General features: G+C 57.8%; 2 protein-coding genes across 4 annotated transcripts; both read right to left on the bottom strand.

Moving 5' to 3' along the window:
* Positions 1 to 17678: 17678 nt before the first annotated feature.
* On the bottom strand, positions 17679 to 104549 carry ATP9A (ATPase phospholipid transporting 9A (putative)). Of its 3 annotated transcripts, none has more exons than XM_056107472.1 (28): positions 104394 to 104549; positions 77771 to 77915; positions 75946 to 76059; positions 71815 to 71923; positions 55091 to 55149; positions 52649 to 52700; positions 50440 to 50534; positions 50026 to 50106; positions 48681 to 48756; positions 47122 to 47198; positions 43390 to 43550; positions 42760 to 42902; positions 41556 to 41668; positions 36861 to 37070; positions 34625 to 34786; positions 30437 to 30529; positions 28609 to 28692; positions 27262 to 27432; positions 25511 to 25609; positions 23321 to 23410; positions 23102 to 23246; positions 22535 to 22599; positions 21942 to 22097; positions 21644 to 21708; positions 21389 to 21497; positions 20158 to 20215; positions 19458 to 19661; positions 17679 to 17837 (listed from the first exon to the last, which is right to left on the bottom strand). In XM_056107472.1, exons 1-28 carry the CDS (start codon positions 104459 to 104461, stop codon positions 17701 to 17703), a joined length of 3141 nt encoding a protein of 1046 aa, XP_055963447.1. In that variant the 5' UTR covers positions 104462 to 104549; the 3' UTR covers positions 17679 to 17700. The 3 variants fall into 3 exon arrangements, with proteins under 3 accessions (XP_055963447.1, XP_055963446.1, XP_055963448.1); XM_056107471.1 differs by having other exon boundaries at positions 17680 to 17837; positions 36861 to 37073; positions 104394 to 104548; XM_056107473.1 differs by lacking the exon at positions 104394 to 104549 and adding an exon at positions 103165 to 103211 and having other exon boundaries at positions 17680 to 17837; positions 36861 to 37073.
* A 7285-nt stretch (positions 104550 to 111834) lies between these two features.
* Positions 111835 to 129270, bottom strand: SALL4 (spalt like transcription factor 4). Its single transcript, XM_056107474.1, is given in 5 exon segments — positions 111835 to 112263; positions 114197 to 114480; positions 115191 to 117120; positions 117122 to 117480; positions 129090 to 129270. Coding segments are annotated over 5 exon segments (3114 nt in total). The 5' UTR covers positions 129202 to 129270.
* Between the last annotated feature and the right edge of the window lie 9717 nt (positions 129271 to 138987).

The raw sequence follows: 138987 nt of genomic DNA, 5'->3' as shown, positions 1-138987 counted from the left end.
AGGAGAAGAAGAAGAAGAAGAAGAAGAAGAAGAAGAAGAGGAGGAGGAGGAGGAGGAAGAGGAAGAGGAGGAAGAAGAAGAAGAAGAAGAAGAAGACAAAGAAGAAGGAGGAGGAGGAGGAAGAGGAGGAGGAGGAGGAGGAAAGAAAAAAGAAGAGGAGGAGAAGGAGAAGGACAGGAAGAAGAAGAAGAAGAAGAAGAAGAAGAAGAAGAAAGAAGAAGAAGAAGAAGAAGAAGAAGAAGAAGAAGAAGAGGAGGAGGAGGAGGAGGAGGAGGAGGAAGAGGAAGAGGAGGAAGAAGAAGAAGAAGAAGAAGAAGAAGAAGAAGAAGAAGAAGAAGAAGAAGAAGAAGAAGAAGAAGAAGAGGAGGAGGAGGAGGAGGAGGAGGAGGAAGAAGAGGAGGAACAGCCCAGAGGATGAGGGAGCATCACTGTGGGACCCCAGAATGCCCCAGAGCCTGCACCCTGGGCTTGGGTCTGAACTCCACAGACCTAGAGCTCTCTGTTCCTGTGCGATGCCTCCTGCCCGGCGCAAAACTGTGGCAGCCTTAATGACTGGGTGCCTGAAGTCGTGTTTCGCAGGGGGCTGGGTCCCCCCACCCTGAGTGTTGGCCCCGACCAGCCCGGTCCAACCCTAGTGGAGTACTGGTACCCCGCAGGCCATGCGGGCAGGGCGTGGCCCCATCTGGCCAACAGAAACCAGGCGGAACTGCAGGGGGGAAACTGAGGCTGGAGGTTCTGTGTCCCACGGCTGAGCGCTGGGGCCAGTGTCCTACCAAGTGGGCGCCATCGCAGACCTGCTCAGGCTCCCCCCAAGGAAGTCCCGGCGGGGAGCGGTCGGGGTCTCGGGAGGTCTGAGTGGGGTGCTGGGGGTCAGCAGGACCCCCGGGAGGCGCGTCCTGCCCCTCGTGGGCTCCCCAGGGGACCCCCGGACAGAACACCGCGGGCAGCCCGGGAAGCCCGCGCAGGGACGGGCCCCGGCCTCCATCCCCCCCGGCCACACTCGGGCCCCTCGCCACCCCGGCGCCTTACTTTCAACTTTGGTTTTGCTTTCTTTTCTGCTTTCTCTGTTGTTACCACTTAAAACAAGAAATAAATAAAGCAAAACCAACAGAGCGAACATCTGGAAAGCTTTGTGGAAAATGCCCATCGGGGACCCACCCTCCCCGGAGTCAGGGCGCAAAGGCCCATGGGGTTTGCAACTGGCCCCCAAATGCTCCCGGCCCGCAGACACTGTCCCTCTGTTCTCCTCCCAAGCCCTGTCCCCCGCCTGGGTTCGCGTCCAGATTCCCCACCAGTGCCCAGCCCAGACGGCTCCCGGCAGGCCCGGGCACCCCCATCCCTCCCCACCCACCCGGCCCTGGCTCCAGCCAATGGCAGCGCTGCCCCTCGGTCGGACTGACAGGTCTTTCCTCCTATCCTGTCACAAGCCTCCTCCCCCCAGCATCTCACCTCTCCTTCCAGCTCACTCCATCCACCCCCCCACTACCAAAGGTACCACCCAGCCCCCCAAGTGCTCCAGTGACACCCCACTGGGCCCCACCGCCTCATGGTGCTGCTTCCTCGCCTCTAGTTAACACCACTCACGGTTCTCTGGGAGGAAGGGGGCTCATGGGGTTTGGGGTTGGCCTGAGTTCCCAGTCCCAAGAGGTTGAGGGTCTTAAGTTGGGCCTCATGGCTGTGCTCTGTTCCCTTAACAAAGGACTCAGTTCAGGGGGAACTGTGACCTAGGAGAGACCCCAGGCTTCTGACGGAAACTACTGAGAACCAAGAAAGAGGATCTCTCTCCCTCCCTCTCTCTCCCTCTCTCCCTTGGTCTCTCTCCCTCTCTCTCTTCCTTTCTCTCCCTCTCTCTCCGTCTCTCTCCCTCTTTCTCCCTTCCTCTCTCCCTCTCTCCATCTCTCTCCCTCCCTCTCTCCTGCTCTGTCTCTCCCTCTTCCTCCCTCTCTCCCTCCCTCTCCCTGTCTCTCTCCCTCTCTCCCTCGCTCTCCCTCTCTCCCCTTCTCTCCCTCTTTCTCCCTCTCTCCCTCTCTCTCCCTCTCTCTCTTCCTTTCTCTCCCTCTCTTTCCATCTCTCTCTCTTCCTTTCTCCCTTTTTCCCTCTCTTCCTCTATCTCTCTCCCTCCCTCTCTCCCGCCCTGTCTCTCCCTCTTCCTCCCTCTCTCTCCTAGGGCTTTGACAGAAACTACTGAGAACTGAGAAAGAGGGTCTCTTTCCTTCCCTCTTTCCCTCCCTCTCTCTCTCCCTCCCTCTCCCTCCCTCTCCTCTCTCTCCCTCTCTTTGGTCTGTTTGGGGGCCACACCTGGCGCTCCTCCCAGCTCTGTGCGAGGGGGTCACGCCCAGCAGCGCGGGGGAATCACACTCAAGCCTCTTCATGGGACCCTGCAAGCTTCTGCCAGCGCCGGCCTCGGTCCTGCGACCCCTCTCCTGCGGGCCACAGCCCCCCCCACCCATGCATACCGGCCCCCGCGGTCACCCACCCACCCACGGGCTCAGCCACACTCAGCACCCGCTCCGGGCCCAACGCCGGCCAATCAGAACACGCCGTGTTCCCCGGCCCGTGGTCAGCTACGGGTTGCGGGGCGTCAGACCCAGGAAACGGACCCCTCTGCTGACCTTAGAGGCGACACTGGAGGGCTGCGGTTGGAGACCACATGGGATGAGAGGCTGGGCCGGGGGCAGAGGATAGGGCAGATGGGCCCGAGGAAGAAGCCAAGTGGGGGCCGGAGCGAGAGCACAGCAGGGAGGGCGTTTGCCTTGCACACGGCCGACCCGGGTTCGATTCCCAGCATCCCATAGGCTCCTCCGAGCAGCACCAGGAGTGATTCCTGAGTGCATGAGCCAGGAGGAAGCCCTGAGCATCGCCGGGTATGACCCAAAAAGCAAAAAAAAAAAAAAAAAAAAAAAAAAGAAGAAGAAGAAAAGAAAAAGAAGCCAAGTGGCCGAGGGAGGTGAAGGCAGGTGCTAGATCTAACCACACCCACCCGTGGCCCCACGCCCTCACTCGCCCCCTCCCTGCTCTCTTGCGAGCGAGAGTCCCAGCAAGGCTCTGATCTTTCTTCTTGTCTGTGTGAGACCGCAGAGCAAGGGTGTCCGTCACTACCCAGTCCCCATCAGCTAAGAGCTCCCCGCTACCCCTCCCCCCGCCCCCAATACCACGCTCCCCACCCACCTTCAGGCCTCAACGATGACCCCCAGAGAGATCCTTCCAAAGGCTCCATCAGCGTCTACTGGGACCTCGTCATACTCCAGGATTTTCCTTCCTGGCCAGAAGGCCAGTAATTGCCCAGTTGCAGGGGAGATTCATTCTTTTCTTCCTTCCTTTCTTTTTTTTTAGACTTTTTTTTTATTGAATCACTCTGAATTTTTTTTCTTTTTAAAATTTTTTTTTATTGAATCACTGTGATTTCTTTCTTTCTTTTTTTCTGCTTTTTGGGTCATACCTGGCAATGCAAAGGTGTTACTCCTGGCTCTGGACTCAGGAATTACTCCTGGTGGTGCTCAGGGGACCATATGAGATCCTGGGAATCGAACCTGGGTTGGCTGCGTGCAAAGCAAATGCCCTACCCACTGTGCTATTGCTCCAGCCCCTCTTTCTTTCTTTCTTTCTTTCTTTCTTTCTTCCTTCCTTTCTTTCTATTTCTTGTCTTTCTTTCTTCTGGCTTTGGGGCCACATCCAGTGGTACTTGGAATTACTCCTGGCTCTGAGCTCAGAGCTCCCTCCTGATGGGCTCAGGGAACCATATAGGGTGCCAGGGATCAAACCCAGGTTGGTCATTTTTCATTTCATCATCCTGTTATTCGTCGATTGCTTTGAGCAGGCCCCAGTAACGTCTCCTTCATCCTAGCCCTGAGATTATATTCAAGGCTCTTTAGGAGAATGAGACCCATCATTGTTACTGGTATTTGGCATATTGGGTACGCCACGGGGAGTTTGCCAGACTCTGCCCTGTGGGCAGGCTACATTCGATGGCCTGCAAGTTCGTCCAAAATAGGAATGAGATAATAAGATGTCATAAAAAAGATGTCCTGATAAGATGTCGCGCGGCTGCACGGTTCCGGGAGCTGTATTTTATGTGTGCAGAGAGTGGTCTCAGCATGGTGGTGGCTGGTCCTGGAGGTCTTCGGCTGCCGGAGCCCTGGTCGGGGCGGGGAGGAAAGCTCAACCCGCTCCCCTCCAAGGGGCCCCGGCAGCAAGGACAGCCAGGCGCGGAGGCAGGAGACTGTACTGGTCTCGTCCGGGAGCTGGATTTTATAGTCTCTGAGTCTTGACCGCTGATGGGATTACACGGCGCCAGGGGGCCAGGTGGTGGGTGTGACCCCCGCCTACTGGAATTTGGAGGATCTGGGTGGAGGATGCTCGACTCCAATCCGAATAGGCTTGGAGATCTCGGCCCCGGAACCCGCGTGGACAAATCCACATGGGTTCCAGATTGGTCATGTGCAAGGCAAATGCCCTACCTGCTATATGGTGGCTCCACCCACAAGACTCATTATTCTGTTGTGTCCATTTGCCCAACTGGCACTGCGAACTCACCACGTAAGATGTCTCATGGGCCACTGCCTGCCTGCCCTGGGCGAAACCCGGCCCGGCACGGGGAAACTGAGTAAATGGTCGTGATGGTGGAGTGCTGGCCTGGCACATGAGAGGTCAAAGGTAAATAGCTGTGACACCACTGAGAAAGCCATGAGAAGCCCAGGTGACACATACTTCACTTCATAAAGGCAGCAGCACCACCCGGCCCGTGAGTGCCTGGTCCCTCGGGGACGGGCTCCCGGGAGCTGGGAAGGCCTGAGGAGAAACGGCCCCTTTGTGCAAATCCAACGGGGCATTAGCATATTGAATTTGATCAGAAAGCCCAGCACAATTTGTGATTCATTACCAGGGACCTTGGCCACGCCTTGAAGCACATGTCGAATTTCACACATTTAATGAACTCCATACTTGAAATATGTGGCCTGTAAAATCTGATTTACACCGCTGTTAAAATCCTTCGTGCCGAAAAAGGAATGTAAAAAGTATGTATTTGTGCTTCGAGAAGGGCCTTTTTTTTTTCTCTTTTTGCGGGGGGAGACATTAATTCACTGCAAGGCATATAAACGTTCCCTCAAGCATTATTTCAATGGCAATATTTCTTTCAGCACCTCCAATTTCGTTACCGACGTTTGAGAAAAGGGGCTGTATTCGGTCATGGGCGAGTGGAAAGTGCCACCATGTCACTGTCAAGGTAAGTGGGGCTGACATCGGTGGGCGGCCCCCAGGCGCACAGCAGCGCTTACCTGGCGCTAAAATATGAAACCTGCCTTGAGTCAACACCAGGGCAGTCACGGGGCCTGGCACCGGGATTTTTTTATTTTTTCAACACGGCCACAATCCTTATTTATTGGACTTTTCTCCCCACCTCCACGCCTCGCTTGGGGCTGTTTCATAGCTGGGGTCACTGTGCAATCTGGGGGGTGGGGGGGGCACATGATCTCCCAAGGGGGCGCTGGCCACGCAATCGGGAAGGACAACTGCGGACCAGCAAGGACGGACACCCCCAATGTGGGCTCTCGGGGTCCACAGCTCTTAAGAGCATCCCTTCCACGCGCGCGTCTGGGAAGGCAGGAGTGGCCACGCCCCCGCCCTAAAGCCGGACCCGAATCTGATTGGCCGTTACTCGTTTCCCTCTGACCCGTGATTGGCTGGCGGGTGGGCACAGCCCCTGGCCTGGCCAATGAGAGCTAAGAGGGGAATTCGAGGGGCTAAAAGTTCTCAAAGCTAACGGCCTGAAGAACATGTCCAGGTTTTTCCCAAGTTCCACGGAAAATCCAAGCATCGCTCGTGTGTGGGACTCTCCTTCCTGCCCTGAACCGGCTGGAACCGATGCCATGTTCAGCCAACGTGTCATGGGATGGGTGGGCACGGGCTGTTCCTTGGCCCACCTGGATCCTCCCCTCCCGCCCTGTCTTCTTAGGCAAACAAAAAAGGGACAAAAGGACCCTTTAGACAACTACCCCGTCCCCGTGGCAGGAGCCGTCTGTCATCAAAACAGCCTGCTGCATGCCCCAAACGGGGTTCATGAAGCCCCCCACCCCCCCCCCCCCGGGCTTTGATCCATCTGATGCTAAGTCGGGTATGGAGAGAGTCTGAGGCACTCACCCGCCCGAGGCCATAAGACAAACTGCACAGACTCAGCTGCAGGCGAATGTGCCTTCGAGGCCTGGTTCTGGTCGGGTCCAAGTCCTGGTTCCACACCGAGAGGCCTCCACATTCCGGGATTCTCTTCCCATCCCTCCCCTGGGCTCCTGCTTTGGGACCCGGGGCTGAGTTATGTGCTCAGGACTGCAGAGGGCTTCGTGTGTGTGTGTGTGTAGGGGGGTGCTGGTGCTCCCCGTCTCACCTCTCTTAGGGAGACGCACACACTCGCACACCCCCTCCCAGGTGACCCAGCCCACCTCTGCGCACCTGTGCCGCCGGGTGCCCAGTAATTGATACGCTGACGCCCCTGGATGAAAGTAACTTGCGCTGCATGGAGTTGGCGGAGTCTTTCCCACTGCCGCCGCCTGGTTCCCGGTGGACAGGCCTCCCGCACTGCCCGCCCACCCGCTGGGAACCCTTGTGGCTGCCTCCCGAAATCTCTTTTCTGAAGAGGCTTTTCTGAGGCCCCAGGGAGCGTCGCTGCTGAGTAAATCCAACTTTCTCATGGGCTGTTCCAGCGACAGAAAGCCACAGGCCTGGATGTAGAGGTGAAACCGGTCCACAGGGCACTGTGGTCTGCTGGGAGCCGCATCCGGTGCCTGCCTGGCTCTCGGCTGCCTGCGTCTGGGATCTGGAGTCTCACAGTCCCCACACTGCCCCGGGGGGCCCCTCTGAGCTGACCTCATCAGGTCAGGCGGCAGTGGCGTTGGGGAGGGCAGTGTAAACCTGTCATCCAACCAGGCCAAAGCAAGTAAGTACCCTCTTTCTGCCACTGAGGCGGGGGGTGGGTGCCCACAGAAGAAGGGATATGTGCTCATCCACCACATTCAGCTCAACCTGCTTGACCTGCCACAGGACATTGGCACCTGCTCCCTCCTCAGCCTGGACCACTCTCTGCTCCTCTCTGTGTACTGATGCAGACTGACAGTTCAGAATCCCAGAACACACTTCCCCGCTCTCCTCCCTCCCTCCCTGGCCTTACCAGCCCTTCTGCCACTTCACATCGCTGACCAGGGCAGAATGCACGACCCTATTCTCATTCACCCCACACTTGACTTCAGTCGGTTCGTTCATTCCCCACTTAGCCCACCCCCATCACGTACCACCCAGAGTGGCCAATGAACCGGGACTGCTTCCGGGCAGCCGACTCAATGCTCTCCACGCTAAGTGCAGGTACCAGGGCATTACAGGGCTGTGACGTTTGACGGGGCCTGTCCCCCGTCGAGGACAGAAGCACCAAGAGAGCAGGGCTATTCCTGATAGTTGCATGGCCGGGGCCTGCCTGCACCCAGTAGGTGCTCAAGAAATATCATGGGGCCGGGGCTGTGAGGTGCCTCCAGACAGTCTGGGGGTCTTTTCCCCAGGTGCCCTCCCTGACATCCCCCTTCCAGCCCCCAAAAACGCCAAGACTGGCTAAGTTTAAGGCCTCTGCCCCTCTTGTGTCTGACTTGGAGGAGGGAATGGTGGGTGAGAGAAAGGGCACACCCCCCCCCCACTTCCTGGGCGTTTCCTGCCTCTAGGGACACTGCAGGGGCCACACAGCACTGGGCAGGGGAGACAGACGAGTTCAGCCTGACCCTCGCCCTGCAGTTGGCAGCTGCTCTCAGCTCCCATAGCTGTGGGCACCCTCTTGCCTCTCAGCAAGGGCCCTGTCGCCTGGACTGCACACCTCCTCTCACATCCCAGACCCTCCGGACCCCAGGTCCCGGACGACACGCTGGCCCTGTTCTCCGAAGCCCAGAGCTGCTTTGCTCGGCCCTTCCGGTGCAGGCCGCCTGCGCCCTCAGCCTGGGAGAGGAGACAGTGCCTGTGTGTGTGGACCCGGGGTCTGCCCAGCTGGGGCTGTGCTCATGCCACTGGCCATCACAGCCGCCCTCGAGCCAAGACGTCACCGGCCACTGAGAAACAGTCAGATGGCAACTCAGACATTCCCAAACCCCACCCAGCCCCCAGCGGGGTAGGTATGACAGTAGACGATGAAGATAAAGCAGGCCACACACTCCAGGGCACATGCCAACACTCAGAACTCGCGCTCCAGAGAAAATGCCGGAGCCAGGGAGATAACCATTCTTGCATGGGAGGCCCAGAGGTGATTCCCTGGCACCCTGGGGTCCCCCTGAGCACTTCTGGGTACAGCCCCCAACCAACACTTAACAATATAGAAGGGGCTGGAGTGATAGCCCAGCAGGTAGGGCATTTGCCTTGCAACGCGGCCAACCTGGGTTCGATCCCCGGCATCCCATAGAGTCCCCTGAGCACCGCCAGGGGTAATTCCTGAGTGCAGAGCCAGGAGGAACCCCTGAGCATCGCCGGGTGTGACCCAAAAAGCAAAAAATAGAGAGAGAAAACATCTTTTTAAAAAACGTGTGCAAGAGATAAAGCCCTCACCTAGGGGATAGCAGAGCAGCACAGGAGCAGATGTGCCCTTGTCCCCAACCTTGGGGACCCTCGCTCACGAGGCCCAGACCATCTGGTCATTTGCTGCCCGGCAGGGCCGCTGCCCGCTGCCAGCCAGGCTGCAGCGCATCTGGGCCTCCTGCAGACCCACCCGGCCCAGGAGTCAGGCCTTCTCTCTCCACACTCGGCCCCTCCCTGCCCTGCCCCTGTTGTCATGGGCAGGGGTGAGGTCTCCCAGGCTCCTCACAGGATTCTCTTCTCATCATTGAGGTGGGCTAAAGCTGATGGTGAAATATACTTATTCATTCATATCGTTTTGGAGGGCCACATCGGCGATGCTCAGGGGCTCTGCACTCAGGAATCACTCCTAGAGGTGCTCAGGGGACCCCATGGGATTCTGGGGATCGAACCCAGGTCTACCATATGCAAGGCGGGCGCCTTCCCCGCTGTCCTATCGCTCCGAAATACACGCATTTAAAGAGCATAAAAGTCGATGGTGGGGCTGGAGCGATAGCACCGCGGTAGGGCATTTGCCTTGCACATGGCCGACCTGGGTTCGATCCCCAGCATCCTATAGGGTCCCCTAAGCACCGCCAGGAGTAATTCCTTAGTGTAGAGTCAGGAGTAATCCCTGTGCATCGCCGGGCGTGACCCTGAAAGAAAAAAAAATAATCAATGGTTTTCAGTAGATTTGCAATTGTGCAGCTATCACCATTTAATTCTAGAATGTTCTAGAAATCTCTCTCTCTCCCCTCTCTCCTCCCAAAAGAAGGCTGGTGCCCCTCCCTTCCCCAAACAGAGGTAACCACCTACGTCTCTCCCCGCATCTGCGGCTTCTGCTTCTGGTGGCCTCTGTGTACCTAAGCCCAGAGCTGCGCATCCCTGGGCTCTGCTTCCTTCCGTCCGCGCGCGGAGCCCGAGCCCTCTCTCAGGACGCTGTGTGTGTGTGTGGGGGGGGCATCTGGGTGGCCCCACTTTGTTGGGCTGCTGTGGGCCCATCTGACTCCCGTCTCTATGGCATCACTCTTGGGCCCACAGCGCAGCACCGTGCAGTGTGCAGTGCAGCAGGAAATGCCCACACAGGCTGCTGTTCGCCTAGGCCTTCTCGAATCTGTGCTTCTGAGGTGTGGAACCGTGCGCTCAGACCTGAAGGCACCGTTTCCAGTGACACGGTGTCTGACCAGAGCCTTGACAAAGAGCCGCTATCCGTGAGACAAAGGTCTGCCGAGCGACAGCACAGCGGGTAGGGCATTTGTCTTGCACTGGGCCAAGCCGGGTTCAATTCCCAGCATCCCATATCCCCCGAGCACCTCCAGGAGTGATTCCTGAGTGCAGAGCCAGGAGGAACCCCTGTGCATTGCCAGGTGTGACCCAAAAAGCAAAAAAAAAAAAAAAATAGATGAGCAAGTCTTGGAGGCCGAGTCAAGACGGTGCCCCTGGGGCTGAGCTTGGGCTGTTGTCATCTCCTCCCACGTGGTCTGGACGGACACCGGCCCTGACCACCCCTCAGTGTGCCGAGATCCTCTGCCGCTGACTGCCCTGTCCCTTCTCCTCGTCCCTGCCCCCCGGGGGTCTCTGTGTTTAGGATGGACTCAAGCCTGGGCCCCGGCCGGGGTGCTCCCGGTCTGCGCTGTGGGCTCCGGGGACAGGACGGGGCAGAGAGACAGGGTGCGGGGGGGGGGTTGTCCCCGAAGGCATACCGCCCTGGGTGCCCCATCCCAGCCCACCCTCACCTCCCCAGATCACGCGGTGTCCCTTTCTCGCCCTGCTTCCCTGGGGGCTGGGGGGAGGCTGTGTTTTCGGTGCCACCTCGCCCCGGCCATCTTCGAGCCAGTAGCTCCACGTCTGCAGAGCTGGGGGCTGGCGAGCCAGTTCTCGGCCCAGCGTCCTCCAATTCTGGGGGTGATGAGCTGCCTGATAAAGTTATGCTAAGTTATGTGCATAGAGAGTAGCATCTTACACCCTAATTACTGGCCCCGGCTTTGAAGAATTCCGGGCGCCATTTCCAGGGTAATCAGCTCACCTCCTTCTGGGGGCCTGATGAGTCCCCTAAGCCCCCGGGACCCTTGCCCGCCCCCCTGGAATCAAGGGGGCTCTGGAGGTCCTTAGGGCCTTGAAAACTCCGACTGCCTTGGAAGAAATCTGGTTCACATCAAAGAACAAATGAGAATGAATCTCTGCCCATCTTTAAGACACTAACGACATTCTTTTCCACAGACTGTTCTCGTTATTTCTTTCTCTCTCTGGGAGGGATCCGAGCGGCCCCCTCCCTCCGCGCGGCTCAGGCTCCTCGTCCAGCCCGGAGCCGGCGGCGGAAGTCAGAGGGGCAGCGGCTCAGCACACAGGAGCGCACTGTGCCCATAGTGCAGGGGCCGCGGCGGGGACACGGAGGGGCGCCCACCGAGCCCGTTGGAGCAGAGAAGAGGCAGGCAGGGACCACCCCCCCAGCTCAGGGCTGAGGCTCGTTCAGGCCCACAGTGGGCCTGTCCCAAGCTGCCCCTCCCCCACCCTCCACCTGCCTCCACCTCCCCCCCCCCCGCCCTCCCCTCCCCCCCCTCCCTGAAGCTTCTCCTCCACCCCCCCCCCCCGCCACTCTCTGCCCGCCCCGGCTCCCCATGGCTTCTTCCTTCTCTTCTGTCGGGCCCCACAATTGTGCCAGACCCCAAAAGGGCCTTCCCGTACACCTCCAGACCCCCAAAGAGCCTTCCCAGAATCCCCCAGACCCAAAGGCCTTCCTGGACACCCCCAGACCCCAAAAGAGCCTTCGTGGACATCCCCAGACCCCCCAAGGGCCTTCCCGGACTCCCCCAGTTCCCCCCAAGGACCTTCCCAGAACACCCCAGACCCAAAGGCCTTCCCTGGACAACCCCAGACCCCAAAAAGAGCCTTTGTGGACATCCCCAGATCCCCCAAGGGCCTTCCCAGACACCTCCAGACCCCTAAAGGGTCTTCCCTGACAAACCCCAGACCCCCCATACCCCCAAGGGCTTTTCTGGACCCCCAAAGAGCCTTCCTGGACACCCTCAGACCCCTAAGGACCTTCCCAGAACCCCCCAGACCCAAAGACCTTCCTGGACACCCCCAGACCCCAAAAGAGCCTTCATGGACATCCCCAGACCCCCCAAGGGCCTTCCCGGACACCCCCAGTCCCCCCAAGGGACTTCCCCGACACCCCCAGATCCCCCAAGGGCCTTCCCAGACCCCCCAGACTCCCAAGGGCCTTTCTGGACCCCCAAAGAGCCTTCTCGAATACCCTCAGACCCCCAAAGGGTCTTCCTAGACACCCCCAGGCCCCCAAGGGCCTTCCCAGAACCCCCCAGACCCAAAGGCCTTCCTGGACACCCCCAGACCCCAAAGTAGCCTTCATGGACATCCCCAGATCCCCCAAGGGCCTTCCCAGTCACCCCCAGACCCCTAAACGGTCTTCTTGGACACCCCCAGGCCCCCCAAGGGCTATTCTGGACTCCCAAAGAGCCTTCCTGGACACCCTCAGACCCCCGAAGGGTCTTTCTAGACACCCCCAGACCCCCAAGGGCCTTCCCAGAACTCCCAGACCCAAAGGCCTTCCTGGACACCCCCAGACATCAAAAGAGCCTTCGTGGACATCCCCAGACCCCCCAAGGGCCTTTCCAGACCCCCCCAAGGGCCTTTCTGGACCCCAAAGGGCTTCTCAAACACCCTCAGACCCCCCAAGGGCCTTCCCGCACACCCCCAGACCCTCAAGAGCCTTCCCGGACCCCCAAGGAGAGCCTTCCCGGACACTTCCAAACCCCCAAAGAGCCTTCGTGAACATCCCCAGGGCCCCAAGGACCTCCCCGGACCCCCAGTCCCCCCACCAGGGTCTTCCCGGGCACGATCCCTTGTCCCTTGCCTTGCCCCATCTTGGCGGGCTGCGGCACGCACCAGTGTCTATGATCTGACATGGCACCAGGCAGGAGGGGACGCACCTTCCCCTGTGCTCCAGCCTCTGAACGGAGGCTTAGAAGGCACCTCGTGACCGTGTCCCCTCCGACCCCCCACCCTGTGCCCTCAGGGTCCCTCCACCCTCCTTGGAGAAATGAAGGAAGATAGCCTCGGGTTGATGTGGAGCCAGAGAAAGTTTCTTCCGGAAGCTCCCGAGGATGGACAGCCGGCACTTGGCCACTGAGCTCCTGGAGCAAACCGGACCTGCAGCAGGCGGATCAGTCAGGCGAGGGAGCTGGCAGGCACGAGGCATAGGTGGCGGGGCCGGTGGTGACCTCACACATGATTCAGTAACCCCAAATGTCAGGGGGCTCCAACTCGGAATCCAACCTCAAGAAGGAAAGCCACCGGTGGCTTGCAGCTGGCGTCCCGACAAGACAGGCTGGGTGAAAAGTCGCTACGTTGGAGATAACTCGTCCACAAAAGTGGGGCGGGAGGGGATGGGAGAAACCCCAGGGTGGGCCAGCGAGCAGTTCTGCTACAGCTTCGGGCGAAAACTGATCTGGGACTGCGTGATGCTCCAAAAATCCGCCAGCCCCCAAAGCGCTTCAGTTTCCCCTCGACCACAGCCACATGGAGAATGAAATTAAATCCCATGGAAAGAGTTGGCTTTTTTTTTTAACATTATGCAATGTTTGGGTGAAAAGCGGGGGCAGGGATATCAGGGGAAAAGACAGGCATCTTTTTCCCAGAGTTTAGCAAAGCTATTTCGAGTTTTCATGACACATCTCCCCCCCCAATCCCGAACCCCCCCCCCCCTGCAGCTGCATGGAGAGTTCTGAGGCGTGAAGGCGGGCCCGGCTCTGTTATGTAACCCAGTTAGAGGAGGAAATTAGCGACTCCTGAATGAATTCGGTTACTGTGCTTGGGGCTTCTGGAAAGTTGGGAGCGACTGCCGTTCTATTTTGAGGTGAGCAAATCCATCATTTATAGATGGACTCACAAATACCACAGCGTTTCATGTCACCCTGAAAAGTTTCATAACAAAAACAGTTAAAGTACTTGGGGAGTTGGAACATTTCGTCTCGAAAGCTCATTAGCTCCGAGAGCGAGCAGGGCAGACCTTCTCCCGTGGCCAATTATTCAAAAATGCAAATACCCCAGATCAAATAAATATTCATCTTCCACCCACAACCGCCCGTCCCCCCTCCCCCCAGACTAGCAAAATAGTCTAGTAAACGACATAAAAAGGAATGTCTGTTTTGAAGAAGCCACGAGCAAAACCCAGCGCACTTGCAAGAACCAAGGATCACCCGGTCCTCCGGCGCCCCCTGGTGGTCCAGGGCACCCTGCAGCGGTACCCAACCAACCTCTCCTCGGGCGCCAGCAGGTCCCTCGACTTCAGTTGAGGACCACAGGTGTGGGACAGGGACAAAGAGGCTCTGAACGCACCTCTGAGTCCACGGCACCAGCACGGAGGGCGAGTGTCCCTCATCCAGGGCCACTGTTGACGGACACCCCCATTGGCAACCCTCATCCACCCCCACAAAGGCCAAGGAGAGGAAGCACCGTAGCACTGTCCTCCCGGGGTTCATCGATTTGCTCGAGCAGACACCAGTAACGTCTCCATAGTGAGACTTGCTGTGACTGCTTTTGGGATATCGAATACGTCACGGGGAGCTGGCCAGGCTCTGCCGAGCGGGCAGGATATTCTCAGCGGCTTGCCAGGCTCTCTCAGAGGGCTGGAAGAATCGAACCCGGGTCAGCCACATACAAGGCAAAACACCCTACCCGTTGTGCTATCAGGAGAGGAAACCAGCAAGCAATTAATTAGTAAGTTGCAAGTCACACAGTTGGCGGTGACAGGGACGCGTGCAGATGGGGACCCAATTTCTCCACCTGGAGGAGCTCCCACCGGCTCCCCAGGTTGGGGGCTCCCCTCTGCAGAGCCCACCCCAGGGGTGGCTCCCCACTTTGTCACAGGTCACCCCCCCCAATTCACTGACCTCTCAGACACCACCTGCAAACACCTGTTTTCCCTGAATCGGAAGGGACCGCATTTCTGACACCCTTCTCTTTAGCAAAAAAAAAAAAAAACCGGGTGGTGGCGGCAAAGCCATGAGGATAAACGGGAATCATCAAATGTGATTTCCGCTGCACAAGATCAGCACAACGACAGCCAACAGGACTTCAGTTAACGGTGAAATTCGGGCAAGTCCAGAATAAACAAAGTACAGAATTATACATAATGCATGAGGTTGGTTTGAATTTTTTTCTTAAATCATTTTAGCTGGGGAAAATTAAAAAAAAAAAACAGTTCCCGTTTCCGAGGCCATGAGATAAGCAGAAAAGCGGTGCGTGGAAGAGAGCTCCCTCCGTCCTGTCACCAGAAGTCGTGTTTCCGCACAAATCAAAATGCTCCCCGGAGGCGTACAGTACACAAGCTTTATTGGGCAACAGGAACGGGCCGCTGGCAGACAATGAAAGGAGAGACGCTGGGAAAGTGGGGGGCACGTGGGGGGGCCAGGGCCGGGGCTTCCTGGCTGCACTCGGCGCCAGGTCCCCCGTGGGCGTGGCCTGCCGTGGTTCTTGCTCAGGTGCAAACACACATCCCTGCTTCACAGCCAGCCTCGCACGCCACAACATAATCAGACACAGTTCGCTTTTTTTTTCTTTTTTCTTTTTGCAAATGCCACGGCCCCTTCTCCGTGCCCCGCTCCCCGCCCCAACACAATATTCACCGACAATGCCCAGCGCCATTAAACACTGCAACCCCCCCTCCCCGCATCCCACCCCAGCCCTGGCTGATGAAGAAGATGAAGCCCCCCCCAAAAAAGGCTGCTTTGGCGTGAGAAATGCTCCGAGTCATGAGGGATCATGAAAGCCCCTACACACACACACACACAAACACACGTGCGCGCACACACACACGCGTGCGCGCACACACACACACACACACACATACAAAACGGTGGGACACTTTACATTTCTGTTCCCAATCATAATAGATAACTATTTTTTTAACCCCCGAGATGAAACGGACACAATTCACGGAAATGTTTTCTTAAGAAAGAGATCAACCAAAAGCTTTACTTTTAAGAGAACGGGGGCTGGGAGGGGAGGTTTATAAATAAAATCTGTGTTATTTACAAAGTCCCTTGTGTATTTTGAAACTGAAAAGTAAGCTGGGAGAGACATCGGAAGCGACCTGGAAGCCGGGGAGATCTCGGGAGAGGGCTGAGATGGCATCTCATGACACACACACGTTCCAACACACCACAAAGGCCAAAGATGAAAAGGGTAACGGGTGTCCGCCTGAAAAAGGACGCGGCAGGAGGACAAAGGAGGTCGCATCTGAAATTTGGACAAAGGTCTGAAATCTGGGCCCCCCCAACTAAAAGACTTGGGGGGGACAGGTGGATGGATGGATGGATCCCGTATCCACCTCAGGGGAAAAGGAAAAAAAAAAAAAACAAGGTAAAAAGTCTGGAAGGGAGAAAGGGTCAGGTTAGGGGCACTGTCGTGTCGATCTGCAGTAAGCTTAAAATCCAAACTACATTCAGAAGTGTTGCCAGGAGACCTCCAGCAGAGGACAGACGGCGGACACGGGAAAAGCAGATGAGGAGAGCGCGGCCCGCACCGGAAGGAGCTCCGGACGGACGGACGGACGGACGCGGTCACGGGGCAGGCGGCTCCCAGCAGGTGCTCGGCGTCCGGCTTCAGGTGCTCCCGGGATGCACCCAGGCCCGTGTGCATGAGGAGGGGGGGCAGAGCGACGCCCCTCCCCCTGCCCTCACCCCCGCTGCCCTGCGCCCCACGCAGGCCTGCTCTCAGCAGCCCACCCGCCACTGTCAACGATGAGAAACGAACGGGTGGAGGGGCTGCGGGTCTGTGGTTGTTTTCTTAGAGAAAGGGAGGAAGGAAGGGGAGGAGGGGTGAGCGGGATCGACACCTCCCGCTGGCAAGCCACCCTCCGCGGGGTTGGCAGAGAGGAACCCCAAAGTGCTGACTCGGGCAGGAAGTGGGGGGTGGGCTTCGAGGAAGAGGCTTCAGGCAGGGCGGACCGTGTGTGCCTCGAAGCCTCTGACCCCACCCGGGCCGAGCGCGGGGTCACTGCCTGGCGCCAGCCCGGCCCTTCCAGACCAGGAATCGAGGGCGGGGGCCTGCTGCCCCACCCCACCCCATCCCACCCCATCCTGGGAGCCCCCCAGGTGCTCGTGCTGGGGTCCTTCCTGGGGGCAGCTTGGCTCGGGGTCTCCACTCCCCTCGTCCTGCCGTGCCCCGCCCCCCAGAACAAGCAGGGCCTCCAGGGGGCAAGGGAGGTGGGGACCCCTTCTCTCCTGTACCTTCCCCACCCGAGCCAAGAGGCACGGGGGTGGGGGTGAGTCAGAGCAGACTGCTGCTCTCTGGAGGGACCCCTGCAGGGTCCCGAGACAGGACCATGGCACGGCCTGCAAGGAGAGAGGGCAGCCCCCCACCCCATCTCTGGGAGAGGCCGGGCATGGCATGTCCAGCAGAGGCTGAGCTACCATCCCTGCCTGCCACAACTGCCCCCACAGCCTAGGGCCCCCCACACCCCCTGTGTCCCGGCCACGCCCCCCCCCTCGTCTCGGCTCGCAAGCACCTGCAGACTGCAGCCAAGACCACGCGCTCAGACACCCCCAGATCTCCCTGCGTGCTCGGGCGGGGGTGCCTGCCGCCCCTCACAGCCCCACAGTCTCCTTCTAGACCCCACTCCGGCTGCCCGCCACCCAGAGCTCCTCACACAGCTGCGGGAGGGGGGCGGGGGAGATGTTCCCCCCCCAACTTGCTCCCACCCAGAAACGCATTTCTGCAGCAGACACGAGCCCAGCCGGGCCCAAGCGCGTCATGCCGCTGCGTCTGGGCTGGGTGGGCCGCACGGCCCACGTCCTGCTCAGACCGGGAGCCCAGCTGCCCGCGCCCCGGAACCCGAGAGGAGGGCGAGTGTCGGGACTGAGAAAGGAAGAGGAACGACAACGGTCGACGGTCGCGGCGAGCCCGCCCCGCCTCGGAACCACGCGTGTGCATCACGGACGTGAGCGGGGCGCGCGGGACACACCTCCCGGTCAGCGCCGGGGACAGTCACCGGCTCACGCAGGAGCGCGGGCCCCGCCGTGTCCCTCCCGGGCCGGCCGGCGCGGAGAGGAACAGGAGTCAGAGCTGTCCACCCGGAGGGCGGTGGCGGCCCGGCTGCGGCCGCGCCTAGGACGTGAGCTTGGAGTAGCTGGGCGGGGAGAAGCGGCGGCGAAGGTACTTGAGCGCGTAGAGTGGGAGGCAGCTGACCAGCGTGATCACCGACACTTTCCACAGGAAGGACAGCGTGACGATGAAGTACATGTCTGCAAGAGGCGGGTGCCGGCTGTGAGCGGGCGGGCGGAGGGGCGAGGGACAGAGAGGCCGCCTCCGCACACACACACACAGGTACAGACACACACACACACACACACACACACACACAGAGGTACAGACATAGACACAATACACACAGACACACTCAGATACACACACATATATACACAGACATATACTAAGACACACACAGATACACAGACGCATAAACATGGATAGACACACACACACAGGTACAAACATACACACAGACACACACAGGTACACACACATATATACCCAGGCATATACTAAGACACACACAGATACACAGATGCATAGACACGGATAGACTCACACACACACACACACACACACACACAGGTACAGACATACACAGACACACACAGATATACATACACAGACATATACAAAGACACACAGATACAGAGATACACAGAGACACACACACCCAGACAGACACACATCTATTTCTCTCACTCTCTGTCTCACTCTCTCCCTCCCTGCCTCCCTCCTCACATAGGCCGTGGGGGGGTCACTGAGCTCCTCCCAGGCCTCAGGGGCCTCCTTACAAGGCACCGCACCCCGTGGTGTTCTGGACCGGCACTGCCAAGAGCCAAGCTTGACCCGGGCCCCTCAGGGGAGTTTCTTCTTGTTTTGTTTTTTTTTTTTCCGTTTGGGGCCCAGCAGTGCACAGGGCTCCCTCCCGACTCTGTGCTCAGGGCTGACTCCCTGCTCGGTGCTCAGGGCTGACTACTGGCTCTGTGCTTGGGGCTCACTCCTGGCTCAGGGCTGACTCCCAGCTCTGTGCTTCGGGCTGACTCCCGGCTCTGTGCTCACTCCTGGCTCTGTGCTCAGGGCTGACTCCTGGCTCTGTGCTTGGGGCTCACTCCTGGCTCTGGGCTCACTTCCAGCTCTGTGCTCAGGGCTGACTCCTGGCTCTGTGCTCAGGGCTCACTCCTGGCTCTGTGCTCGGGGATGACTCCTGGCTCTGTGCTCGGGGCTGATTCCCAGCTCCGTGCTCAGGGTTCCCTCCCAGTGGGCTTGGGGCACCGTGTGGTGCCAGGGATGAACCCCAGGTCAGCTGGGCATGCGCCCTGACCACTGCACTATCTCCTAGCCCCTCCCCTCTAGGTTTAGGTGAAGGTGACAGGACCGTCTGGTCTGAGGTGGAGCCAAGCCCCAAGGCCCGGGGTCCAGATGGGGCGTCCACCTACTGTTACAGGAGCTGACCTTGCACTGCCGAGGGGTGACAGGGTTGGACACGGCTCCCAGGACCACCCTCCTTTCCACACCCCCGGGAAACAGCGGCATCAACGACAGATGCCATGCCAGGCCTGGACAGGCCCCCGCGGGCTCTGGACAGGCCCCTGGGCAGCCCGGTGACCGTCACTCCCAGGCCCCTGCACACAGTCTGTTTGGGAGATCTGGGGGGGCGGGCAGCTCTGTGACCCCCCCATCCTTCTCCAAGGGTCACCTGCCAACCTCAGCCCAGGGACCACGGAGCCGCCCACGCAACCCCCCCTCCCCCCGACGCGACACCTCAGCCCCCAGACCCCAGGGGCGGGGCGGGCGCAGCCCCGAACCCTCTGCGCATGCGCGGGCCGCACCGATGAACTCGTGCAGGAACACGAGCGAGGCGATGTAGCAGGCCAGGCTGAGCAGCTCGGCCACGGTCATGAGCCAGTGCCACGTCTGGATGGTGAGCGCCACCATGAGCAGCTCGGTGAGGATGAGCGCCGTGAAGGAGATGGCCACGATGTGCACGAACTCGGACTCGAAGAGCAGCAGCGCGCCGTACATGATGGTGCTCCCTGCGGAGGACAGCGCCTGGCACCCGGCACCCACCCGGGGCTGCCCGCCCCGTGCTGCCTGGTGCTGCATGGGAGGCCCACACCTGGCAGCCCTGGGGGGAGTGGGGGTCACTCCTTTTTTGGGATTTTTTTTTTTTGGCTTTCTGGGTCACACCGGAGATGCTCAGGGGCTACTCCTGGCTCTGCACTCAGGAATAACTCCTGGCAGTGCTCAAAGGACCATATGGGATGATGGGAATTGAACCCATGCAAGGCAAACACCCTCCCCGCTGTGCTATTGCTCCAGAGCTCAAGGGTCACGCCTGACGGGGCTCAGGGACCCTCCGGGGTGCTGGGGTCACACCTGGGCCAGCCCCCTCCCCGCCGCCCCGTTTCAGAGCCTGAAGGCCTGGGAGGTGCTAGGCAGGTCTCAGGGTGCGGGGGTCCCCCACCCTCCAAGTGCTGCTCCCGGCAGGGCATCAGAGTCCGGGCACGGGTGGGGTCCGCCCCAACCTACCTTGGTAGACGCTGATCAACACCCAGATGAGGAAGGTCTTGTAGGACAGTGGGCGTCCCTAGAGAGGAGGGCGCAGGTCAGGGGGGCGCCTGCCCACCTCTGCACAGCTGCTGAGGCCATCGGCCAGAACATGCGCATTCCCGGGGGGGACTGGGGGCTGCCTGGTGTGTGGTTTGAATCCGGGGAGCTCAGCGGTGCTCACGGTTCCCTCTTGGCGGGGCTCAGGGTACCGGGTACCAAGCCCAGGGCGGCCACAGGCAGGACAAACCCCCTCGCCTCTTAGCACTGGACCCCGGCCCCAGGGTCTGTTTTGAGGAGATGACGCGAGCTGGGGTAAACAAGCCTGTGAGGACCACAACGAGCCGCGCGGGAGATGCCCCCCACCCCACGCCCACCCACAGGGTCACAGGACAGGGCTGGCAGCCCCACGCGGTTCCAGCTCATGCCACTGTGTGGCTCTCGCGCTTGCCACGTCCATGGCACTTCTCTGAGGAAACTCACTCCCACATCTCCTCTCGGAAGGAGGAGAGGCTCCGCGGGGCCCGGGCCAAAGCCCGCACCTCGCTGTCCCCGGCACTGCCAGTGTGGCCCAGAGACCCCCGGGCACTGCACAGCCAGAGCAGCCTGTAGCCCCTCTCCGTGGCCACTGGCCGAAGGATCAGTGTAAAACAATGGGAGGGGGGGAGCAGGCAGAGGGAAGAGGGAGAAGAGGGAAAAGGGAGGACGAGGAGCAGGGAAGAGGGAGGAGGGGGAACAAGCAGAGAGAGGAGGGAGAGCAGGGCAGAGGGAGGAGGGGGAGCAGGGAAGAGGGAGGAGGGAGAACAGGGAAGAGGAGAGAGGGGGAGCAGACAGAGGGAGTAGGGGGAGCAGGGCAGAGGGAGGAGGGGGAAATCAGAGGGAGGAGGGAGAGCAGAGAAAAAGGAGGAGGGAGAGCAGGGAAGAGGGAGGAGGGGAGCAGGTAGAGGGAAGAGGGGGAGCAGGCGAGGGAGGAGGGAGAAGAGGGAAAAGGGAGGACAAGAGGCAGGGCAGAGGGAGGAGGGAGCAAGCAGAAGGAGGAGGGAGCAAGCAGAAGGAGGAGGGGGAGCAGGCAGAGGGAGGACCGAGAAGGGGAAAAAGGGAGGAGGAAGAACAAAGGGGAGGCCGGGGAGGGGCAGTGAGGTAGCGGGGACGGAGGCGAAGGGAGAAGGGGATGAGGGGTGGGTGAGGGGTACGGGGGGAGCCCGCCGGGCACCTTGAGCAGGTCCTTGTAGAGCTCGGGGTACAGCATGGCCACCTCCGACTTCACGTCCTTGTCCAGCACCAGCGAGAAGACGGGGAACATGGTGTAGATGGTGGAGTACCTGGGGGCCGGGGCAGAGCATGTGGGGGCTGGGGCCGCGGCCACCCCGGGACGAAGGGAGAAGCTGCAGGGCAGCCCCGAGGGGAGGGACCCCGCCGCGGGGCGGGGAACGAGGACGAGGGCACAGGGCTGGGAGGAGCGACTCACCCGATGATGAGGAAGCCTTGGTAGAGCGGAACCGAGGCGAAGTAGAACACGGACGAGAAGACGGCCTGCGGGGGACGGGGAGCCGTGCTGAGCGCGGGGCCACAGCAGCCCCGCTGGGCCGCGGACACAGGCAGCCCATCACCGCCCAGAGAGAGCCTGGCCCAGCCTGCGCCAGCCTCGCGGGCCCGCCAGGGCTGGTGTTGACGGGACAGCGCGGGCCCTGGGCAGCCTCGCCCCCAGAACACCCCGGCCATCGCCCCTCCCCCACCCCGAGACCCCCGGGGACCCCGCGGCCCACCTGCATGGTGCTGATGCAGAGGCTGCGATGGATCACGAACTGGCTGAGGGCGGCCGAGCGCTTGTAGCTGTTCCGCCCGTGAACCATGAGCAGGCGGCCCAGGTGCCGGAACTGCGTGACCGAGAAGTCGGCGGCCAGAGAGGCCTGTTTCCCCTCCTGGGGGCGGGGGAGGGACGGCGTGAGACCCCGAGAGGCTCCGGCCCAACGGCTCGATTGCCGTTTGCAAGAGGAATTTCTCGCAACCGGAAACCGTCCGAAGTGCCGAGTTCCAATCCTGCAGCCAGAGCTCGGCCCACGGGGTTGGGGCCAGCCTGTCCCGGGTACCGGGTCTCTCCCGAGCATCCTTCGAAGGGGGCAGTTCACGGGCCCCACCCCCGGACAAGTATCCCAGGGCCAAGGGTTGGCAGACACCGCATGGAACAGAACCCTCGTGTCCAAGGAACTGTTGTAGGGGGCTGAGCCGAGGACTGTCCGTGCTCATACTCGGGGACCACCCCCAGGCTGACACAGATTAGCATCTGGAAAGGGAACCCCTAGCCACCGGAAGCCCCGCTAAGGGGCAGACACCCAGCCCCCGCGGGTGCAGGACTCACCTTGCCCTCCACGCCCACACCGCAGTCGGCCTCCTGGATCATGCTCACGTCATTGCCCCCGTCCCCTGCAAGAGCAGAGAGGCGGGTGGGGACAGGCGCCAGCAGGCCGCCCGGACGGGGACGCCGCAAAGGCCCGGGTGGGACAGAGGCTGCAGCCGGGCCCTGACTGTCAGGACTGCAGCCCCTCTGGGGGAAGCCGGAGGGAGCGGGGCAAAGTAGCCGGACGCAGGGCCACCCCCGGCCCAGCAGCAACGAGGGGGGCGAGTCCAGGGGAAGGAACCCCCAGACTGGCCATGGGAGCGTGGCCGGAGCAGACACCCTGGGGTCAGGCACAGAAGGAGCATGGAGGGGGACAGTCAGTCGGACCTGGGCGAGTCCTGAGCACTGTCCGCCCACGGGAGTCCCAAGCACTGTCCACCCAAGGGTGAGTCCTGAGCACTGTCCACCCAGGGGTGAGTCCCGAGCACTGACCCCCACGGGGAGTCCTGAGTACTGTCCACATACAGGTGAGTCCTGTCCCCCCAGGCGAGTCCCCCCGCAGGTGTGCGGCCCCAGGCGCGGGCCTACCGACGGCGCAGGTGAGCTTCCCGGTGCGCTCCTGCAGCAGCCGCACGATCTGGGCCTTCTGGGTGGGGGCGCAGCGGCAGCAGACCACGGCCGGGCACTGGCAGGCCAGCTCCATGAACTCGTACTCGTAGTACTTGAGGCAGACCTGGGGGCACGGGGGTCAGCCGCGGCGGCCACCCCCAGGCCCCCCCACACGGCCCCGCGGCCCCCCGCACCCACCTCCAGGGAGTCCCCCGAGATGACCAGGGCGCAGTCGTGCTTCCGCCGGAAGGCGTTCAGCTCCAGGTGCGCCTCGCCGCGGTTGGTCACCTGCAGGGGAGGGCGGGGCTGGGCGCTCGGACAGACAACGGCTGGACAGACAACAACCGCGTGGTGCGGCCAGCCCGGGCTCCGTGGGAACCGCCAGCGGCTGACCCCCCCCACCTCCCACTTCCGGCTCTCAGCCCCGCGGTGCAAAAATAACCGCGAGCAGGACGTGGATGCTGGGCCAGCCCCGCGTGGCACGTCCACCCTCCAGAGCCCGGGCTCAGCCCTGCGGGCTCTAGTCGCCTGCCTCTGGCTGTGTCTGGAGGGACCCACCAACAGCACCGCCATGCTCCAAGCAGGCTCAGTTTGCTTGGGTCTGGGGGCCACAGCACGTGCTGCTCTGGGGATGCTCCCTACTCAGTGCTCAGGGGTTGCTCCCGGCTCGGTGCTCAGGGATTACTCCCTGCTCAGTGCTTGGGGATTCCTCCCTGCTCAGTGCTCAGGGATTATTCCCTGCTCGGTGCTCAGGGACTAGTCCCTGCACAGTGCTCAGGGATTACTTCCTGCTTAGTCGCCTCGGTCCCTCTGCAGTGCCAGAATTGAACCCAGGCCTCCTGGATGTCACAGTACTCCAGCCCTGAGCCATCCCCCCAGCCCCTCTAATAGGACTCGACTTTACATATGAGTGCAGGAGGGCTGCACAAAAGGAGAGAGAAAAAGAAGAAAAGTGCCTGCCACAGAGCCAGGCTGGGGGGGCAGAGAAAGGGGGACCTTGGTGGTGGGAAACGGACACTGGTGGCAGGACGGATGTTGGATAATGAAGTGCTTGTAATGCTCTATCTCGAGGCCATTCCGTAAAAAATTCTAAAGAACCACCACCAATGCAGGGGGACTCGCACACACACTCAGCCCCAGGTGCTGACACTCAGCCGTGTAGGAGCCCACACCCAGCAGTGCTCAGTGCGTGGTGCTGGGGACGGAACCGGGTGGGCCCCATGCAAGGAGAACGCCTTAAGGCCTGGACTGATCAAGCGTCAAGCAGCACTGCCCGCGATCGGGGGGTCGGGGGGCGGGGGGAATGCCTTGCATGCGGCTGACCCGGGTTCGATTTCCAGCATCCCATAGTGTCCCCCAATCACCGCCAGGAGTGATTCCTGAGTGCAGAGCCAGGAGGAACCCCTGAGCATAGGCTGGGTGTGACTCAAAAGGAAACAAAAAAAAAAAAAGAGGAAATGGGGCCGGAAGGCCTCTGGCCATGGTATCTGCCCAGGGTCAGGCCAGGAGCTCGCCCCGGAGGGACCTTCAGAATCGCTGCCCCAACAGCTCCAGGGCCTGCCCGGCCAGGTAGCACCAGGAACAGCAGGACGGGTCCAGACTGGCACTGGGAGTGGGCGTCCTCCCCCAGCAGGACTCCCGCCTCGGGCCGTGTCTCTGGAGACCCCCACCCGACCCTCGCGGGGTGCTGGGCGCAGTGACAGGGAGCGGCTGTGCAGTCCCACCAGGGCCAGTGGGGGACCCCCAGATCCCGGAGAGGCCCTGGTTGCTGGGCATGGTGCCTCTGCCTTTGAGAGGCTCAGTCCCGCCCCCTAGTGCCCCCTTCAACACTCCCCCAAGGTGGGGGTGGAGCGATGGGGCGGGGGAGGCAGTTCCCTTGCACGCAGCCGACCTAGGTCGGCAGCTCCCGGCACCCCATGTGATTCTCTGAGCCTGCCAGGAATGTGATCTCTGAGCACAGAACCGGGAGCAAGCCCTGAGCACTGCTGGGTGTGGCCCAAAAGGGGGAAAAAAATAAAGCACTCAGATAAGTGAGAGAGAAGCGGGGAGGCACTTGCTTTGCACACGGATGCCTCTGGTCTGACTCCAGTGATGCATGCAGAGTCCTGAGCCCTGCCAGGAGTGCTCCTTGAGCACAGAGCTAGGAGTAAGCCCTCAGCATGGCCGAGTGTCGCCCAAACAAACTAATTTTTTTTCAACCTTCTTGGGGGTCCCCTCGGAAGAGGTGGGCTCTGTGACCTAACTCCTACAAACAACACACACAGGAGGTGGCCAGCCAGTACCCGATCAGCTGGGCCGTGTCCATCCCGCTGGGCCTCGGCACTCCCGGCCCTGGGCTGGCTCAGTGAGCAGCTCCATGCCAGCCCGTCCCCGGGGGCAGCCCCTCACCAGCCGGAAGACGTGGATGTCCTGGCTCCGGGTGACCAGGTGCGCGTTCTTGGCTGTGCAGGTGGCCGTCTCCAGCTTGTCCCCGGTCAGCATCCAAACCTGCACCAGGGACAGGGCGGCCGGGTGAGCACTGAGGCTGCCGCGCACGGCTGGTCTCGGCGTGTCCCACTGACCTCGGCGTGCACAGGGGCCCCACAGGACACAACCCTCACCCACCACCACCCGAGGGAGCAAAAGCTCCGGACGCTGCCCACTCCCACCTCATGGTAGTGGACACAGCCCCCAGAGCCTGCTTCTGGGAGACTCTCTGCATCCGGGGCCCCTCGCGTCCTGCAGGAGGAAGCCCCCACATTGGCCAGCCCTCGTGGGCTCACCCCAACCATCAAACACAGCAGTGGAAGTGTGGGTCCTGCCCCGAGACCTTTCAGATGCGGTGTGGGCAGAGTGCGGGAGGCCACGGCCCCGGGCTGCCCGTCACCACCTCCCAGCAGCCCATCTGGTCTCCCAATGACAGCACTCGTGCTCACGGCCTCCGAGCTGGGCAGAGCCTGAGCAAGCAGCAAGAGCGGCCCCCACCCCCCGCCACCTGAGAAGGGAGCCCCGAGAGCAGCCCACGTGGGACAGAGAGGGACGTGTCCTGAGGAAGGACTGAAGCTCAGGGCAGGGGCTGGAGTGAAGGGATAGTGGGGAGGGCACCTGCCTTGCAGGTGGCCAGTCTGGGCCGATCCCCAGCACCCCCTGTGGTGCCCTGAGCACTGCCAGGAAAGTTCCTGAGTGCAGAGCCAGGAGCGACCCCTGAGCAACGCTGGGTGTGACCCCAAAACAAATAATCAAAAGCTCAGGACAAAGCCAGAAGCAAGAGGGAGAGCCGGTCAGGGCCACACATGGGTATGCGTGCACATGCATAGACACGCGTGTGCCTCGAGCACACATACAAGCACACGTGAGTACATATGTGCATACGTATACAGGGATACACACGTGAACGTGTGTGCAGAAACACAAACACACAAGAAGGCGCGTCTGCGCTGCACAGCCTGGGAGCGGCAGAAGGTTCTTTACTGCCAGTTGGATCCACCCGCCCAGGCGGCCCCGAGGTTCCAGCAGAGAGCGGCCATGGGGTGGACAGACAGGAACACGCGCATAAATACACATACACACGCACGCATGCACACACGCACACAGACACGCATGTGTACACACACAGACACACGCACAGACACACGAGCGCGTACACATGCACATGCACGCACACACACACTGAGAAACACATGCACACACAGATACGCACGCACAAACACACACGCAGACACAGACACTCATACACACATATACGCATGCATACAGACACACACATGTACATACACACGGACACATATGCACACATGCACGCACACACAGACACACACACGCATGCACATACACAGAAACGCACACACAGACACACACACACACACAAGTACACACACACACACACACACGTGCCCACCAGTGAGCGTCCCAGCCTGTCCTCTGGCGCCCTCTGCTGTTCTCTGCGGGTATCTCCTGGCTCATGCATCCTGACCCATCACCGACACACAGACGACGCCACTCAGTCACCCGACAGCAGACAGCAGGCCAGGACCATGGGGCCGGGCAGGCATGGGGATGGGAGGTGTGGGGCTCTGCCTGGTCTGGCTCACGCTGTCTCTCTCTGCACCTTGGGGTGCTGTCAGGCGACCTGGGTGCGGGCGCCCGCGGGGAGTCCCTACCTTGATGCCCGCGTTCCGCAGCGTCTCCAGCGTGGGCCGCACGTCCGCCTGCAGCTGGTCCTCCACGCCGGTCAGGCAGAGCAGCTCCATCTCCATCTCCAGGCTCTCGATGACCGTGGCCACTTTCAGGGACCGGTCGTGCACGCTCAGCTTGGCCTGGACGTAACGGGCCTGGACGCACGGGCGGAGGGGAGCCAGGGTCACTGCTGGAAGGGCACCAGGACACCAGCCGCGCCCAGGGCGGGGCACCCAGCACAGAGGAGTCGAGACTTGCAGCCTCCGTCCTGGTCTGGGAGCTGGACAGAGTCGACCCTCTCCGCCCTCCCACGTGACTCTGGCCGGCCTGGGACATGTCTTAGAAGCTGAGAGAAGGGACCAGAGTGACAGCACAGCGTGGAGGGCATTTTCCTTGCACGCAGCCGACCCAGGTTCGATTCCCGGCATCCCATATGGTCCCCCGAGCACCGCCAGGAGTAACCCCTGAGTGCAGAGCCAGGAGTAACCCCTGAGCATCACCGGGTGTGACCCAAAAAGCAAATAAAATAAAATAAAAACTGAGAGAAGGGGCCAGAGCAACAGCGCAGCATGGAGGGCGTTTGCCTCACACCCGGCAACGTGGGTTCAATCCCCGGCATCCCATCAGGTCACCCAAACCCCGCCAGGAGGGATCCCTGAGCACAGAGCCAGGAGTAAGCCCTGAGCATCACATGGGGTAGCCCCCAAAACAAATTGTTTTAAATCAAGAACTAAAGTGGCTCAGCGGGGCTGGGACCCTCGTCTGACGTCTGACTCACAGACCCGGGCACACGGCAGGTCACGGCTGGGCCCACCTCACCCCGCCCACCACACCCAGCCCCGTGACAGGGATGAGAGACCAGGCGGGAACAGGTCTTGTTTCTGGGGCGCCTTGACCCAACGCCGGGCCCCTCACAGCTGCCAACGCACAGGCTGCTGGGGCGCCTCTTCCCGCTCCCAGAAGGCACTGTGTGTGCCAGGGACCACCGCCGCGCACACCGGACAGAGCACAGTCACAGAACTACCCGCCACAGGACCTTTGACTGTGACGGATCACACCAAGACAGGTTGTGAAGGTGAAGGCACAAGCAGCAATGGGGCCACTGCGGGTGAGACGTTGAGGGTCAACGGACAAGGTGGGACCTGCCTAAGGTGCTGGAGTCCAGGAAGGCTTCCCAGAGGAGGCGGCCCCTAAGCTGAGCCCTACGGAATGACAGCATGGGGCCCTGTGGCTCTGGGGGGGGCGGGTCTGGCTCCGAGGGGTTGTCACTGCACTGCAGAGGAGTGAGCAGGCGGGTAGAGCAGAGGAGGAGGAGGGGAGGGAGCACTTACTTCGAAGTCCTGATACTGCTCCTCAGCCAGAGACTTCTTGGCCACCACGAGCACCCGCAGCCCCTCCCGGGCCATGTTCCCACACTGCAGGGCAGAGCGGCCACGGTCAGCAGAGGGCCCAGAGCGCCCCCCACCCCCGGGGCCAACCCCCGCCTGGGGGAAGAGGCTCCGCATGCCTGTGCCCGGCAGAGAAAGGGAGCTTGGGGGGCCCAGACTGACCCCAGCCCAGCACCGCAGGGCCGGGAAGCTCTGTCCACCCAGGGGCCAAGGGCGGCCAGAAAGGGCCCCACACCCCCGAGTACTTGGAAGGCCACGTTGGGGAAAAAAAATAAAGTCAGACAAATTGGGGCAAATTTCAGTTTAAGCCCCGGCACCCCATGGCAACTGAGCAATGCCAGGAGAAGTCTCCGAGCAGAGAGTCAAGAGCAAGCCCTGAGCACAGAGCCAGGAGCAAGCCCTGAGCACAGAGCCAGGAGTCATCCCTGAGCACAGAGCCAGGAGCAACCTCTGAGCACAGAGCCAGGAGCAAGCCCTGAGCACAGAGCCAGGAGTCAGCCCTGAGCACAGAGCCAGGGGTGAGCCCTGAGCACAGAGTCTGGAGTCAGCCCTGAGCACCACCAAACATCAAAAGCACATCAACGGGCCTGGGCCCGCTGACGACCGTCCTGGGCCTCTTGCCACGTCACAAGCGGGCAGGGCAGCCTCTGGACACCACCTGCAGGCCCTACACCAAGGAGCCTGTGGCTCTCACCTGCCCGGGGACCCTGTTCCTGCCAGGCAGCTGGTGGCAAAGCAGAGGGAGGCCTCACCCCTCGGCGGGGGCAGCCTGTCCCCAACCCCTGCCCACGCACAGAGCCAGGTCAGCCCAGAGCAGCCTGAGGCAGCCGCCGGCTGCCAGGGGCAGGTCAGGGCCTGAGTGCAGGGACATGGGGATGCGGGAGAGTGGGGGCAGGGATGTGGGGACACAGGGACCTGGGGGCACAGGGACTTGGGGACACAAGTATCTGGAGGATGCAGGGATGTGGGGGTGCAGGACAGGGGGGCTAAGCACAAAGGGATGCAGGGGTGCAGGGGTGCAGGGGCGCAGGGATGTGGAGATGGGGGTATAGGAATGCAGGGACAAAGGGGTACAGGGGTTTAGGGGTCCAGGGGCCTGGGATGCAGGGGTGCAGGGGTGCAGGGATGAAGGGATGTAAGGCTGCAGGGGTGCATGAATGTAGGGGTGCAGGGGTACGGGGGTACAGGGATGCAGGGGTGCAGGGGTACAGGGATGCAGCGGTATAGGAGTACAGGGATGCAGGGGTGCAGGAGTGCGAGATGCAGGGGTACAGGGATGCAGGGCTGCAGGGATGCGGGGTGCAGGGATGCGGGGTCCAGGGGTATAGGGATTCAGTGGTGCAGGAATGCAGGGGTGCAGGGGTGTAGGGATTCAGGGGTGCAGGGATGCAGGGTGCAGGGGTGCGGGGCTACAGGGATGCAGGAGTGCAAGGGTACAGGGATGCAGGGGTGCAGGGGTGCGAGATGCAGGGGTACAGGGATGCAGGGGTGCAGGGATGTAGCGGTGTAGAGATGCAGGGGTACAGGGGTGCAAGGGTGCGGGGGAGTGGGGATATGGGATGTAGGGGTGCACAGCTGCTCCCGCTGAGTCTTCGGGGGTGCTATTTTCTGGCCCCTCGGCAGGGCCCGCGAGCTCCAAGCCGGAGGCCGCGCCCGGACCCTGGGCCGCCCGGAGCCACTAAGTTGCGAGGGGAGGGGACCCAAGCGCTGCACACAGAGCCCCGCCTGCCCCCTGCACAGCTTCTAGAACACTCTAGAACATGCTGCTCACCTCCTCCTCCAGCCAGTCGTTGTACTGCACGATGCCGGCCATGACCACGTCCGCGCCCTTCATGTAGAAGGTGATCTCGCCCGTGCTGTCGTCCTGCGGGCGGGGGAGAGCGTGAAGGACAGGGGACGCTCAGGTCTCCCCCAGCCGAGACTAAAGGGAGCTCTGGGGGACAGGGGGTCTCCACTTGGGGCAAAGGCCACGGAGCAGAGGTCAGGCGGCATTCAGGCAAGCTCTGCTCTGGGGACAATGCAGTGGGCGGCCTGGCACGGGGGACTGGGCCATGCTCGGCACGCATGGGGACAGACCCCACCGCCTCCAGCCAGGAGCTTGTGGGTAGGAAATTCTATTTTCTACGTTTGTGGTTGTTTTTTTTTGGTTTTGTTTTGCTTTTTGGGTCACACCCAGCGATGCTCAGGGGTCACTCCTGGCTCTGCACTCAGGAATCACTTCTGGCGGTGCTCAGGGGACCCTACGGGATGCTGGAAATCGAACCCGGGTTGGCCGCGTGCTAGGCCAACGCCCTCCCCGCTGTGCTATCGCTCAGGCCCCGGGAATCGCTGTTGTTCTCCTGTTCCGTACCCCACAGCCCAGCCGCGCCCACGCTCTCAGCCACCCCGCCCGGGAACACAGCTGACTCACGCAGCCCAGCTCTGGGGGTGCACAGGGGTGGGGTCTCTGGGGTCCTCAAAGCAGCCGTGCCCATCCCCTGGGAGACCCATACCTGGCCAGGGGCTGCGGGGGGGGAGGGAGTTGGAAGCAGCCCAGGGGTCCTGGCCGCCCTTCCCCCCTGACCCATATACCCAAACGGGGTTCAGGGGGGTTCAGGGCGGCTGCAGGAAGCCGCGCCCCCTCCCCAACTTCCTTCGTGTCCAGCACAAACACCCATCACCGGCTCCGCCCGTGACTCATTTCCTCCTGGGTTCATCCTCGGGCTATGCTGTTCCCACAGCCTGGACCAGCCCTGGGGGCGGGCGGGGGGGGGGGCTCATCTCTTCCCACTGGGGTGTGATTCTGGCCCCCGTTCAAAGGCCTCCCAGCGGGACAATGGGCCGCCCTGAGCTCCACCCGGGGGGAGCAGAGGGCAGGGACGTACAAAGGTGGGGGTGGGGGGGTCTCTCCAGGCACACGGTCCCCCTCGAGAACAGAAGACGTGAAGCCGCACCTCGGGGGTCACTCAGCGGCCGTCCAGACCCACCCGGGGCTACCTCTGTCGGCGGGGGGGATGAAGTGGACAGACATGTGTCCCCGAGTGCCAACACTCCGTGTTATGGGTCCCTGCCTGATGCCCAGCGGGGGCTGGGGGCACCAGAGGAGGGTGTGGGCCAGCACCCTGACCTCTCTGCTCCCGGGAAGCACGAAGGGCAGTTGCTGGACAGACAGACACTTGGAAAGAAAGACAGGACCAGACCCTGCCCCAGGCCCACAGAGCAAGAGTTGCTCCAGGAAAGGGACTTTGCCACCGTTCACGATAGCCAGAATCTGGAAACAACCTGAGTGCCCAAGAACAGACGACTGGTTAAAGAAACCCTGGTACGTCTACACGGTGGAATACTATGCAGCTGTTAGGAAAGATGAAGTCATGAAATTTGCTTGTAAGTGGATGGACATGGAGATTATCATGTAAGTGAAATGAGCCAGAAAGAGAGGACAGACATGGAAGGACTGCACTCATTTGTGGAATATAAAATAACATAATATGAGACTGATACCCACGGACAATAGATACAAGGGCCAGGAACACTGCTCCATAGTTGGAAGCCTGCCTCATGAGCTGGGGGAGAAGGCAGCTGGGATAGAGAAGGGATCACTAAGTCAATGATGGTTGGAGGGATCGTTTGGGATGGGAGATGTGTGCTGAAAGTTGATACAGGACCAAACGTGATGGCCTCTCAGTATCTGTGTTGCAAACCATAATGCCCAAAAGTAGGGAGAGAATATGGGGGAAATTGTCTGCCATGGAGGAGGGGGAGGTTTGGAAAGGGGGGTGGGTAATACTGGGGAGATTGTTGGTGGGGAATGTGCACTGGTGGAGGGATGAGCGTTCGATCATGGAATGACTGAAACTCAAACATGAAAGCTTGTAACTGTGTCTCACGGTAATAGAATAAAAATTTAAAAGAAAGAAAGGGGTTCACCAGCAAGATGTGAGGTGCATGTGCGAGTGGTAAAAATCACACTCTGGGGGCTGGAGCAATAGCATAACGGGTAGGGCATTTGCCTTGCATACGGCCAACCCAGGTTCGATTCCCAGCATCCCTTAGGGTCCCCTGAGCACCGCCAGGGGTAATTCCTGAGTGCAGAGCCAGGAGTAATATTACCCCTGTGCATCACCAGGTGTACCCAAAAAGCCAAAAAAAAAAAAATCACACTCTGATGACAGAGAGACGAGGATCTGGATGGGGGATGGAGCTGTGGTCAGGGGGCGAAGGTCTGGGTGGGGGACATAGTCTGGACGGTGGGCATGGGTGTGGGAGGGGGTGGAGGCATTGAGCCTGTCCTGGGGCCATTTTCCAGAAACTGTCACACATAGGGCAGCAGTGAAGGGCCGGGTCAGAGAGACGCCGACCAGGCGGGGCGCAGATTCTGCACGCAGGAGACCCGGGTTCAATCCCCAAGCAGGGCCCCGAGGGGCCCCCAGCACCGGTCCCTGAGCATGGCAGGGTCTTGGCCCCCAAACAAACACAAAGAGAAAGAAGCATTTTGGGGAGGGGGCTGGAGCGATAGCACAGCGGGGAGGGCGTTTGCCTTGCACGCTGCCAACCTGGGTTGGATTCCCAGCATCCCATAGGGTCCCCCGAGCACCGCCAGGAATAACTCCTGAGTGCAGAGCCAGGAGTAACCTCTGTGCATCACCGGGTGGGACCCAAAAAGGAAAAAAAAAGAAGGCAGGAGGGGGAGGAGGTGGGGGCGAGGCTACAGTGGGAGGGGGCACATTCCGCTGCCCCGACAGGCCGGTCCAGGCTTCCCCACTTCACCAGGGGCGGTCCATGGTGGCCCCGACACAAGAGGACAGCAGTGGCTGGTCGCCTCCCAGCAAAGAACCCCAGAGGACAGTGACGATGCCCAGGAAGCCCCCCCACACACGCTGAGGCAGGTCTGGGAGCCCCCAACCCCCGCAGCGCCTGAGGGTCCCGACTGGCAGGTCCCAGCCCCCAGCCGGGTGCCAGCCTACACCCTGGGCAGAGGCTTGGGGAGCCGCTGTGCCCTTGGAAAATGCTCCCACGGGGGCCAGAGGGGCAGGACAGTGGGCAGGGCGCTTCCATCCCTGGTACCTGCAGGGCCGCGCAAACCCGGCCCAGAGTCAGGAGGAAGGTTCTGAGCACCGCCGGGCGTGGCTCAAACACAGAACCAAACAAGAGCGTTCCCGAGCCCGCACAGTGGACACACAGGGCAGGGCAGCGGCAGGCCAAGAGTGCCCACCCCCCGGGGCTGGAGAGATAGCACAGCGGGTAGGGCGCTTGCCTTGCACATGGCCAACCCGGGTTCGATTCCTAGAATCCCATAGGGTCCTCTCTGCATCGCCAGGTGTGACCCAAAAAGGAAAAAAAAAAAAAAGAGGGCCCGCCCCACTCTGGCCCCGGCCATCGGCCTCTCGAACCCACCACTGAGCTGGGAGGCAGCGGCCGGGCAGCGATGACCAGAGCGGCCTCCAGCCGGCACAGAGCCCCTGCCTCCACTGGCGCCCCCGGCGAGCAGAGGAGGGTGGGGGGCTGCAGCCAGACTCCCAGCCCCCACGCCTGAAACGCTCCTGCGTGCGGCCCCAGTGACCCCCGCTGGCATGGCGGAAAGGGGGACTGGAGAGATAGCGAGAAACAGGGAGATCAGGCACTTGCCCCGCACGCAGTCGGCCCGGGTTCGATCCCTGGTGGTCCCCGAGCACCCCCAGGACTGATCCCGGAGCACAGAGCCAGGAGCAGCTTCCTGCCGAAAGCATGCACTTACTTATTTACTTCTGGGCCCAGACGGGAACGCCCACCCCCACCCCTACCACCCCCCCACCCCCCCCCAGGCACTTAGTCCTCGCTCCAAGCCAGAGGGGGACCTGGTCATCTCTGCCTAGCGGGGACACTCCTGTGTTTGGGGCAAGCAGGAAGTGGGATCGTGGGGCCGTGGGGACGCAATGTGAGGGGGAGTGTTGGGGGGTACGGGGGGGGGGGCGCCCGCAGGGCCAGCAGGCTGGACACTCACCCGCACGATGACACCCATGCGCTTGCTCTCGTAGGTGAACGGGAAGATCTGCAGGATGGTGAAGTTCAGGATCTGGTCGCCAGGGGTCCTCAGCTGCACGGAGGACTGGTCCCGGCCCACCAGGGTCAGGCCCACGCTCTCAGTCCACTGGACCAGGGCCACCTGCAGGGGACAAGTCGGGCTCAGCGACACGGGAGCGCTGGTCCCGCACGCAAACATCAAAGGGGACAGGCAGGGTCAGTCCCTGGGGAAGGTGGCCGGCCTGGGATGTCCCCAGCGCTGAAGGTTCAGCCCGCCTCCTCCAGGCCTGGACGTGGGGGAGTCCGCACAGGGGCTCCGAGACCACTCCAAGGGCCCAGCACAGACTTCGCGTGAGCCCTGCGCCTGGGCTGCACGGCCAGTATACCCAGGAAGCACCCACTGGGCCGGGCTGAGCATCACTGGGTGGCCGTGGGGGCTGCCCAGCTCCTGGGCAAAAAGAAACCCACAAAACTGGACCCACCGGTCAAGATCAATGAGGGGATCAATAGCTCGTTCCAACAGATGCAGTGCTGGCACCAAGACAGGGCAGGGGCCATGATCCAGAGACACAGAAAAGACTCTCCGAGCCAAGCAGCTCGCTGCAGAGATCTCTCCAGACCCTAATTATCTAACATTTCAGAATTCTAGGAGCACGCGGCCACTCTCGCGGCCACGCGACACCTTATGCTATTTATAACTAGCGACACAAAAGAGAGCGTGGGGGAGACTGTCTGCCACAGAGGCAGGGGGACGGGGAGAATGGAGGGGGATACTGGGGTTCTTGGTGGTGGAGGATGTGCACTGGTAGAGGGTTGGGTGATTGATCGATCACTGTATGAAACTCAAACAGGAGAGCTTTGTAACTGTATCTCATGGTGATAAAAAAAATAACAATAATGAAAAATAACAGTAAGGTGTTGGAGCGATAGCACAGCGGGGAGGGCGTTTGCCTTGCACGTGGCTGACCCAGGTTCAATCCCCGGCATCCCAGATGATCCCTCGAGCACCGCCAGGAGTAACTCCTAAGTGCAGAGTTAGGAGAAAAGAAAAAGGAACGAGAGGAAAGACAAGAGGCCACACGCCGGCATGGGAGAACAGGAACACGGAAGGCAGCCAGTGTACCCACAGCGGGTCAGTGCGTGCGGGAAGAGGAGCCACGGGCGTGCGCCTGAGACCCCTGAGGAGGAGTAGCCGGCAGCCAGCGGGGCAGACTCGCCTCCCCTTCAGGAATGCTCCAGGCCCAATGCTAAGGGGGTCTGTGGGGGCAGTGGGCGACGGGGGGAGGTGAGGCTGGCACAGTCACAGATACCGAGAGCAAAGGCGCCACTGGGCGCGGCCGTGGACAGACGCACAGGTCCTGTCTCGATGCCGTTGCCCCTAAAATGGGGTGCGAGGGCAGGGTCGGGGCAGACAGGCTGGGATGCCGGAGCACCACCCAGCCCCCCTCCACCGTTCCCAGAGCACCCTGAGGGCAGGTGAGGGGAACGGGCTCTGGCCCCAGACACGCCGTCACCAACGACACTCAGCTGGGGTTCCTTCTGGGTCAAGCTCGAGTCCATGCTTCCTCTCGAGGGCGAGAGGGATCGCCCACATCTGAAAGTGGGGGCCCCTGCAGCTCCCAAAAGGGACCCCCGAGACTCCCTACCTCAAGCAAATGTGTGTACACGTAGGTGCTGTATGCATGCACGTACTTACCTGTGTGTGTCTACTGGGCCTATGTGTGCATGTGCCTGCATGTCTGTACATGCCTGTGTGATTGCGTACGGGTGTCCACACATGCGTGTGTTTGCATATACAGCTGTGTGCCTTCCTGTGTACATATACATACCTCTGTGCGAACCTACCTGTGCATGTCTGCATGTATGTGCTTGTGTGTCTGCGTGTGTGTGCATGTTTGAGTACACAAATGTGCATATGTGCCTGTGTGCATGCCTGAGTGTACATATGTGCCTGTGTACATGCCTCGTATACTTACCTACATGCCCATGTACCTTACTGTGTACACCTACAGCATGCAGATATCCCTGTGTGTGCCTGCATGCATGTACATGCCTGTGCACGCGTCTGTGCACACAGACGTGCGTACATGCCTGTGTGCATTTGTGTGCGAACCTATGTGTCTTCCTGCATACATATACACGCCTACACAGGTGCGTGCCTGCACGCGGACACACCTGGGTGCGTGTGCCTGCCTGCAGCCGCGGGCGGGGCTCACCTCGTCGGGGCTGGACGCCTGGTACACGCGGCACGAGTCTTCGTACTGCTTCTCGGCCTCGGCCTGGTCGGTGACGCCGTTGGACTCGTACACGGGGGTGACGTTGTGGCAGAGCGCGATGGCCTTGACCGCCTCGTGCACGCGGCTGCTCATGGTGCGCCGGACCTTGGTGGTGAGCGTGGGGCCCTTCTGGGCAGGGGGCTCCTGGGCCTGCTGCGGGGACAGGTCGGGAGGAGCTGAGCGTGCGGGTGGGGGGGGGAGGCGGCAGGCAGGGCTGCCCCCGCCCACACGGGCCCCAGGACTGGCCCAAAAGTGTCCCTGCCCTGAGGGAGTCACAGTCGGGGAGTGTGGGGGCACCACGCGGGCGGGACCTCACACTCAGGGCAGTCCTGGGGGTTCCAGCCTCAGCCCCAGGTGGGAGGTGTCAACCCGAGTCTAACAAGCCATGACCCAGACCCCCCAGGGAGCCCAAACTGTGCCCCGGACTGGATCACCTTCGTCTGTGCATCAGACAGAAGACGGCAGACCCAGGACGCGGCTCCGAGCCACAGCGCCAGCCGGGACCCTGGCACCGCCCATGTGCCCAGCAGGGTCCCCGGGCACCCGCTCCAGACCCCTCCCTTGGCCAGTGGCCCTGGGTCAACCCCATCCACCCCTCCAAGTCTGCCCGCCCGTCTTGCCTCTCCACCCCAATAGAGCCGCGTGGCCTTTCTGTCCTGTGAGCGCGCCGCGTGGCCTTTCTGTCCTGTGAGCGCGCCTCCTGCCTGCCCCAGGCCCCTGGCACTGCTTCCCTGTAACCTCCCTGTAGTCTCTGTAGCTGAGACTCAGTGCATCTCATTAATCGGATCTCAGTTCAGATGCTGCCCCGTAAAGAGGCCCTCCCTGAAGCCCCCCCCATCCACGCAGCTCTGCTGGCCGGCCCCCCAACTGAGCCCAGGCTTTCCCTCTGCCCGGTCTCCCCCTGGAGATTGGCTCGGCCACCTGAGGACACTCCGGTGCCATGTGAGACCCCATACCTAGACACGGGGTGACGGTGGTGATAAAGGGGCCAGCACAAGGGGGTGGGAGCGCGTGGAGACCCCACTGGACACAAATTCTTTCTCCCGAAGAAGAAATAACTGAACTTGACCAACACCGTTTCCAGATTTGTTTGTTTTGTCTGGGGCGGCCGCACCCAGAGGTGCTCAGGGCTCTGCACTCAGGGACCACTCCTGGTGGGGCACACTGGGACCACAAGGGGTGCAGGGGACCGAACCCGGGTTGGCCATAGGCAAGGCAACTGCCCTCCCTCCTAGCATCACTCCAGTCTCAGCTATAAATTTTATTTTATTTTGTACCATACCCAGCTGTGCCCGGGACTTACGCCGAGCTCTGTGCTCAGGGATACCAGAGATTAAACTCGGGTGAGGGGCTGGAGCGATAGCACAGCGGGGAGGGCGTTTGCCTTGCATGCGGCCGACCTGGGTTCGATTCCCAGCATCCCATAGGGTCCCCCGAGCACCGCCAGGAGTGATAACCCCTGAGCATCGCTAGGTGTGACCCAAAAAGAAAAAAACTAAATAAAAAAAAACTCGGGTGAGCCGCACACAAAGCAAGTGCCCCTCCCCACCCCAGTTCCAGACTTAAAATCGTGCATCCAGACTGGGGACCTCCAACAATAATCCGGCATGGTTAGCCCAGCCCCGGAAACTTAGACGTGTTTACGGATCACTGGATGCCACGTTTCATTAAAAACATCTTTTATCCAACAGAAAGAGAATCGACCCGATCCTTTACAACAAGTTGGGTTTCATCCCCACGAGCCAAGGGTTGCCCACATAGACAACAGATGGGTTCCGAGACCCAAGAGAAGGGCTCCCGTTTCATTTTTGAATACTATTTTTAGCCATCGCGCTGGACTCCCTGGGTAATTAGACAATTACTGAATTATTCTGGTCACAGAGGCGCGCACACACACACACACACACACACACACACACACACACACACACACACACCCGCCCTGGCTTCCTGCTCCGTTAACCTCTGGTGTCAAAGGATATGTGTTTCACTTCCAGGCCAAAGGGCACAGCCTGGTAACAATAATTAGAGCCATGAATCAGAGCTCGGGCTTAAACGAATCATTATTTGCCAAGTGCTTTTCATTATAAAGAATTTAACTCTGAAATGATCCGCAAGAAGAAAGACGGACGGAGGCTTCTCTCGGCTCCACCGAAGCTCAGTAATTACATTCACGCTCTGACTCGAGCGTCCGCGGCCGGCCGGTTGGCCACGTTCCCGGCACCTGGACCAAATTACTGCTGACCATCAGGCCAGGACAAGACCTCTGGCTCCGGCTTGGTCGGGCTGCCAAGTTTTCCTGGTGGGGGATTTTGAACCGACGACGGCGGCCTTCCCCACCTCGGGGATGCTACGGCGACCTGATTTCTTTCCGAGTCGGGGGGCCACGCCCGCAGGACTCGGAGCTAACTCTGGGCTCCAGAGTCGCACTGGGGGGACCTGATGGGAACTGAACCCTGGTCAGCCACATGCCAGGCGAGCCTCATCCATCCACTGAGCTGTCTCTCCAGCCTGCAACCTGATCTGCCGTCTCTAGGTGACAAGCCAGCCCAGGGAGGGAGCCAGGGGAGTGGGCTGAGTCCTGGGTCCGGCTTCCAGGTGAATCGAGGGCCCAGAGAGACCCCGGGTGACGCACAGATGGCCCAGCCCTGCGGGACCCACACACAAGCCAGGGAATAAGGAGAGGTGAGGCCCACGGTCCCCCTAGGATGACCGGGCAAAGGGTCCTCACCCAGGTGCCCCCAACGACACTCTCCTCGTTTCCAGATGACAGCCCGGTGGGACACTCGGGGGGCGTGGCACGGCCAGGCCCAGCCCCGAGACCCCCCTCCCATATGCAACAGTTCCCCACGCTCCCGGGCTCTGCACACGCTTCTCCTCCCTTGACTAACAACAGGGCAAAACAGAACCAGATGTGGCGGGCAGCGGGCAGGTTCGAGCTGCTGCCCCGGGGGAAGTCCCCGCTGTCTCGGGAGGAAGGGCAGGACGAGCCTCGAGCCTCGGAGGTCAGTGGTCGGGAGGAAGAGATGCAAACGCAGCCCCCCACTTGGCCAGGGCATGGGGGGGGCTCACATCCTACAATGCTCACGCCTCTCTCTCCCTCTCCCTCTCTTTCTCCCTCTCTCTCTCTTCCTCTCTCCTTCTCTTTCTCACTCTCTCCCTCCTTCTCTTTCTCCCTCTCTCTCCCTCTCTCTCTCTCCTTCTCTCTCTTTCTCTCTCTCTCCCTCTCTCTCTTCCTCTCTCTCTCTCTCTCTCTCTCTCTCTCTCTCTCTCTCATGCACACAAATGAGATGCAGAGACTCATGGAAAAGGGGCAGTCCCAGATAAGACCGGATCTGTGTCCAGGTGCCAGACCACCAAGGAGAAGTCCCAGCACCCCACACGGTCCCCCAGACCCTGCACACACACAGCACACAGACACACACAGCACAACAGGCACACACGCGCATACACACACACATGCACACGCGCACACACACGTGCACACACATACATGCACACACACACGCGTGCACATACACACACACACAAACATGCACACACACGCCCAGAGTCCAGAGTAAGCCCTGAGCATCTCCAACTGTGACCCAAAATTTAAAAAAATTAAAATGTTGAGCACCGTGACGGGGCCAGAGGGATAGTACGGTGCACAGGTGCAAACCTGGCCCAGCCGGGGCCCATCCCCGGCACCCCATCTGGCCCCCCGGGCCCACCAGGAGTGATCCCTGAGCACAGCGAGGTGTGACCCAGAAGCAGAAGAGTCTCAGAGGAGCGAGGGCTCTAGCATGCCGGCCGGTCACCAGACAGTGCTGGTCACCGGTTAAAGGCCCACCCCATCCCACCTCACCCCCCACCAGCAACACAGAGGCGCCCAGCTTGATTTGCAGGAAGGACCCTGGAAGCTAGAGTATCCGCAAACGAATGTTCTAGAAGTTAGCTGTTAAATACGGGAGTCTGAGTGAGAGTATAGTGGGGAAGGTGTTTGCCTTGCACTGGGCTGACCCAGGTTCGATCCCCGGCATCCCCATAGGGTCCCTCGAGCACCGCCAGGAGTGATTTCTGAGTGACTCCTGAGTGCAGAGCCAGGAGTCAGGCCTGAGCATCGCCGGGTGTGACCCACAAACAGAATTTAAGGAGGGAGGAAGGCCAAGGGTATGGAGCAGGCAAGGGACGGGAAGGGAGAGGAGACCCTCGGGACCCCGGGCTGTGGGGACACTCTGCCCGCGTGGGACTCCGGGTGAAACGCCAACAACCTCACAATCCCCAGCACTACAACGGATGGACCCCCAAGTACCCTGTGGCCCCAACCCGACAGCACCCGGGCCTCCCTCAGTGGGGCTAAGACAGAAACACCCGCCCAGTCAGCCGAGCAGCACTGGGGGACCCCCGGCCCTTGTGGGAAACCCCCCCAGATAAAACCAGCATCTGATGGACGGTCACATGGCTGGGGTCAGCGATGACATGAGAAGCCAGTGGGCCGCCAGCCTGCAGTAGCTGAATCCCGAGCCACGAGCCCGTCCCACCCGGCCACGCCACTAACTTGTCCCGTGACTAGGAGCCCCTGCCCACCCTCCTGGTGGGGGAGAGTGCATCCCCGCCGCCCCGAGGGGTTCCGAGGTGGGACACGTGTATTACCTGCGTGTACACACTGAAGATGTGGCTCTGCACTTCATCCATGGAGTCGGGCCCATAGGCTACAGTGCCCAGATGGAGCCGTTTGAAAACCATCTCGTTCTGCGTCAGAGTTCCTGCAACGGGACCAGCGTCACTGGGTCAGGACGGGGTTTTTTTTCGGTTTTGGGTTTTTTGGGGGGTATTTTTTTGGGGGGTGGGGGCCACCCCTGGCTGTGCTCAGGGCTTAGTCCTGGCTCTGAACTCAGGGGTGGCGCCTGGCAGGCTTGGGAGGTCACATGGGGTGCCGGGGATTGAACCCGCTCAACTGCGTGCAAGGCCAGCCCCCCGGCCCGCTGCCCTATTGCCCGGGCCAGCTTTCACTCTGGGGGACTTGTCCAGATGTTCCTGTTTATCACGGACAGGTGTTGGCACCCGTCTGCCCACCCACCCCGGCTCTTTCTTACGTTACATCTGGGAGGGGCCAGAGAGACGGAACCGCAGGGAGGGCGCTGGCCTTGCACGCTGCTGACCTGGGTTTGATCCCCGGCACCCCACAGGGTCCCCGAGCACCACTAGGAGTGATCCCTGAGCAGATTCAGGAGCAAGCCCTGAGCACTGTTGGGTATGGCCCAATATCCAAAAAAAAGGAAAAAAAAAAAAAAAAAGGACGAGCAGGGAATCTAGCCACACCAGGAGTGAGTCCTGAGCAGCGAGCCAGGAGCAACCCCTGAGCACTGCACAAAAACAAAAACGTACAACAAAAATCCCCGAAAGTTACATCCAGGGGCTGAAGAGACCGTGCAGGGGCCAGGGGTCAGAGGTCAGGCCTTGCACTCGTCTGAGCCCAGTTCAGTCGCCGGCTCTGCAAGGCCAGGGCAACAACGGGCACCAGGACCGCCGGGAAAAGAAATCCTGGTGGGCGGGTGAGAGGGAGTGTCCATCTGGGGGCCCCACGCAGTCCACTGGCCGAGAGGGTGCTCATGGCCCGGGCTGAGCCAACCAGAGTCTGCCGTGAGGGGCCCCAGGACCTGAGCGGGTTCGAGTCGGAAGTCACTGGATGGCAGCTCTGGGGAGGCACGTGGGGGCTTCCCCCCCACTTCCCCTCAGGGGGCCCTACTCTGGAACCCCGCACCTGCCGGGCCCGGCTCTGGCTCAGACACCCCCTGGGTAACCCCCCCGGGTGCCCCCTCCCCGCCCCCCCAGCCGCCGCCCCCTGGCCGCCCACCTGTCTTATCGGTGAGCAGGTAGGAGATTCTGCCCAGCTGCTCGGGGATGGTGCTGGAGCGCACGACGGTGCCGGGGATCTTGGGGTCCCGGCGGATCATCCAGCTGTACACGATCTTGCCCATGTCCAAGTTCACACGCAGGCTGAGGAGGCGGAGCGGTCAGCGGGATGCCGGGGGCAGCCCGGGCCCTTCTGGGGCTCACTGTGTCTCGGGGCTGCACCCGGCAGTGCTCTGGGCTCAGACCGGGGGCACGCGGCTCTCCCGCAGTCACTGGGAGAGGGTCCCCGGGGCCAGAGCGACAGCACAGCGGAAAGAGCATTTATTTGTCCTGCACGCGGCCGACCCAGGTTCAATCTCCAGCATCCCACAGGGTCCCCCGCGCACCACCAGGAGAAATTCCTGAGTGCAGAGCCAGGAGTCACCCCTGAGCATCGCCAGATGTGGCCCAAAAAGTCGAGAGGGAGAGAGAAAGAGAGAGAGAGAGAGAGAGAGAGAGAGAGAGAGAGAGAGAAAGAGAGAGAGAGAGGGTCCCCGGGACGGGCACGTCCCTCCACGCCCCTGGCCACCAGCCGGCGGCAGTCCCCCCCACCCCCCTGCAGGTGGGAGACGCGGCGCCCGGCCCCGCTCACCTGATGGGGATGATGTTGGAGAAGAGCAGGAGGAAGCGGATGATCTGCAGGTACCAGCGGCCGGCAAAGTGCTGCAGGGCCACCATCACCAGCGACACCACCACCAGCGCGCCGAACAGGATCTTCGTGAGGCAGTTCACCTCCAGGTCGAACAGGCCGATCTGCGGCGGGCGAGAGGGAAGCTGGGTGCTCACGGGCCGGGCCCACAGCCCCCCTGGGTGCCGCCTTCTCTGAGACGGCCGGCGGGGCCTGTCGGCCAAACACGCGGGTTCCTCGGGCAGGCTCAGAACAGACGTGCCGGGCACCGCACAGAACTCGGCTCTTACTTTCGTTGACTAGTTTTTGGTCTGTGGGCCACACCACACCTGGCGGTGCCCAGGGCTGACTCCCGGCTCTGTGATCGGGGCTGACTACCGGCTCTGTGCTCAGGGCTCACTCCCTGCTCTGTGCTCAGGGCTCACTCCCGGCTCTGAGCTCAGGGCTCACTCCTGGCTCTGTGCTCAGGGCTCACTCCCGGCTCTGTGCTCAGGGCTCACTCCCGGCTCTGTGCTCAGGGCTCACTCCTGGCTCTGTGCTCAGGGCTGACTCCCGGCTCTGTGCTCAGGGCTGACTCCTGGCTCTGTGATCAGGACTCACTCCCTGCTCTGTGCTCAGGGCTCACTCCCGGCTCTGTGCTCAGGGCTCACTCCCGGCTCTGTGCTCAAGGCTCACTCCCGGCTCTGTGCTCAGGGCTCACTCCCGGCTCTGTGCTCAAGGCTCACTCCTGGCTCTGTGCTCAGGGCTCACTCCCGGCTCTGTGCTCAGGGCTGACTCTCGGCTCTGTGCTCAATTATCACTCCTGGCTCTGTGCTCAGGGCTGACCCCTAGCCTCTGTGCTCAGGGCTCACTCCCAGCTCTGTGCTCAGGACTCACTCTCAGCTCTGTGCTCAGGGCTCAACTCCTGGCTCTATGCTCACCCTGGCTCAATGCTCAGGGCTCACTCCTGATTCTGTGCTCAGGGCTGATTCTCATCTCTGTGCTCAGGACTCATTCTTGGTTCTGTGCTCAGGGATCACTCCTGGCAGGGCTCCACTTTTGATGCCAGGATTTGAATCCGGGTTGGCTGTGGATAGCGCAACCACCTTATGCACTGTACTCTCTCTTCTGCCCTGCTTGTTAATTTTTTAAATTATTGGTCTTTGGACCACATCGAGTGGTGCTCAGGGCTGACTCCTGGCTCTGTGCTCAGGGATTTCTCCTGGCAGGGTTTGGGGGGGACAAAGCGGGGTGCCGGGGATCAAACCTGGGTCCGGATGCAGGAAGGCAAAAGTCTTCCCACTGGCCTATCGCTCCAGTCCCTCCTCACTTTCTTTTTAACCCACAACATGACAGATGGGGACACACATTTGGTGGTGCTGCACGCAGGGACCCCAAACCAAAGATGGCCCCAAAGTCAAAAAGCCCCCAGACTCTGCACCCACCAGACCGCAGCTCAGGGCTCTGGCGCAGACTCACGGACAAATATCCGTAGTCTCCTCAGGACATGTTCATTCCAAGGGACGTCCCTCCAGCCCACGTCACCGGCACACCTGACTAACTTCCACGGGCTGAGCAAAGACTCACACGTCCCTCCCGTGACATGCCCCTGTGAGGACGGCTGTCACGTGGTATGACCATGACCCATGCTGGAGACGGAGCATCTAGTCCAGGTCTTGTAAGGCATCATTCTGTGTCCCCTTGGCACTTCCTTTTTTATTTTTACTTTTAAACACGTCAGGTATGAGAGCTGGAGAGACAGCACAGTGGCTAGTGCCTTTCAAGCAGCCGACCCGGGTTCGATCCCCACATGCCATAAGGAACCCAAGCACCACCAGGAGTGATTCCTGAGTGCAGAGCCAGGAGTGACCCCTGAGCAGCACCGGGTGTGACCTACAAACAAAAACTTCAAGTTTTATAAATTTGTAGCCACACTGAAAATTAAAAATATAGGAGGCTAGAGGGGTTGGAGCGATGGACAGTGGCCAGGGCATTCGCCTTGCATGTGGCTGACCCACATTAAATCTCCTGCATCCCATATGGCCCCCCAAGCCTGCGGGGTAATCCCTGAGCTCAGAGCCAGGAGTAAGCCCTGAACACTACCAGGTGTGGCACAAACAAAACCGCAGCAAAAAAAGAAAAAAGAAATTATATGGAGCCATAGCACAGCGGGTAGGGCATTTGCCTTGCACACGGCCCGGGTTTGATTCCTCTCGGAGAGCCCAGCAAGCTACCGAGAGTATCTCGCCTGCACGGCAGAGCCTGGCAAGCTCCCTGTGGTGCATTCGATATGCCAGACACAGTAACAACAAGTCTCACAATGTTTCTGGGCCCGCTCAAGCAAACTGATGAAAAATGGGAGGACAATGACAGTGAGATATATATGTATGTCCACATAGGACTAGAGAGCCAGCACACAGCAGGGAAGGGACTTGCCGGCATGCAGCTACCCTGGGCTGGAAATGGAACCTCCCGTGGTCCCCTGAGCCTGCCAGCAGGGATCCGTGAGCACAGAGCAACCCTGAGAGCTGCGGGTAGCACCTCTCCCCGCCCTGCCAAAACATAAAATAAAAACACCGGAGACGTCACTGAACTGCGTTCAGCTCTTCCACTTGGAGGCAGAGGGTCAGAGGGCGAGCGAGTGTGAGGCCGGGGCCAGGCAGCTGGGGGCGGCCCGGGGCCCTGAGCTGCTGCCACAGGCAGAGCCGAGCCGGGCCGCAAGTCGCTGAGTCTGTGAGTGCGTGAGCCTGTGTCTGTGTGTCTGTGAGTCTGTGAGTCTGTACCTGTGTGTCTGTGTGTCTGTGTCCGTGTGTCTGTGAGCCTGTGTCTGTGTGTCTGTGTCTGTGAGTCTATGCGAGTCCGTGAGTCTGTGTGCCCAGGAGTCCATGTCTCCGTGAATCTGTGTGTCCCTGTGTCCATGAGTCTGTGAATCTGTCAGTCCGTGAGTACGTGTGTCTGTGTGTGTCTATATGTCTGTGTCTATGTGTCTGTGTATCCGTGTGTTCGTGAGTCTGTGTATCCATGTGTCTGTGAGTCTTTGTGTCTGTGAGTCTGTTGTCTGTGAGTCTGTGTGTGTCTATGAGTCTGTATGTCCGTGTACCTGCGAGTCTGTGTGTCTGTGTGTCTATATGTCTGTGTCTATGAGTCTGTATGTCCATGTGTCTGTGAGTCTGTGTGTCTGTGAGTCTGTGTGTCCATGAGTCTGTGTGTCGTGAGTCTGGGTGTCCATGTGTCTGTGAGTCTGTGAGTCCATGTATCTGTGTGTCTGTGTGTGTCTATATGTTTGTGTCTGTGAGTCTGTGTGTCCGTTTGTCCGTGAGTCTGTGTGTCCGTAAGTCTGTGTGTCCGTGAGTCTGTGTACCTGTCTGTGTGTCAGTGAGTATGCGTGTCTGTGAGTCTGTGAGTCCATACAGGCCTGTACGCACCCATGCACCGTACACAGATGCTCAGACGGTTGCTAGTACATGACGCCATCGGCGCCAGGGGGTTTCCCAGGCACGACTAAGGGGGCTCCGGAGGCCCCTCCTGGCACTACTCAGAGAAGCAGCCCAACGGTTCACTGCCGTCGCTGCCTGGGCCTGGGTGCCGGGACCCACAGAGACCAAGCACCGCCCGGGACAGCATGCCAGGGAGCACACCTGGAGCACAGCCCTGACCCCCGCCTCCTGCCCCCACCTCCGCCCTCACGATCGCGGGGGGCACCCGGCACCCACACACCTTGCTCCGCGGGTTGGAAGTGTTCATGACGCTCCGGAGCTCTCTGCCCGTGTACAGCACGACCCCCACCACGGTGCCTGCAGCGACACAAGCCGGGCGAAGGCTGTGAGTGAGCACCCGCCAGCTCTCCCACCCCCACACTGACGTGACCCACCCCCAATTCCCCCACGACGCCCGCCGGCTCCCAGATCCCCTCCCCCAAGAGCGCCCACCAACTCTCAGACCCCCAACCCGGCAGTCCACAGGACGGGTGGCACCCCGGGGGCACTGCCCGCTGGGCACGCTCCACAGAACCAGGCCCACCAACCACCCACCCCCCTACGCCTCGGGGGGCGCATCTCCACGTGTGCCCAGGCTGTCTGGGCTGGGCATCTGTGGACCAGGCAGGGGTGGCAGGGCAGGCCGTGGTCTCCTTGGCCCACGCTTAAAGGGGCATGACAGGTGTCCACGGGCAGGAGCAAGCCCGCCACCAAGCATCTTAGCCCTGGGCCATCTTTCCAGCCCACCTCCACGTCTTTTTTTAAAAATCATTTCTGGTGATGCAGGGGGGAAATCCACGCCTTCCAGATCCTCTACTCACTCCTAGTCACCTCCCTGGGGATCGGGGCCACACCGGGCAGTACCCAGGGGCTGCTCCTGGCTCTGTGCTCAGGAGTGACCCTTCATGGTGCTCGGGGAACAACATGTGGTGCCAGAGATGGACCCAGGTCAGCACGTGCAAGGCAAACTCCTCAGCCTCTGGACTCACAGCCCAGCCCCAGGCAAGTGCTTTCACCCCTGTGCATGCCTTGCAAGAACGAGGGCTGGGTTTGAAATGTGGGGAGAAAATGAAGTCATCTACTTGCCTACAAGGGCTCAACCCCGACAAAACACACACACACACACACACACACTCATAAGCACAAACATACACACACTTATACACACAAACACACACACAATCACACACTCACTCACACATACACACTGACATTCACACACCCACAGTCACACACACATACACTCTCACACACACAAATACCCACTCTCACACTCACACAAACTCACATGCACACACTCACTCACACTCACACACACATATACCTACTCTCACACACTCTCATAATCACATACGTCTACACTCACACTCAGGCACACACACACATACTCACACACAAATCAATTGACAAATCATAAATCACGAATCTGTCCCCACACGTCACACGTTCTGCTCAGCTCCTGGGCCCTTCTGCTCTCCTCCACCCCAGGATTGAAAACGGGGCCCCCACCACCTGGTGGCGTCCCCCAGGGTCTCCCAGGTCCGCAGCCCCTTCCTGGGCAGGAGGGAGTCCCTGTCCCAGTGGGAGTCACAGCAGCTATGAAACGGCACCCCCCTTTCTGGGAGAGACCGAGATGGGGTCTGTTCCCCGGGGCGCGACCCCCACCATAGCGGCCTCTCTCCTGGATGCGGGCGTGGGGGTCTAGACACCGGGGGCGTCTCCGGGAGAAGCTGGTGGGAAAACACCAAGTCCTACTTTCCGGGCCGGCTGCCAGGAGCTACTCCTGGCCAGTGCTCTCACCGGATGCAATGACGGTGCCCGCCCACAGGGCATTCTCGATGCTCAGGCTCTCGCTGATGGGTGGGTCGCTGTCCTCCTGGAAGAGACACGGACACGGTCACCACCGTGAAAGGCAGAACGCATGGCAGCTGCCAACCCCGTTCTTCCGAGACTGAGAGGGGTGAATGGGTCAGGGGGGCGCCCCATTCCCGGCCTGCCCACAGGGGCGTCTCCGGGCCCAGGAGACTTCAGACACGAGCCAGAGGCATCAGGGGCACGGCACACGTCAGGAAGCGGGAGAGGAGCAGGTCGGCCCCCGACACCTGGCCTGGTGACCCTGGCACAGAGCTGGGAGCAGCCTCCTGGCACGCTGGGCGTGGCCCCCAAAACACAGGGAAAAACAGAAAAGAAGTGCAGGTCTCGGGGCTGGAGCGATAGCACAGCGGGGAGGGCGTTTGCCTTGCACACGGCCAACCCACGTCCAATCCCCGGCATCCCATAGGGTCCCCCAACCCCACCAGGTGTAATTCCTGAGTGCAGAGCCAGGAGGAACCCCTGAGCATCACTGGGTGTGACCCCAAAAGCCAAAGCTTAAAAAAAAAAAAGCTAGTCTCTAACCTGGGCTGGAGGGATAGCACAGTGGGTAGGACGTTTGCCTTGCACGAGGCCAACCTGGTCGACCCGAGTTCGATTCCTCCGCCCCTCTCGAAGAGCCCGGCAAGCTACCGAGAGTATCTCGCTCGCACAGCAAAGCCTGGCAAGCTACTCTTGACATATTCAATATGCCAAACACAGTCACAACAAGTTTTCACAATGTTACTGGGCCCGCTCGAGCAAATATGCCAAACACAGTAACAACAAGTTTCACAATGTTACGAGCAAATCGTGAACAACAGGAGGACAGTGACAGTGATAGCGAGTCTCTAACCTAGAGCATGAACTCAAATGTAAGAGCGAGGTCAGGAGACCCCCCAGCCAGCCAGCCCACCCGCTGAGAAAGAGGAAGAAGCTTGTCACTGGGGTCTCTATGCACTGTCCTCTGTCCCTAACGCAATTCAGAGCACTCTTAGAATACAACCACATCATCATCACCCACTGGAAACGACGAAACCCAAATTCCAGCGGTACTTGAGATTCCAGTCCTGGCGGCCGCCCCAGCCCAGGAGAGTGGACAGTCCACAGGACGAGCCACTCAGGAGAGTGTCACGGACACGAGCTCCCAGGCGGGCAGTGCGCCCTTCTGAGCACGGCGCAGATGCCAGGGGGAGCACTGGGAGCAGGGGGGAAGGGGTCTGGTGCAGGGAGGTCAGCACCCCCACCCGCCCCCCCCACCCCTGCCCAGCTGCGCTCAGCCGCTCCCACGTACTCTGGTGAAAGTGCCCACGAAGTTGTGGATGTCGATGTTGGGCTCCTCGGCGTAGATGTAGGAGCGGATCTGGAGCAGGTCCTGTCCAGGGGGGGACAAGACACAAGGAGCGTGTGTTGGAGGGCGGGTGGGGGATTTCCGCCCAGGCAGCCAAGCTAGAGCAGGTTCAGCTGCGGCCAGCAGAGGGCGCCAGGAAGAACCTGGGAAGTTGGGGGGGCGGGAAGGGGCGCCCATGACAGTGGTGTCTTGTGGGGGCTTGCCGACTCCCAACATCTGTGAAAGGGCCCATCACTGCGCGCGGCCACGTTACTTGGACCCAGCATGTGTTTGAGGCTCTGGGCACCCCTTCCCCCACCCAATCTGGGTCCAGGCCTCCACACCCAGCTCTGGGGTCCCTCCCTGGAGGTTGCTCACGGCGGCAGTGGGGAGCCTCTGCGTGCAGGCCACTGGCAGCCGCAGTTTCCAGTCCGTCTCCCCGTCCAGCTGGTCCGTCCGCAAGAAGCAAGAGCCTGGGGGGGGAGGGGAGGCTGGGGTCGTCTCCACTTCCTGACCCTGCGGGAAGCCGCCCTCACGGGCTCGCTCAGACTGGCTCTGGTGGTGTAGAGAACCCACAGGGGCTGGCGTGGGGAAGCTGCCCCCCAGGGGTGTCCGGGGGTGCCGGCACCCGGAGCCAGGCTAGGCCGGGTCAGGTGAGGCGACTTCCACGGGCACTGCTGTCCTGAGCCCTGGCTTCCGTGGGCACGAACGCCACGCGCGAGCTCGCCACCGCACTCTCAAGAGAGGTACACAAGGACGCAGGGCAGGGGTCCGGCACCCACACACAGCCCTGGGGTGGCCATGTCCTGCGCCCGGCACCTAGAATAGTGAGAGGGGCCAGACCCCAACAGCCTCCCAGGGGCGCGCTGAGCTCCACCAGGCAGGCGGGGAGGAGGACCCCGACCCAGAGTGCCCGTTTCACAGACGAGGACACGGAGACCAGTCTGAGGACAGCGCAGCAGCTTTTGAAAAAAAAGACTTGTAGGGTCGGAGTGATAGCACAGCAGCGAGGGTGTTTGCCTTGCACATGGCCACCAGAGCATCCCATAGGGTCCCCCGAGCACCGCCAGGAGTGATTCCTGAGTGCAGAGCCAGGAGGAACCCCTGAGCATCGCTGGGTGGGACCCATAAAGCAAAAAAAAAAAAAAAGAAAAGAAAAGAAAAGAAAGAAAGAAAGAAAGAAAAAGAAAGAAGACTTAAAATTGGCTGCCTTTTTTTGGGGGGGAGGGGGGTCACACCCAGCAATGCTCAGGGGATACTCCTGGCTCATGCACTCAGAAATTACTCCTGGTAGTGCTCGGGGACCCTATGGGATGCTGGGAATCGAACCCGGGTTGGCCACGTGCAAGGCAAACGCCCTACCTCCTGCTGTGCTATCACTCCAGCCCCCAAATTGGGTGCCTTTGACCCAGTTTTTTTTTTTTTGCTTTTTGGGTCACACTTGGCGATGCACAGGGGTTACGGGGTTACTCCTGGTTCTGCACTCAGGAGTTACTCCTGGCGGTGCTCAGGGCACCCTATGGGATGCTGGGACTCGAACCCGGGTTGGCCGTGTGCAAGGCAAACGCCCTCCCCACTGTGCTATCTCTCCAGCCCCCTGACCCGCTTCTTAGGAGTACAAAACTTCATCTGTCCTTCTAACTGATTCCTAGTGAAACAGGCCATAATGGGCTCCAAGGCAGACAAGTCTGGGTTTTCCAGGGCTTCGGAGGTGCCTGCGATGAATGGACAGGCATGCAGCTCAACAGGGCAGCCGCCTCATACACGGGTTTCTATCACACAGTGTTTAAACCACTGGCACTGCAAATAAAAACCCAAAATACAGGGCTGGAGCGATAGCACAGCAGGTAGGGCATTTGCCTTGCACGCAGTAGACCCGGGTTCGATCCCCAGCATCCCATATGGTCCCCTGAGCACTGCCAGGAGGAATTCCTGGAGTAACCCCTTTGCACTGCCAGGTGTGACCCAAATAGCAAAAAAAAAAGTCAGGGGACCGGAAAAATGCTACAGCAAGTTAGGCACTTCCCTTGCATTTAGCCAACTGGGTTCAAGCCCCAGAATCTCTATCAGGTTTCCCGAGTACCTCCAGGGGCTGAGCAGAGGCAGGAGTAAGCCCAGAGCACTGCTGGGAGGATCCCCAAATCGAATTTGTCCCCTCCCCCACAGACAGTCCTATTTCCTCAGAAGCTTCAGTTAAAAAAAAAAATCAGAAGAGACGGGGGATGTGATGGGGGCAGCCACCAAGGATACAATGGCGGTCATCGGGGTCTCCGAGACTGGGGCAGAGCGTGGCAAGACACCATCACCCCCTCCTCAGAGCCCCCCCCATATTCTCAGGGGAAACACACACACCCTGTCCACATGGGGGCATTCCTGGCCGCTCAGCCGCCGAGTGTCTGGGGGGGGGGGGGGCAGCCATCCCCAGGCCCGCCACCCCCAAACCGGCTCCTTAAAGAAGATGTTTTTCATTCGCCTCCGTGGCTCCGAAAGTGATCGTCTCACTTCTGTTCCATTTTCGAATGATTATTTTGCCAAATTACCACTGAAAGGTTAATGGTTATTTTCGAAATGGATCCCAGATGTTTACCGTTTTTTTCCGACGTCCTCAGGAAGATCATGTCGGCAGGAACCCGCTGGTTCTGGGTGAGGGAAAGAAAGAAGGTTACTGTGTGGGGTGTCCGCTAGCCCCAGCCCCAGCCCTTGGGAGGGGGGTGTAGGGGGGAGGCAGGGGGGTGGCAGGGATGGGGGGTGGCGGGTGACACAAGCCCCAGGCCTCTTCAAGACCTTGTCCCAGCGGGGGGTTTACTCTGTGGTGAATCTCCCAGGTCCTGCTAATCCCCTACTGAAACCTTAAATCAGAAGAGCACTGGGCTGACGGCTCCCGTTCTTCCCTCCCCGGCCCTCCCTCCCTCTCTCCCTCCCTCCCTCCCTCTGCAGGGCCTGTCCACACCCTGGCCAGCTTCTCTGCTGGCACCCGGGGCATGAACAGGTGACCCCTCCCGCTTTCTGCTCGACCCACTTTCCGGCCACCCGCCTTGAATTATGAGCTGCCAAGTCTGCCAGAACACGGCGGGGGCAGGGGCTTGTCTGAGCGTCATTTCAAATCAAAGCTGCGTTTTCTTGCGTTTAATCCTCTTGGAAGAGCTCAGCTGACACACGACTTTCAACACGATTCTTTTTTCTTTTTTTTTTTTTCTCAATCAAATATGATTCTGAAGCTCTCCGGGGCCTCTGTCAAAACTCAACGCCTTCCCGAGACCCCAGGAGAGCTGACTGCAGCGACAGACTTATCAACACGGTGACCTTTGGGAGCCATTTTTACTGTTCCCCTAGAGAACCTTTCATCCCAAAATTCCTCAAAGTGACAGAAGAGCCCAACGTTGAAACTAACGCCTCCCAGGCCACAGATACTGTTCCAGAGGTGAGTGGTTAAGTTTTGCGGCTTTTGTGGTTTCCGTTGCAACACTGTGTATGTTTTCAGGGTGTCAAAACTAGATTAAGTGCCTAGGAAGCAAGCAGATGGCTAGGGAAGACTTTCATTTTTCTTTTCTTTATTTTTTTTTTGTTTTCCTTTTTGAATCACACCCGACAATGCACAGGGGTTCCTCCTGGCTCTGCACTCAGGAATCACTCCTGGCGGTGCTCGGAGGACCCTATGGGATGCTGGGAATCGAACCCGGGTTGGCCGCGTGCAAGGCAAAAGCCCTACCTGTTGTGCTATCGCTCCAGCCCCTAGGGAAGACTTTCTAACAAGTTTCAAACAAACGAAAACCTCAAAACAGCAGGTCCCTCCACTGAGGAACCAAGTGCATGGCTGTGTTGGAACGCAGGAAGGGGCTAACTCAGGGTACTGTTTGGACAAAGTGTTTTGTGGGTGTCTCAGAGGCAAAAGCTTTTTGTTCCGGATAAGTGTGAGCTGCGGAGGACCAGAGATGCTCAGGGCTTCTCAGGGCTCAGGCCCAGCTGGATCCCCTGAACCAAGTATGATTTCCACCCCGGCACACTGGGAGTGATTCCTGAGCGCAGAACCAAGAGTCAGGCCTGAGGATGACCACCAGACGTGGCCTCAAAACAAAACAGAACAACAACTACAAAAAAAAGCCAAAAGCCTGTAGGACAGTGCTGGAGCGTGGGGCGGACGGCAGGGAGGACACTTGCCTTGTGTGTGCCTGACCCATCTCCCGGCGCCACATATGCCAGGAGCGATCCCTGAGCACAGAACCAGGAGTAAGGCCCGAGCACTAGCGGCTGTGGCCCCCAAAAACTGAAAACCAAACAAAATCTGTGTAACACATTTTCTGAGAACAATGCCTCTGTCACACACAATCAGATCCTCCATCAGATGCCAGACCTCATGGTAGGGTCCTGGCCAGGTGGTCAGAGCGGCATCTGCGTGCACAAACACACACACACACACAGACACGCACACATGCACTCACAGCCCCCAAGGCCTGCATAAGAACCCACCCACTTCAGAGCATCATTTGCACACACATACCCCAGGCGGTTAGAAAGCCATCTACACACACAGACACACACAGGACCTAAGACCCAAATAAGAACCCATCCACATTAGAGCACCATCTGTGCGCGTGCACACATACACACGCACACATGCACACACACACACACACATCAGGTGGCCAGAGAACCATCTGCACACACACACACACACACACACACACACCCCAGGTGGCCAGAGAACCACCTGTACACACACACACACACACACACACACACACACACACACACTCCAGGTAGCCAGAGAACCATCTGTACACACACACACACACACACCCCGCATGTGGCCAGAGAACCATCTGTACACACACACACACACACACACACACACACACACACACCAGGTGGCCAGAGAACCATCTGCACACAGCACACACACACACATGCATACATACACACGCACATACACACCAGGTGGCCAGGGAACCATCTGCGGGAGCGTGCACGCACGCGCACACACACACCCACACAGCCCCGGGGCCCCTACAGGCACCCCCCCCCCACTCACCTTCTCCACAATGATGAGATCTCCCACCTGGATGTTGCAGCTCTTCACCTTCACCGTCCCTGCAAAGCAACGGGCCAGCACGTGAGGCCGGAATTCACGGCCACCGACCCAGGAAACCCACTGGCGGCATTAACCCCGCTGCCGCCCCAAGCCAGATCACGGCGAGTCCTGCTCCCGCACCGGTCACTCACGTCCCTAAGGAAGATCTGCAGGCTCCCTGGGCAGCCTCTCTAAATGGCATTACAGAGACTTGGCCTCGGGGGCCAGAGAGAAAGCTCAGTGGGCAGGGCACTTCCCTGCATGCGGCCAGCCTGGGTTTGATCCCCGGCTCCCATAGGTCCGTTCCCTCACCCCACCCCACCCCCGTCAGGAGTGGTTCTGAGCATAAAGCCAGGAACAACTCCTGAGTACCCCTGAGTGTGGGCCCCAAAATAACAAAAAAAAAAAAAAAAGAGAGAGAGAGAGAGAGAGAAACTCAGATTCAAAAACAATCAAAACAGAGAAGGACAAACAAAGGGGGAACAGACCCCTCCTGAGAATTTGCTCAATTTTTAACACCTCCCCAAAAAGAAAGGGGTTCATCCTGAATGGCTGGAGTTTCCCCCTAGCAAGGATTCTGACTCGTCCATACTGCCATGTACAGGACTTTCTGTTCATCCGTCTGTCTTGCGTCCTTCCCACTCTCCGGTTGGCAGGTGAAGGGTCAGAGTGGAGCGGGTCTCTCCCCAAACCCACAGGAAGAACGGGCCGGGGGCAGGGTTCACCACCCACTGGGGCCAGAGGATGGGGTCATTCAGTGAGTTGGGTTCGACGCAGGAAAGACCGAGAGTTGGTCCTGGGGCTTCCACTCCACCCCCCCATGAGCAGCGTGTCCTGCAGGGGCCAGCCCACGGGAGTGAGGCTCAAGGTGGAGGCTGGCAAGACAGTACAACAGGGAAGACATCACGCTGCACACGGCTGACCTGGATTCGAACCCCGGCACCACATATGGCCAGCTGAGCTCACCAGGAGTGAGTCCCCCTGGGCACAGAGCCAAAAGTCAGCCCTGAGCACCACCCTTTAAAAAAAAAGAATCCCGGGGCTGGAGCAATAGCACAGCGGGTAGGGCGTTTGCTTTGCACACGGCCGACCCGGGTTCGATTCCCAGCATCCCATAGGGTCCCCCGAGCACTGCCAGGAGTAACCCCTATGCATCGCCAGGTGTGATCCAAAAAGGAAAAAAAAAGTACGTAAAAGTAGGTTTTGGGGAGAAAATACAGCCGGTTACATGCTTGCTTTGCATGCAACAGACCCAGGGTTGATCCTCTGTACCCCATATGATCCTCTGTGCCCTGCCACTAGTGATCCCTGAGGCAGACTCAGAAGTAAGCATTGGTGGGGGGCTGGAGTGATAGCACAGCAGGTAGGGTGTTTGCCTTGCACGAGGCCGACCTGAGTTCGATTCCCAGCATCCCAAAGGGTCCCCTGAGCACCGCCAGGAGTAACTCCTGAGTGCAGCAGAGCCAGAAGTAACCCCTGTGCATCACCAGGTGTGACCCAAAAAGAAAGAAAGAAAGAAGAAAGAAAGAAAGAAAGAAAGAAAGAAAGAAGCCAGCCCACCACAGCCAGGACCAAGAAGAGCTGAGCACAAGAGGCCGAGCTTCGGCTTGGAAGCCGGCAGCACATGCTGGGGGAAAAGCAGCTCAGATAGAGAAGGGAGCACCAAGTAAAGGGTGTTTGGAGGACTCGCTCGGGATGCGAGACGTGTGCTGAAAGTAGACTACAGACCGAACACGATGGCCACTCAATACCCCTCTTGCAAACCACAACACCCTAAAGGAAAGAGAGCGCAAAAGGGAATGCCCTGCCACAAGGTGGGATGGGGCAGGGAGGTGGGAGGGCTACTGGGATCAGTGGTGGTGGGAAATGGGCACTGGTGGAGGGGTGGGTACTCGATCATTGTATGACTGAAACCCAAGCACGAAAGTTTGTAAGTCTACAACTGTACTTCAAGGTGTTTCACTAATAAAAAAAATAAAAATAAAAAAGAAGAATAGAAAGAGCTATGCTTAGAATATCACGCTTCACTCAAATGAGAGAAAGAATCCGGAGTTCCGACATCCGTCGACGATCAAGGATCAGGGACGCTGTCTCATTTGCCAAGGTGTCGAAAATCAGATGGGCTGGTCACGTAATGAGATTTAAAGACGACCGCTGGACTAGAGCCGTTACCGACTGGATTCCACGGGATGCCAAAAGACCGCGTGGCCGCCCACCTACCAGATGGTCAGACTTCTTCGTCAAGATCATGAACGATCGGTTTGAGGCCCTTCCTGTTCCCGGAGCGAACAGATGCCATTGGGCTACACTACCACGCGACAGGGACAAATGGAGACGTTACTGGCGCCCGCTCGAGCAAATCGACGGCTAACGGGAAGTTAAGTGATTAAGTGATAAGCGAAAAATAAAAAGAGGCCGTGTCTTCCATTCCAACGACTGGAACTCCCACCCCAAAGGCTAATGAACGGTCTTCGTATTTTTCTTTTACATTGGGGGTGTCTGCCCAGAGGTACTGGGGGTCTGGGCCATTTGCATCCGGCGCATCTCCCAGCGCCTGCACTTGGCTTGTGTAGGAAAGTGTGCCCAGCCCCAGGCCCAGACCAGCCACGGGAGCAGGGGGGCCTGCAGACATGTGTGATCGCGTGTGTGCATGACAGTGCTGCCCATGAGCATGCAAGCATGAGCATGTATGTGTGAGCATATGTGAAAGCAGGAGCAAGTGTGAAAGTGTGCAAGCCATGCATGAGAGCATGATGAGCACGTGTGCAAGCGTGTGTGTGTGCATGCATGAAAGAGCATGCTTGGGAGACTGTGTGAGCACGTGCACACAAGAGCATGCCTGCAAGAGGGCATGGGCGCATGAGAGCATGGAACTGTGTGCCTGAGCGTGCATGGGTGCATGAGAGCATGGAACTGTGTGCCTGAGCGTGCATGTGTGAGCATGTGAGCACGAGTGAGTGAGCATGCGAGTGTTCAGGCAGGCCCTGAGAGGAGGTGGCCTGTGTTCCAGGGAGGGCCGGAAGTTGACGCCAAGGACCCGAGTCCAGGCATTGCCTAGGGGGCCCCGGCATTGCATGGTCCCTGAGCACTGCTGGGAGTCACCCCAAGTCTGGGGCAGCACCCCTCTGGGTTTGGCCCCAAAACAAACAACAGCAAAACTCTCCCCTGTGGGAGCCTCCATGATCGTCACACTCTGGGCCTCTGTTTAGTAAATCCACTGAACTCAACAACGCAAGGGGCCACAAGAGTCAGTCATTAAGATTCCGGGCACGGATCAGGGCCACGCATGTCGTGGGATCTGTGCGTGCCCGCTCTCTCACGCGAACGTGCCTCCGTGTCTCCAGCTTTGGAGAGAGGCACGAATGAAGCCACCAAGCAAACACGGGGCTGTCCTGGTGCCATCGTCTCCCTGCACTTCCCCATCGCTGACGCGTGTCTTCCTAGTGATTCGGCACCACTGAGAATTCCCAAGGCATCCCGACCACTGCCACGGAAGCAGCTCCAGCTGGGTCTGGTTTGAGCTAACGTGTGTACAAATAAACACTGTCGCAAGAACACACAGAGCTAAGGACGCCTGCAAAGACGCAGCAACAGCTGCAAAGCGGGACCTGCCCCCGGCTCCCAGGGGTGACAGCCACCGAGCTCAAGAATCTCACCCTACTGAGGCTGGCGCAATAGCATAGCAGGTAGGGCATTCACCTTGCACGCGGCTGACCCGGGTTCGATTCCCAGCATCCCAGAGGGTCCCCCGAGCACTGCCAGGAGTAATTCCTGAGTGCAGAGCCAGAAGTGACCCCTGAGCATCACCAGGTGTGACCCAAAAAGCAAAAAAAAAAAAAAAATTTTTTTAAATGAATGAATCCCTGCGGCGGGCGTTAAGACGACTTTCCCCCAGAAGCAGAGAAGTCAGAAATGAAGAGATTCAACACTTAATGAGAAACAAAGCTTTGGCCCAAATGCTTTGACTGACAGCAGGGGAATGTTTGAGAGCACGTTTCCGGCTGTCCGGGCTGAGCCAGATGCTGGCGCTTGGCTGTTCCGTGAGTCTCAATCAGGACACGTCTCTCTTGCAAACGGGTGCATCACGGCGCAGGAGGGCGCAAACAGGGCTCTGACTCTTGCCTCACACGCGGCCAACCTGGTGAGCCCCGGCACCCACATCCAGTCCCCTGGCCCTCCAGGAGTGATCCCTGAGCACTGGGCCCGGGAGTCAGCCCTGAGCACTGGCAGGTGCAGCTCAAAACCAAAATCCGAAACCAAATGGGTGAATCTTCTTCCTAAGAAGCCCCTGGGGGGAAGGGGGGAGGAAATGGAAGCTCTGCTGAGAATTCCAAGAATTCCAAGTTCTCTTCCTGCTGAGCCAGGAGGTGGCATCAGGAGAGGCAAGCACCCATCTCTTGGGTCCTTCCTGGACAGGCCGGCAGGCGGGTCCCTGCACCCACAGGTCTCTTCACCTACCCCAGCATCAAGTGAGACACGGTCCTGGCCCGGAGGAAACTGCAGGCCCTGCCAAACCAGCACCACTCCCAACTCAGACTAGTCCAAGAACTCAGTCACTCACTCACTTGCACGCGTTCACGCACTCACTCTCTTTCTCTCTCTCTCTCTCTCTCTCTCTCTCTCTCTCTCTCTCTCTCTCTCTCTCTCGCTCACTCTCCATTTTATTTTATTTTATTTTTGCTTTTTGGGTCACACCCAGCGAAGCACAGGGGTTACTCCGGGCTCTGCACTCAGGAATTACCCCTGGCAGTTCTCAAGGGAACATATGGGATGCTGGGAATCGAACCCGGATTGGCCGTGTGCAAGGCAAACACCCTACATGCTGTGCTACTGCTCCAGCCCCTCTCTCTCCTTTTTAAATTTTAGGCCACACCCAGCAATTACTCCTGGCTCTGCAGGAATTACTCCTGCTGGCTGTTGGGTACCATATGGGATGCCGATGCCGGGCACCATCCAAGGCCAACGCCCTTCCCGTTGTACTGCCTCGCCGGCCGCGGTACAGGATTCCTGAAGGAAGCGTGTGTGCACTCACCGATGGACAGGGAGAGCCTTGCAGGGCAAGGGTGTTTGCCTTGCACACAGCCAACCCGGATTTGATGCCCGGCATCCCATAGGTCCCCTGAGCCTCTCCAGGAGTGATCCCTGAGCACAGAGCCAGAAGTCAGCCCCAAGCATCACCAGGTGTGACCCCAAACCAAACCAACCACAGCACATGGGCAGGAAGTGAGTGAGAGAAAGGACAAAAGTCAGTGGATTCTGCCAATGCAGTGCCACCAGTTGCGGGGAGGCGGCGGGGAGGAGTGCGGGGTGCACCCTTCTCTCTGGCCAAAGCTGTGTCTCGAATCCCCACACTGACTGTTTTGAGGACCAGAGTTCCCTGGATGCCAGGGTCCAGTGTCCGGGTACCAGGCAGTGCCGGGGTAAGGCGGGGTTTCCTGGTGCAAAGCCTGAGCCCGGAGCCCCTTCCTGACCCTTTACCTTGATTTTTTAATGTTAGGATGTGGATCTTGATCTCCCTTTAATGACAAAGAGACTCCAGAGACTGCAAACAGCAGGCAGGGTTTATTGTTAAGACTGGCTAGCCAGGGTCGAGCCCCTATGCAGACACGCAGGTCGGGCGGGATGGGCAAGACCCCGGGCTTCTTCAGAGGAGATCTTACATAGGCCCTCCTCAGCCGTTAAAGCAGAGCCCGCGCATTTCATAGCCAATAGATTTGTAATAACCCACACTTTCTTGATCAATCAATTTTAAAGCACATCACTCCTTAGCCTATATTTTAAAGCTCAGCATTTGCATCAGTGCTTAGGAACATCCTGGTTTTTTAGGGCAGTCCTGGGTCTTGTGACATGGGTCTTGTGAGAGACATCTGGTTATCTGTCCTGACCCCCCCTCCCTTCTTGTGACTCGCAACTCGGGGCACCTGTATCTGAATTCCTTGCTCAGGGGCAGAAAAACCAGTTATTTTGCAATGCGGGTCCCTGTTAAGCTAAGCTAAATTAATTCTGGTGGTCCATTTTGGGCCTGTCCCTCACATAAATAACAGACACAAGGTGCTTTTCTAATAAGAAAAAAGAGACCATCAATCCCATCAGCTCCCACTTCAGGCGCAGGCCCAGACTTTCCGTGCTACCGTAGGGGCCTGATTTACGACCGGCGCGTCTGAACTCTGCCTCCCCAGCCCTCTGCCTGAGTGCTAGGAAAACGTCTTGAATCCTTGTGTTTGCTCAGGGTTCTAACGGACCCATTTCCATCTGTGGTCCCTGAGCCCCAGGGCCTGGTGGTGGCTGGGCCTCCTGTGACCCCAGGAATAGCATGAGACAGGGGCCAGGGAGGTGGCCCAAAGGGCTGGTGTGTGGGACCACAGCATGGCAGGGAGGGTGTTCGTCTTGCTGCCAGCCCAGGTTCGATCCCCGAGCCCACAAGGAGTGACCCTGAGCACAGAGTCAGGAGTCAGCCTGAGTACCAAAACACGAACAAAAAGTGTCTGGGCTGGCCCACTCAGAGCCCCCAGAGGACTTTCGGGAGAAGCAGAGTAGCCTCCAAGAGTAGCATTTTTTTTTAAAACAGGCTCTCCTGAGCACCACCAGGGTGACCCACAAGTGCAGAGATGGGAGGGGACCCTGAGCGCCACTAAAGTGGGGAATAATAATAATCACTAAATTTTAAAAGTAACTTAGCAGGGCTGGAGCGATAGCACAGCGGGTAGGGCGTTTGCCTTGCATGCAGCCGACCCGGGTTCGATTCCCAGCATCCTATATGGTCCCCTGAGCACCGCCAGGAGTAAGTTCTGCGTGCAGAGCCAGGAGTAACCCCTGTGCATCGCCAGATGTGACCCAAAAAGAAAAAAGGAAAAAAAAAAAGTAACTTAGCAGGGCTGGAGCAATAGCACAGCGAGTAGGGCGTTTGCCTTGCACACGGCCAACCCGGGTTCGAATCCCAGCATCCCATACGGTCCCCCGAGCACTGCCAGGAGTAATTCTTGAGTGCAGGGCCAGGAGTAAGCCCTGTGCATCACTGGGTGTGACCCAAAAAGAAAAAAAAAAGTAACGTAGCAAAAACCCCACATTTCCGGGCCCCTCACATCACATAGCTGACCCAGAGGCATTCAACCCCCCTTCGGTGGAGTGACCGGTCAGCCCCATGCTAAGAACTTAAGTTCCACAATGCTCAAGCCCCCCCGCCACACACACACACACACACACACACACACACACACACACACACAGCCTCCAGTTTTCCATGCCATGTGCAGAAAGTCTACAGAAGGCGGGGAAGGGCTTTGCAAAGTTTAAGTGGGAAATTCTCTGCCAGCTACGTCCTAAATCCTTCGACACCTTCTATAAAATAAACACGGCCTTTCAGCCTGGCCCCTTCCCCCAAGTTGCCCTCGAGCCCGTTTTGAACAGGGAGCAAACTTCCTGTTGCTCACGCGGTTTATTTCTGTAGGGTCGGACCCTGGCGCCTTCTGTAAGCAAAGCTGCCGCGGCCACGTGTTTCACGGATGACGCCTGCCGAAGAAGGGCGGTCTGTCTAGCGGCGGGAGAAACCAGATGTTTCTCTGGAGTGCAAACAAGCAGCTGACAACTCAAAGTGCAGAACAGACCGGAAAAATAATGAGGGGCTGGAGCGATAGCACAGCGGGGAGGGCGTTTGCCTTGCACGAGGCTGACTGGGGTTCGATTCCCAGCATCCCATATGGTCCCCTGAGCACCGCCAGGAGTCATTCCCGAGTGCAGAGCCAGGAGTAACCCCTGAGCATCATTGGGTGTGACCCAAAAAGCAAAAAAAAATCACATGAAAGTGAGGCGCTCAGCTGCGTGGATCTACTTTGTGACCCCGGATGCCTCCAGCTATGCCTCTGTTTTCCACGATACATGCAAGGGAGCAGGGACCCTGGGTGCTCCGGGAGAGACGGCCAGCAGCTCACCCTCTGCTAGCCCTGATGGACTGTCACCCGTCAAGGCCCATTCAGGTCCCACGATCACAGGAACACGCAGTGCTGTTTGCGCCTACATTTCCTGGGCTGGGCGTTAAAACAGTGAGGACCCAATAACACATCTGAGGTTAAAGGCTGAAAAGGTCAGCTGCCAACAGCAGTGTCTCCATCCCCCAAAGCCTAAGGAAAGACTTACTTGGAAACAGACCAATGGGGGGCCCAGAAAGATATTCCAGCAGGGAGGGCGTTTGCCTTGCACGCGGCCGACCCAGGTGGACCCCTGGCATCCCACAGGGTCCCCTGAGCACCTCCAGGAGTGATTCCTGAGTACAAAAGCCAGGAGTAACTCCTGTACACCACTGGGTGTAATCCAAAAAGAAAAAAAAAATTCTAGGGAGCTGGTAGGGTGCTCGCATTTCATGGGGCCAAAACGTGGGTTAAATTCCCTGACACCCCATGAGGTCTCCAGAGCACTCCCAGGAGTGATTCCTGAGTGCAGAGCTAGGAGTAAGCCCTGAGCATCACGGGGTGTGGCCCAAAAACCAAAACAAAAAGGGGAGGCATTTGGCCCGCTAATTCCCAGTCCAGGGGTCCCCAGCAGGAGAGAAGCCTGGCACTGAGTTCCTTACAAGCCTGTTTGCACCTGCGTGGGGGCTAATTATCCATTTGCCTCCGTTAGCCGTTATCACAGATTTGTCTGGAAAAACCATCCTGGTATGAAAACCCAAAAACTTCATATTCAGAAACTGCAAAGCCAATTACCCTGGCCGCCCGGGGTCATCAAATCAGCCCCCACCCTGCCCCCCCAGCCCACCCTTTCCAGAATTACCTTTTGGGTCTGGAAGACAACCTGAAAGGGAAAAACAGTTCCCAATCTTGGGGCTGGAGTGATAGCACAGCGGGTAGGGCGTTTGCCTTGCACGAAGCCAACATGGCCAACCCTGGTTCAATTCCCAGCATCCCATATGGTCCCCCGAGAACCGCCAGGAGTAATTCCTGAGTGCATGAGCCAGGAGTAACCCCTGAGCATCGCCGGGTGTGACCCAAAAATAAATAAATAAATAAATAAAACAAGTCCCAATCTTTCAAGTACCAAGACTAAGTGTCGCTGCCAGCTCCCCTCGGAGAGATGCTCCTTGTCGGCTTCAGGATCTGGAGCGCCTTGGAAGGCTCTGAATGTAGCAAGACGCTGTACTCAGGGCCAGGAAATGCTCCAAGGTCCCAGCGCCCACCTGGGTTCATAGCCCTGAAAGGAACTTTCTCTTTCTTTCTTTCTTTCTCTCTTTCTTTTTCTTTCTTTCTTTCTTTCTTTCTTTTTTTTTTTTTTTTTTTTGCTTTTTGGGTCACACCCAGTGATGCACAGGGGTTCCTCCTGGCTCTGCACTCAGGAATGACTCCTGGCGGATCCCAGGGTCCCATGTGAGATGCTGGGAATCGCTGGGAATCGAACCTGGGTTGGCCGCATGCAAGGCAAATGCCCTTCCCACTACACTATCACTCCAGCCCTGAAAGGTACTTTCTCACTGGAGGAACAGACAAGTGCTTACCCAAAAGCCTCACACCCTCCACACCCTTTCACACTTCAAACACCTCAGAATGAGGGAGAGGGGAAGTTTGGAAGGACCCATTTCATTTCTTTCTTTCTTTCTTTTCTTTTCTTTTTTTTTTTGAGGGGTCAGTGCTCAGGGCCTACTCCTGACTCTGTGCTCAGGGATCACTCCTGACAGTGCCCAAAGGCCCCTTCTATGGGATGCTGGGGATTGAACCAGGGTTGGCCACGTGCAAGGCAAGCGCCTTAGCCCTGGACTCTGGCCCCGGCCCTGGGTCAGTTTCTCCCTTATCCCCCCCCCCCCCCCCCCCGCCATTGTGACCTTTGGCCCTTAAAGAACTGGAGAACGGTTTTTTCCAGGTGGGGGTGGATTGTAGGTTGGGGGCCTGGGGTCCCACAGGGGCTCTTTCTGGCTATGTTCAGTGCTCACTCTTTATTCTGTGGGGGGGAAGGGCACACTTGGCTGTGCTCAGGACTGACTCCCGGCTCTGCACTCAGGGGTCACTCCTGGCAGCGCTCCCATCTGGGGTCCTGGAGACTGAACCCAGGTCAGCTGCATGCAAGGCAAGTGCCCTACCCATTGTGCTATCTCTCTGGCCCCTCTGTGGTCACACCTGGCAGTGCTGGGGCTCGAACTCAGGCCGGCTGCAGGCAAAGGCTACCCTCAGCCCCTTGAGCTGTTTCTCGGGCCCCACAAACGTGGGTCCTGGGTGCTGGCTCAGAAGGGTCCCGCACTGGGGTTACTGCTTGGCAAGTACCATCCTGAAAACCCGAATTTTCATAAACAAGAATCCCACATGCTTGCCTTGTGCTGACGCTCCCAAGTCACCTCGAAGGCCCGCTGCCCCTCGTCCCTGAACACTCGGGAGAGAAGCCCCGTCTCCGGGCAGGTACCATCAGCTCCACTCTGAAGCACTCCCACAGCCTCCAGAGACTCACCCACCAGTGCTCACCACGCCCAGCCCCGGGACCATAAGCTCCACCCCGGAGGGCCCCCCGACTCCCAGGCACGGGGCTGAATCCCTCCCATGCTCAGCAGGTGGAACCCAGGCTTCGGAGCAGGAGACAGGAGTTGCAGGCCCCATACTTCAGAAACAGTTCAAAAAACGTGTTTTTTTTTTAATGTGTTTTAGGGGCTGGTAGGGTGGGTAGGGTGTTTGCCTTGCACGCGGCCAACCCGGGTTCAATTCCCAGCATCCCATACGGCCCCCTGAGCACCACCAGGAGTAATTCCTGAGTGCAGAGCCCGGAGGAACCCCGAATCCCTCCCACGCCGGGGTCTGGTCCTGGCCGGTTCTGGAGGGATGCTCTCTACCACCTGGGCTCAGGGACAGGGATGAGGCGTTGGCCCAGGACACGCTCCAAAGCGGGTGGGCGTGCCCAGGAAAGGGGCGGCCCCCGCAAAGGGCATGTCCTGGGCCACACAGGGTCCCAGCAGGGCAGGACCACCTTACAGGCGGCTGACTCAGAGACCCCCGACTCAGGGACTGGAGCAACAGGCCAGCAGGGAGGGCGCTGCCCTTGCGCGCAGCCCGTTTGGGCTCCATCTCTGGCATCTCTTAGGGTCCCTGAGCCCCGCCAGGAGTGACCCCTGAGCACAGGGACAGGAGTGAGCTACCAGCACCGTCGGGCGTGGCCCCCAAACAAGGAGAAGCCCTTACGACGCGCACGGCCTCTCGCTACCACCAGGGGTCACTCCTGAGCACTGGGCCGGGAATAGCGTCTGGGTGCTGCAGGATGTGGCCCCCAGACCAAAATAAACCAAGGATCCGTTTCCTCGGTTTCCCCCCATGCCACAGTCCCAGCCCTCCTGTTTGTCTCTATAAACCTATGATAGAGGTGACAGCACACTGCGTAGGGCACAGCTGACATGCGTTGGATCTCCGGCACCCCAGGGGGTTCCCGAGTCTGCCAGGAGTGATTCCTGAGTGCAGAGCCAGGAGTCACCCCTGAGCATCATCGGGTGTGCCCCAAAATCAACAACAACGAATCTGGCCTGAGAGATCGCAGAGCAGGGAAGGCATTTGCCCTGCTTGTGGCCAGTCCAATCCCTGGCCTCACACTTGGTCCCCCGAGACCACCAGTGGTGATTCCGGAACACAGAGCCAAGAGTGACCCTTGAGCACCACCCGGTGGGCTCCAAACACCAGGGAGGGAAATAAAAGCAACGACAAGCCCCCCCCCCCCCCCCCCCCCCCGAGAGCTAGTACAGCAGGTAGGGCACTTGCCTTGCACATGGCAGACCCAGGTTCAATCCCCGGCATCCTACATGGACCCCAGAACCCTACCAGGATTAATTAAGTCCTGAGTGCAGACCCAGGAGTGGCCTCAAAACGAAGGAAAAACAAACAAAAAGACCAACAACAACAAACAGAATCAAGTCTGCTACTTCGGCAGCTCTGCCATGCGTTCCGGCCTGAATGCAAACCATGCAGAAAGTTGGGGACGTCCCCACAGGAAGCCACGCGCGGCTCCCTCTGACTTCCTGCTGCCAAGGCCGCTGGCCCCTCCATCCAGTGACGTGTGACCAACACAAATCGCGGCAGAAGCGACCAAAAGGGCATCCTCTTTAGAAACGCCGGTGACGTGGAGAACAAGGCCAGAAACGCCGATGACGTGGAGAAGGACAACAGCCAGGATGGGGCAGCTGGCCAGGGACGCAGAGAGCGAGCGAGTGCTGGACACGGACCCACATGTTCCCAGCCCCGGGCAGCAAAGGACCTTGGCCAGGACAAGTTTCAGCCCAGCGTCCCGGTGGCAGGGGCAGCGAACAGGAACAACCAGATATAAGGCTTCCTGGCCTTGAGACCTGGAGGCGATAGGGGAGAGGAAGGTTCCAGGAGGAATTAAACCGAAAGTATCTACTGGGCACCAGATCGTCCTGGGCAACTCCTGGTGTCTGAGAGAATATGAAAGAATCAACACAGTGGGGTGCCAGCAATTACCCCAATCCTGGTGAAAGTTCACCCAGGGAATTCTGTAACTCTTGTTTATTAAGACAAGGGAGGAAATGAAACAGAATGTGGGTAAACACCTTTGTCATGTCACCTTGACATTCCGGGACCATTCGGAGTGCTGAGGGCCTGGTACAGTGGCTAGGGCGCCTGCCTGCCTTACACGCAGCGGACCCGGGTTCAATCCCCCGCATTCTCCAAAGCACCTCCAGGACTGATCCCTGAGCATAGAGCCAGGAGTGAGCCCCCAACCGGAAACAAAAAGCAAAGATTTTGGGCCAGAGCGATAGGCAGGTAGGGCGTTTGCTTTGCACAGGGCCAACCCGGATTGATTCCCAGCATTCCATAGGGTCCCCTTGAGCACCGCCCGGAGTAATTTCTTTCTTTCTTTTTTTTTTTTTTTTTTTTTTTGCTTTTCCGGGCCACACCTGGCAATGCACAGGGATTACTCCTGGGTCTGCACTCAGGAGTTACTCCTGGTGGTGCTCAGGATGCTGGGAATCGAACCCGGGTTGGCCGCGTGCAAGGCAAACGCCCGACCTGCTGTGCTATCTCTCCAGCCCCCCGGAGTAATTTCTGAGTGCAGAGACAGGAGGAACCCCTGAGCACTGCTGGGTGTGACCCAAAAAGCAAAAATGAATAAATAAATAAATAAGCAAAGATTTGATGTGATAAAAAAAAAACTAACAGTCCTTCATATCCGTTTCCATACATCAGTTTCATTTTGCTTTGGCTCTTACTACATGAAGATGATCTTGGTGCCAAATGCTACTTCCCGTAAGCCACGATGCCATCAGTAATGAATCAGGACAGGGCTTAAGGCGCTTGCTCTAAACTCACCCAGCCCAGGTTTGATCCCAGAGAGCAGAGCCCGGCTGCTGGGTGTGACCAACTCCCCCCTCCCCATCCCCCAACAAAAACAAAAATTCCAATAAGTGAGATTCCAAAAAGGGAGAGGGCCTTCCCCCCAATCTTCCAGTTTCAGCTTCTGCCTCTGGTCCCCTCCACCACCCTTCAAGCAGAAAGATTCTCCGGTGTTTGGGGGAGGGGGCGGGGTGAAGTGGGGGGGGGGGGGTCCCCGCTTTCCAAACAAATTGCAAAACTCAGGCCCGGGTTAATATTCCAGGAGTCTATTCTCTCTCCCCCAGGGGCTGCATTGGCATGACAATGAGACCCACCGGCCACAAACGGAGAACGACAAAAGAAGACAAGTCTTTAAAGCTAGAGCCATCTGCCAATTCTCCTAGGGTCGCTCCGGAGAACAGAGAAGGGGATCAGCAGGGGAGGGGAGAAAAATCACCCACAGGCGGAGAAACTGCACTATGAAAAGAGCCACGGCGAGGTCAGCCCCTGGGCAGGGCAATGAGTAGAAGCCCCGGCCCGCCCTCAAGACAATCTCCCTCCCGCCCTCGCAAGGGGCTTTTGTCTGTTGCCAAGCGTTTTAAATGTTATAGTAAGAATATGTTATTAGGGGGAGATTTTAATATACACAAGCGCCACACACACACACACACACACAACCAGCCGGGGTCTTCTGATTGCCCACATGGAAAGCCAGGCCACCTGCCTTCACAAAGATTATAGTGGGGTTTTTTTTTGTTATTGTTGTTTTTCATTTAAATGGCAAAATGCCCCACAATGCAGTAGTTTAGCAAGAATAAAGCATTTCTCTGCCAACTTGAAATCTCCTGCTCGTCACAGAGACTTGCAAATTTTTAAGACCACCTACTATGAAGACCTATTCAAAGGCGCCCAAACAAAAGATCCTTGTGTCCTCAGGGAGTTGATTAAAATTTTCATTGTTCTGTTCTAAGACACAGACTGGTTTTTCTAGAAAGAAAATTCTAGGCCAGGGAAAACAGGGAGGACCAGGAGGCCTGGTCAAGGTTGGAACCAACCACAAGGTGTGTGTGGGGAAGAGGCTAGGTAAGAGAGAGAAGGGACCAGTGTGACAATAATAGCCGGGAATGATCACGCTGGACAAGATCCGAGTGTTAAAAGTAGGTAAAAGGATTTTCTTGATAACCTTTCAGCATCAATATTGCAAACCACAATGCCAAAGGGAGAGAGAGAGAGAGACAAACAGACAGAGACAGACAGAGAAATGGGCAGTTGAGGAGGGGCAGGGGGGTGGGGGGAATGACGGGAGGGAACCTAGGGACCCTGGTACTGGGTAACGTACACTGGTGGAGGGATGGATGTTGGAACACCGCATGACTGAAACCTAATCATGAACAGCTTCGTAAGGGGCTATCTCACAGTGGTTCAATTTAAAACACTAATAATTAATTAATAAAATAAAATGTTCATCAGCCAAAAAGAAAAACACAAAAAGAAAATTCTAGGCCAAACCTGAACCCCCTGAGGGAGGCAAATGCACTTTCCAGGGGCTCCCCAGGCTGGAAATCCAGAGAGCCCCCGGCCTACACCCCAAGCACCCAGCTTCTCCATTTGAGCACCCTCACAGGGTTCTGCCCGCCAGACTCAGCTCTGACGTGCCTCAGTCTCTCCGAAACGTTCCATGTCATTGCCACATCCCTCCCGCCCCCTCCAACTTGGAACCGCGGTGAGGAGGGAAAACGTCCCGGGAAGATGCAGGTAGACGAACTACACGGTATGGGGAAGGAGCCCAAGGCCCAGTGCTATCCCGCCTCAGCCTGGCACCCCCATGTGTCACCAACCTGGGGCTCCGAACTTGGCCCCTGAGTCCCGGCCCTGGCCTGAGCTTACCCTGCTCTGTCCCCAGAGGCAGTGTCCGGCCTTCTCCGCTCCCTGGAGTCACCTCTAAGGAGCAGCAGGCTCAGTGCCCAGCACCACCCAGTGCCCGGGAAACCAGGCAAGCAATAAGCCTGGAAGCGCTAGACTGGATGGGTCAGCCCTGGGGTCTGGGGGCTCATGCTCCCCCCCCCCCAACTCCAAAACCATGAAAACAGGCGCCTGGCAAGAGCCAAGCGAGAGAGCCCACTGGAAATCAAGTTGGCAATGCTGCCCCCATCGGGGGCCCGGGATGCCTGGTGGCTTCAAGACTGGGCTGGGGCAGTGGTTCTAAAGACCATCAGGGCTGGAGCGATAGCACAACGGGGAGGGCATTTCCCTTGCACGTGGCCGACCCAGGTTCGATTCCCAGCATCCCATAGGATCCCCCAAGCACTGTCAGGAGTAATTCCTGAGTGCATGAGCCAGGAGGAACCCCTGTGTATCGCCGGGTGTGACCCAAAAAGCAAATTAATTAATTAATAAATTAATTAAATAAAGGCCACCATCTATAACGCCCACATTCCCCCCCGGGCCGCTTGTGCTCCCGTGGCCGCGCACACATGTCGCCCGCAGCTCCCCTCGTGATGTGTGCTGACCCCCACCCCTGTGCCTTCCAAGAAGCCGCATCCCTCTCTGTCCCCCTCCTAAAAACCTCCAAATAAAAGCCTGTGTTACTTCAAAAGCAAAACGAAAACAAAACAAACCCCCAGAAAGCCCATGTCTCAGCAGGAGCCCAGCACTCAGAGGTCCAAGTCCCTGCCCCATCCTCGCCGGGCAGACTAGTGCCTCGGAGGCGGCTGTCCCCAGGAGCCACCCCGGGGCCCCGTGGGAAGAGAGGGCTCCACAGGCAGCCGCCACAAGCCCGGCAGCAGTCCCGAGATGGCCAGAGCCCACCCAGGCCAGAGACAGCGCAGGGTAAAGGTGTTTGCTGCAAGCACCTAAGCCTGGTTCCTCCCTCACTCCGCACACAGTGCTTCCAGCAACCCCGGGGAAACCCCCAAACCCAAAACAAACCACAGGCCGAGACCCTGGGGGCCACACCTTGCAGCCTCCACGTGGATAATTGAGGTGCACATATGTGCGAGTGCATACACACACAAACGCACACACACACACACACGTCTGGGACCCTGGGCAGCAGCTTGCAGCCTCTCCGTGGATAGCTGAGGCACATGCACGCACATACACACACACAGACCAGGAGCAGGAGGTGACAACCAGCCCAGGGCCAGACACACACACACACACACACACACACACACACACACACACACACAAGCGCGCGCTCACACACACACACGTGTCTGGGACCCTGGGTAGCACCTTGCAGCCCCCACATGGATAGCTGAGACACACACACACACACAAACACACACACACACACACACACACACCAGCCGCAGCCTCCGGCCCAACCAGGCCGGGCTCCTGCGGGGGCCTCGAGGCCCCAGACCCCCCCTCAGCCTGACTGGCCTGAACTGGCCTGACCTCGCGACGTGAGCCGGCTGTAGACGTGAGAGTTGACCTCCTTGTCACGCACGTAGCAGCGAATCTCCTCCACGGCCTCGCGGATGACGGTGACGGTCAGCACGAACCCCTGCAGAGAGGCGAGAGGGGACGGAGGGTGACCAGGAGCACAGACGCCCAAGGGGAGCAAGCGCAGGGACGCAGCAGGCGCCCCCCAGGCATGGGCCCACCCCACCCCCCAACGCAAGGCCCTAGGCTGACTTACATCACCTCGAGGGTCCCCGTGGGCCCCGGGGCACCCCGTGGGAAGCCCCCCTAAAGTGCCCCCTGACCCGGCAGAGTGGGGCCAGCCGTGCCTGCCGTCCCCCTTGGACACACACAGCCAGGATGTCCCTCGGGCACCTGTGGCTCAGAGCAGAGCCCTGTGTCCAGGCCACGGCCACAGGAGGGACAGTGAGTGACCCCCGCTGGGCACTAACTGGGGGCTCCCCCAGCCCCATCAGGGAGTCGCTAACGGAGGGGAAGTGGGCACAGAGGGAGAAAGCGGGGGACCAGGCGGGAATACTGAGGCATGGGACCCCCATGGGCCACCCTCCCTGCAATCTGGGAACCCCACAGGAGACCCCAACAACAAGAGGGACGGCCCGGGCGGGAGGAAGGAGAAAGTGGCCCAGTGGGACAGCACCTGCTCAGCCAGCGGGAGGCCCTGGGTTCAACACTCAGCATTGCCCACATGACCAGCACTGTTCTCCAAGGGCATGTGACACCCAGTGTGACCCCCCCACCAAAGTCACCAGGATGCCAACCTGCCCTCCTGGCACAGACCCAGCCCCTGGCAGCAGCAGCAGCAGGAGAGAGGAGGTATCAGCTGACCAAGGGCACAGGGAGTGAGGCTGACCCTGTCCCCTCTCTCTGGCCGGCAGGGCGCAGAGGGGACAGTCCCCTCTCAGAACACCCCACCCCCGCGACACTCTTCCATGAACAACAAAAAAGATTCTGTATCTGCGACTATTTCCCAATGTTCTTACTAACTGGCCAGACCCCTCTGCACAGGAGGGAGAGGGAGGGAAGGAACGAAGGGAGGGAGAGGAGAGGGGGAAGGGGAGAGAGAGAGAGAGAGAGAGAGAGAGAGAGAGAGAGAGAGAGAGAGAGAGAGAAAGAAAGAAAGAAAGAAAGAAAGAAAGAAAGAAAGAAAGAAAGAAAAAGAAAGACCATCTGGGGCTGGCGCGATAGCACAGCAGGGAGGGCGTTTGCCTTGCACGCGGCCGACCAGGGTTCGATTCCCAGCATCCCATAGGGTCCCCCGAGAACTGCCAGGAGTAATTCCTGAGTGCAGAGCCAGGAGAAACCCCTGTGCATCGCCGGGTCTGACCCAAAAAGCAAAAATAAAAAATCCATTTTGTCCCAGAAAAACCCATGGCCCCAAACCCGAATCATCCCAGGGAAGAACCAAATTAATAAAGAAACAAGAAATAAAAATTGTTCTTTGGGGAAGAATCCTCAGCCCCAAACACTCCCTGGCACTGCACACCGGGCCCTGAGGACGCCCGGGCAGGCAGCCACCACCAAGGTTCCTCCCCGCTGCTCCACCCACAGCAACCCCCAGATCACCCCAGGCTCCCCCCACACAAACAGGAACCTCCAGATCACCCCAGCCACACACACACACACACACCTGATCACCACAGACAAACACACACACACACACACACACACGCTCCAACACACACACATACACACACCCCACCCACTCCAGCCCGGTAGCCTCGCCTCAGGTAACTGGAGGGTTTCTGCAGAAGCAGGACTGTGACAAGGTCTGTGCTCTCTCTCCAGTCCCTGTATTTTGATTTTTGTTTTTTTTCGGGACCACACCCAAGTTGTGTTCAGAACTTGCTCCTGGGCTCTGTGCTCAGGGATCACTTGCCTTGTGGTGCTGGGGGTTGAATGGGGGGGTCAACCTAGGCAAGGCAAGTGCTTTAATATCTGTAATATCTCTGGCCCAAACAAGGTGGAGTGTTTTTACTGGGGGAGGGGGAACAGGGGAGGAATTGGATCAAACTCACAGTATTCAGGAGTCACCGGGCAGTGCTCAGGGGACCAGATGTAGTGCCAGGGATCAAACCAAGGTGGGCCAACACAGTCGCGTGCGAGCAAGCGCCTTAGCCCTGAACTATCTCTCTGGCAGAGCTCTGAAGTTTTGACCAGTTCTCAGTGCAGGGCTGGTCTGGGTGTGGAGAGGCTGAAAGCCACTGCACGAAGCACAAATCGAATCCATGTCATGAGGTTCTTCATGGAGAGCACCACCAGCAAAGGATGACAGGCCACATGGAGCATCTCTGTCCTCGGCTAGACCCAGACACTGCCTATCATACAAGAACCAACCAGACGGGGCTGGAGCAATAACACAACAGGTAGGGCGTTTGCCTTGCACCAGCCGACCCAGGTTCGATTCCCAGCATCCCATATGGTCCCCACGCACCGCCAGGAGTAATTCCTGAGTGCAGATCCAGGAATAACCCCAGAGCATCGCTGGGTGTGACCCAAAAAGCAAAAAAAAAAAAAAAAAAAGAACCAACCAAGACCAGTGTAGACCCAATGCACCCAACCAGGCAATATCCAATCAGGCGAGACCCAGTCTAGACCTAAAACACACAAACAGGCATAACCCAACCAGGCAAGACCCAGTTTAGTCCCAAAACACCCAACCACGCAAGACCAAGTCTAGACCCAAAACACCCAACCAGGCAAGACCCAGTCTACATCCAACACACAAGATCCAACCAGAAAACACCCAACTAGGCAACACTCAGTCTAGACCCAAAACACCCAACCAGGTAAGACCCAGTCTAGACCCAAAACACCCAACCAGGCAAGACCCAGTCAAGACCCAAAACACCCAACCAGGTAAGACCCAGTCTAGAACCAAAACACCCAACCAGACAAGACCCATCTAGACCCAAAACGCCCAACCAGGCAAGACCCAGTCTAGACCCAAAACGCCCAACCAGGTAAGACCCAGTCTAGACCCAAAACGCCCAACCAGGCAAGACCCGTCTAGACCCAAAACACCCAACCAGGCAAGACCCGTCTAGACCCAAAACACCCAACCAGGCAACACTCAGTCTACATCCAACACACAAGATCCAACCAGCCAACACCCAACTAGGCAACACTCAGTCTAGACCCAAAACACCCAACCAGGCAACATCCAACCAGGTAAGACCCAGTCTAAACCCAAAACACTCAACCAGGCAACATCCAACCAGGCAAAACCTAGTCTAGACCCAACCTGCAAGACCCAACCAGGCAACACCTGCAGGGAGCAGAGTCCTTAAGTGGACATAACCCTGGGAGCTGTTTACTCAAAGGGGCCAAGTTTACTTGGCATAGCTCTCTGTCCTGCCACCCCTAGTACGTGGAGTGGTCATTATGTTGCCAACCCAAGCCTATAGAGAAGGTAATACTTCACCATCCTCAGTTTGCAAGAGAAGTTAATGAGAAATGGATGCATTGTGATTGCGTGGTGTATGTAGGACATCACATCCTTTATAAATCAATAGAGAGTACAGGAATGATCACAGTGTTTTTTAGTGTATTTTGTTATTATTTCCATTTTGTCTTTATTTCCAGTTGCTGATCTAAGTAACACTGTTTTCATTATACTATGTTTCCTATGCTTGTTCTGATCAAAGAAATGTATGATCTTGGGGCTATGTTTTTTGCAATTACAATGGATGATTTTACCTGCCAAGTTCCTGATAGAGTTGTATAAGAGGCTGTCTGAAATAAAGATCAATACTGCTGTCCCAAGAGAACTCAGCCCTCTCAACCCCTTGAAAGTTTCTTTGATCCTCACTTTCCCTCTTGACCCGTTTGACTGTCGGCTGGTCCGGCAAACACCCAACTAGGCAAGACCCAGTCTAGACCCAACGATCAAGAGCACTGCCTGTGATGACTTTTCACAGAATCTACAAAGCCTTGAGCAGCCCAGTTGCTGCCTGACCAGGGCGTCAGTGCTGAAGGAAACCTGGGGTTCCCCAGGGTGGGGCCGGAGGGTGTTATCTGCTGGGCTCAAATGCCAGGGTCAGAGCCTGCACAGAGAGAGACCCAGCCTCCTGAGTTTAGCGGAACAAACGAGGCACGTCTACTCACCAGGGGCACCCAGTAGGTATAGAGCGCCCCGAGTCTCATCTCGGGAACGAACTGGGAGCAGGCGAGCAGCAAGAAGTAGAGGTTGAAGAAGTACTTGAACTGGTTGAACAGCACCTGGAAGGCAGAGATGAGAAAGGGGAGCGTCACGAGCGGTCGGAGAAGGAGGTCAAGCTGGCGGGAGCTGTGAACCCCAGACCATTCTCCCCTGCACAGAACCAACAAGACCGTGAGGACCAAGCATGCGCGTGCCAGGCCAGCCCTGGCACCAGCTTCCGGTTCCACGCGCTGAAAGTACAACACGGGTCAGAAAAACCCCTAAGACTGAGTCACCTGTACATCTGTACAGACTCATTGTACTGGCCAGATTCTAGATGGGGGCATCTCCTGAGGTGTGTGTGGGGGAAGGGGGGGCACTCGCTTCAGCTCTATTCTCTAAGGAAAAGGAGGCCAGGAACCAGAGCAACAGCACAGCAGGAAGGCCATTTGCCTTGCACACAGCTGACCCGGGTTCGATCCCTGGCATCCCATAGGGTCCCTCAAGCACTGCCAGGAGTAATTCCTGAGTGCAGAGCCAGGAGGAACCCCTGAGCATCACCAGGTGTGTTCCAAAACAAACCAACCAAAAAAAAAAAAAAACAGAGAGAAAAAAACAAATACACAAACTAAAAGGAAGGTCCCTCAAAATGTTTTGTCGTTCAATGGATCTCCACAGGGCTGGAGCGGGTTCGATCCCTGTCAGACATATGGTCCCCCAAGCCCCACCTTCAGTGACCCCTGAGCACAGAGCCCGGAGTCAGCTCTAAGCACCCCTCACCGCCACTCTACCCCCCATGAAATGCTTCTGCAGGGGAAGGCTCAGAGGAGAGGAGGGGTTGAACCCCAGCACCACAAGGCCCTCCAAGTATTGCCAAGAGCGGGGCCCCAAGCACAGGGCCTGGAGCATTTGAACAATGCTGGGTGTGGCCAAAAACATAAAACAATGAAAGAATTTCGAGAGCAGGGATATGCCTCACTGGTAGAGCACACACTTCCGGGTTCCATTCCAGCACATGACCCCCAAAACTGCCAGGCGTGGTGATGGTGGTTCCTGAGCTCTGCTCTTAGGCACTGTAGGGAGTGACCACCCTCCGGAAATAAAAAATAATAAAAACCCTTAAACTGATTTCTTATAATATATCTGGATTTCTATTTACCTCTCAAAACAGTCACAAATTCCTTACAATAGTTGAACTAAAGGCCACTATTTTTTTTTTCCTTTTTGGGTCACACCCAGCGATGCACAGGGCTTACTCCTAGCTCATGCACTCAGGAATTACTCCTGGTGGTGCTCAGGGGATCCTATGGGATGCTGGAAATCAAACCCAGATCAGCTGCGTGCAAGGCAAATGCCCTACCCGCTGTGCTATCACACCAGTCCCGTTAAGTTTTTTTTTCCCCCTTTTTGAGGGCCGCTACTTCTAAAACCAATTCCAGTGCCATGCTAGGCCATGAAAAGGTTTCGAGTTGATGTGTGTGCTGGGGAAGGTGTGTAGGTCACACCCTTGGATATGTCCAAGCCAGTGTGGGGAGGTCATGAGAGTAAATCATGAAGTAAAAGGGACACAGCAGGGAAGGCATTTGCCTTGCAAGAGGCCGACCCAGGTTCAATTCCCAGCAACCCATAGGATCTCCCAAGCACCGCCAGGAATGATTCCTGAGTTCAGAGCCAGGTGTGACAAAAGCCCCCACTAAGTATAGCAGAACGTTCATCATCAGCAAAAACGTTTCAAGAGGCCAGAAAGGAGTCTTGCATGAGCTCCCGGAAATCCAACCCACTCATACCTACCCCGGGCAGGAAGGTGAAGAAATTGTACTTCTGATTGTTGATGACATTTCGAGGGTACCTCTGATCCCTCTTCTCGGGATGCCCCAACCAGACGGTGCGGGGCCTGGGGTCCCCTCCACCACAGCATCTCAGCCATTCGCAGCACCTGTGAAAAAGACACGCCCACACGGTCAAAGCCACGCCTCCAGGTAGGGAAGACACCCACCTCGAGGCCACGCCCACAGCACTGAGGCCACGCCCCAGACTTCGGTCACGCCCACGCTAAACCACGCCCACGTTCCAGGCCCGGTCCGCCTGGGTCCTCGAAGCCCCGCCCACGCCCGCGGCCTCAGGTTTTTCTCTCTGCTGCCTAGTTTCTGGCCAGGACTAACAGCCCCAGTGGGGCTTCGTCCTTAGTGAGCTGGGCAAACGGTGGAGGCTTTCCAAGCAATTGTGACCCAAATAAAAAAGGGCTTTGTCCCCAAGCCCAAATTATTTCAGCAAGGCTCATTTTCAAATAATAAGATAAGTGGGAGTAAAATACCAGGGTTCCGGCACATGCCTTGCATCTATCCATAGCATCAATCCCCTGCATCAGAGCCCGCCCCCACCCTCTCTGGGTGTGACTGTACAAGCCCCCGACGCTCCTAGGTGTGGCCCTAGGAGTGGCCCCTGCACCAAAGTGCCTGAGCAGCCCCTCAGCCTTGCCTGAGCACTGACTGCCAGTTTGGCTGGCTGGAGCACTGCACCAGGGGAGGCCCTGGGCCCTGAGCCACTTGGGACACCCACTCAAATCCGCCCCATCCCATCCATCCAAATCTTTAAGAAATAATATAAGGGCTGGGACCAAGGAGATGGCCCAGTGGTCAAGGGCACATGGTCTCTAGGGAATCAAATAGATCCCCAGAACTGCATGATCCCCAGCACCACCAGGTGTGGGTCATGCTGCCCCAGCACTGCTGGCCAGAACACAGAACCATCCAGGAGAAATGGAACCATGCAGGAGACACAGACCATGCAGGGGGCAGGGAACCATCCAGAAAACAAGGAACCATCTTGGGGACACGGAACCATGTGGGGGACAGGGAACCATCCGGGGGACAGGGAACCATCCAGGAAACAAGGAACCATCTGGGTGACATGGAACCATCTGGGGGACACAGAGCCATCTAGGAGACATGGAACCACCTGGGGACACAGAACCATATGGAGACATGGAACCATGCAGGGGACCGGAGCTGTCCGGGAGGAGATACGGAACCAGCCAAACACACGGAACCACCCAGAAGACAGAAGCACTGGGTAGAGCCCCTGGGGGTGCAGAAGGTTCTCCAGCTCTCAAAGCATCACTTTGGGAGTCCAGATAACACAAGAACGATGTCATTTCCAGCGCCATGACTAATCTCACCAGCTAAGCAAGTTGCCCAGGGAGGCCAGGGGTGTAGGCTGGGCCCTCTGGAGCCTTCTGGGATGTGGCCGGCTGAGTCCCCGCCCTGCCAGAGAACCCAGAGTCCACCCACGCCCAACATCCTCCAGCAGATAAAAGGCCTCTCAGCTCCAAGCTAATCTCGAAGAGACACCACGCTGCAAAACAGTCCCTGGAGTGCCTGGCCACGAATGCCACCTCGTTCCAAGCACTGACCTCCAAGCGCTAACCAGGCAAACTAGATGGGGATGTTCTGTAGAAGGCCACTAAGCTCAGTAATGGAAACTAACACAGGAGGTTCAGTTAGCACCAACCGGCTCAGTACATCCTCAGTGACTTGAGTAACACCATGTGAGATTTCTATTGTAACGAGCAATATAAAGCAAATGATTTTGTGCCAGTACAGTGGGCAGGCTGGGGAGTGGGATGGGGGGACAGGACTGGGGACATTGGAAGAGGGAAGGTCACACTGGGGTGGGACAGGTGTTGGAATATTGAATACCTAAAACAACTGTATCACGAACAACTTTGTAAATCACATGGGGTCTTTTTGGTTTTGGTTTTGTTTGCTTTTTGGGTCATACCTGGCGACACACAGGGGTTCCTCCTGGCTCTGCACTCAGGAATTACTCGTGGCAGTGCTCGGGGGGACCATATGAGATGCTGGGAATTGAACCCGGGTTGGCTGCATGCAAGGCAAATGCCCTCTCCGCTGTGCTAGCGCTCCAGTCCCTCACATGGTGTTTAAAGAAAGTTTCAAGCATTTAAAAAGAAGTTGTGTGATTTTGAAAAAGTATATACACAGGGGCTGGAGCAATAGCACAGCAGGTAGGGTGTTTGCCTTGCACGCAGCCGACCCGGGTTCAATTCCCAGCATCCCATATGGTCCCCTGAGCACCACCAGGGTAATTCCTGAGTGCAGAGCCAGGTGAGACCCAAAAAGAAAAAAAAAAACATATACACATACAGAGAAAGATGGCAACACAATCTTATTTTTCTATCGTAGGGATCAAGAGAGCAGGGGATGGCGGGAGCCGCAGTGTAGCTGGAAGGGCACTTGCCTGGCATGTGGCCGACCCAGGTTCAATTCTCAGCATCCCATACGGTCCCTCAAACCCCACCTGGGACTGTGATCCCTGAGCACAGAGCCAGGACTGTCAGCTCTGAGGACAGTGGCCCAAAAACAAAAAAATATTTTATTTTATTTTTTTTATATAGGCGTACTGCTTTTGATACAGCCTCTGATTAGGCTGATTGAATTTTGCATGAACTCCACCAAAAAAAAAAAAATTTAATCAATAAAGTGTTTGAAATAGGTTACACCTGAAATGACTCAATACGTTTTTCACTCCATGATAACAGAAATGCCAAATTTTGTAGCAGACTTGGGAAAGATCCACGGAATCCCATAAGGTCCCCCAGCACTGTCAGGAGTGATTCCTGAGTGAAGAGCCAGGAGTAACCCCTGTGCATCGATGGGTGTAACCCAAAAAGAAAAAAGGGGGGGCTGGAGCAATAGTATCGCAAGTAGGACGCTGCCCTTGCACACGGCTGACCCGAGTTTGATCCCCAGCACCACACGTGGTCCTCTGAATGCTGACTCAGGAGTAAGCCCTGAGTGCCACCAGAAATGGCCGAAAAATTTAAATAACAATATTAATAATAAAAACAACAGGGGCTGGAGCAATAGCACAGCGGGGAGGGCATTTGCCTTGCACACGACTGACCCGGGTTCAATTCCCAGCATCCCATATGGTCCCCCGAGCACCGCCAGGAGTAATTCCTGAGTGCATGAGCCAGGAGGAACCCCTGTGCATCGCCGGGTGTGACCCAAAAAGCAAAAAATTAACAATAATAATAATAAAAACAATAATAACCAAATTGAGGAAAGTTTGCGTATTTCCTGAGGGCACACGTGGGGTGGAGGGGCTCTCAGCTAGGTGTGGTGGTATTTTTCTCTGGTGACAGCCAAGCTTCAGGGGTGATTAAGACAGACTGGAGACAGGAAAAGAAAGGTGCAGGAAAAGAAAAGGTGCAGGAAAAGAAAAGAAGTGCATCCTCAACGGCAACATTTAGTGTGCTGAAAACACGGCCAGTTTCAAAAAAAAAAAAAACCTTTTAATCTTGACCCGTTTTGCAGCCTCCTACAACCCGTCTCTCCTGGGGGGGTGGGGGGGTGTCTCTCCCCTCCCGCTGGTAACGCTGCTGGGTATTCCAGATAATGAAAGGAAAGAGAGGGGGGACTGAGTCTCCATCCCCCCCCTCCCCAGGGGCAGGCAGGAATCAGTCTCGGCCCGGCGCATTCACAGACCCCCCTTCCCCCACCCCACCACCCCGGCTGTCTGCAGAGGAACAGACGGCGGGCACCGCCAGCCCATGCCAGCCGCTCCGGGGCGCACCGGGCATCGCCCACAACACTCCCTCCTCCTGCCCTGCGGGGCAGGCAGGCTGGGAGCCGGAAGGTCAGCCGGGCAGTGAAGCCCAGCTGCCAGCCTCCAGCACGGCCCAGAGAACCGAACCGAACCGCTCCCGCCGGGAGATGACAACTTACATAATTGCCGGTGGGCGCCGGCCCGCCCGCTCCCGCCTCTGCGCGGTGCGGGCCACAGGGCCCCCCGCCGGCTGCCCGATGCTCGGCGTCAGAGCCCCCGAGGTGAGCCAGCCAGCACCCGGCCCGCTGCGACGCTCAAATTTTCCGTGATGAAACCCAACGCGCTCTCCCGGCTCTCAAAAATAGCATCTTCGCTCCGGTAAGGCGGCGGCGGCGGCGGCGGGGTGGAGGTGGGCTCGGGCGGGCCGGCCTCTTTCTCTCTCTCTCTCTCTCTCTGTCCTAGGAGCTCCAGTTCGGCCCCTTCTGGGCAGGCAGGACCCCCGCGATGAGTCCAAAGGCCAGCCGCACCCACTCGCCCGACAGCGGCCGGCGCTCCCCCAATGAATGAGCGCAGGAAGCCGGAGGGCGGATCCCGGGGCAGGAAGCGCCCGGCCACTCTCCCAGCCCATAATAATCCTGTGACGAAGGCTCCCCCGGGATGCAGGCTAAGGATGCTGGGCCGAGAATCCCGGGGACCACTCCTGCCAGGCGCACTCACTGTGTGTGTGTGTGTGTGTGTGTGTGTGTGTGTGTGTGTGTGTGTGCGCGCGCGCGTGTCTGTGTCTGCGTGTGTGTGAGTGTAAGAGAGAAGTACGGACTCTTGTGAGCAGAATGAAAGGGTGAGGATGAGATGTGTGTATGTGTGTGTGTGTGTGATGTGTGTGTGTGAGATGCACTTCTCTTGTGAGCAGAATGGAAAGGTGAGGATGAGTGGTGTGTGATGTGTGTGTGTGTGAGAGAGAGAGAGAGAGAGATGTACTTCTCTTGTGAGCAGAATAGAAGGGTGAGGATGAGGTGTGTGTGTGTGTGTGTGATGCACGGACCCTTGTGAGCAGAATGGAAGGGTGAGGAAATGTTTTCACAAAAGGGACTTAGAAATGGAAAATGGGGGCTGGAGTGATAGTACAGTGGGAAAGGCATTTGCCTTGCACGCGGCCAACCTGGGTTTGATTCCTGGCATCCTATAGGGTCCCCCGAGCACCGCCAGGAGTGATTCCTGAGTGCAGAGCCAGGAGGAACCCCTGAACATCTCTAGGTGTGGCCCAAAAAGCAAAATAACAACAACAACAAAATGCCCATTATTTAAAGTCATCAGTTTAGAAGACATTATTTCCTCTGGCTTCAAGAATCATATTCCTATAACAGGTTACAGTCAGGAATGAATTTTGTGGCTTGGTTTTGTGACCACATCTACAGGACTCAGGGCTTGCTCCTGGCTCCTTGCTCAGGGATCACTCCTGGGAGTGCTCGGGGATCACGTGTAGAGCCGGAGGTCGAACCCCGAACAGTCGTTTGCAGCGCAAACACCTTCACTGCTGTACTCTCTGGCCCCTGGAAGCCTTACGTTATACGAGCACTGTCGAGTTGTGTTCTGTTTTGTTTTTTTGGGGGGGGGGCAGAGAATGGGGATTGGGTCACACCTGCTGGTATTTGAGGATGCTGGGGTGGGGGGGCAGGGATCAAACCAGGGTCTGCAGGGCAAGCGCCTCATCTCTGTACTCCCTCTCGGCCCAGTGCTTTCCATCCTTCACATCACATGCTCGCTACTCCTTCCCAGAGGGCAGCAAAGGCTGAGAAATCAAACTATCCCTTGAGGGGGGCTGTTATAGAAACCAGGAACGCTCAGCAAAGGGCGCCCCCGACAGTCTTTAAATGAGCAGAGGGGCTGGAGCCATAGCACAGCAGGTACAGCGTTTGCCTTGTACGCGACCAACCCGGGTTCGATTCCCAGCATCCTATATGGTCCCCCAAGCACCGACAGGAGTAATTCCTGAGTGCATGAGCCAGGAGTAACCCCTGTGTGTTGCCGGGTGTGACCCAAAAAGGAAAAAAAATGAGCAGAGTGAGGGTCAGAGAGATGGCATAGTGCCTGGCACGCCCCTGTGCTGGCTCCAAGAACTGGCAACATCAGCGCCTCAGTCACCAGCACCAAGTTGGCCCCCTGCATGGAGCTCAGGTCCCAGAGAGCCAAGAACTGCTGGCTGGGGACTCTGGACTCTGGGTACATGAATATATAAAGGGGCCAGAGTGGCAGCACAGCGGGGAGGGCGTTTGCCTTGCACGCGGCTAACCCAGGTTTGATCCTCAGCATCCCATATGGCCCCTCGAGCGGAGCCAGGAGTCAGCCCCGAACATCGCCAGGTGTGACCCCCTCCTCCTCCATGAAACACACATGAAAGCAGGGGCTTGAGAGAGTAGATATCTTGCTGCGCTTGGATCCCTGGCAATCCATAAGGTTCCTTTAGCATCACCAGGAGTGATCGCTGGGCAAAGAACCAGGAATAAACACTGAACAGTGCTGAGAGTGGCAGAGAGAGAGAGGAGAGAGAGAGGGAAGGAGGGAGGGAGGGAGAGAGAGAGAGAGAGAGAGAGAGAGCGCAGGCACTGGGGTACTAAATGACCTCATTTGCAAGACAGCTAAGAAGCAAGTGCCTGGGAGCCCTCAGAGACTGTCAGGTAAATATTCCAGAAACACTCCGTGGAGCTCCCCAGGGAAGTCACGGCCCACACCCTGTGTTCATGCATGCTGTGTGTCGCCAGGGAAGGGGTCACCTGGGTGAATGTGACTGAGTCTGAGGTTCCTTATAGTATAGGCCTGGGAGGAAGCCTAGGTCTCACCTCAATTCACATATAAGCTCAGCCCCCCTCCCCCTGCACGAACCCTCCCCCCTGCTTGCCGCCCTATTTCCCCAGGCACAAAGGGCACTGCTCTGGTTTGCTGTGGTGGTGGTGGTTTGGGGCCCCACCAGCAGTGCTCTTGACTCTGTGCTCAGATGTCACTCTCGGGACTATATGTGATGCCGTGAGCAAGGCGAGTACCTCACCCGCTGTCTCATCCCTCTGGCCCCAGGGCAAATGCCGTCATCCCGGACTCTCCCTTGAGCCCTCCAGGCTACTTGTCTTTTTTGGTGGGGCAGGGAGGTTGGAGGCCACACCTGGCCGTGCTCAGGGATCACCCCTCAAGGGGTTCAGGGAACCCTATGGGTTCCCAGGTCAGCCGTGTGCATGGCCGGCACCCTCCTGCTGTGCCCCGGCTCTGGCCCGCCCAAGGTGACATCAGTCATGGTCTGCTGGTTTACAGCAGACCCGGACACTAAAGCCTTTGTGGCGGGCCAGAGAGTTCCTCCGGGGCCCGGCTCAGCCCTGGGCTTCCTCCTTCCTCCTTCCTCCTCCTCATGCTGCAAAACTGGGTGTTTGGATGAAGATAAAACGAGTGCTGAGGGCCAGGCAGATACTCGGAGCGGGGAGCAAGGAGCGAGCCCCAGGTCTGATGCCCGGGCCGGCCCGGTGCCTGAATACGGCAAGGACTTGCTGTCTCCTGCTTGCATCATAAGCGCCCACACCTGATAGATCGTTATCCCGGCTACTTCCCATCACAACAGCCGCCAGACCAGCACTGCTGCCTGCCTTGGACCCGGGCTGCACCTGCCCTGGGCACCCAGACCACAAGGAGAGGAGGACCCGCAGTTAAGGAGGACCCTGTTATCACAGGGCCAGGGGGAAGGGGGTTGGCAAGGGGGCCCAGACAAACAGGGGGTGTAGCAGGGGAGGCCTAATCCCATGTTTCTAACTTAGGGTCACATCTCGGGGTGCCTGGGCGCTCCTCCTGGCACTACACTGGAGCTCCAGCCCAGCCCCTGGACAGGCGCTGTTGGAAGTCACACCTGGTGGTGCTCAGGGTCTGCTCCCAAGTCAACGCTCTGGAAGCTTAGGAGGTAGCAGGAATCGAACCTGGGTTAGCCACATGCAAGGCAAGTGCCCTACCTGCTGTACTATCCGGCCAGCCTGGAGGTGAGGCTGTTATTTATGTATTTTTTGGGTGGGGAGGGGTGGCACACTTGGAGATGCTCAGGGCTTACTCCTGGCTCTGCACTCAGAAATCACCACTCCTGGCAGTGCCCGGGGGACCCTATGGGATGCCGGGAATCGAACCCAGGTCTGCCGCGTGCAAGGCAGGAACCTTCCCTGTTATACCGTGGCCTAGCCCCACAAGTGCGCTTTTTATTTTTATTTTTTTCCTTTTTTGGGTCACACCTGGCAATGCACAGGGTTTACTCCTGGCTCTGCACTCAGGAATCACCCCTGGCGGTGCTCAGGGGACCCTATGGGATGCTGGGAATCGAACCCGGGTCGGCCGCGTGCAAGGCAAAAGCCCTACCTGCTGTACTATTGCTCCAGCCCCAGGTGCACTTTTTAAACGAGGGCAATAATTGGCCAAACTCGGGCAGGTGGGGCTGATGCTGGCGAGTTCAGCCGGGCTACACCCCGTGGTGTGGGAGACGATGGCAGGGACGCAACCAGGGAGAACGCTTGAGCGGGCCCTGGTGCCTGACTGGGCCGTCCTCAAGTCCCACGGGCTGCCAGGCCGACCAGACGCCACAGTGGGCACGAGTGGAAGCGGGAAACTGGGGTGAGGTTTGCTCCGGGAAAGTGGCCTGCTGGGCCACTGACCACGGGTGGGGGTGGCTCCGCTCTGCCCCATGCTGGCAACAGCCATCACATGGCCAGAGGGTACACTGGGGGGCCCGTGGCTCTGCCCAGCACTAAGGGAGGGACACTGGCCAGTGCCGCCGCCCTTCCGGACCCTGTGGGCTGACCAGAGGGGACAGTGAGGAACAGGGAGGGCAGAGGCGCCCTGGATAGTGTCAGGACAGAAACAGACACCTTCAGGGAAATCTGATGGGGGACAGAACACCTGTCACCATCCCACCAACACGCTAACCCGTTTGGACAGAACCAGCCAGGACTGAGATCACAATTTTTAGCTGTTAAGGGGCGGGGGGGGGGGGTCACAGCACAGTGGGGGACGCTTGCCTCGTAGGTGGCAACCCGGGGTTCCATCCGTGGGACGTGGAACATGGCAGGCCCAGCCTCAGAGGGTTCATGTGGGGTTTGAGCGTCGTTCATGCTGAGCTTGGGGGTGGGGGGTGGGGGTGGGGTGGCAGGGGGCAGTGCAGGGCCTGAGCACCTGCCTGGTGAGCGTAGGGCCCCAGGGTCACTCTCGGCCCCGCCCAGCTCTGGGCTGGGAGTGGCCCCCAAGTGCTATTATTTTTTTCTTTTTGGGTCACACCCAGCGATGCACAGGGGTTATTCCTGGCTCTGCACTCAGGAATTACTCCTGGCCATGCTTGGGGGACCCAATGGGATGCTGGGAATCGGACCTGGGTCGTGCAAGGCAAATGCCCTCCCCTTTGTGCTATCACTCCAGCCCCTGCCCCAAGCTCTATTTAACTGAGACCCACTATTTTCTTTTTCTTTCCTGCAATGCCAGGGATCCAACCCAGGGTCTCGCACACGCAGGGCAGTCTCTGCCCGAGCCTTATCCCTGGTCCAACCAAAATACATAAAAGCAAAAATTCTGGAAATTTATATACAAGTGGTACTACATGGAAAGTATCATGCTAAGCGAAATGAGTCAGAAAGAGAGGGATAAACATAGAAAGATTGCAGTCATCTGGGGGATATAAAGTAACAAAATAGGAGATTAATACCCAAGAATAGCCGAGATCAGTACCAGGAGGATTACTCCATAGCTTAGAGGCCAGCCGGGCATTCTAGGGGAAAGGGCAGCTCAGATAGAGAAGGGAGCACCAAATAAAGGGTGTTTAGAGGATCCTCCCAGGATGGGACATGCGTGATGAGAGTAGACTATGGACCGAACATGATTGCCACTCAATGCCTCTTTTGCAAACCACAGCACCCAAAAGGAGAGAGAGAACAAAAGGGAATGCCCTGCCACAGAGGTGGGGCGGGGTGGGGGGACGGGGGGCTTGGGGGGTGGGAGGGATACTGGGATCCGTGGTGGTGGAAAATGGGCACTGGTGGAGGGATGGGTATTTGATCATTGTATAATCGAAATCCAAGCACAAAATTTGTAAGTTTACAACTGTACCTCATGGTGTCTCACTAATAAAAATTAAAAAAAAAAAAATTCTGACCACCGGCACCCGTGGGAGCCACAGGGGTGCAGGGGCCTCCCCATCTGGCGGAAACGCCTGGGAAAGCTAACATTCCTGGGGAGCACCAGGGACCGATGTTTCTAGAAAAGGTGAGGAGTGTCGGCAGGAGCTGCCCCTGGGTGGGTCAATATTTGCCGAGTGGGTGTGTCTGGGCTCCCCACACCAGCCAGGCGACCCAGTCACCCTGGCCATGCCTGGGGGGGTGGGGCGGGGAAGGAGGGCGAGGAAAGGTATGGGGGCTCCTGGCTGCAACGGGGATGCCCACCCAGGCACGGGGTGGGCTCCACACCCCAGGCCTCAGTGACCCCAGACACGTGGACTTGTCCCCACAACTGGCCCTGTGGTGTGAGGGGAAGTCCGGGGTTCGCCAACCACCCTAGAGCAGACTCAGGCCCGCCCCACCCCAAATGTCAACAGCCCAGGTGAGGCCCTGGGAGAGAGCGGCACCACCCAGGGTCAGGCTCTGCCAGGAGGGGCCGCTGGCCCTGTCCAGCCCAGCTCCCACAAGCTTGGAAAGTGAAAGGGAAATGGGGACCTTGCCTCAGACAGCCCCTGGGGTCTGGGGACCGGCCCCACATGGGACGTCTGCAGGGAGAGAATTCCAGCCCTTGGGTCGCTGTCGAGGCATGAGGGACGCTCTTGCTCTTCATTCAAAACCTATCCAAGGGTCTTGGGGCTGGAGCGATAGCACAGCGGGGAGGGCGTTGGCCTTGCATGCGGCCAACCCGGTTCGATTCCCAGCACCACATAGGGTCCCCCAAGCACCGCCAGGAGTAATTCCTGAGTGCAGAGCCAGGAGGAACCCCTGTGCATCGCCGGGTGTGACCCAAAAAGAAGAAAAAAAAACTCTCTAGTCAAGGCCCACATGGACAAGTGAGATGCTCGCTGTTTTCTCGCCCTCTTAAGTCTGCAGTCAGCTTGTTTCTGTAACTAGAAACTCTTCTCAAGAAGGATGGGCCTGTCCGTGATCACCTTCCCCTCCTGCAAGGGCCCAGCCGCTCGGATCCCATGTCAGCCCTGCAGTCAGCTCAGCTGGGAGACACAAGTGGTGATTCTGTTTCCGGTGCGGGTGGGGCCTTTGTCTTCCAGGTTTTATTTATTTATTTATTTATTTGCTTTTTGGGTCACACCCGGCGATGCACAGGGGTTACTCCTGGCTCTGCACCCAGGAGTTACTCCTGGCGGCGCTCAGGGGACCCTATGGGATGCTGGGAGTCAAACCCGGGTCTGCCGCGTGCAAGGCAAACGCCCTCCCCGCTGTGCTCTCTCTCCAGCCCCTCTTCCAGGTTTTAGAGAAGACCCACTTGTTCCTTTCATCAGATGCTCTCGCTTATTTTTTACCTTTTATTTGCTGCCTAGTAATATTTTAATAAAGATCTTAAAGTGAATAATGAATTTTGGAATGAACGAAACTTGGATCCTGAATTCAATGAAATGGAGTCAAGATGAATAAAATTCCATGTTTTTAAATTAAAAGAAAAATTCTCTAGAATGACACAGAAGGAATCATTGCGCCAAGTCCTGGGAAGACTTGTTCTGTCACACAAAGGGTGACAGAACAAACACATTTTAAGAGCAAAAGAGGGGGCTGGAGCGATAGCACAGCGGGGAGGGCGTTTGCCAGGCACACGGCCAGCCCAGGTTCGATTCCCAGCATCCCATATGGTCCCCTGAGCACCGCCAGGAGTAATTCCTGAGTGCATGAGCCAGGAGTAACCCCTGAGCATCACCAGGTGTGACACAAAAAGCAAAATAAAATAAAGTCCCCAAAAGTCAACAGGATGGGAAGGCCTTTAAATAATTTCAGCTGGGGGCTGGAGCAATAGCACAGCGGGTAGGGCGTTTGCCTTGCACGCGGCGGACCCAGGTTCGATTCTCAGCATCCCATAGGGTCCCCTGAGCACCACCAGGGGTAATTCCTGAGTGCAGAGCCAGGAGTAACCCCTGTGCATTGCCAGGTGTGACCTAAAAAAAAAAAAGCCAATAAATAAATAATTTCAGCTACTGCAAATAGGAGTTCCTGGTTACTTCTCTCACAACTGAAAGTAAAACACTTAAGTTCCAAAGTGCGAGCTGGGGAAAGCTCTGGACTCCTCCTGGGTCCCTGAGCTCCTTGGCATGGCATAGCTCAGTACCAATGAAGACAGCAGAGAGGCAGTTCAGCTCGCATGCAGGGACCGGAAACAAGGGAGACCTCGAATTCATCCCAAGTCACTGGACATGGCAAGAACTAGACTAGACACACACCTCCACCAATCAGCAGTCCAGGAGTGAAAGCTGTGTCCAGGCCTCGGAAAAGAGCCTGGAGCGATAGGGACCTTGCACACGCCAGTTTGGGTTCGATCCCCGGAATCCCATGTGGTCCCCCAAGCTAGCCAGGAGTGATCCCTGAGTACAGCTGTGACAGAAGGAAGGGAGGGAGGGAGGGAGGGAGGGAGGGAGGGAGGAAGGAAGGAAGGAAGGAAGGAAGGAAGGAAGGAAGGAGGGAAGGAGAAAGGAGGGTGGGCAGGGGGGAGGGAGGGAAGGAGAAAGGAGGGTGGGAGGGAAGGAGGGAGGGAAGGAGGGAGGGAAGGGAGGAAGGAAGGAAGGAAGGAAGGAAGGAAGGAAGGAAGGAAGAGGGAGAGAGGGAAGAAGGGAAGGAGAAAGGAGGGTGGGAGGGAGGGAGGGAGGGAAGGAGAAAGGAGGGTGGGAGGGAGGGAAGGAGAAAGGAGGGTGGGAGGGAGGGAGGGAGGGAAGGAGGGAGGGAAGGAGGGAGGGAAGGGAGGAAGAAAGGAAGGAAGGAAGGAAGGAAGAGGGAGGGAGAGAGGGAAGAAGGGAAGGAAAAGGAAAGGAGAGAACGTGGGAGGGAAGGAAAGAAGGGAGGGAGGGAGGGAGGGAGGGAGGGAAGGAGAAAGGAGGGTGGGAGGGAGGGAGGGAGGGAAGGAGGGAGGGAAGGGAGGAAGAAAGGAAGGAAGAGGGAGGGAGAGAGGGAAGAAGGGAAGGAAAAGGAAAGGAGAGAACGTGGGAGGGAAGGAAAGAAGGGAGGGAGGGAGGGAGGGAAGGAGAAAGGAGGGTGGGAGGGAGGGAGGGAGGGAGGGAAGGAGGGAGGGAAGGGAGGAAGAAAGGAAGGAAGGAAGAGGGAGGGAGAGAGGGAAGAAGGGAAGGAAAAGGAAAGGAGAGAACGTGGGAGGGAGGGAGGGAGGGGGGAAGGAAGGGAGGGAGGGGGAGGGGAGGGAGAGAGGAGGAGGGAGGGAGAGAGGAAGGGAGGGAGGGAGGGAGGGAGGGAGGGAAGGAGGGAGGGAAGGGAGGAAGAAAGGAAGGAAGGAAGGAAGGAAGGAAGAGGGAGGGAGAGAGGGAAGAAGGGAAGGAAAAGGAAAGGAGAGAACGTGGGAGGGAAGGAAGGAAGGGAGGGAGGGAGGTAGGGAGGGAGGGGAGGGAGAGAGGAAGGGAGGGAGGGAGGGAGGGAGGGAGGTAAGGAAGGAGGGAGGGAGGGAGGAGGGGAGGGAGAAAGGAAGGGAGGGAGGAGGGGAGGGAGAGAGGAAGGAGGGAGGGAGGGAGGCTCCATTGCTTCTCTTCTTCCAGCCCCTTGACTCAGCAGAGTTCACCCAGAGGCCCCTCTTTGCGCTGGGCACCCCACTAAGGGAGGGGTGCTATTCCCAGACGAAGCTGGGCTGGGGGTTGAGCAGACCAGACAAGGCTCCTGCGGCGCCTGCGAGACATCCAGGTTCAGTCTCAGGCACTGCCTGGTCCCCCCCAGACCTCCAGGCTCCAAACCAGGAGAAACCCCAAAACACGGCTGGGTGTGGTGAAAAAACCATCCACACGCGTGGAAAACCCAAAACGCTCAGGGCACGGGAGCCAGCCGCCTGCACCGGAGCTATGGTCTCGTTCCCTCGCTCCCAGTAGGATTGATTGAGCAGCTATTACGTGCCCACCTTAGTGCCTAGCACCGCAATATGCCAACCAGACTGACCAGCACTGTCTTCGTGGAGCCCATTCTTTCGGGGGGCGGGGGGGGCTCTCTGACTGTGAGGGGTCCGCAGGCTTCTGTGAAGCGGGGGAGGGTGGCAAGTGAGACCGCGAGAAGCCCCGGGAGCTGGAGCAGTTGGCTCGTCCATCCCTCGGCTGGCCCAGGCTCCGGGGAACCAGCGAGCGCCAGGCCTGGGAAACCTGGTGTCTCTGAGCCACTGCCAGGTCCCCGGCCGGTGCTGCGGGCACCAGGAAGCCAGTAGAGCCGACACGCGCCCAACAGGGCACCTTCTGTGTCCGCGGCAGGAAGCCCGTGCTGGTGGCATTTGGGGCTCGGCGCTGATGGCTCGCACCCAACAGCCAGACCAAGTTGGAGACAGGCGCGGGGCTCGGAGCCCCAGGACCTCGAGAGGCTGTGCAGCGGCGATGCTCGATGCTCGGGGATCACTCCACGGGGTGACAGGCAGGAGGCAAGGCGCGCCCCCTCCCCGCCAACCACCCTACGGCGGCATTTTCCAGCTTCCAAAGGGAACACAGTCTCTTAGCTGTGAGTCTCGATGAGAAGTGGCCAAGGCGTGGCCAGGGCCTGGGCGGGGCGTGGGCAGCAGTGAGGAGAGGTGCCATGAGGACCCTCACGGAGCATCAGACAAGGGCGCGTGCCTGTCCCCTCCAGAGCACACGTGTGCTGGGCGCTTCTTTTTCTTTTGTTTTTCGCTTTTTGAGTCACACCCGGAGATGCTCAGGGGTTCCTCCTGGCTCTGCACTCAGGAATTCTGCTGGCGGTGCTCGGGGGACCCTATGGGATGCTGGGAATCGAACCCGGGTCGGACGCGTGCAAGGCCAACGCCCTACCCGCCGTGCTATCGCTCCAGCCCCAAGATCCCTTTATTTCGGGGGAGACCTATCCGATGGGCTAGAGACGCAGCTGCCCCGTTAGCCCGTGGCCCACTGGATTATCAGGACATGTGTGGGAACCCCATGCACATGGTCTTTAGCTTAAGGGGCGGGAAGGACGGGGAGTGGATGGGAGAGAGGGAATTCCCTGGGGCTCTGACGCCTGGCACCTGATCCCAGTGCCACCTGCCGAGTGCCACCCCAAAACACTGCTGTTGGGATCCGCAGATCAACCACGTGCATGGGACTGCGGTCACCGTGACGTCAGCAGCAACGCCAGGAAAGGGAGGATAAAAGGCCAACCTGGGGCCCAGGGCAATAGCACAGCAGGTAGGGCGCTTGCCTTGCACACAGCTGGCCCTGGTTCAATCCCAGCATCCCACAGGGCCCCCGAGCCCACCGGGAGTGATCCCCAAGCGCGGAGCCAGGAATAAGCCCTGAGAACTACCAAGTGTGGCCCAAAAGCCAAAAATAAAAAGCATCGGGGAGGGCTGGAGCGAGCACAGCAGGTAGGGTATTTGGCAGGTTCCATCCCCAGCACCACATACGAAACCCCCAAGTACTGCCAGAAGTGATTCCTGAGCACTGCAAGGTAGAAGGAAGGAAGGAAGGAAGGAAGGAAGGAAGGAAGGAAGGAAGGAAGGAAGGAAGGAGGGAGGGAGGGAGGGAAGGAAGAGAGGGAAGGAAGGAGGGAGGGAAGAGAAAGAAAGGGAAGAAAGAAAGAAAGGAAGGAAGAGAAAGAGAAGGAAGGAAGGGAGGGAGGGAGGGAGGGAGGACAGGGGAGGAGCCGGACCTTCTCCATCCCCCCCCATGGGACTCAGATGATGCCCACAAATGGCCCCCCGGCTATTTATTAAGCTCCTACGTGGCCATGATCCAGAGACACACAAGAATCTCGGAACCGAGTGGCTCGCTGCAGAGATCTCTCCAGACCCTAATTATTTTATTTGCTTTTTGGGTCACACCCGGCGATGCTCAGGGGTTCCTCCTGGCTTTGCACTCAGGAATCAGTCCTGGCAGTGCTCAGGGGACCCTATGGGATGCTGGGAATCGAACCTGGGTTGGCCACGTGCAAGGCAAACGCCCTGTCCGCTGTGCTATTGCTCCAGCCCCAGACCCTAATTATTAAAAGTTTAGAATTCCTAGAGCGTGGGACCGCTCTTGCAGCTGCGTGACTTGATACGCTCTCCACAACAAGCAATACAAAACAAATCGTCTAGCATTGCCTTTTCGGCAGGTTTGAGTGGTGGTGGGACTGGTGTTGAAATATCGAATGTAATCATAGTGGAGAGAGAGTATTGTAGAAATTGTCTGCCTCACAGGCAGGGGAAGGGCTGAAATTGGGGGGGGGAAGGATACTGGGGATTTTGGTGGTGGAAAATGTGCACCCGTGAAGGGATGGGTGGTTGATCATAGTGTGACCGAAACTCAAGCACGAAGGCTTTGTGGCTGTATCTCACAGTGAATCAATGAATAAAAAGAAAGATGAATTCTGAGGAGGGATCATGCAGACTCACGGTCAAGCACAATTTCTTATAAATCCCAGTTATAAGAATTTTTTTTTTTTCGCTTTTTCGGTCACACCCGGCAATGCACAGGGGTTCCTCCTGGCTCTGCACTCAGGAATTACTCCTGGCAGTGCTCAGGGGACCATACAGGATGCTGGGAATTGAACCCGTGTCGGCTGCGTGCAAGGCAAACGCCCTACCCGCTGTGCTATTGCTCTAGCCCCATAAGAATTATTTTTAATTTTTATTTATTTATTTATTTTTTCTTTTTGGGTCTCACCTGGAGATGCACAGGAGTTACTCCTGGCTCTGCACTCAGGAATTACTCCTGGAGGTGCTTGGGGGACCATATGGGATGCTGGGAATCGAACCCGGGTCGGCCATGTGCAAGGCAAACGCCCTACCTGCTGTGCTATTGTTCCAGCACCCCCATAAGAATTTTTTTTAAGAACCTAAAACTAGGGGCTGTAGAAAACAGCTCGAAGGGCTGGAGGTTGAGAGGATCTTTGTTTTGTGGTTGTTTCTGTTTTGTTCTTGGACCAAACCTGGCAGTGCCCAGGCCAACTCCTGGCTCACACTTAGGGCCAACTCCTGATGAGCCCGGGGGGACCATATGTGGCCCCAAGGATCAGACAGGAGTCAGCCACATGCAAGCAAGTGTCCCACCCCCTTCACCATCTCTCGAGCCCCCAGAAACTCAGATTTGGTCCCCTGCACGCATGGTTCCCTGGGCACCGCTGGGTTTGTCCCCAGTCCGACAAACACAACCCCGACCGGAAATTGGGCTTTGCCATTCTAAACCCTAGAGGAAAATCTGGCAACAGAACAAAGTTTCTGAACACGCAGAGACCAAAAATTAATTCAAAACCGACTGTGCAATGAAGCCGGCGGGGTCTGTTGCAGCCGGGGCCCCACGTTGCGTGATGCTTTCAGGCAAAAAGCGGGCATCGCCTGGAAAAATGTTCACCAAGTCCTAAACCAAAACGATTCTAGAAGGGAGAGAAAAATCCACCCCTCTCCCAGTTTCCATCATGAGAGGAGGATTTCCAGAAAGATTAAGTGTGATGATCCACACAGAATAGCTCTGGGCGGCTAATAAGCACTTAATTGGAGTTAGCGGGTGTAATTCCCGGCAAATGAATCGAACACAATCCAGAGGACCAGAGGATGGGCAGGAGCGCCCAGGGGCGAGGTCAGTCTCGGGCCCCGCCCACTGTGATCCCCAGATCTCCCTCCAGTAAGGCCCCCCCACCCCGTGACCTCCCCCCACAACAACAAACAGCAGCGACAAAGGGCCCCAGAGGAGAGAGACATGCCCGACAGCCTGGAAATGTGACCACGTGAACTCCAGCCCGAGGAAACATCTGGAAGGCACATCTGCTGGCAGAGCACGGAGCAGCTGATGCAGTCTGCTGGGGGGAGGGGCCAGATCTCGGCTGCCCACTCCCCCAGAGACCCCCAGAGAGCCAGCTGCAGAGTGTGGAGAACTCAACATCCATTTCAAAGACAGACCCCTCACCCCAGAGCACTGCTGGGCAAAAGTAACAAGGAAGAGCTTTTCGGGGGTCACACCCGCGATGTTCAGCGGTTCCTCCTGGTTTTGCACTCAGGAAATCAGTCCTGGCAATGCTCGCAGGACCCTATGGGATGCCAGGGATCAAACCCGGGTCGGCCATGTGCAACGCAAACGCCCTCCCCGCTGTGCTATCGCTCCGGCCCCAAAGTAACACTGAAATGAAGGTTCTAGGCTCAGGGGAAAAACCAGGTACATCTACGGCAAGTGGGAGCCGGGGCTCCATCCCAAACCCACCCAAGGGACACAGGTTTCTTCTTTGCTTCTGGGCTACACCGAGCTCCAGGGCCGGAGGTGCCCGGGATTGAACACGGGCAGGCAAAGCGCATGCTCCAGCCCCGTGTGCTAACTCCCCAGGCCCCCCAAATAAAGGCTTAATATTACTGAGGGGGCCAAAGAGATAAAGCAGGGATTAAGGCATTTGCTTTGCAGGACTGATCTCCGGCACCACATGTGGTTCCCCAAGCATGTCCAGGAGTGATCCCTGAGCACTGAGTCAGGAGTGATCCTGAGCACTGAATCAGAAATGATCCCTGAGCACTGAATCAGGAGTGATCCCTGAGCACTGAGTCAGGAGTGATCCTGAGCACAATCAACATGTCATCTAAAAAGCAAGCCTCACACTCACCGGGAGAGGCCACACCTGCCGAAATCATTAGAAATGAGAAATTTCCTGTTCCAGAGACACGGAGAAGCAAGGGGATAGGGCAGGAAGCGGGGTGCCGGGTGCGAGGGGGTCGTGAGCTGAGCCCGCCTTCCCCGAGGCCTCCTTCCTCCCGGTCTCTTCCCAGGAGCGTCAGCCAAGGCCCCGAGGCCCGTCTGTGAGCACTGAGTGATCAGAGCCCCGGCCAGCACCGAGAAGGCGTGGGGTGGGCGGGGGGACAGGCAGCAGTCAGGGGTCTCCAGGCCTCTTGCAGCGAGACTCAGCCAGCTGGGCTGGGGGTCCAAAGCTTGGCCCCCGGGAGGCAGTGCCTGGGGTTGGGGGAGAGGGTCACGCCGCTCTGGGGTCCCAGCTCGGAGACTCCTCCACGCCAGGCAGCTCTCCAGTGCTCCCTACAAGGCCCACCCACGTTCCTGTCCAGCAGGCCAAGGTCCGGGTCACTAAGCTGGAAAGCTGAACTCAGCGGAGAACAAGAATGAGACGGGGATTTCTCGACAGGGAGTTCTCGTCAGACAGGTTCTTCCTCCCCCCACACCAAATGACAGGGTGTGGCACCTTTAGAGGACAATGCCACAGGGGAATGCGGCAGGAAAAAAAGAGAGAGAGAGAGAGAGAGAGAGAGGAGAAAAAGGGAGAGAGGAGAGAGAGGGAGAGGGAGGCCCTGCCCCACCCCCCTGGGCTGTGTGCCCGTGGCCGGCTGGGCAGAGGCCAGGGAACAGCAGATCCCAATGACCCACCGGGACACGGCGAGGCCACGTGCCACCCACCTTCGGCCCAGAGTGCAGGTCCCGCGGATGCCCTCCTAGGCGGGCTCAACCAGCAGGCCCGTGCCCGGCACTGGCCCCGCGCCAGAGAACTCGCTGGGCCGGCAGCGCGCCAGCCCTGTCTCACCACCAGCCTTTCTCTCCCTCTTTCTCCACCCCAGCGGCGCCTCCACAGTGCGCCACGTGACCACCGGGCACCCCGGGTCAGCGGGGGAGATGGATCATTGTTCCTGAGCCACGCAGAGAAACAGCTGGCAGGTGCTACGGCGGGGAGGGCAGCGGCCTGGCGCCACTGACCCAGGATCGATCCCTGGCACTGCCAGGGAGGGACCCCTTGAGTGCAGACACCCTTGGGACCACCAGATCCAAGGATGATGATGACTGACCATCTCTTCCAGGGCTTGAGGTTTGCGGGGTTTGGGGTTTTTGCTGTTTATTTTTTCTTTTGCTTTGTTTTGTTGGCTTTTGGGGTCCCACCCCGTGATGCTCAGGGGTTCCTCCTGGCTCTGCACTCAGCAATCACTCCTGGCGGTGCTCGGGGGACCCAATGGGATGCCGGGGATCAAACCCAGGTCGGGCCGCGTGCAAGGCAAACGCCCTACCCGCTGTGCTATCGCCCTGACCCTGCCTTCAGCTTCTGGACTTGGCCGTGCTTGAGAGGTGGTCCTGGAAGAGGTGGACCCCAGAGCCACACGCTCCAGTCCTCCGAGCCTCCTCCCTGCCCCCCACATACGTGTCACAAACAGCAGCACATGCACATGCCATTAGACACACTGAGACACAATCATGCAGTCACACACAACACGTTTTGGTCCCACAATTACGCTGTTACATACTCTATATAATGATCATTACGATTAACTCGCTATTAGAGTATAAAAACATTTGATTATAAACTGTCTTGTGTGCCAGGCCAAGTGTTATGTACATTTAAATGGCTCTAACAAATCTGTCTGGGGCTGAAGCGACAGCACAGCGGGAATGGTGTTTGCCTAGCATGTGGCCAACCCGGGTTCGATTCCTAGCATCCCATAGGGTCCCCTGGGCACCGCCAGGAGTAATTCCTGAGCGCAGAGCCAGGAGGAACCCCTGAGCATCGCCAGGTGTGACCCCAAAAAGCAAAAAAGAAAGAAAGAAAGAAAGAAAAAGTCCTGTCATGACTAAAGGAAATCAAGTACCACCAGGTCCCAACAGAAAGGCCCCTAAAAGGAACCGGGCCCCTTCCGTGGGGGTGAGCCTGTGGCAGGCTGGGCACCAGGCCCATGAGTCCGTGTCCCCTACGAAAGCAAAAGGTACCCACTGGAGGGCTCAGCAGGACTTCGGGGGGGAGTCGCCCAGCCCAGGGCCAGAGCCATAGGACAGCAGGGAGGGCGCTCAACTAGTACGTAGCCGACCCGGTTTGATCTGGGGCATTCATATGGTCTGAGCACTGAGCCAGGAGTCAGCGCTAGGCCCTGGTGGGCGTGGGCCCCCCCCCAAAAAAAAGTCTACCAGCCTTTTTGTCCTTTGTCTAAATGAAAGTATAGGAGCCAAGAGATAGTAAAACAGGTAGGACATTTGCCTTGCACGCGGCCAACCTGGGTTCGATCCCCAGCATCCCACAGGGTCCCCCGAGCACCGCCAGGAGTAACTCCTGAGTGCAGAGCCAGGAGGAACCCCTGTGCATCTTCGGGTGTCATCCAAAAAGAAAAATAAATAAGTGAAAGCACAGCCCCTCCCTGTCACCCAGCACAGCACTGGGGACACTTTGTGTCCACTACCAAAGTAGCCCTCAGCGCAGGCCAGCCCCCAGGAGGGACCCCCGGTGTCTTCATCTGGGCGGAGATGTCAAGAACTGTGGGCTGGAGACCCGGGCAGGCCTCAGCGCCCGTCTGGTCCCCCCCGACCTGGCCAGGCGTGATCCCCGAGCACAGAGAGGAAATGACCTGAGCAACACCGAGTGTGGCCCCCAAACACAACAAAACAAAACAGAAAGAACTTCCGGTTCCAGCACGGTCCCCAGCCCACAGGGGCTAGGCCATGCGCACCGCCTCTCCCAGCCTGGTGCCAGGTGCGTCCTGGAAGTGGGCACACGAGACCCCCTTCCCCAGCCTTTGCGGGTCCCCTCCTCAGAGTCTCCCCTCCGCCCTCTGTCTGCTTGCACCCCCCAGGGCTAGCACAGGCAGGAACCTCAGAAGTGGGAAATGATGGGTCCCAGGCAGGAGTGGGCAGGAGTGGGGGGGGGGGGGCTGCAGCTGGAGATATCACCCTGGGGGCCTGGGCCTGGCCCATCAGGAGGGCTGAGAGGGGAGGGGCGCGCCCCCAAACGGGACAGCCAGAATACTGGTCTGGTGGGGTTTCCTTGTGGGAAGGGGCACTCCCCAATGGTTCTGGGGTCCCAGGGGTCACTCCAGGCAATACGTGGACCAGCAGTGTGGTCTGATGGTTCAGTGTTAGCCAGCAACGCTGGGGGTAAGCACGGAGGGCCATGCGGTACCGGGGATCAAAATCAGGGTCTCCCTTTTCAGCTCTTTCTCCCTGGGCCCTGGGTGTTGAGCTTAAAATAAAAATGAAGAGCCGGGGCAATAGCACAATGGGGAAGGCGCTTGCCTTGCATGGGGCAGACCCAGATTCGATTCCCGCATCCCACACGGTCCCCCCCAAGCACTGCCAGTAGTGGGGGGAGCGGTAGGTGAGAGCAGGAGCTGGGACGGCAGTGGGGCTCTTGGTGCCCATGTGTGGGCCCCAGGGGTACCCAGGGAAGGAGGGGCCACGCCCCCGCAGCCACATTTCACTAGAGATAGAGCAGGGCGAGGCATCGTGGACAGGACCAAGGCCGCTGATAAACAGCCCCTCGGACCCTCCTGGCAGGAAGGGGGGGGGAAGCACCGAGCCACGGCCAGTCTGGAATGTTCGCCGCCACATTATCATCAACAGCCCCGGAATGGAAGGGATCCCAGCACCCGGCTTGCTGCGCAGATAAACAAAGGTGACACAGCCCTGGACAGAATACTCAGAGGAAGAGAAAGGAACCTCGAAACTCCCCGGCAAAGTGAGAGCGTGTGTGCGTGCCGACGACGCAGACCTACAGGACAGAAAGCGGGCAGCGCAGCTAGCTGTGGGGGCCGGAGCAACAGACGGCACAGCGGGGAGGGCGTTTGCCTTGCACACGGCCGACCGGGGTTCGATTCCCAGCATCCCATTGGTCCCCGGAGCACCGCCAGGAGTAATTCCTGAGTGCAGAGCCAGGAGGAATTCCTGTGCATCGCCAGGTGTGACCCAAAAAGCAACAGGAAAAAAAAGGAAGCAGACAGCTGCTGGCCCGGGTGTGCTGCAGGCAGGCGCCGGGGAACCTTCACAAGAGCTGCAATGTCGGGAAACGTTACTTGTGGCCAGGGCTGTACACTCTCTGAACGTACCTAAGAAACCACTACGCCCCAGCTCAGCTTCCTGAGCCCGGACAATTCTACCCCCATGCTTGGCAGACCCTCACGGCCCACCCCCGGAAGCCCATGGTGGTTTGGTTTGGGGGTGGGTTGGTTGTTTTTTTGTTATTGGTTTATGGGTTTTGGGGTTTCCGTTTGGTTTGGGGTTTTCTGGCCACATGGAGGTGCTCGGGCCTTACTCCCGGCTCTGCACTCAGACATCCCGCCTGGCAGTGCTCAGGGGACCATACCAGATGCCAGGGGTTGAACTGGGGCTGACCACGTGCAAGGTAAATACTGTGACTCCGGGGCTCTCTCTCTCCAGCGTGGATGACTTTCTTGCGATCATCCAGCTTTTAGGAGCCAGAGAGAGTTTGGGGGTGAAGGCACGCGCCTTGCTTGCAGCCAACCCCGGTGTGACCCCTGGTTCCACATGGGCTTGTAAACACAGAGCTGGGAGGAGTCCCGAGGCCCCAGAGCGCTGCTCTGTGGCACGGTCTGGGGGGTTCTCCCGGCAGCCCAGAACCCATGTGGCATCACATCCTCAGGCCTCGCCCTCACCTGCCAGCCTGGTTGGTGGAGCATCTCCAGATGGGGCCCCGGGACTCCTGAGCACTGCTCAGGTGCCCCCCCCCCACCCCATGCCCGGGGAAAAAGAAAAGATTCCCACTCCTGTTTTTGGGAGAGGATGTTCCCCGGGGGAGCCGACCCTGGGGCTGGACCAGACCAGCAGGCCATGAGGGAAAAGCTGGGGCCACTGGCCGAGGGGACCATCTCCCCTGCCCTCTGAGCTGGCTGGCAATGATAGTATCTGCTGCCCAGAGGGCGCTGCCTTGCGAAGAGGTTTGGCACTGTCTCCTATGCAGGGGGGCGGGCAGGCAGGCGGGCGGGCACCAGTGTCTGTCTGCAGACCAGTTGCCCAGTGGGGCATCAGGAACTCCTCCTCCCACCCCCGGGTGCCAGCAGGTCCAGACTTGTTCCCACTGAAGCCAGCCAGGTGCTCTGGGTGGGCCGTAGCTGCAGCTGGGCCGAGACAGCAGCGTCAGAAGGGGGTGGGGGGTGGGGGTGGGGAGTCGGGGAGGTACTGGCTTAGGTCTCCTTCAGCAGAAAGCAACCAGCCGAGGCCAGTTTTCTCCGTGAAGCCAGGAAACAAAGGCTCACTTCTCCTTCACAGGTTTCAATTGAGGGAATAAACCAGAGAAGGGCCCAGAGAGACAGTCCACTGGGAAGCGTTTACCATGCCCACCCACACCCACTCCGGGTTCTACTCCCAGCACCACAAAGCCCCTCCCCCCCCCCCCCCCCCCCCCCAGCCAGGCCAGGAGTAATCCCTAAGCAACTGGAGCCAGGATAAGCAAACAGATATGATCCATCCCCCTCCTCCCCACCCACCACCAATTTCCTATAGTTTAGACCCATCACGCTGGTGGTTTGGGTTTGGGGCCACACCCAGCAGTGCTCAGCGATCATTCCTGCCAGTGTTTGGGGCAGGGGGAGGCCCGGGCTGAGGACTGGACCGGCCTCAGCCACATGCAAGGCAAATGCTTTAAGCCCTATGCTATTTCTCCAGCGACCAGGCCCACCCAGACGCAGTCTCAAGGGAAGGGGAAACCGAACATCACTGATGTCCCAGCTCCTTGCTTGTGACATGGGAAATAACTCCCCAAGCCCACGGCCGTCGTCGTAAGAACAGAAACAGAATTCTCCAGTCTCCAGCAGGGAGCCGACCCCTCCAAAGAGTCCCCTTCTTCACCGCCCGGTCACCCCACTCTGCATCTCAAGACAGCCCCAAGGGCTGGAGCGATAGCACAGCGGGGAGGGCGTTTACCTTGCACGCGGCCTACCTGGGTTCGATTCCCAGCATCCCATAGGGTCCCCGAGCACCGCCAGGAGTAATTCCTGAGTGCAGGGCCAGGAGAAACCCCTGAGCATTATCAGGTGTTTCCCAAAAAGAAAAAAAAAAAAAGGTTCAAGACAGCCTCGGGAGCGCTCCGTCTCTGCGAACACCAAGAGCCTGCTCCACCCACTGCCCCAGACGCAGCCCAGGTTCAAGAACACACACGCAAACCCCAAGGCTCTCAAGTACACGGCCCGGATGTGAATGTGCGTTACTCTTTGCAAACACACAACTCCAAAAGCGGCAAGTCACAAAGATGGGAACGGCTGCTCCTCTATCCCAACGGTCACTGTCCTCCCGTTGTTCATCGATTTGCCCGAGCAGGCCCAGTAATGTCTCCATCGTGAGACTTGTTGTTACTGTGTTTGGCATATTGAATACGTCACAGGGAGCTTGCCAGGCTTTCCACTTGTTTTGTTTTATTTAAAAAAAAAAAAACAGGGATCCCTCTGGGCCCCAAATGAGGGGTGCTTATATCTCTATCCAGGAAATCAACACCCCTAAATAATCATCTGCTTTTTTTTTTCTCCCAGGAACCAAACCAGCAGCTGACAGCTTCTGCAAAATCAAACCATCTGGGGCAACTTTGGCGAAGTGCGGTGGATACACCGCTGCCCCGGCCACAGCTCAGGCAGGAAGGGACCTCTCAAGCTCTCCCAGGGGAGACGCCCCCTGCTTGTCCGGGTGCCTGTCCCCGAACCCCTCCTTGGCACAAATTAGGAGCCGCGGGGCGACCGGCTCACGGTAATTAACAGTGACCACGACTGAGGTTCCAGGCTGTCTGGCTCACCCTGGGGGAGTGACTCTGGGTCCAGTCCCCATCCAGGAGGGGTGCGGAGCTGCTTCCTCCTGGCTGCCTGGGCCCCGTGGACGGGGACAAAGACCCCACAAGATGGCAGCTGGCGCCTCTCCTGCTCCCTTTGATAAAGCCTCCACCTGGCAAAGCCACCCGCGGGGCGAGCCAGCGGCGCCGGCGCCAGGGACAGGCCACTAGGGGGAGGGACACAGGGCGCGGTGGGGGGGGAGGGAAAGGGCGGGGGACAGGCTGGCTGAGGGGTGACGACAGGGCGGAGACAAACACAACAGGGCGGGCCAGGCCACAGCCCAGGGAAAAGCACATTCCCAGGACCCCCAATTCCCACGGGCCCAGCTCCCCTCCACCCTCGGCTTCCCTAAGTGTCGCCGGAGACGGTCCCCCGCCCCACGCCCCCACCCCAACTGGTCACCGCCCTCTCCCAGTAGGCGAACGTCCAGGCGCCGGCACCCTCCGGCGACCGTGGGGCCCAGTGTGTGTGTGGGGGGGGGAGGGAAACGGGGACACAGCAGGTGGTCACCGCGGCCCGCGCCCGCGCGCGGCGGCTCCACCCTCTCGGGTCGTGGGGGGTCACGGCCCCCTCGCCTCCCGGGGCCCACGCGGGCCCGCGCGCCCCAGGCTGGGCCGAAACGGCCTCCGAGGGGCAGCGCGCAGAGTCCGCGGGGCGGGGGCCCGGCAGACGGTGCCCGGCCAGGCGCGGCCCTTTCGGGAGCTGGGGGATGCCCGGGGGAACCCGGGGGAGGCGGGGAGGGAACCCCGGGGTGCTGGAGGGGCGGGGGAGACGGTGGGGGAGGCCGGGGGAGACGGTGGGGGTGTTCGGTGGGGGTGTCCGAGGGGTGCCCGGGGGAGGTGCGGGGGGGACCCCCGGGATGGTGAGGGGGCCGGGGAAGGCGTGGGGAGCCCGGAAGAGAAGAGACAGGGTGCCCGGGGAGCGCGGGGCGCCCGGGGGAGGCGGCGGGGTCCCGGCGGGGGGCGCGGGGCGCCCGGGGGGAGCCGGAGAGGGCGTCCCGGGGAGCCGAGGGGGCCCCGGGGGAGGCGAGGGGGCCCGGGGGAGCGGGGGCGCCGGGCGAGGCGCGGGGAGACCCGCCCGCGGCCCAGGCCCGCGCCCCGGCCGCAGGGACCCGCGCGCGGGGCCCCGCCCGGCGCCGCCGACCGGCCAGGCCGGGCCCGGCGTCCCGAGCGGCCGGGGGCGTCCCGGGGCTCACCCTGCGCGCGGCCTGCTGTCCATCCGCTTCTTGGGGCGCACCGGCTGCAGCGGGATGTTGTCCGTCATGTCGCCCGCGCCGCCCGCCTTGGCCGCCGCGCCCCCCGCGCCGCCCGCCCCGGCCTCCGCGCCGCCCCGCGGGAGGAGGCGGCGGCACCGGGCCGGCCGGGTCCGCAGCGACGGGGCGAGCTCGCGAGCGCCGGGCCACGCGCGGAGCCGCCCGCGCGGCCCGACCGACGGACACGGCCGCACCATGGGCCCCGCTCGGCGCCGCCGCCGCCGCCGCCGCAGTGTCCCCGCCCCCGGCCCGCGCCGCGCGCCCCCCCACGCGCGCCCCCCGGCCACGCGCCCCCCGCCCCGCCGTGCGCGCGCCCGGACGCCGCCCCCGGCCCCCGCGCGCGCGGGCGCGTTCCGCCACCGGGAGGGGCCCCCTGGCGGGCAGCCCGCCACCCCCCACCCCGCTCAGACCTCCCCCCCCCTCGCGCGCCCGCCGTGCCGGGCCTCACCCCCGGGGGTACCCGGAACCACCCAGAGCCCGGCTCGACCTCCCAGACCCCCCCACCCCCGACCCTCTCGCCCACCTTGATCGCGCGCGCACACGCACATGCACACACGCACACACATGCACACGACCCCCTTCACGCAGACCCGCTCTCCCGGCCCACCCCCGCCCACGGGCTTGGCTTTGCGGCGTTGGGAAGGAAACGAACAGAGAACAGGGAAGAAAGGGAGGTTGAAAATCCATCGGTAAGGGTCCGAGACGCGGGGCAGCGGGTGGGCACTTGCCTGGCACGCGGTGGACCCGGCTTCCATCCCATCCCCAACACTGCGGATGGCTCCCCCCGGCCCCGCCAGGAGTGATCCGTGAGCACAAAGCCCGGAGTAAGCCCTGAGCACTGCTGTGACCCAAAAACAGAAAGAAAAGGGAGGGGCGGGGGAAGAGAGAGAGGGAGGAGGGAGGGAGGAAGGGAGGGAGAGAAAGAGAGGGAGATAGAGAGAGAATCCATTTCCTGGGCCCAAGAGAGCTCAAAGGGCTGAGCTCCTGGCATGTCCAAGTCCTGGGTCTCATCCCTAGCACCTCTGCCGAGCACTAACCTGGGAGTATCCCTTGAGCACTGCTGATGTAGCTGCACCCTTCCATTTATTTATTTATTTTTTGCTTTCTTGGGTCACACCCAGCGATGCTCAGGGGTTACTCCTGGCTCTGCACTCAGGAATTATTCCTGGTGGTGCCCGGAGGACCCTATGGATGCGGGGATCGAACCCGGGTCGGCTGCGTGCAAGGCAAACGCCCTACCCCCTTACTATATCTCTGGCCCCACCCTTCCGTTTTTAATTAAGCAGCCCCCACACCTGACCGCTGGTGCCCCCCCCAAACTCCCAAGTCAAATGTCCTTTTTTTTTAATTTACTTTTTTTTCTCAAAGAACCTTCTCACTGTGTCACTTCCTCTGTAGCTTGGGGCGCCTTTCACTGGGTTGCCCTAAGGGAGGGACCCCCACCGCGCCTCCAGGGGGACCCCAACTCCTCTCCTGTCCCATGAAGCCATTCGGGGCAGCATGCCTGCAGTGTTTGCTGCTGCCTGGCACCTGTGCCCGCTGTTCAGCATGCAGGCACCTCTCTGCCCACCTCCTGCTGTCTCCTGCCCCCGGCAGCTCAGCAATGCAGGAGCCAGAAGCCTCTGGCCCAGCCGAGAGAGCCCAGTTATAGCATCAGAGCAGGCCCCGCCCTCCACCACCTGGCATTTCCCCTCAGGCCCCACCCACCGCGTGTCCAGCTCCAACATGACCTCATCGAGTAACCCCAGGCCCCTGCCAGCCCTGCAGGCCCCCAGACTTAAGGCTGGTGTTCACAAACAAGAGTTACTGTTCTCAGAGGCCAGAGCCATAGTACAGTGGGTAGGGCATTTGTCTTGCAAACTGGTCCCCCAGCACCCAGCATCCCATAGGGTCCCCTGAGCACCACCTGGAGTTAATTCCTGCGTGCAGAGCCAGGAGAAATCCCTGTGCATCGCCGGGTGTGACCCAATAAGCAAAATAAAGTTACTGTTCTCTCAAGCACCCCAAACATGGATAAAGTTGTGTGTGTTTTGGGGGGGCCACACCTGGAGGTGCTCAGGGCTCACTCTTGGCTCTTACACTCAGGGATCACTCCTGCTGCGCTTGGGGGACCCTATGGGGTACCTGGGATTGGACCTGTGTTGGCCCCGTGAAAGGCAAACACCCCGCAATGCTTCCCTCTATACTATCACGCCAATCCCCAATGTTTTTTGGAACAAACGCAGCCCCCAGCATTTGCCAATCACTGGGCAGAGAGGAAATAGACTGGAGCGGGCTCAGATGATGCCAGGCCATTGGCCAGGAAGGATGCACCGGAAACAGCTGCCACTGCAGGGGCAGGAAAGAGAGTCAGTTGGGGACCAGAGCAATAACACAGTAGGTAGGGCGTTTGACTTGCATGCGGCCGACCCAGGTTCGACTCCCGGCATCCCATTTGGTCCCCCAGTACCTCCAAGAGTAATTCTCAAGCACAGAGCCAGGAGTAACTCCTTGAGCATCACTGAGTGTAACCCAAGAATAGAAAAAAAAAAAGTAAAGAGGGTTGTCTGTGATCAGCTGAGTCCCCACTAGGGGGTCTCTCCAAGGGCCCTTCATCCCAATTCTTGCCCCTTCAAGGTTACTCTGGTCCAAATAGGATCCCCTTGCCCCATGTCAGGTGGTACCCTCAGCTGAAGAACTGAATCCACATCATTCCACCATCCCACATGATCCCCTGCGCACCACCAGGAGTAATTCCTGAGTGCAGAGCCAGGAGCATCACCAGGTGTGACCCAAAAAAGTCAAAATAAACTATATTCTTAAAAGAAAAAAAAAACTTGGGGCTGGAGTGCTAGCACAGCGGGTAGGGCGTTTGCCTTGCACACGGCTGACCCAGGTTCAATTCCCAGTATCCCATATGGTTCCCTGAGCCCGCCAGGAGTAACCCCTGTGCATCAACAGGTGTGACCCAAAAAGCAAAAAAATAAATAAAAAAGCTCGGTGTAGACACGTTTTACTGAGCGTACAATACAATGCACGCTACATGGAAAATGCTCATCAAACCTTAATTTTTATACTTCCCCTAACTGCTGTGAACATATTACTCATCTTGATTAAAGAATGCCGGGGGCCTGAGCGATAGGACAGCAAGTGGCATGTTTGCCTTGTACGTGGCTGACATGGGTTCAATCCCTGACATCCCACTTGATCCCTGAGCACCGCCAGGAGTGACTCCTGAGTGCAGAGGCTGGAGTAAGCCCTGAGCATCATCGGGTATGGACCCAAAAAAATAATAAAAAAGGAACACCAGGCTGGCGAGAGGACTCAATGGGAGACCCGGGTTAGATCCCCAGCACGGTGCGGTTCCCCAAGTGCGACATCCCTCAAGCATCAGTGAAAGGGACACTTGAGCAACCCACAGTATTAGCCGAACTGGAGTCGGAGAGCGAGTTTGGCAGGTCACGTGCTGCTTGCTTTGCACACAGCTGACCCGGACTTTGGCCCCAGCAGCATCTACGACCCCCAGAGCACCACCGGGAGTGATCCCCAAATGCAGAAGCCAGGGTAAGCCCTGAGCATCGCCAAGCGTGGCCCCATTCCACTTTTTAGCTGGTACCAATTATAATTATTATTGCTCTCCCCAGGGCATTCCATAAAATAAAAACATAATTATTCCATAAAAATATGATTATTAATGCTCCCCCCAGAGCATTCCGTAAAAATAAAAAGATCTTTCATGTATCAGGGGCTGGAGCAATAGGGCAGTGGGTAGGGTATTTGCCTTGCATGCGGCTGACCCAGGTTCGATTCCTCCACCCACCTCCCCCAGAAGCCAGGCAAGCTACTGGGAGTATCCTGCCCACACGGCAGAGCATGGCAACCTCCGTGTGGCGTATTCAATATGCCCAAACAGTAACAGTCTCACAATGGAGAAGTTACTGGGCCCGCTCGAGCAAATCGATGAACAACGGGAGGACAGTGCTACTGTGCAGTGCTACCAATTCTACCTCCAGGATGATTCAAGGGAGCTCAGGGGAATCTCGAGTTCATCCTTGACTCACTGATACTTCGGCTACGGGAAGTTTACAGGATTTAGGGAAGGGGGTGGGCGGGTGGGTTGGGGGAGGGGGGGTGAGAGCCAAGGAGACCCGCATCCTGCTTCCAGAAGACAGATGGGCATCGGCAGCTGCCCGCTAGCATTTCTTCCTGGCCAGGCGCCTTTGCTTCTTGGGGGGATTCTGCCCCTTTCCGGGATTCGCAGTCCCAGAGGGTACCGGTGCCCAGAAGCACCCACGGCGTTGAGGGGCAGTTGTCTTGCAGGAGGCCGCTTCAGCACCACGTATGGTCCCCCGCCCCCCACGGAGGCCCCTCTCAGCACTGCTATGAGTGACCCCCAGAGCCGTGAGCAACCTCTGAGCCTTCCTGAGTGTGGCCAAACCAAAATGCAGAAAACCGAGCACAAAACTGCAACTTTCTTTGGACCGGACAAACAGCAGAGAGGCTCAGGAAGTCTCTGGCATTACACACGACCCAACTGGGGTTCAACCTCCAACCCCACATATGGTCTCCAAGCACTGCCAGGAACATCCCTGAGCACCACCCCCCATAAAGGGGTATTTCTTAAATGCTAATTTTTCTTTTGGGGTCACACCCGGCGATGCACATGGGTTACTTCTGGCGGTGCTCAGACCTTATGGAATGCTGACAATCGAACCCGGGTCGGCCGCGTGCAAGGCAAATACCTTACCCGCTGTGCTATCACTCCAGCCCCCAAATGCTCAATAATTTTTTCTGGAAACCAAAACCAGAAGTTGACATTCCACAAGCAGCAGAGAATTCCCAAGGGATGACATGAGCCTTCGAAAGACAATCTGGAGGGGCTGTCGCGTTAGGACAGTGGGGAGGGTGCTTGCCTTGCATGCAGCTCACCAGGGTTCGATCCCTACTCCCCGACATGGCCCACCTAGAGGGACCCTGGGGGGGCTGGAGTGCTAGCACAGCGGGGAGGGCATTTGCCTTGCACACCGCTGAACTGGGTTCGATTCCCAACATCCCACAGGGTCCCCACCCCCTACCCCCAGCACCACCAGGAGTAATTCCTGAGTGCAGAGCCAGAAGTAAATCCTAAGCATCGCTGGGGGTGACCCAAAAAGGAAAAAGAAATTTGTAATTAAAAAAATGACCCTGAGTAAAAGCCAGTAGTAAGCCCTGAGCACTGCTGGGTGTGCCCCTCACCCCAAGTCATTCTGGCTGCAAAATCCCCAAAATGGAAATGCCAATAAGAGAATAAGTTAGAGAATAAGAGAACAAAGTTAGGAACACACATGAAGCAAGCATAGGAGCTTCCTCACGAAGGGTCCCAGCAATGCCCACCACAGGACAAGCCTCATTGCTCCTGATACCAAACACCCAAGAGAGTGAGCGGGCCCAGTACTCAAGGTCATTTGAGGGGGCATTGGGGCTGAGCTGGTTTATTATGTTACCGAGCTGTGCGAATCAGGGTGTTCCCCGATTCCCATAAACTGGGGGAGAGGGGAGACCCTCAGAGCGTGTCTCCATCACATCCTACTATCATGCGCACACACACACACACACACACACACACAGAGGACTTGCCCATGGTCCCCAAGCCCCAGCACGAGTGACTTAGCCCAGCACCAACCACCGCCAAGTGAGGCCTTAGAACCAAAGAAAACGCTGCTGGTGAAAACGCTTCACACCCAAGAGACTGGGAATTCAAGGACATGGCTTGTCTGCATGCAATGTTTGTGGTGACACACACACACACACACACACACCGGGTGGGGCAGAAAAAAAACATCCAAAATTTATTTTCAACAGACAAGACAGCATCAGCAGGTAAAACTACAGGGATTCTCCGTAGATCATACATTCACGAGGCCTCATGAGCTCGGCAGGGCGGAAGGCGGCCCGTTCGTCTGTAACAGCATCCACTCATGTAAACAGGTGCTAGCGCTGTGTTCACCGACAATTCCAGAACAAAAGGCACAACTTGGCAATAATATTTTTTTTGGAGGGGGATCCCTAAGATTTAGGTGCAACAACCGAGAGAAAATTAAGGGGGTGAGGGTGGCAGGAGTCTTTGATCTTCCAGAGAGAGGGGAAAAAAAAGAACCTCTCGCCTGGAGGCGGGGGTCTCTCCTTAGCGACTTTTCATCGACTGCTTCGGAATATAGATACAAAAAGGATTGAAAAAGCATCGAGAAACCTTTGCCGACGTCCGGTGTGTCGGCGCTGAGGTTTAAGACGGAACAGGAACACTTTGGCGGTCACTGGGCCGGAACAGGGACTAAGACCAGCAACGTCAAAATAAATGAGGTAGATAAATTAAAGCTTTCACTCCCAGGCCCTGGCCGGCTTCTCCTTCGTAGCTTCATGCAACTGGGGGTGGAGGTACGACCTCTCCGCCCCCCACCCTGGGCTTGGGGTCGCACCCAGGAAATGGCTGGGAGCTGGGCATGGACACATGCCCGCCTGTGTGTTCAAGAACAAAAACCCAGTTCTGCCAGTGCTGAGGCGGTTACCTGAGTGAGCACCCCTGCGGGTGCCCTTTGCCCAGTGATGGGGAGAGGCCGACCCCTCAGGAAGGCACTGGAAGCAAATTCCCGGGGGGGGGCTCCCCGGAACTGAATTTAAATAAGCAGCAAACACTCCGGCTCCCCCAAAGGACTGGCACGGGGGGGGGGGGGGGGGGCTTCATCCTACTTGAGGTTCCCAGGCTGGAGGAAAACGGTCTAATTCTCCAACCTTTTTTTCCTAATTTTTTCCCCCCAAAGTACATTCAAAAAGGACAACAAAAAAAAATTCTGGGGTGCTGGGTTGGGAAGGAAGCATGCAAAACAGGTCCCTAAACAGACCCCACAGACCAGTATCCGTTACCCGCGACCATTTCCGGGGGGGGCCATAGCCCCGCCCACTCTAAGCCCTTTGTTCATCAGGCTTTGGGGTCCATCCATCCCTCCCCAACATGATGTCAAACAGCCTTTGGGGCTTTGGGGGCGGGGGGGGGGGGAGACACAAGGTTGTCTATTTTGTGTGTCGCCAGTCACAAAGCTGCTCTGCAAGGCCCAATCCCGGTAAACACTGGGATGCGGGGGAGGACATCTCGTCCAGATTTTGGTCATCTCCACTCTTGTCTCTTTTGCAAAGCAGCGCTGAGCGATTCAGTGATTGCAGGGCTGCTGGCGACCCCTACTGTAAACATCTTTTGCACATCAGTAAGAAAATGAAACTGGAAGGGGGGGGGGGAGGGATTCCCCCCCCCATGGAAAAAAAAAAACAAAAACCAAAACAAAACAAAACAAAAAAAGTAACGGCTGTAGAGGTCCAACGCTGCACTGGTTTCCCCCCCACCCCCAACAACCCCCCAGGAACCGAGCAGGGCTCAGCTGACGGCAATCTTGTTCTCCTCCAAGAAGTGGGGGAACTGGTGTGGGGGGAGGCTGTCGGCCGCGGGGGGCTTCTCCACCTCGGCCCCGAGGGCCGCCTGCGAGCCCTCGAGCTTGACGAGGGGGCTGCTGTTGACCAGGGAGCTGGCGCCCAGCGACACGGGCAGCGTGGGGATGCCTCCGCCCTGGATGACCGAGATCTCGTTGGCCTTCATGGCCAGGCCACCGTTGAGCATGGTGGCGTACTGGTTCCACACGGCGGGGTCCACGCTCACGGCCGGGGCCAGCACCTCCTTGGCGAACATCTCGGGGGCCGCCGGGGTCCTCTTCCCGTCGGACCCCAGCAGCGCCATGGTGTTCTCGATGGCCAGCTTCCTGCCGCGGCGGGCCGAGCTGTTGCTGGCCCCGTGTGTCATATAGTGGACCTGTGGGGACAGGGGACGAAGGTGTTCAAATGATGGTCACAGGCGGCCACGTTCCTGCTAGGTCTGGGTGTGGATCTGGTTCTACCCAAACAGCTCATTTTTGGGGGGAGGAGGGTGGTGTCTTGGGGGGACCATGTGATGGGGAGACAGGATCCAGGGCACCCAGTGGCCTTTTCGAGCTACTGCCATTACTCCAGGTCTAGGAAATGAAGGCCGGGACATGAGCCATGAGGGCAAGGTGAGGCCCAGAGTTCATTTAACACAGAGACACAGGATGCATTAAATAGATTCGACCTGGGGGCTGGAGAGATGGTCCAGCGGGTAGGGCATCTGCCTTGCACGCGGCCAACCCAGGTTCGATCCTCAGCATCCCATATGGTGCCCTGAGCACTGCCAGGAGTAATTTTTGAGTGCATAAGCCAGGAGTAACCCATGAGCATTACTGGGTGTGACTCAAAATGCAAAAAAAAAAAAAAACTCAATTTTTTTAAAAATAAAAACCCTACTTTTGCTCAGTAATACAGATTTCTTGAAAATCATCAACAAGCAAATTACATACAGTGGTATTCAGGGTTTACGCCTGTTTCAGTGCTCAGGAATCACCAAGGTGGTGGTTGAGGGACCACATGGGGTGCCGGAATTGAACCCAGGTTAGTGACAGGAGGACAAGCAACGCGCATTTTTGCCTTGCACACACACAGCCAACTACAGTTCTATCCTGCCACCCCACATGATCCCCAGCCTGCCAGGAGTGACCCCTGTGGCAGGGGTTAAGTCCTGAGTACAGCCAGGTGTGGCCCCCAAAATGAAAAACATTAGTGAAAACTTAAATTATATATATACACACACATATATATGCGTATACATAAAAAACATTTTCTCAACCCACCAGATAAAGAAAAACAAACGCAAAATGTCACAAGAGGACCAGAGTGCTATTACACCGGGGAAGGCACTTCCCTTTCACAATGCCAAGCCAGGGTTAATCCCCAGCACTTCCCAGGGTCCTGCTGGGAGTGATTCCCTGAGCGCAGAGCCAGGAGGAAGCCATGAGCGTGACCGCTGGGGGTGACCAGGAGTACCTGCTGGTCACCGGGGAGTTACAAGTCCGTTCATTTGCTACTCCACAAATGCCTTCTGGGTTGCAGCCCAAACCCTGAGATGGGATGGGGGTTGGAGCGATAGCACAGCAGGGAGGGCGTTTGCCTTGCAGGCGGCTGACCCAGGTTCGATCCCTGGCATCCCATATGGTTCCCCAAGCACCGCCAGGAGTAATTCCCGAGTGCAGAGCCAAGAGTAACCCTGAGCATCGCTGGGTTAATAACAAAAAGCAAACAGATAAAAATAAACGAGCAAACCAATCCCTGAACAGGGTAGTGTGGGTTTCCAGAATTGCCGCATCAGGCCAGGAAGGTAGCAAGCAGAAGGCCTGCGGTCAGTCATGGGGACCACATGGTCTCCCACCCCTGGACACATGGCCCAACAGTCCTGACTCTGGCAAAAAAAAGGTCATCACAGTCTGTGGCAGCTGGATGGAGCAACCCACGCCAGTCGGCGCCTCAGGAGGCCGGAGCCCTTGATGCTCTAACCAAGAGACAGCACCTGTCAAACCGTCATTTATGCACCACTAAGAAGAGGAGAAAACAAGACCCATTTGGGGGCCGGAGCAATGGTACAGCGGGTAGGGCGTTTGCCTTACACATAGCTGACCTGGGTTCGATCCCCGGCATCCCATAGGGTCCCCCGAGCACCGCCAGGAGTGATTCCTGAGTGCAGAGCCAGGAGGAACCCCTGAACGTTGCTGGTGGGACCCAAGAAAAAAAGAAAATCCAAAGGCTGGCCGTGTGTGAGACAGAGCTGTGCCGCTGTGCCATGCCCGGGTGGAGGGCTAACCTGGGTGCCGCGGCAGCCCACCCAGCCCCCCGGAACCCACCTTCAGGTTGCCTTTGGTGGTGAACGCCCGCCCGCAGATGTTGCACACGAAAGGCTTCTCTCCGGTGTGGGTGCGCTCATGAATCTGCAGTGCGCTGGCCGAGGAGAAGTTCTTCCCGCAGCGCCCGCAGCCGTGCTGCTTGGCCTGGCGTCGTGGCTGGGCCCCCAACAGAGGGATCAGGCCGGGGGACATGGTCCCGGGTCCGGCGAAGGCACCAGGAACTTCAACTTTGACGTGGGTGGGCCGTGAAGATCGGATGAGTGTCGAGGGGAGACCGCTCCGACCTGGCGGGGAGAACACACAGACCAAAGGGCCCAGCCGTTAGGATCCGCCTGGCCTCCTGGCCCCCAGTCCCAGATCCTGCTGGCATGGCAGCAAATCCGGACCTCAGACGCCACGTTCCCCCGCCTTCGAGAACATTCACCACCTCTGGGGCGAAGGTCAAAAGGTGACACGGGACCCAGGTTCAAACTCCTGCATCTGGGGTTCCCCTTCAAGCGCCCCAGCGTGCTCTGACCGCCATACCGCGCTTGGCCTCATTTCACCATTAATCCATCATTCATCATTAATCAAATCTCAAGATTTATCTAGGCATACGGCAGGTGAGTCTTCTGGCCCGGTCCCCAGTGATCCATGCGCGACCTTAGCCCTAAGGGGAGCCTCGGGGTCAGGCGGCTACAGCCCCCACAGGAACCCCCACTGTCCTCGCTCTTGGCTGGCCGTGCTTACTGCAGACCACCCCTGGGTGCTCTCGGGACACAGGTCCCAGAATGAAACTGAGGCGTCGAGGCCCACTCACGCTGACCGCCACAAGGCAAGGCTGGCCCTCACCGCGGTGGGGGGGAAGGGGAGGGGGGAAGACCGAGTTCCCTGTGGCCAGAGAGACTCCGAGGCCAGCGGCCCTAACGGGGGAGCTGCTCAGTTCAACCCACGCTCCTCGGGGCCAGGCCTGGTGCTCGCAACGGGACAGAAGCGAAACCCCCGGGACCATCACCTTCCACGTCGGGGCGGCCGGTCTCGGGGCCCTCCGCTCTGCCGCCGGCCTCGGGAGACCTGGAGCGGGCACTTTCCGCTTGGCTAGTGGCCGGGGAGAGGGCCCGGGAGGACACGGCGTCCAGGGCGTCTGGACTGCGGCTCGGGTACTCCTGGTCTCCCGCCAGGGACGAGGACGAGCCGTCGCTCTCCACCGAGCCGTTCTCCCTGCTGCTCTGTCGCTGGAGGAGCCGGGGGCCGGGGCCCGTCTTCCCCGGGGGGTCCGGGGGGGCCAGCACGGGCAGCCCCAGGATGGACAGTGGCAGGGGGCCCTTGGCGGAGGTGCCGGGTGCCTCCGGGGCGCCGCCCTCGTCCCCGTCCAGGCCGTCAAGGAGGAGGCTGTCGTCGTAAGCCGTGGTGGGGCCACCACCGCCGGCCTCGGGCTCAGCGGACGGCGGGTCGGGCAGCGGCGTGTTGGGGATCTGGCCGCCCATGTGCATGCGGATGTGCTGCTGCAGCAGGACGGCGTTGGTGAACTTCTTCTGGCAGATGGGGCAGGAGTGCTGCGTCTTCACGGCCGCGCTGGTGCGGTGCACGCCCAGGTGCGTCTTGAGGTTGCCCTTGGTGGAGAAGGCGCGGCCGCACACGCGGCACGGGAAGGGGCGCTCGCCCGTGTGCGTGCGGTAATGCATCTTCAGGGAGCTCTGGCAGCTCAGCACGCGGTGGCACACGAGACACTCGTTGGGGTCGGACGTGGCCTTGTCGATGTTCTCCACCAGCTGCTGCAACTTGAGGGTCTCGGAGCCCGGCTCGGGCGTCCTGTTGCTGATATTACCGCCGCCGCCGCCCTGCGGGGAGGCCCCCAGGCCCGAGAGCCGGGCGCCCTCCTCGCCGTCGGGAGACGGGCCGGGCTGCGGCTCGCCCAGGGGGTCCTTGAGGTGCGTCCCGGCGGGGAGATTCTGAGGTAGCCCTAGGTGGGGGGGGCCCGCGGCCAGGCCCGGCTTGCTGTCTAAGCCGAGACTCGCTTCGTCTACGGGGACATAGGGGGGGCCGCCGCCACCGCCGGCTGCCACGCGCTCGTGGAAGTCGGCAAAGAGCAGGGGGTTGGCCTTCACCTGGGGGTGCCGATGGAAGTGCACCTTGAGGTTCCCCTTGGTGGTGAACCGGTGGCCACAGACCGAGCACACGAAGGGTCTCTCGCCGGTGTGGGAGCGCAGGTGGATCTGGAGGGAGCTATCGGTCCCCAGAACCTTGCTGCAGTACTTACACTTGTGTTTGTAGAGGGCGGACTCGTCTTTGGGCTTGGCGTCCGCCGGGGCGATGTGGGGGGGCTCCCCTTTCCCTTTCTTGGACGGGTCTAACGCCACGGTGGAGAAAGAGCCCGGGAAGAGCACCGAGCCGGGGGCCTGAGGTAGCAAGGCGCCAGGCAGCCGCGAGAGGACGTTGGGGACCACGCGGGGCCCGTCGGGCTTCAGGGCCAGGGCCGCCAGCCCCTGGGACACCTCGCGGCCGGCGGTGGCGGCGGCGGCGGGGGATGGGGTGGCGGGAGGTAGCTTGGCCGGCTTCAGGGCGTCCAGGGCCAGCGCCGAGCCGCCCGCCTTCTGGCTGAGCAAGGCCACGGCGGCCGACACCTGCTGGGACACGTGGCCGCCCAGCGTCTTGAGGGGCTCGGCGCCCGCGTGGAGGGCGTGGGACGCCCACAGGTTCACCTGCACGCGGATCTGCTCGGTCAGCTGGATCTGCTGCAGCTGCTGCTGTTGGAGGCACAAGATCTGCTCGAGCACCCACGGGAGGCTGCTGGCCCCGGGCAGGGGGGCGGCCGGCGCGTCCGCGCTGCGCTGGTTCACGGCCACCTTGGTGCCCCGCAGCGCCTGGAGCGTGACGTTGGTGCTGGCCACTTTGCCTTTGGGGACGTAGCTCATGTCCTGCGGGGGCGCGGGTAGGGCCCCCCCCCTCCGTCTTCAAGTAGCCGCCGCCGCCGGGCTCCGCGCCAAGGGGCTTCTCGTGCGGGTCCCCGAGGCTGCCCCCCAGCGCGTCCTCCCGAGGGGGCCCGTCCTGGCGGCCGGGGCTGGTGGGCAGCGGGGGGCTCAGCACAACCCCGGGGAAGTCGTCGGCGGGCCCCGGGCCGTCACTCATGATGAGCACGGGCGGGTGTTTAGTGCAACTCTTCTTGTGTTCCACGAACTCGGCGGGGCTGAAGCACTCAGCACAGCACCTCTCGCACACCAGCGTCTCCTCCCGCCGGCGCCGCTTGGCCACCACCGTCCCCTCCATGCTGGGGTCATCGCCGCCTGGGTGGCTCAGTGGAGTCCCTGTGACAGGAGAGAGAGACAATTCAGGGCATGTTCTATGAACGTTCGGCGAGGCGGTCTGAGGCCCTGAGACATGCACGCGAAAGAAATTAATGACGCACGGAGGATCACACACTCTCTCTGGGACTGTGACCCGGAGCAGCGGGTTCAGCCTCTTTTTATCCGCTGGCTTATTATAATCCCGTCCAATGAAATTCAACAGTTTCTGAATATGTAAATTAACACGGTCAGTTAACAGAAACGGAAACATAAAGTTACAGAAATGGAAACATAGTTACAGAAACTGTAACTGGAATCACCTCCGCGCACTTGGGTCTGTGATAAATGGGAAAGAACGTTTACATCCAAAGCCCAGCTAGGCCGGAGATATATGAGATGAGGAAGAACAAACACGTGCCTTGTGCTGCAGGAATTTGGTGGCCACAGAGGGTTAGTTTTCCCTTTTCCAGATGACTCAGACTCCAAGCTTAGGCTCGCCCACCTAGTGCAATGTGGGGTCCTGGCCCTACTTCCTGCTTGCGGGGGCCAAGGACTCATCTTCACGATATGGTTGGGCACCAACAAGGGCACAACTGAAGTTGTGTGTGGGGACGCAGGGGCAGGTAAGGACAGGCCAAGGGGCAGAGGGGGGTCCCCTCAAAGCATGGCCTAGGCGGCGCCTCTGGGACACAGCTGTCCCCTACCCTAGCATGTCCGGCTCAGAGACGGGGTCCTAACAGCCCTGACAGTCCCACAAGGACACAGCCCCTCTGCAGTCTCCCAAGAACAGGAAGGGCACCACCCCCAGAACACCTGTCTGGCGCCCAGAAGGGATAAGGAGCACCCTAGATGCCTGTACCCATGCAGGAAATGCCTGCAGAAGTGCAGGAGACCCGGAGCTGGGCACAGACACGGGGCTGCAGGGACAGTCAGTCCAGCAGGGAGGGCACTTGCTCTGCACACGGCTGGCCCTGGTTCATCCCCGGCGTTCCATGTGGCCGTGGAGCACTGCAGAGTGATCCCAAGTGCAGAGCCAAGAGTATCTCGGAGTGTGACCCAGAAACAAATAAAGCGCGAGGAAAAAAAATCATCAATCAGGGGTCTGAGTGGAGCCTTGCACACCGGAGACCCACATTCGCTCCCCAGAACCCCACTGAGTCCCCGAAGCCCGCTAGGAGCAATCCCTGAGCACCAGTGCCAGGAGTTAAGTCCTGAGCATTACTGGATATGGCCTCAAAACAACAGAATATTCACGGAGCAAAGGGCACCTTCTCATCAGGGAGGGAGCCGACTCCATCCCGCCACCGTGCTAATCATTAGAACAGGGAAGGGAGGGGCTGGGGAGGATAAGTACACCAAGGAAAGCACTTGCTGTGCCGCTGACTTAGCACTGAGCACCGCCAAGAGTCAGCCCGACGCTCGGTGTGGGGGTGTGGCCCCCAAACCAAAACAATGACACAGGGAACCGGGCCAGCGGTAGCTGACCGCTAGGTCAGGCTTCGCAGGCGGCCAATCCGGGCACTGTCAAGCACCCGCGTGGGTGCGTCACGAGCACGCCAGAAAACAGCACCTCCACGAGCGGGGCACAGTGGGAGGCCCGGACCCCACGCCAGAGCAGAGGGCAGGGCCCACCCTCATTCTGGCCACCCCAATGTCTACGAGCACGGCCGGAACAGCAGCACACGAGGTCTGAGCCATCAAGGGTCTGAGACAGCAAGGGGACCCTGACCACTGCCAGGGAGACGGTCCCCCAAACTAGGAAGACTGCACTGAAACACTGAAGGACCGTGTGGGCTAAGGAAGTGAGCACAAATTCGGGCCTTCTGGAGCCTTCCAGATGACACCAGATCTTACAATAGAGGGAGGATGCTTCTCAAGACTCACAGAGAAGGGGCTGGAGCAATAGCACAGCGGGGAGGGCATTTGCCTTGCACGCGGCCACCCGGGTTCGATTCCCAGCATTTCATATGGTTCCCCGAGTACCGCCAGGATTAACTCCTGAGTGCAAAGCCAGGAGTAACCCCTGAGCATCGCCGGGTGTGACCCAAAAAGCAAGACTCATGTGTGCAGATTCAGACACATGGACAATTAAATGTTCGGTTCAATTTTTTTTGGGGGGGGAGAGGGGGGCCCTTTGGGCCAAACCAGTATTGCACTGTTGCTCAGAGCTTACTCCGTCTCTATGCTCAGAAAATATTCCTGGAGGTGCCCAAGGGACCACGTGGTGCCAGGCCTAATCCTGGGAAGACCTGGTACAAGGGAAGGGTCTTCCCCACCTGCTGTCTCTCCAGTTCCCTGTCGGCAAATGTTCAGGTGAGAAAAAATGGGTTCCCACAGGGCTAGAGAGAGGACCCGAGCTGAGGCCCCCGTCTCATCACAGTCAGCCTGGGCTTAATCCCAGGCACCACCAGGAAACACCCCTGAGCACAGAGCCAGGAGGAAGCCCTGAGCATTGCCGGCTCTGGCTCAAAGTTGTTTTTTGAGGAGTGGAGCAACGGACCAGTAAGTAGGGGAGTTGTCTCACATGCAGCCAAGCTGTTTGTTGATCCCCAGCATCCACAGGGTCCCAAGTGCCACCAGAAGGGAACCCTGAGTGCAGAGCCAAATGTAACTTTTGAGCACTGCTGGGTGTACTCCCCACAAAAAGAAAAAAAGGTTTCTAAAAAATGAAAAAGGGAAGCTGGGGGCTGGAGCAACAGCAAAGCAGGTAGGGAGTTTGCCTTGCACGCAGCCAACCTGGGTTCGATTCCCAGCATCCCATATGGTCCCCTGAGTACCGCCAGGAGTTATTCCTGAGTGCAGAGCCAGGAGTAACTCCCTGTGCACTGCTGGGGTGTGACCCAAAAAGCAAAAAAAAAAAAAAAAAAGGGAAGTTGGAGTGATAGAACAGTGGGTAGGGAGTTTGCCTTGTACACGGCTGACCTGGGTTCTATTCCCAGAATCCCATATTATCCCCTGAGCACCGCCAGGAGTTAACCCCTGTGCAACCAACCCCTGTGCATCGCCGGGTATGACCCAGAAAGAGAAAAATAAATAAAAGGGTCCATTTGTATTTTAAGGAGAAATGCACAGATTGGGGAGCGAAGGGTGCTGTTTGGAGCATGTGTGCGGAAAACTAACAATCACTGGCCTCAATGCCTGGGTGGTTCCTCATCTTAAACACATAGTATTTGGTTTGTGGGAAGGGCGAGGGGGCACACAACAGTGCCAGTCACGTGCAGAACAGACACAGTCCCTCCATCCCCATGAGGGTTAGGGGGCCAGAGACTCTACCGAGCTCAAGCCACAGGGCCCCCAAATCAAAACCAACAAAAACACCCACAGGATTTGGAGGCCAGAGACAATGACAGAAGCGGGGGGGTACAGTCTACCATGTATGTGGTGCGGGATAAAAACACCATCGGGGAGGCTGGAGTGTTAGCATAGTGGTAGGGCATTTGTCTTGCACGCAGCCGACCCGGGTTCGATTCCCAGCATCCCATATGGTCCCCCGAGCACCACCAGGAGTGATTCCTGAGTGCAAAGCCAGGAGTAACCCCTGAGCATCGCCGGGTGTGACCTGAAAAGAAAAAAAAAAAAAAACCACTATTGGCCCAGAGCAATAATACAGCAGGGAGGGCCTTTGCCTTGCATGGCAGCCATTTTGAGTTCGATCCCCGCCATCCCATTGGGTCCCCTGAGCACTGTCAGGAGTGATTGCTGGGTGCAGAGCCAGGAGCAACCCCTGAGCATTGCCGGATGTGACCCCAAAAGCCCCCCCGCCAAAATCTTCCCCCAGCCCCCAGAATAAAGCCCTGGAGATGGAGAGAGGGTGTGGCCAGTAGCAATGTGGGAGGGAGTAACCTTAAAACAAGTCTCTCCAGGGCTGGAGCAATAGCACAGCGGGGAGGGTGTTTGCCTTGCACGCAGCCGACCCAGGTTCGATTCCCAGTATCCCACATGGTCCCCCAAGAACCACCAGTAGTAATTCCTGAGTGCATGAGCCAGGAATAACCCCTGTGCATCGCCGGGTATGACCCAAAAAGGGAAAAAAAAAAGCCTCTCAATTTTCCGTCGGGTTGGGCATTAAAGTGACCTTGGCAGCCTCTTCCAGACAGGCTTGTACCTGCTGGGCATTGGCAGGGCACACAGCATTGGTGATCAGTGGACATTCGCTCCTCACCTCTTCTGTTCTGGGGCTCCAGAATAGTGCTGAGCAGGCAAGAGGACAGCCAAGTGCTGTCACTGGGCCCAACAGTATGACACTGAAGGGACCCACCAAGAGCACAGGCAGTGGTGCCAAGAGGCAGGGAGTGTCATGTAAGCCCAGACATCAAACCCGGGGCCTTGAGCACACCTGGCGTGCGTCCCTGACTCCTGGGGAAGGGCAGGGCTGGGCTCAGAGAAGCTGATGTCCTGACACGGGGCGCCTCTAAGCCACCGTCCCAGCGCCCATTCAAGCCCGCCTGGGGTCACGGCAGCACCAATGGAAAACGAATCAGTGATTCCAAAACAATAGCGCTTGACGGGATCGACTATGCCGGGTGCCATTCGAAACACACAGGAGACTAAATGAGGTCCCGCTCACAGCTCAGAAGGGGAAACCAAGGCAGGGAACCAACATTCAGCCACTTGGCTTCCAGCCCCTTCTGCCCCGCAGGCAGTGCTCACTCAGACCTTCCACTGAACCCTGACGCTTCCTACCATGTTTCTTCTTAGAACTGCAACTTTCTTTCCTCTTCTAAGACCCCAGAGATGTACTGGGGGGAGGGGGGAGGCCAGGTGAGGGGGCGTGGCTTGCGAAAGTTTCCTGAGAGCGGGGTCCAGAGGGTGGAGTGTTTGCCTTGCGGTCAGCTGACCCAGGTTTGATCCCCAGCATCCTGTATGGTCCTGAGTCTGCCAGGAGTGACCCCTGAGATCCAAAGCCCAAATAAACACATTAAGCATCTTCCCAGGGGTCTGGACCATTCATTGAAAGCATTAGGAAGTGCAGTCACGGCCCCAGGCAGGGGAGGGGAAGCCCCAGGAGTCCCTCTTCCCACACCCCCCCACACGCCATGTAGGAAGAAAGGGTTACAAACAAGATCAATTCCCAGGCTCCGCACTAAGTATCCATGCAGACTCATTCCCAGGACTTTCAAGGAAGGGCTGAAAGGCAGGAGCGCAATTCTGTATCAACAACTTGCAACAACTTCGGTAGAAATCCAAGGTGTTAAATTCACTAGGGTAGATTTCTAGTATTAAGCCGGATAAATGCCTACTTACAGAATATGTAAGCCCGCATAAATATTAAAGATGCGGAGCTGGAGCAATAGCACAGCGGGGAGGGTGTTTGCCTTGCACGCGGCCGACCTGGGGTTCGATTCCCAGCATCACACGTGGTCCCCTGAGCACCGCCAGGAGTGATTCCTAGTAACCCCTGAGCATCACTGGGTGTGACTCAAAAAGCAAAATAAAATAAAATAAAAATATAAAACCCAAAACCCAAACAGTCCTAAAAAAAGAAAAAAAGATGCAGATGCACTGTAAAAAATAAAAAATAAAATAATAAAAACTAGGCTCACCCCAGCTTATAAGAGCAGCTATGCAAAGTGGGCAATAATCCTGTTCCCCACACCGCCGCCCATATCCAGGGGGGTAGGAACTTCTAGTGCCAGTGGGGGGAGCTTTCCTGCTAGTTTGCTTAATTAAAGAGAGAGATTTGGGGGAGAGGACGTACAAGTGATTTTTCTGCAAAGGGGCCACCAGGCCCCACAAAAGGGAACCCCAAGTCCCAAACAGCACCATCATCCTCCACACACCCCCAAACCCTTCATTCTTAACTCATCTTCACAGTCATACACCAAACACTAGTGCTCCCACTTTGCAGATGTGGAAACTGAGAACTGTCTCCAGGACAGCAGTTACCACCTAAAGATTACTTGGTGGGCCAGAGAAACAGTGCAGTGGGTAGGGCACTTGCCCTTGCAGACAGCTGACCTGGGTTCAATCCTTGGTACCCCATTTGGTCCCCCAGAGCAGTGCTAGGAGTTGACCCCGAGTACAGAGCCAGGATTAAGTCCTGAGCACCACCGGGAGTGGCCCGCCAAAACTTTCCACTGTATCTAACACAGCATTGCATGGGTTTGCTTGGTCTCCCTCACCATTTATTTCCAACGGTGCCTAATTTAGAAAACAAGCTTCACAGTAGGGATGTGAAGTTTCTTGAACCTTTCACCACCCTACACAGGCTCAAAGCGACAGTCCCCCGAGTCATGCCCACACAGGCAAGTTTAACGGCCCCAGATACTGTGCATCTATTATCTACATAGTCCGGCCGCAAACCACGACAGTATCAATACAGGTTTCTGTCCCTTCACCCAAATCAAGACTCATCCCCCCTTTCCGGAAACCCAGTTTGTCGCAAACCCTCAAGTGGCCCGCAAAGGTGGCCTTATGGTCTTTAACCGACCTCCACGGAACACTGCTTCTCCCGATCCTGGATTTGGGGAGCATTCCTCAATGGGGCTCCCATACCCTGATTTCATCGTACAAAAAAAGCAGAGGCTTTGGACCGGGTAAGACAGTACAGCAAGCAGGGAGGGCGTTTGCTGTAGGTTCGATCCCCAGCATCCCATACGATCCCCCAAGCACCACCAGGAGGAATTCCTGAGTGCATGAGCCAGGATAACCCCTAACCATCACCGAGTGTGACTCAGAAAAGCAAAACAGAAAAGCAGAAGCTTTGAGGTTTGTCTAGTTTGGGTTTTGGGTCATGCCCGGTGGTGCACGGGGATTGCTCCCGGAGGGCTCAGGAGACCATGTGGGCGGAGTGTCATGTCATGGGTTGAACCTGGGTTGGCCACTTGCCAGGCAAGCGCCCTCCCCGCCAGACTACGGCTCTGGCCTAGAAAGCTGAGGTTTAAAGTATCCATTCTGGGCTGGAGAGATAGCACAGTGGGTAGGGCATTTGCCTTGCACGCAGCCGACCCGGGTTCGATTCCCAGCATCCCATATGGTCCCCTGAGCACCGTCAGGAGTAACTCCTGAGTGTAGAGCCAGGAGTAACCCCTGTGCATCGTCAGGTGTGACCCAAAAAGCAAAATAAATAAAAAATAAAAAAAAATAAAGTATCCATTCTGCCGGTCGGCCCAGGGTCCCAGATCTGCTACTCCACCTTACTTGCAGGTTCCTAAACGCAGCCCATGGGTCTCCCAAGTCCTGGTTTCTAAGAGCCGTTTCAGCGGATCTCCTCAGCACCCCCCCCTTAATATTCTGTGGAGGCGCCGTCTTTGGCACCAAAAAGGTTAAGCTCCCCTGACTAAAAGGATCCCAACAGTTCCCAAGAGTGATTTACAACCTGAATACCAACTCGCCCTCACTGTATACACAAGGCCTCTGCAGTCTCCCAGCAATACCCCCAACATCTCCCCAGTCTTAAAGCAGCAGTGGCTGTTTGCTTCTGCAGTTAAAAAAAAGAAAAAAACTCGACATCCAGACCACCAATAGCAGAGACTGAAGCTCTATTTGCCCAAGAGTAAGAGGGCTCAGTTATGAACAATCGCGGCTAGGTTTAAGTTAACCCTTCCCCAAAGGAAAAAGCAAAGTTCAGAGGGATTACAAGGCAAGCCGCGCAACCCTCCCCCACCCCACCCCCACTCCGAATTTTAGGAATGTTATCTCTCTGCATCAGTTATCCAATAAGTTGGAAGAATGTGGTAAACCCAGCAGGCGTCCTACATTCAATCACTGCCAAATGGATAGAAAATACTCTTACTATTGTATGGGAAGAAAGCTCATCTATTAGGGGCCAATTGGATGCTGAAAATGCTTTAAAAAAAAAGAAAACCTGTATATCTTGAGAAAGGCATTAGGCCCTGGCTTATCTCCCCCCCCCCCATTCCAATATTAAAGGAACTACAATGAGTAGATTATCTAAAGCACACAGTATCTCCCCTCCCCCAACGCAAGGATAAGCACTTTAGAGGAGAGGAAAAAAAAGGAAATGAGAAGTAAGTAAGTATTAAAAGTTCAAAGTGCCCCTTTAACCAGCTTCAGTTCACACCTGAATTCGGCAGTCTGAGAAACAAGTCAGAAACAGACAAATCAGAGCTGGAATAAAAAGGACCGCTGAAGAGCTAAGAAAAGTATTTCAAAGGGCGTTGGATCAAAACCCAGAAATACACGAAAGTGGAGGCAGGGAGGCTGGAGCAACAGTATGGCAGGTCCAGCGATTGCCAGGCACGCGGCAGACCCTGGCTGGGTTCCCTGATCCCCCAAGAAGTGATTCTTCTGGAATCCAGGAGTAACCCCCTGAGCACTGCTGGGTATGGCGAAAGGAAAAAAAAAAAGTAACAGAAAAGGGCTCCTTCTAGCCCTACACGCGGCCCCCAAGCCAGGAATGACCACTGAATAGCGTCTGTTATGGTTCCAAACCCAAAAATGATGCAAAAACGTTTTAGGCTTTTGGGCTGTACCTGGTGATGCTGAGGGCTTACTCCTAGTTCTGTGCTCAGGAATCAGCTGGAACCCTGTGTGACACAGGGCCAAGCGCTCTACCTGCTGCTGTTCTCTCTCCAGCCTCTTGCACCAAGGGTGATTTTGAAAACGCATCAAAATGTCTTTTCAACCATTTTCCAGAGGCTTAGTGCCAGAGAATAGCAAGATTTTGCTTTCCAGGGCCCTCAATCTAAAACCTGCAAAAAGCACACCTCAAAAACTCCAAGGTGGGTAAAAACCAAACGTCTTCATCATTTGGGACAAAATCCACTACTGACCACATCTGCCAGCACACAGTAGGTCTCCTACAATTGCAATGAAGAGGCTGAGCCTCCACTGCAGAAAAGATCGACAACACCCAAACGAGAATGCTGTGGGAGCGTCAAAGGGTTAAAAGCCACGGAATCAGGCTTGACGGGTCCACTTCAAAAGCTTACCCCAAATCCAGTTTAAGGACCACCACAAAACCCACGAGAAGCTTGGGCCTTCACACACCCCTCTCCCCCACCCACCCCACCCCCAACCTGGAGGAAGTCAGCCCAGCCCTGCGCGATCAAGTATCTCGACTTGTACATTTTTAATAGAACAAAAGGGGCTGTCGGGAAAGGGGCAGCTCGGCCGGGCTTTTGGAAACCCAGAAAGCAGCCCTGCAATATTAACTAACGCACTAACGAGACTTCCTCTCCCTCAATTAAACAGGAGCTTCCAAGTGCCCTGGTCTCACAATCCTGGCGGCCCGCATCTCCGCTTTCAGGCCTCGTTACCCAAGGCTAGGCAGTTACTGGAAATTTGGGAGTCCTAATTGTTGTAATCCAGCCCAGCACAAAGGGCATTTGAAACGCTTTTGAGAAAATGCTAATTTTCTCCTATGTTGCGGGTACTCTGCCCACCTGCAGATTTTTTGACCTGCTAATTGATTCCCCCCCCCCCACACACACACCTCATTTTCCTCTCAAATGCTACATCCTTCACAAGTGGGTCGCAAATTGGCTTGCTTTGCAAGAACGGCCAATGTTGCACCGCTCAGAAGTTTGCAGCAACCCATTCCGTTTTGCTCAATGCAAAAACGCAGACCGCGCAAAATTAAACGCCCCGCTCGGAGAAACGGCATTCCGTTCAACGGCGGCAGCTCGCTACCACAGTCTGGGGCCGAGGGATTCTTCCCGAGAGCCCCCAAAGACTGCGCAGCGACTACGGGGCGCGGGCAGGGACGCGGAAGCTCCAGGCCCGCGTGCCCAGGGGCGCCCGTCGGGGCTCACCCCACCCCATCAGGTGTGCGCCGTACCTGCGCGGGGACCCGCCTCTCAGCACATGGCGCAGCTCCAGGCGGGGCCTGCAGGGGGCACCCGCGCGCAACGCGGCCGTCCGCTCCAATCCCAGCGATCAATAGCGACCCCCTCCGCCCCCCACCCCAGCGTGGAGGGGGCGCACGGCCCGGCCGGCGGATCCCGACGCCGCTCGGCCCCGCAGATCCCAAACTCCAGCCAGACTCCATCCGAGAAGCCCCCCCGACTCCCCGCCCCGTCCGGCGCATCCAGCTCCCCGCTAAAGGTGCCCGATACCACCCAGAGCCCGGCTGGTGCGCGCCCACCCAATATGTAGGGGCAGGGGGGGAAGGGGAGGTCAGGGCAGGATCAGGGGAGGGGTCAGCCGGGAGCTCGCCCCTCCTCTCGGGAGGAAGCCGGCGGGGGAGGGTTAACCCTTTTGTTCCAGGTGGGCCCCGCGAAGAAACTCTCCACGGCTCCCCCCCCCACCCCGGGCACAAAGGGCTCTTCCCCCGGGGCCTCGGGCGCCCGGAAAACGCTCCACCCCCCCCCCACCCAAGCCGAACCCTCGACCCCCGAGCAAGATGTTCATTTGCAGGGAAATAAGGGCTCCCCAGACCTAGTCAATAAATTAAAAAAAAAAAAAAACAGGGGGCGATTTATTACTGCTCAGGCGCTCCCCCGGTGGGAGGAAAAAAAATAAAAAGGTGGGGAGGACACAGTAGCGCGCCCCCCAAAAAGCATCGACCCTTGCAAGGGGGTCGCGTCTCCGAGTGCCCGGGGAGCGGCGGGCGGAATTAGAAGGCGGGCGGCGAGCGGCGCGGGGCGACCCCCTCGGGCCCGAGCGCCAAAGTCCCCTCCCCCCACGCTGCGCCGCAAACTTATCGGGCGACAATTTGGCGGGCCGGGCCGGGGGGCACAGCGCGCACCCGCCCGGCCCCTCATCACCCTTCCGGGGCGCGGGGCCTCGGGAGCTGGGGGTGCAGAGGGCAGGGGGTTGGGGGGGTCCCGAACTGCCGTCGACCCGGCCGGGCTGCGGAAGCGTGGGCTGGGGGCGCCCCCGGGGCGCGCCCTGGCCCGACCTCTCGGCCCGCACCCCCGGGGCGCGCCCTGCAGGAGCCGCGGGCGCCCGGTCGGTGCAGCGGCGGCGCGCTCGGGGGGTCCCCCCGGGGCCGGCGCCCCCCGGCGCGGCCGCGGTTATTTTTAGGAAGTCGGAAATCAAAGATGGCTGGAGGTCAGGCCCGAAAGGTTAGGGCGAGATCGGCGCCCCGGGACCCCGGCCCGCGCCCCCCCAGCCCCCCAGCGCCCGGCGCGGGTGGCCCGCACCCGGCCCGGGGGGACGACGTCGCGCCCCCTCCCCCCGCGCCCGGCCCGGAGTGGGGGGTGGCGCGCGACCCCCCCTGCCCCTTCCCGAGCGGGGGTGCCCAGCCGGGGTGCTCCCGATGCCCCCTGAAACCTAGAGCAGCCCCCCGAAGAGAGAAGGGGACCCCCGGGATCTCTTTTTTTTTTTTTTACAAGCGGCGCCAGCGAGGGAGGAGGGGGGGCGAACCTAAGTTACAAGTTGGGGGGGAAGGTTAGGGGTGAGGGGAGTGGAACCAATTAAGAGAGGGGCAGAGGACAAGGACAAGGAACTTTCGGGAACAGGAGAGGGTGGGGGGGGTCCACTTTACAATAAGCGCAGATCCACCCCAACCCCCACGCCACCCACCCACCCACCCACCCAAGGCAAACTTTGAAGCGGGGAGAAAAGTGCAAAACGCACCGGGGCGCGGGGCCCGGGAGGACGCGCTCCGGGCGACCCCCTCCTCCCGGCCGGCGCCCCCCAGATCTGGGCCGCGGGGGTCCCGCGCGCGTCCCGAGCGAGCCCGCCCGCCCGCCCGCCCCGGCGTGCGCCCCGGCCCCGCTCACCCGGCTCCCCCGCCGCCGGCGCCGTCTCTGCGGGCTCGGCGGGCGGCTGCTGCGCGCCCTGGTCCTCGTCGGAGTTGATGTGTTGGGGTTTCGCCTGCTTGCGCCTCGACATGGTGCGAGCATGGGGGCGCCGGGAGAGCCGCGAGGATTTGCCCACTCCGCCACAAATTCCTGGAGTTGGGAAATGTACCCCCCTCCGGCCGGAACGCGCATGTCCCAGTAATTATTATTATCAATAATGCATTGCGATTTATCATGAGCCCTGACAGCTGATTGGCCTGGGTCCAAGACCTCAGAGATCATTTAAATAAACCCTCATTGATCAGGGAGGGGCGAGGCATGCTGGGCCTTGTAGTCCGGCCGGGCCGGCGACAAAGGCGTGTTCATCTCGGGAGCGCAACTAATTAGCATCCGGGCTCACATTGGCTGCGTCGGGGCCGAAAACCCCCCCAGGCGCGGTCCTCGCCCCGGGCCCCGGCCGAGAAAAAAACAAAAATAGTTGTGTACTCGGTGGAAAAAAAAAGAGGGGCTTCTTGCAAAGGTTTCCGAAGGAGCCGGCTGGGCAGTGCGCTGCAGAGAATTACTTTTATCAGGTTCCTATCCGCGCAAGTCGGGAGACGGGGTCTTTATGCGGCGGGTTGTTTTTGCCCCGTTGGTGCCTCTACGCGAAAAACAAGACACAAACAAGAAAAAAAGCTCAGCTCTGGCCCCTCCCGTGTTCGTTTTGGGGAAAATATTTATAGTGAGTGTCGAGATGCCTGGAGCGTTATTCAATCCTCGTACCCCGTCTTCTCTCTTAGGAAAAAAGTGGTCTTCGAGTTCCAAAATTCCAGATTATCCCCTCATCACAATGAAATTTCTCTAAACGGTCAATCATAACTCCCAGGATTCAAATCCACCCAGTTTGGTTTATTCCAGTGCGATCCTGATTTCTGGCTTGGGGATTTTTTTTTTTAACACTTTAAAAGGACTCAGTTCTAAATACAGAAAGGGCAGATTAAAAGCCAATATAGTCCGAGATAAAATCGAAATAGCAAGCAATTGCATTTTTCCCTCATGAGCCATAAATGTCGGATAACATCATATTTTATTCCAAGGTAGTGCTTTGCCATCTCCCCTGGAGTAGCAGTTTCTTATCATTATTGCTATTAAGGACTGGATTTTTTTTGTAATTTTGTATACATGGACTTAATTATGGAAAAAAAAATTAGGAGACTCCTCTGGCCTTAGAACTACTTGGAATTTTCTAAAACTGTGTGACGTAGTCATTCTCTGTTCCACATAGAAAGTGCTACTAAAAAAAACAAAAAAAAAAAAACTTAGCTCCTGGGTCTCCCCTGCTTCTGTTTTCATGAACGCTCTTGTCTTAGTTGGATTTACTTCATTGGAAAGGACTGTTCAGAGAGAACACTTTGTGCTTTCTCAATTAGTTCATCATGTTCCCAGCTTGTACGAGTTTCTTACAAGTTCATCAGGAATGCGAGGAAAATAGAATGTGGGGGTCCTAAATGAGATCACCTGGGCATTTGGACAACCCCAGGCAGAAAATAAATCAGCTTGATCATTTTTCTGATACTCAGGGACCATTAGCGAGAACTTATTGGAAGAAGGGAGGGAAACCTCCCGCGTCTCTGAGTAGGTTTGAAAATATTTTGCATTGTTTTCCATAAACCCCCGACAGCAAAAAAGATAGAATGACAGAGCCAACGCCCCAAGTTGGAAAGGTAAGAATTTCGTTTTCTGATACATGGCGGCCACGGAGAATTCTCAGACTAGTCAGAAAACGGATTCACAGGTGCCTCACCCACTAATCTGCTTCTATTCCCCACACCTTTTCAGTGTAAGAATGTAGCCGACCACAGATGTAATTTACAGATCTCAAAGGATGTGTAGCTTGGCGGCTCCAGAATGATTAGTGATTTAAAGGAGCGTCTCATTTAAGACGTGGTTGTTTACGTGGAGTCACTTTTGTTGGCAGTCGTGTTAGCAGCAGTCCTTTCTGCTTGGGAGTAAAATTGTACTGTTTGACTCCCCAGGTGGTGCTGATAATCATTGATCGAACCCCCAGTCTATGGCACAGGGAGCGTGAAGTAGACATACTCATTGCCAAGCATCTTTCCAGTTTGCTTTTTATCCCCTGACATCACGAGGACCTATGTTCCAAGATGTCAGCGATTTGGGGGAGCCCCGTTGAGGATCCATCCCTAGACCCTAGCCTTCTTCCCCTCATTCCCCTCATATCTTGTGCAGAAGATACACAAGAGATACACAAGAAGATACACAAGAGATACACAAGAGAGCGAACAGTGAACCAGTTGTGCTCAAATAAAACACGCTCCCTTCGGGGCTGGAGCAATAGCACAGCGGGTAGGGCGTTTGCCTTGCACACGGCAGACCCAGGTTCAATTCCCAGCATCCCATATGGTCTCCCGAGCACCGCCAGGAGAGATTCCTGAGTGCATGAACCAGGAATAACTCCTGTGCATTGCTGGGTGTGACCCAAAAAAAAGCAAAAATAAATAAAAAACACTCCCTTCAGCCGGTCCTGGAAAACGTGAGATCAATGGAAATAACTTCTATAGACCTACTCAAAAAAAATGATGCCTCAGGGCTGGAGCAATAGCACAGTGGGTAGGGCTTTGGGTTCGATTCCCAGCATCCCATAGGGTCCCCCCGAGGACCACCAGGAGTAATTCCTGAGAGCATGAGCCAGTAGTTAGCCCTGTGCATCGCTGGGTGTGATCCAAAAAGCCAAAATTAAAAGAAAGAAATGATTCCTCAAACAGAAGCCTGACAGGGATCTCGTGTCAAGGAAAGAACAGAACATTAAGGGCAGAGTTGGAATCTTTTTCCAGATTCCCAGCTGCACCCAGGAGGTAAGATCTGGAGGAACAACCCAGATGGAGGGGGATGGGAGAACAGAGCTGGGAAAAATAGAAGGACATTGCTTAATCCTTAAAATTATTGGATTATTTAATACCCCTTAACCCAAAGACCTGGGTGGGACCAGAGTTAGGAAAAGAAACAGATGATTAGAAAAGTTGAGATTAGACATTAAAATGCTTTGGTGGACGGTGACAGGTTTGGAGAATCCAATCATTCTCTCTAGGCAGAAGTTGTTGGGAAATTCACCGATGCAGAAGCCTTACTGTTTATAACATCTAAGACCCATAATCCCATTTTATTCTCATCAAAAGGATTTTTTATTCCCATTGGTGGGAAAACAAACTCCAATGCGTGCTGTGTGCTGGAACGCACTCACTCCCGGTAATGGAGCAGGTCTAGGTGAAGCAGGGTGGGCTCTTTTCCCCTAAGCCCACTTCAGCTCTGCTGTTTGTTTTGTTTTGGGGTCACAGCCAGCGATGCTCCGGGCTTACTCCTGGCTCTGCACACAGGAATCACTCCTGGCAGTGCTCAGAGGATCATATGGGATGCTGGGGATCAAACCTGAGTCCACTGTGTACATAATCATGTGCAAGGCAAGCACCCTGCCTCCTGTGTACTTTCTCTCTCTCTCTCTCTCTCTCTCTCTCTCTCTCTCTCTCTCTCTCTCTCTCTCTCCATCTTCACTGCCTCCCCTGGCGCATAACTGCTACAACACCTCCAAGCCTCTGTTCTCAGTTCTTCATTCTCTCAGTTCAAATTTCCCTCCAAGTTAGGTCTACCTGCCCGTCTTCTACATCTGGCAGCCAGTGAGTTCCTTTTATAACACAGTTAACTATGTATCAGTACAGGAGCCAAAGTCCAGCAGCTTAGATTCTATCTCCCGCATCCCATAGGGTCCTCCAGCACCAGGGTCTGGCGCCAGAAGTGGTTGATCCCGGAGTGCAGAGCCAGGAGCCCTTAGCACTGCCTGCTGTAGTCCGAAAAGTAATAAAAAGAAAATGTGTCATTACTGATTCTGTGCCATTTCCTTTTCAAGCAGACCCCTTGGCCATCCCTTAGCCGAAGCGACAGACCACAGACCTCACAAACAGTGATGAATGGGGCTTAGAGCGGGGAGGGCATTTGCCTTGCACATGGACAACCTGGGTTCCATCCCCGGCATCCTATTTAAGTTTCCAAGTCTGCCAGGAGTAAACCCTGAGCACTACTGGGTGTAGCCGCCAAGCCAAAACAAAACAAAAAACAAATGAATGAATCAACAGTAAATGACTTTGGCAGAGATATGAGGGGCATATAAAATTAAGTACAGGAGGGGCTGGAGTGATAGCACAGCAGGTAGGGCGTTTGCCTTGCATGCGGCCCAACCCAGCATCCCATATGATCCCCCGAGGATGGCCAGGAGTAATTCCTGACTGCACGAACCAGGAATAACCCCTGTTCATCGCTGGGTGTGACCCAAAAAGCAAAAAAAAAATTAAGTACATCAGAGGGATTATAGTTGGTGAGAATGTAAAATAGGGCAACCGCAGAAAACAACACAGCAGTTCCTCAAAGAATTAAACATGCTGGGACCGGACAGAGTTCAGAGTTCAGTGGATGAGACACTTGCCTTGCCAGCAGCTCAGCCCAGTTCAATTCCCGACATCCCATATGGTCTCCTGACCCACCAGAGGTCACCCCACTGGGTGTGTCACCCCCCCAAAAAAAAAAACAGAATTATCTTATTTCTGAGAATATATATGTCTGCAAAACAGTGGAAAGCAGAGCCACACCAAGAGGTATTTATAAAGCCATGCACATAGCAACATTATTTATTTATATTTTGGCTTTTTCGGTCACACCCAAGCAATGCTCAAAGGTTAGTAATCTAACTCTGCACTCTGTAATCTCCTGGCAACGCTCGGGGCACCATATGGGATGCCGGGGGATCGAACGTGGACTGGTCACATGCAAGGTGACATGCCCTTCCCGCTGTACTGTCCCTCCAGCCCCCATAGTAGAATGATTCACAAAAGCCTCCTGAGAGCTTACCCACAGGTGAATGGATAAACCACGTGTGTTCCAGGCACTCAGCTGAGTGGCTGAACCGTGCAGCACGTCGAACTGCCATCACGGGAGACAGACAGTGCTTGATTCCTCCTCTGGAAGGCCTGAGCCAGCAGCTGAGAGAGTCACAGTAGACTGACTCTCCCCCTGGATGCGAGGGACCGGGAAGATGGGCCAACTGGGAGCTAGTGGACGATGGAACAGGGTTTCAGGGAAGCGGAAGGAGAGCCGGCAGAGGCCGTGTGTAGTTGTGCTGGGCAGGGCACTTAGCGCCCGATGGGAGAAGGGCACTTCCCTCCGGGCGCACCCGAGGGAACCCTTGAGCCCCTTAGTCATCAGTCAGCTAAGCTGTGGCCCAATGAGGGTCCTTCGGGACACCGTGGACTCATGCGGTAAGTGGCCAAGGGCTGAGTCATGCCACTGCTTTGATGTGGGAAATGGGAGATTTAGGTCTGGGGAAACAGAAGCGTGGCCTTTATCTCCTCGTGGACCAATATTGGGGGCAGTGACATTCACTGAGTTGACCACCAACACTTGAGCCTGAGGGCCAGAGAGATAGCACAGTGCCTTGCATGCAGCTGACCCAGGTTCAATCCCCAGCACCTCATATGACGCCCCACCCCACCCCCCAGCACTGCCAAGAGTAATTTTGAGTGCAGGGCCAGGAGTAAGCCCTGAGCACCACCGGGTGTGCCCTCACCCTCCAAAAAAAGACTCGGCCTTGGATGAAGTGCTTCCGATTCCTGCTTCCTGAGATTTCGACATTGAATGAAAAATCACATCTGAAACGCAGCTTATAAGTCACAGAGACTGCTTTATTATGGGGCCAAATGTCCACTTTTCTCAGTGTCCTGGCCCAGAGCCCTTCTGGGAAGATGATTTATGGCTGCAAATTCTGCTAATTGCAACAATCCCCACTTAACTAATGATGCCCCTGCCCCCCATGTCTTGAGATCTCTCGTCTTGACACCGTTTTATCAAACCCCAAATTGGTATCGAACAATTTCTCGCTCCAATTAGCCTCCGAGTCGTCAGTAATATATTGAAACCCACGACTGTGTCCTACGAAAGAACGAAGGGTAAATATTGCAGCAAGTTCGGGAAGGCAGGAATGAAGGGTCGGAAATGAGAGTTTCTACTGCCGCTGAGGTGAGGCGGGCTGGGAGCGGGCAGAGGAGGGGCTGGTCCACGGAGCCGCTCCTGGTGGTCAGTGCCTGTGGCCAGCCCTGGCCACGCGCAGGCAGGAGAGAACAGGATTCTCCAGACCTGCAGCGGGAGTCTGCCGATTCTGCCCCTCTCCCACTGGGCACCGTTTTCAGTGTCTGGCACAGTTTGGGTTGCTGCTGGTTGCTGGTTCCGGTCTCCCAATAACCTGAACAGGACAACCTGCCACCCCGCCCCCCAACCAAGCCAACAAAGAATGACCTAACCCCACCTGTCCACAGAACCAGATTCTAGCAGTCAACGTGTCTGGTAGTATCATTTGCGGGGGAGGGCAGGGGTGCCACCCTCAGCCGTGTTCAGGGGTTACTCCTGGCTCTAAACTCAGGAATCACCCCTGAGCATTGACAGGTGTAACACCCCTTCCCCCCAAGAAAAGCCAAAAAGGGGCAGGAGTGATAGCACAGCGGGTAGGGCGCTTGCCTTGCACGCAGCCAACCCGGGTTCGATTCCCAGCATCCCATAAGGTTCCCTGAGACCGCCAGAGGTAATTCCTGAGTGCAGAGCCAGGAATAACCCCTGTGCATCGACAGGTGTGACCCAAAAAGAAAAAAAAAAAAAAGAATCACTCCTGGAGGTGCCGGGGACCATATGGGATGTTCTGGTTTTATGTATTTCTTTATTTGTTTTTGGCTTTTTGAGTCACACCCAGCGATGCTCAGGGGTTACTCCTGGCTCTGCACTCGGGAATGACTCCTGGCAGTGCTCAGGGGACCCTATGGGATGCTGGGAATCGAACCTGGGTTGTCTGCGTGCAAGGCAAACGCCCTCCCCGCTGTGCTATCGCTCCAGCCCCAAAACCAGACATTCTGGCCTGTCCCTCCAAGACTGCACACTCCTGGGGCAAGACAGGACAGCCGGAAAGGCACTTGTCTTGTATTCAGCCAACCAGAGCTCCCTCTCCAGCAGCTCACCCGATGCCCCAAGCACAGCCAGGAGTGATCCTACAGCACAGAGTCAGGAGGAAGCCCTGAGCACCGCCGGATGTGTCCCCCCCCAAAAGAAACCAAATCGAAAGCCCCCCCCAAAAAAATCACACAAAGATGGCACACTGCTGGTGACTGCCAGTGCATGAGTCAGGAGTAACCCCTATGCATCGCCGGATGTGACCCAAAAAGAAAAAAAAAAGCACACTGTGACCTGCACCCCTCTTTGGGATGACTCAAATAATGCAGACCAGAAAAAGGTGATTTGGTAATGAATTTTCTTCTCATCTATTAGCGTCATAATTTTTATGTCCTTGACAGCTACAAGAAACACATCCTGGAGTTCTGGTGGATTTTTCTCAATAGGAGATGTTAAGTCTTTCTGCCAAAGGAGAAGAATCTTTGCAATTGTGTTTTCTTTTTCTTCTTCTTCTTTTGGCTTTTGGGGGCATACCTGGCAGTGCTAGGAGTTACTCCTGGCTCTGCACTCAGGAATTATGCCTGCAGTGCTGGTGGGGGTCGGGGTGGGGGGTGGGGGGAACCCTATGGGATGCCGGGATCGAACCCGGGTCGACGCCCTACTCTACCGGCTGTGCTATGGCTCCGGCCCCACAGTGATTGTGTTTTCAAGGCGGGCTTTTTCAATTTGTGAAGGAACCTGCAATTTCCAGGAGTAGCCCCTGATAGTTACGTGAGGTCTTTATTACAGACTTCGCAGAGAATCTCAGCGCCTTCAGTTCTCCCTCTAAAAGCTCCCAAGTCTCTTTGTTGGAGATTTGCAAATTCACAACCTTCCAGAGTTTTTTTTTGTTGTTTTTGTTGTTGAATACTATCTTATTCCCTTTTTGGGCTCTTGTGCAAGCCAAATGGGCTGGCTCAAAAACATGCTTATCAGGACCCTCCCAGATTTCGTAACTGGGCAGGAGAAATGTATAGATTTTCAAAAACAAGTCAAAGGTTCAATTGATTGAACAATTTTTTTCTTCTTTTTTTTTTTTTTTTGCTGCCAACGCTTTCCATTTCCTTCCCATTTGTAGCAATTCTGATCTGCTCTTAAATATTTCTGAGCTGCTGCCACCTCGAAGCTCCTTCCAGAAAGTTCTCCCTCTTGCTAATATACCAGACCCCAGTCTGCGGCTCCTTCTCCCAGAAGTACCCATTGTTAAGTTTATCTTTGAAAAATATCACCGAGAAGGATCTTCTGTGGTTCTTACCACCAGCTTGCTTTATTATAACAAACCTTTGGAGAGCTAAAAGCCTGGCCAGCCGGAAAGTTTACTGTCATAAATACCTCTCCATCTTTGCAATATAAATTATAATTGAAAATAAACTTGTCAAAGGAGTCTCCCCAACACACAAAAAGTGAGACAGTTCGAGCCAGGCAATTAAAAATGTTAATTGACACCCAGAGGCAAGCCAAGGCGGTCATTGTTAAGATTACTGGTCTATAAACACCTAAATGGATTTTGTGCTAGGGGAACAAAGGATCATCTTTTGACCATGAAAGGGAATATAAAATGTTCCTTTCTTTGTTTTAATGTGCGGAGGAGAGATTTTAACTTCTTTCCCCCGGGGGCCCCCGCCGACTCCCAGATAAACAATTGATGGGCTCTAGTCTGCTGGGGTTCAAAGGGACGAAAGGGGATGAGACTGCAAATGGAGGGAACAGAAAAGGGGGGGAGGGGTGCAGACCTGAGCCATCCCGAAGAAGAAAAGGAAGGGGGGACCCCCCCCCCCGGAATCCAGGAAGAAAAGCTGAGACTATAAACTCTTTGGACCGGGAGAGTTGAGTCTAGCGAAGGGGAAGATTTTCACTGATTTTCTTTCCACAGTTGGTCTGAGACTGAACTTCTTTTTTGATTTTTTTTAAACTTTTTTATATACTTTTTTTTGGGGGGGGCGGGCAGGGGGTCACAGCAGGTAGTGCTGGGGGATGTGGGGGTACAGCTGGTTCCAGGGAATAGACCCAGGTCTTTTTCTTCAGCTACACCCCAGAACTGATTACTTGAATTTTATTTAGTAAGGCAAGAAAAAAATTTTTTTTTTTTTTGCTTTTTGGGTCACACCCGGTGATGCTCAGGGGGTTACTCAGGAATTACTCCTGGCGGTGCTTGGAGGACCTTATGGGATGCTGGGGATTGAACCCGGGTTGGCCATGTGCAAGGCCCTACCCACTATACTATCGCTCCAGCCCCAAAAAGGATTTTTTTTTCTTTTTGGGTCACACCCGGCGATGCACAGGAGTTACTCCTGGCTCTGCACTCAGGAATTATTCCTGGCGGTGCTCAGTGGACCATATGGGATGCTGGTGATTCAACTCGGGTCGGCCGGCCGTGTGCAAGGCAAACGCCCTACCCACTGTACTATTGCTCTAGCCCCAACAAGGAATTTTTTTTTTTTTTTTTGCTTTTTGGGTCACACCCAGCGACGCACCCGGGTTACTCCTGGTTCATGCACTCAGGAATTACTCCTGGCGGTACTCGGGGGACCATATGGGATGCTGGGAATTGAACCCCGGTCAGGCTGTGTGCAAGGAAAACGCCCTACCCGCTGTGCTATCATTCCAGCCCCCCCAACAAGGAATTTTTAATGAATTTTATGTAAAAAGATGTGAGGGGAGAGAAGGAGGTACATGCTCGAGAGAACACCGGCTTCTGCAGAGCGAAAAAGGACCAACAAAGAAATAGACAAGCCAGGTGCATGTTTGAGGGAGAACACGGGGACTGAAGACAGACCAAACCTATTTTAGTTTAGTTTTGGACTTTGGGGCCACACCCGGCAGTGCCCAGGGCTTACTCTGGGCTCTGTGCTCAAAGATC

The sequence above is a fragment of the Sorex fumeus genome, unplaced genomic scaffold, assembly GCF_029834395.1.
Source record: "Sorex fumeus unplaced genomic scaffold, SorFum_2.1 ptg000166l, whole genome shotgun sequence".
In the NCBI taxonomy this organism is placed as follows: domain Eukaryota; kingdom Metazoa; phylum Chordata; class Mammalia; order Eulipotyphla; family Soricidae; genus Sorex; species Sorex fumeus.
Note: the sequence above shows the minus strand (reverse complement) of the source record. Positions and strands in the feature narration are given on the sequence as shown.

What these genes read in the sequence shown, in the direction of transcription:
- ATP9A (XM_056107471.1), bottom strand. Translation starts at nt 104,461, where the DNA reads ATGACGGACAACATCCCGCTGCAGCCGGTGCGCCCCAAGAAGCGGATG. An exon ending in ATCTCATCATTGTGGAGAAG is followed by an intron (nt 52,701 to 55,090) that starts GTGAGTGGGGGG and finishes TCCCTCACCCAG; the next exon opens with AACCAGCGGGTTCCTGCCGA. An exon ending in GTTGATCAGCGTCTACCAAG is followed by an intron (nt 19,662 to 20,157) that starts GTAGGTTGGGGC and finishes TGTCCTCCGCAG; the next exon opens with GGAGCACCATCATGTACGGC.